The sequence below is a fragment of the Anopheles moucheti genome, chromosome 2 (assembly GCF_943734755.1).
Source record: "Anopheles moucheti chromosome 2, idAnoMoucSN_F20_07, whole genome shotgun sequence".
NCBI classification, from domain to species: Eukaryota; Metazoa; Arthropoda; class Insecta; order Diptera; family Culicidae; genus Anopheles; species Anopheles moucheti.
In genome coordinates this window covers 103,366,178-103,510,356 of record NC_069140.1, presented here as the reverse complement: position 1 = coordinate 103,510,356, position 144,179 = coordinate 103,366,178, and the positions used below count along the sequence as shown (strand labels likewise).

The window sequence follows — 144,179 nt, the reverse complement described above, 5'->3', positions numbered from 1 at the left end:
CAGTACCTATACGACACACTTCCCCGGCCACGCCCCCTACACCTCCTATACCTATCCGACAGGGGGTGGGGGGGTGGCCAGTACCTATACGACACACTTCCCCGGCCACGCCCCCTACACCTCCTATACCTATCCGACAGGGGGTGGGGGGGTGGCCAGTACCTATACGACACACTTCCCCGGCCACGCCCCCTACACCTCCTATACCTATCCGACAGGGGGTGGGGGGGTGGCCAGTACCTATACGACACACTTCCCCGGCCACGCCCCCTACACCTCCTATACCTATCCGACAGGGGGTGGGGGGGTGGCCAGTACCTATACGACACACTTCCCCGGCCACGCCCCCTACACCTCCTATACCTATCCGACAGGGGGTGGGGGGGTGGCCAGTACCTATACGACACACTTCCCCGGCCACGCCCCCTACACCTCCTATACCTATCCGACAGGGGGTGGGGGGGTGGCCAGTACCTATACGACACACTTCCCCGGCCACGCCCCCTACACCTCCTATACCTATCCGACAGGGGGTGGGGGGGTGGCCAGTACCTATACGACACACTTCCCCGGCCACGCCCCCTACACCTCCTATACCTATCCGACAGGGGGTGGGGGGGTGGCCAGTACCTATACGACACACTTCCCCGGCCACGCCCCCTACACCTCCTATACCTATCCGACAGGGGGTGGGGGGGTGGCCAGTACCTATACGACACACTTCCCCGGCCACGCCCCCTACACCTCCTATACCTATCCGACAGGGGGTGGGGGGGTGGCCAGTACCTATACGACACACTTCCCCGGCCACGCCCCCTACACCTCCTATACCTATCCGACAGGGGGTGGGGGGGTGGCCAGTACCTATACGACACACTTCCCCGGCCACGCCCCCTACACCTCCTATACCTATCCGACAGGGGGTGGGGGGGTGGCCAGTACCTATACGACACACTTCCCCGGCCACGCCCCCTACACCTCCTATACCTATCCGACAGGGGGTGGGGGGGTGGCCAGTACCTATACGACACACTTCCCCGGCCACGCCCCCTACACCTCCTATACCTATCCGACAGGGGGTGGGGGGGTGGCCTAGTACCTATACGACACACTTCCCCGGCCACGCCCCCTACACCTCCTATACCTATCCGACAGGGGGTGGGGGGGTGGCCAGTACCTATACGACACACTTCCCCGGCCACGCCCCCTACACCTCCTATACCTATCCGACAGGGGGTGGGGGGGTGGCCAGTACCTATACGACACACTTCCCCGGCCACGCCCCCTACACCTCCTATACCTATCCGACAGGGGGTGGGGGGGTGGCCAGTACCTATACGACACACTTCCCCGGCCACGCCCCCTACACCTCCTATACCTATCCGACAGGGGGTGGGGGGGTGGCCAGTACCTATACGACACACTTCCCCGGCCACGCCCCCTACACCTCCTATACCTATCCGACAGGGGGTGGGGGGGTGGCCAGTACCTATACGACACACTTCCCCGGCCACGCCCCCTACACCTCCTATACCTATCCGACAGGGGGTGGGGGGGTGGCCAGTACCTATACGACACACTTCCCCGGCCACGCCCCCTACACCTCCTATACCTATCCGACAGGGGGTGGGGGGGTGGCCAGTACCTATACGACACACTTCCCCGGCCACGCCCCCTACACCTCCTATACCTATCCGACAGGGGGTGGGGGGGTGGCCAGTACCTATACGACACACTTCCCCGGCCACGCCCCCTACACCTCCTATACCTATCCGACAGGGGGTGGGGGGGTGGCCAGTACCTATACGACACACTTCCCCGGCCACGCCCCCTACACCTCCTATACCTATCCGACAGGGGGTGGGGGGGTGGCCAGTACCTATACGACACACTTCCCCGGCCACGCCCCCTACACCTCCTATACCTATCCGACAGGGGGTGGGGGGGTGGCCAGTACCTATACGACACACTTCCCCGGCCACGCCCCCTACACCTCCTATACCTATCCGACAGGGGGTGGGGGGGTGGCCAGTACCTATACGACACACTTCCCCGGCCACGCCCCCTACACCTCCTATACCTATCCGACAGGGGGTGGGGGGGTGGCCAGTACCTATACGACACACTTCCCCGGCCACGCCCCCTACACCTCCTATACCTATCCGACAGGGGGTGGGGGGGTGGCCAGTACCTATACGACACACTTCCCCGGCCACGCCCCCTACACCTCCTATACCTATCCGACAGGGGGTGGGGGGGTGGCCAGTACCTATACGACACACTTCCCCGGCCACGCCCCCTACACCTCCTATACCTATCCGACAGGGGGTGGGGGGGTGGCCAGTACCTATACGACACACTTCCCCGGCCACGCCCCCTACACCTCCTATACCTATCCGACAGGGGGTGGGGGGGTGGCCAGTACCTATACGACACACTTCCCCGGCCACGCCCCCTACACCTCCTATACCTATCCGACAGGGGGTGGGGGGGTGGCCAGTACCTATACGACACACTTCCCCGGCCACGCCCCCTACACCTCCTATACCTATCCGACAGGGGGTGGGGGGGTGGCCAGTACCTATACGACACACTTCCCCGGCCACGCCCCCTACACCTCCTATACCTATCCGACAGGGGGTGGGGGGGTGGCCAGTACCTATACGACACACTTCCCCGGCCACGCCCCCTACACCTCCTATACCTATCCGACAGGGGGTGGGGGGGTGGCCAGTACCTATACGACACACTTCCCCGGCCACGCCCCCTACACCTCCTATACCTATCCGACAGGGGGTGGGGGGGTGGCCAGTACCTATACGACACACTTCCCCGGCCACGCCCCCTACACCTCCTATACCTATCCGACAGGGGGTGGGGGGGTGGCCAGTACCTATACGACACACTTCCCCGGCCACGCCCCCTACACCTCCTATACCTATCCGACAGGGGGTGGGGGGGTGGCCAGTACCTATACGACACACTTCCCCGGCCACGCCCCCTACACCTCCTATACCTATCCGACAGGGGGTGGGGGGGTGGCCAGTACCTATACGACACACTTCCCCGGCCACGCCCCCTACACCTCCTATACCTATCCGACAGGGGGTGGGGGGGTGGCCAGTACCTATACGACACACTTCCCCGGCCACGCCCCCTACACCTCCTATACCTATCCGACAGGGGGTGGGGGGGTGGCCAGTACCTATACGACACACTTCCCCGGCCACGCCCCCTACACCTCCTATACCTATCCGACAGGGGGTGGGGGGGTGGCCAGTACCTATACGACACACTTCCCCGGCCACGCCCCCTACACCTCCTATACCTATCCGACAGGGGGTGGGGGGGTGGCCAGTACCTATACGACACACTTCCCCGGCCACGCCCCCTACACCTCCTATACCTATCCGACAGGGGGTGGGGGGGTGGCCAGTACCTATACGACACACTTCCCCGGCCACGCCCCCTACACCTCCTATACCTATCCGACAGGGGGTGGGGGGGTGGCCAGTACCTATACGACACACTTCCCCGGCCACGCCCCCTACACCTCCTATACCTATCCGACAGGGGGTGGGGGGGTGGCCAGTACCTATACGACACACTTCCCCGGCCACGCCCCCTACACCTCCTATACCTATCCGACAGGGGGTGGGGGGGTGGCCAGTACCTATACGACACACTTCCCCGGCCACGCCCCCTACACCTCCTATACCTATCCGACAGGGGGTGGGGGGGTGGCCAGTACCTATACGACACACTTCCCCGGCCACGCCCCCTACACCTCCTATACCTATCCGACAGGGGGTGGGGGGGTGGCCAGTACCTATACGACACACTTCCCCGGCCACGCCCCCTACACCTCCTATACCTATCCGACAGGGGGTGGGGGGGTGGCCAGTACCTATACGACACACTTCCCCGGCCACGCCCCCTACACCTCCTATACCTATCCGACAGGGGGTGGGGGGGTGGCCAGTACCTATACGACACACTTCCCCGGCCACGCCCCCTACACCTCCTATACCTATCCGACAGGGGGTGGGGGGGTGGCCAGTACCTATACGACACACTTCCCCGGCCACGCCCCCTACACCTCCTATACCTATCCGACAGGGGGTGGGGGGGTGGCCAGTACCTATACGACACACTTCCCCGGCCACGCCCCCTACACCTCCTATACCTATCCGACAGGGGGTGGGGGGGTGGCCAGTACCTATACGACACACTTCCCCGGCCACGCCCCCTACACCTCCTATACCTATCCGACAGGGGGTGGGGGGGTGGCCAGTACCTATACGACACACTTCCCCGGCCACGCCCCCTACACCTCCTATACCTATCCGACAGGGGGTGGGGGGGTGGCCAGTACCTATACGACACACTTCCCCGGCCACGCCCCCTACACCTCCTATACCTATCCGACAGGGGGTGGGGGGGTGGCCAGTACCTATACGACACACTTCCCCGGCCACGCCCCCTACACCTCCTATACCTATCCGACAGGGGGTGGGGGGGTGGCCAGTACCTATACGACACACTTCCCCGGCCACGCCCCCTACACCTCCTATACCTATCCGACAGGGGGTGGGGGGGTGGCCAGTACCTATACGACACACTTCCCCGGCCACGCCCCCTACACCTCCTATACCTATCCGACAGGGGGTGGGGGGGTGGCCAGTACCTATACGACACACTTCCCCGGCCACGCCCCCTACACCTCCTATACCTATCCGACAGGGGGTGGGGGGGTGGCCAGTACCTATACGACACACTTCCCCGGCCACGCCCCCTACACCTCCTATACCTATCCGACAGGGGGTGGGGGGGTGGCCAGTACCTATACGACACACTTCCCCGGCCACGCCCCCTACACCTCCTATACCTATCCGACAGGGGGTGGGGGGGTGGCCAGTACCTATACGACACACTTCCCCGGCCACGCCCCCTACACCTCCTATACCTATCCGACAGGGGGTGGGGGGGTGGCCAGTACCTATACGACACACTTCCCCGGCCACGCCCCCTACACCTCCTATACCTATCCGACAGGGGGTGGGGGGGTGGCCAGTACCTATACGACACACTTCCCCGGCCACGCCCCCTACACCTCCTATACCTATCCGACAGGGGGTGGGGGGGTGGCCAGTACCTATACGACACACTTCCCCGGCCACGCCCCCTACACCTCCTATACCTATCCGACAGGGGGTGGGGGGGTGGCCAGTACCTATACGACACACTTCCCCGGCCACGCCCCCTACACCTCCTATACCTATCCGACAGGGGGTGGGGGGGTGGCCAGTACCTATACGACACACTTCCCCGGCCACGCCCCCTACACCTCCTATACCTATCCGACAGGGGGTGGGGGGGTGGCCAGTACCTATACGACACACTTCCCCGGCCACGCCCCCTACACCTCCTATACCTATCCGACAGGGGGTGGGGGGGTGGCCAGTACCTATACGACACACTTCCCCGGCCACGCCCCCTACACCTCCTATACCTATCCGACAGGGGGTGGGGGGGTGGCCAGTACCTATACGACACACTTCCCCGGCCACGCCCCCTACACCTCCTATACCTATCCGACAGGGGGTGGGGGGGTGGCCAGTACCTATACGACACACTTCCCCGGCCACGCCCCCTACACCTCCTATACCTATCCGACAGGGGGTGGGGGGGTGGCCAGTACCTATACGACACACTTCCCCGGCCACGCCCCCTACACCTCCTATACCTATCCGACAGGGGGTGGGGGGGTGGCCAGTACCTATACGACACACTTCCCCGGCCACGCCCCCTACACCTCCTATACCTATCCGACAGGGGGTGGGGGGGTGGCCAGTACCTATACGACACACTTCCCCGGCCACGCCCCCTACACCTCCTATACCTATCCGACAGGGGGTGGGGGGGTGGCCAGTACCTATACGACACACTTCCCCGGCCACGCCCCCTACACCTCCTATACCTATCCGACAGGGGGTGGGGGGGTGGCCAGTACCTATACGACACACTTCCCCGGCCACGCCCCCTACACCTCCTATACCTATCCGACAGGGGGTGGGGGGGTGGCCAGTACCTATACGACACACTTCCCCGGCCACGCCCCCTACACCTCCTATACCTATCCGACAGGGGGTGGGGGGGTGGCCAGTACCTATACGACACACTTCCCCGGCCACGCCCCCTACACCTCCTATACCTATCCGACAGGGGGTGGGGGGGTGGCCAGTACCTATACGACACACTTCCCCGGCCACGCCCCCTACACCTCCTATACCTATCCGACAGGGGGTGGGGGGGTGGCCAGTACCTATACGACACACTTCCCCGGCCACGCCCCCTACACCTCCTATACCTATCCGACAGGGGGTGGGGGGGTGGCCAGTACCTATACGACACACTTCCCCGGCCACGCCCCCTACACCTCCTATACCTATCCGACAGGGGGTGGGGGGGTGGCCAGTACCTATACGACACACTTCCCCGGCCACGCCCCCTACACCTCCTATACCTATCCGACAGGGGGTGGGGGGGTGGCCAGTACCTATACGACACACTTCCCCGGCCACGCCCCCTACACCTCCTATACCTATCCGACAGGGGGTGGGGGGGTGGCCAGTACCTATACGACACACTTCCCCGGCCACGCCCCCTACACCTCCTATACCTATCCGACAGGGGGTGGGGGGGTGGCCAGTACCTATACGACACACTTCCCCGGCCACGCCCCCTACACCTCCTATACCTATCCGACAGGGGGTGGGGGGGTGGCCAGTACCTATACGACACACTTCCCCGGCCACGCCCCCTACACCTCCTATACCTATCCGACAGGGGGTGGGGGGGTGGCCAGTACCTATACGACACACTTCCCCGGCCACGCCCCCTACACCTCCTATACCTATCCGACAGGGGGTGGGGGGGTGGCCAGTACCTATACGACACACTTCCCCGGCCACGCCCCCTACACCTCCTATACCTATCCGACAGGGGGTGGGGGGGTGGCCAGTACCTATACGACACACTTCCCCGGCCACGCCCCCTACACCTCCTATACCTATCCGACAGGGGGTGGGGGGGTGGCCAGTACCTATACGACACACTTCCCCGGCCACGCCCCCTACACCTCCTATACCTATCCGACAGGGGGTGGGGGGGTGGCCAGTACCTATACGACACACTTCCCCGGCCACGCCCCCTACACCTCCTATACCTATCCGACAGGGGGTGGGGGGGTGGCCAGTACCTATACGACACACTTCCCCGGCCACGCCCCCTACACCTCCTATACCTATCCGACAGGGGGTGGGGGGGTGGCCAGTACCTATACGACACACTTCCCCGGCCACGCCCCCTACACCTCCTATACCTATCCGACAGGGGGTGGGGGGGTGGCCAGTACCTATACGACACACTTCCCCGGCCACGCCCCCTACACCTCCTATACCTATCCGACAGGGGGTGGGGGGGTGGCCAGTACCTATACGACACACTTCCCCGGCCACGCCCCCTACACCTCCTATACCTATCCGACAGGGGGTGGGGGGGTGGCCAGTACCTATACGACACACTTCCCCGGCCACGCCCCCTACACCTCCTATACCTATCCGACAGGGGGTGGGGGGGTGGCCAGTACCTATACGACACACTTCCCCGGCCACGCCCCCTACACCTCCTATACCTATCCGACAGGGGGTGGGGGGGTGGCCAGTACCTATACGACACACTTCCCCGGCCACGCCCCCTACACCTCCTATACCTATCCGACAGGGGGTGGGGGGGTGGCCAGTACCTATACGACACACTTCCCCGGCCACGCCCCCTACACCTCCTATACCTATCCGACAGGGGGTGGGGGGGTGGCCAGTACCTATACGACACACTTCCCCGGCCACGCCCCCTACACCTCCTATACCTATCCGACAGGGGGTGGGGGGGTGGCCAGTACCTATACGACACACTTCCCCGGCCACGCCCCCTACACCTCCTATACCTATCCGACAGGGGGTGGGGGGGTGGCCAGTACCTATACGACACACTTCCCCGGCCACGCCCCCTACACCTCCTATACCTATCCGACAGGGGGTGGGGGGGTGGCCAGTACCTATACGACACACTTCCCCGGCCACGCCCCCTACACCTCCTATACCTATCCGACAGGGGGTGGGGGGGTGGCCAGTACCTATACGACACACTTCCCCGGCCACGCCCCCTACACCTCCTATACCTATCCGACAGGGGGTGGGGGGGTGGCCAGTACCTATACGACACACTTCCCCGGCCACGCCCCCTACACCTCCTATACCTATCCGACAGGGGGTGGGGGGGTGGCCAGTACCTATACGACACACTTCCCCGGCCACGCCCCCTACACCTCCTATACCTATCCGACAGGGGGTGGGGGGGTGGCCAGTACCTATACGACACACTTCCCCGGCCACGCCCCCTACACCTCCTATACCTATCCGACAGGGGGTGGGGGGGTGGCCAGTACCTATACGACACACTTCCCCGGCCACGCCCCCTACACCTCCTATACCTATCCGACAGGGGGTGGGGGGGTGGCCAGTACCTATACGACACACTTCCCCGGCCACGCCCCCTACACCTCCTATACCTATCCGACAGGGGGTGGGGGGGTGGCCAGTACCTATACGACACACTTCCCCGGCCACGCCCCCTACACCTCCTATACCTATCCGACAGGGGGTGGGGGGGTGGCCAGTACCTATACGACACACTTCCCCGGCCACGCCCCCTACACCTCCTATACCTATCCGACAGGGGGTGGGGGGGTGGCCAGTACCTATACGACACACTTCCCCGGCCACGCCCCCTACACCTCCTATACCTATCCGACAGGGGGTGGGGGGGTGGCCAGTACCTATACGACACACTTCCCCGGCCACGCCCCCTACACCTCCTATACCTATCCGACAGGGGGTGGGGGGGTGGCCAGTACCTATACGACACACTTCCCCGGCCACGCCCCCTACACCTCCTATACCTATCCGACAGGGGGTGGGGGGGTGGCCAGTACCTATACGACACACTTCCCCGGCCACGCCCCCTACACCTCCTATACCTATCCGACAGGGGGTGGGGGGGTGGCCAGTACCTATACGACACACTTCCCCGGCCACGCCCCCTACACCTCCTATAACCATCCTACTATGCACACACCATTTATTAATACTTTAAATAAATTACAACATACATTATTACACTCCAACTCTCTCCTAACTCTCCAACACATCCGCCGCACACTGCAAACTGCACTGCGCCGCACCTCCTATACTTATCCTATTATACACACACCATTTATTAATACTTTAAATAAATTACAACATACATTATTACACTCCAACTCTCTCCTAACTCTCCAACACATCTGCCGCACACTGCTATCACGGCTCTCCATCGCTCCACATACCAATCCACAGGAATACACGGTGATGCGCTCGCTACCGCAGGCAGATGGAAGGCAGATGGAAGGTCAGCTCCACAACACACACTGCTATCACGGCTCTCCCTCGCTCCACACACCGATCCACAGGAATACACGGTGATGCGTTCGCTACCGCAGGCAGATGGAAGGTCAGCTCCACAGCACACACTCACACCGATCGCCTAACATGACAACACCACACACTGCCTGAAAATAAAGAGCAAAAAATACTTATACCATATATTTATCACATATACCTCATTTACATTTATCGCAATTCAAAAACCACTCACCTTCATCTACGCTCCACAATACTTCACTACGCTCCACAACACTATGCTTGACCGATCTGGTGATAAAGGACTAATCCACACTTATTCCTCCGCTGAAGTACCATTTCAAGTCTCGAAAGGTGAATTTTCAAAATGTTTCACAGCTAATTCCCCGCTTAAGTAACATTTAAAATCTCGAAAGGTAAATTTTCAAAAAGATTCACAGCTAATTCCTCGCTTTAGAACCATTTCAAGTTTATAAATACTTTAAATAAATTACAACATACATTAATCATCATCATCGTCGATCATCAGTTGTGTCACAGCCTCCGAGTTAGCAATACCGTCCAAAGTAAATAGTGCTGTGCATCAAAGATTTCCTGCTACTATCTTGTGAGAGTGACCTAACGGTGACCATTAGTGCGTGCCGAGTGCGGCACTATGAAAAAACGTTCGAAGAAGAGAGAGAGGGGGCGCGCCCGCTCTCGTACAAGCAGTTCGTGCTCTGCGGAGTCAAAGCGAACCAAAGTGAACATTCTACCACGTAGTGCCGTTATGGACGTTGCGTCTTGAGACGATTTTGAATCCGATGATGCTGGAAGCTTCATTGAAGTGCCCAGCAAGAAGACCGGGAGTAAACCCGGACCAAGTGGAGTTGCCGGAGCAACTAGTAAGCAGTCTCCAAATAAGAAATTCCCACCAATCGTGGTGAAATCAATGGCGCTCTTTGTGCTTCGACCCGAGCTCCAAGCCAGAGGGCTGTCGGTGCAATACCAGCTGAGCGGTATTGGCACGAAAGTGTTTGTGCGTTCTTATGCGGATCGTGTCGCAGTGATTCAGTTCCTTGATTCTAAGAAGGTCGAGTTTTTTACGCACGACCTCAAAGACGATCGGCCTTTTAAGGCTATAATACGTGGACTTCCACTGATGGAAATAGTGGACATCATTAATGAGCTGAAAGCGTCGTATCAGCTTGATGTACTTGAAGTGCATCGCATCAAGCGACGTAACGAGGAAAATATGAGCTACTACCAACAGCTCTACCTGGTCCACTTCAAGCGTGGCACGTGTTCGATGAACAGACTGGAGGCAGTCAAAACTATCCAACACATTATCATCCGTTGGGAAACATATCGAGGAGGTCATAAAGGCCCCACGCAGTGTTTGCGATGCCAAGGCTTTGGCCATGTTACTCGCCACTGCCGTATTCAGCCTCGTTGTGCGATTTGCGCGGATCCACATTTAACCGATGAGTGTAGCGCCAACAACGCTCAAGGAGCCACTGTGAAATGCGCCAATTGTGGCAGCAACTATCGTGCGCGTGATGCGGAATGTCCGCAACGCGCAAAATACCAACAAATACGCAAAAGCGTGAATGAGCGCAAGCAACAGCTGCAACCGAAGGCCCGTAAGACAGCTGCTAGTATCCCGCCGCCGGATTTATCATCTATGGAGAACTTCCCTGCTCCTCCTTCTGGCCTACCGTCCTCTGCTCCGCGCAGTACCGTATGGCCAATCAAACCCCTCGCTCCGGTGATTCCTCCTGGTTTTGAGCGCAACCTGGCTCAGCGTCTCATCAACGCCCAAGCCACCGAACCATCTCCTGCAGCCTCCGAAGAGCTTCACGACGCTGCTACCCTGATGAGCATCTTTCGGGAAATGAGTGCCAAATTGCGAAACTGCCGCACTAAGGCTGACCAGATCACCGTACTAGGGGAAATAATTATTCAGTATGGGTAAGCTAAAAATAATATTCTGGAATGCTAACTCCCTTAAGCCAAAAATCATAGTATTAGCAGATTTCCTAAGACAAAATAAAATAGATGTGGCCCTCATTGCTGAGACCTACCTTAAGCCGGACGTAAATGTACATCTACACGGCTATATCATTCATAGGCTCGATCGCTCTGGTTCTCGAAGAGGTGGTGGCGTGGCCATTGCTATCAGGCTAAGCATTGAACATTTGCTTCTTCCGCACTTTAACACCAGCACCATTGAAGTCATTGGCGTAAGCATCCCATCTAGTGCTGGGCCTTTACATCTTCTAGCCGCTTACTGCCCAAAGCAATGTAAAACAACCAATCTGGTCACCCTTTTCAAGCAAGACCTGGCAGCTATTACCAATACCAAGAACCGCCTGGTGATTGGAGCTGATTTAAACGCTCGCCACATGTTATGGGGAAATTCGGTGAATAATAAAAATGGCACTCTGCTGGCGCACCATCTACACGGCTATATCATTCATAGGCTCGATCGCTCTGGTTCTCGAAGAGGTGGTGGCGTGGCCATTGCTATCAGGCTAAGCATTGAACATTTGCTTCTTCCGCACTTTAACACCAGCACCATTGAAGTCATTGGCGTAAGCATCCCATCTAGTGCTGGGCCTTTACATCTTCTAGCCGCTTACTGCCCAAAGCAATGTAAAACAACCAATCTGGTCACCCTTTTCAAGCAAGACCTGGCAGCTATTACCAATACCAAGAACCGCCTGGTGATTGGAGCTGATTTAAACGCTCGCCACATTTTATGGGGAAATTCGGTGAATAATAAAAATGGCACTCTGCTGGCGCACCATCTACACGGCTATATCATTCATAGGCTCGATCGCTCTGGTTCTCGAAGAGGTGGTGGCGTGGCCATTGCTATCAGGCTAAGCATTGAACATTTGCTTCTTCCGCACTTTAACACCAGCACCATTGAAGTCATTGGCGTAAGCATCCCATCTAGTGCTGGGCCTTTACATCTTCTAGCCGCTTACTGCCCAAAGCAATGTAAAACAACCAATCTGGTCACCCTTTTCAAGCAAGACCTGGCAGCTATTACCAATACCAAGAACCGCCTGGTGATTGGAGCTGATTTAAACGCTCGCCACATGTTATGGGGAAATTCGGTGAATAATAAAAATGGCACTCTGCTGGCGCAATATCTACTTAAAGGCATGACAACTATTGAATATCCGGATCAAGCCACCTTCATTCCTTATAATGGCAAGCTTCCTTCTACGCTAGATTTGTTCCTCACAAACATCTCTTCGAGCAAACCCTACGTTATTGATGGCCTCAACTCCGACCACTTTCCAGTCGTTACATCAGTCGAGCTATGTTCATCGCGTTTGCCTCCAACTAAACGACGGAACTACAAGCTTGTGAACTGGGATAGATATGGTCAGGTTGTCGATCTTCACATCAACAGCGCAGAAGTTATCAAAGCATCGGACATCGACTGTGCGATTGACAATCTGGAGCATGCCATAAAGACAGCAGAATCGGAATGTGTGCCAGAAGTGATAGTGAGGAGCTCCGTCATCACTCTTGACCCTCACACAAAGATCCTAATCACTGAGAGAAACATGCTTAGAAGACAATTCCAACGCACCCGGGATCCAACAATAAAACATCGTGCAGCTATGTTGTGCCGAATCATTAGTGATCGAGTCAGCACGATCCGGAATACCAATTTTTCGGAAATGGTCGAGAAACTTGAACCAAGCTCTAATGCGTTCTGGAAACTCTCTAAAGTCCTTCGCAAGAAGCCCAGGCCCATCCCACCGCTTACAACCAACGAGAAGAAGATCATCACGACTACTGAGAAAGCAGCTACGATTGGTGAGCAATTTGCTCAAGCTCATCTCATCGGAAGCGACATACCCAGCCGTCACGAGCCTTCTGTGCGTGCCACCCTACAGGAACTCGATAAACCAATCGAGCCTAACTCTCCTGATATCATCGTGACTGTAGATGACATCAAGGCAGCCTTAAAAACACTGGCCAACATGAAGGCTCCTGGTTCCGATGCCATCTTCAACCTGCTGGTCAAACGCCTGTCTTCTCGCGCCCTTGAGCTGCTGTCGAAAATATTCTCCAGGTGCTTGGAATTGGGCTATTTTCCGAGCTGCTGGAAATGCGCCAAGGTCATTCCGATCTTAAAACCGGGTAAGGATCCTACACTACCTTCTAGCTTCCGGCCTATTAGTTTGCTTGCAGCTTTGGGGAAACTGTTCGAGAAGCTTATCTACTGGAGGCTGAGGGATGCAGTCCAGGAAATGGATCTACTTCCTCCAGAGCAATTCGGCTTTCGGGTCGGATACTCGACGACGCATCAGCTGATACGTCTACACAACACCATCCTGCGGAACAAGCGAGTTTCTAGGTCCACTGGTGTCGTCATGTTGGACTTCGAAAAAGCCTTCGACAACGTGTTGCATGACGGTCTGCTGCACAAAATGATCACCATGCGTCTTCCCATCCTACTCGTCCGCATCATGCGCAGTTACCTGCTGCAGCGAACCTTCTGTGTTCACCTGGGGAAAATATCATCCAACAGTTTTAACATCCCGGCCGGCGTCCCACAAGGTAGTATATTAGGCCCTCTGTTATTTACCATCTTCTTGGCAGACATACCATCCCTACCTAGTGGCTGCGATCTGTTTCTTTTTGCTGACGATACAGCTATAGCTGTCAAAGGAAGAACGCCTATTGAAATCAAGAACAGGGCCCAGCAATGCTTAGATATAGTTTTCTCTTACATCAACGATTGGAAATTAAAACTAAATGAGAATAAAACTCAGGCGATTATCTTCCCCCATAAAAGGAAACAATCACTCCTTAGCCCATCTGGCTTCGGACTTAAGATAGGATCTACTACAATTAACTGGTCAAAAACAGTGAAATACTTGGGAGTTATTTTTGATCAAAAACTTCTATTCCGAGACCAAATTAACTCGCAAATACTCAAAAACATAGTACTTATAAAAAGTCTCTATCCGCTTATTAACAGAAGATCAAAGCTCTCTATCAATAACAAAATTACAGTTTTTAAAGCCATCATCTTCCCTGCGATCACATACGGAATTACCATCTGGTGGCACTGTGCCTCGACACATCGCAAAAGGTTACAAATTAGTTTAAATCGTTCCTTAAGACTAATATTAAATAAGCCTTGTGATACTAGGATAACGGATCTTTATAAGCTAGCAAAAACCATGTCACTCTATGACTACGCATACAAAAGTGAAATGACACTAAAAAATAAGTGTGTGGCGTCCAAGGCAAATAGCCAGGACACAGAAAAGCGCCATCTAGGGTTAAATAGGGAAAACAAACAAAATGCAACTGGTAAAAAACGAGAACAATGAAGTCCTTGTTTGTAGGTAAGACCAGAATCGGTAACAAAAGGACAGAAATTCGCGGAACAACTTCTTCAAGAAAAAAGGACATAGAGGAACCAAAGAATAGGCAAACAGACAGGATCGAACACGAATTGTGAGATGATAGGAAAGTTCGAGACATGGCCAGCACTATATAAAAGCGGTGGCATGTCCGAACAAGGCCAGTTATCGTTTCCCCGTCAACCGACGAACATCTCGTTGTAACCCCAGGAGGACCGAAGAGCGACCAAGTCCCGACGAAGAAGGAAGGAGGAATAGAAGAAGGGCTCCGAACTACGGAACAACCCCCTAAAACTGGTGACCCCGACGTGATCGCTCCTGCCTTCGGGACGCCGAGCCTTCAACGTAGACGCCGAGTTTTCAACGTGGACGCCGGCTTTCGAGCCCATCATTATTAACGACAAATTTCCTTTGCAGTAAAACCGTACAACTGGCACCGTAGGATTAATTCCTTTTCAGGGATTCCTCGAGTGTTCCGTACCACTGGCCCCGTAGGTTAATTCCTTTTCAGGGATCCTACGCGTGTTCTATACCACTGTCACGTTCCACCGTCCATTACCAACGCCCGTTGATCCGTGGTTCCTATCCACGCCGCTGATGACCCGGAACATCTCTACCGTGCACCGCGCTGTACGCCATTTTTCCCGTCGCTTCTTCGCTCTTCACAACGCCGTGATACTCATCGCAGACGACAATTCGTGCTGACGCCCCGTGATCGTCATGCTGCACAGCCCGATCCAGCGTGGGGAACCTGCCGATAACTCCGCCGCCGTTACCAGCCCCGCTGCCGGTCACACCGCACCGCTCGTGACTATCGATCTACCATCTGTGCCAGCCGCCGTAACCACCCCGGTTATCGGTACTACCGTATCGCCAGTGCTCATCGAAATTCCCGCCGCGAGTGATTTTTCAACCGTGCTACCCGAACAGGAGGTTCAGACGATGAACGCCATGCGACTCAAGCCCCCGGAACTCAGCACTTCCGACATTCATACCTTTTTTTTGCTCTCGAAAATTGGTTTGATGTGTGGAACCTTACTCCGCGATGCGATGCCAAGCGTTTTAACATCCTTAAAACGCAAATCCCAACCAGCATCCTTCCGGAAGTGCGACACTTCTTGGAAAACGTTCCTGCTACCGACCGCTACGAAGCCGCCAAGAGAGCCTTGATCCAGTATTTCGAAGAATCACAACGAAGCCGCCTACATCGATTGCTGTCTGAGATGACCCTCGGCGATCGGAAACCATCCCAGCTGCTAGCAGAAATGCGCCGAACGGCAAAGGGAGCAATGACCGACCTAACCCTGGTCGATCTTTGGATTGGACGTCTACCGCCCTACGTTCAATCGGCCGTCCTCGCAGCTGCCACCAACGTGGAGGAAAAAGTAAAAGTGGCCGACGCAGTGATGGATTCTTTCGCCCTTTACCATCGAACGGGGCCATACCAACATGTGTCCGAAGTGCGAAACGTGGAATTGGATCGCTTTGCTCAACAAGTGAACCAGTTGAGTGAACGTTTGGAAGCTGTGCTACGACAAGACCACCGCCGTGAACCGTCCCGACCACGCTCGCATCCTCGACCACTTCACCGCCGTTGGGCTAACTCTCCAGCCCGACCAACAGGAGTGGAAGTTTGCTACTTCCATCGGAAGTTTGGAAGAGATGCGCGAAATTGCCGAGCTCCGTGTTCGTTTCACCAGCGTCCGCAAAGGACCGACGCATCATCCTGACAGACGGCCAGCGACACTACGAAGGAAGTCAACGCTCTTGCAACCGCAAGCCATCGCCTCATCGTAGTGGATCGCCGCTCAAGGCAACGTTTCCTTATCGATACCGGCGCCGATGTTTCGGTAATCCCGAGGCATCACAGTTCCTTCCCGGGTAAACCCTCGTCAATGCGTTTATTTGCCGCCAATAAAACCCCTATCGAAGTCTACGGAGAAACTCTTTATTCCTTGGACTTGGGGTTACGCCGAACATTCTTATGGAATTTTGTAATAGCCGACGTGGGCACAGCTATTATTGGAGCCGACTTTCTCCAGCATTTTCATCTTTTGGTGGATCAACCTGTTGAAGGAGTTTCCTGGCCTGACCGCACGAATAGCACCTGGCACACCTTTGCAAACCAACGTTTCACACCGCATCGAAACCACGGGACAACCAACCTTTGCTCGTCCCCGAAGATTGTCGCCCGAGAAGTTTGCCGCAGCCCGTTCCGAATTCGAGTCTTTGGTGCAGCTCGGAATTTGCCGTCCTTCCCACAGCTGCTGGGCAAGCCCGTTGCATATGACGAAGAAGGCCGATGGAACTTGGCGCCCATGCGGTGACTACCGCACCCTTAACGCGCAGACGATCCCCGACCGTTATCCATTGCCTTTTCTGCAAGACTTTACAATGCAGTTGCAGGGAAAGACAATCTTCTCGAAAATCGATCTGCACAAGGCCTATCATCAGATTCCATTACACCCGGACGACATTCCGAAAACAGCGATCACCACCCCGTTCGGTTTGTTTGAATTTACCACGATGCCTTTTGGACTGAGGAACGCTGCCCAGACCTTCCAGCGCCTAATCCACGATGTACTCCGCGGGCTCGATTTCGTCTTTCCCTACCTGGACGATATGATCGTGGCATCATCATCCGAGGAAGAGCACCACCAGCATTTGCGCCAACTTTTCCAGCGTTTGGAACAGCATCAACTGGCGATAAATCCGGCCAAATGCGAGTTTGGCCGCAACGAAATAACCTTCCTAGGCCACCTAGTGAACGTCGAAGGTATACGTCCCCTTCCGGAGCTAGTTCATGCCATCAGCCAAATGAAGAAACCATCCAACGTCATGGAACTAAAACGGTTCTTAGCCATGGTGAACTACTACCGCCGGTTCCTACCACACGCCATGAAGACGCAAAGTATCCTGTTAGCGATGACTCCGGGGAATAAAAAGAAGGATAAAGCTCCGCTTGTCTGGACACCTGAAGCTACGGAGGCATTCGAAAGCTGTAAGCAGCAACTGAAGCAAGCCACCCTGTTGGCCCATCCCGCCCCCAACGCAGAGCTATCGCTCTGGACAGACGCCTCCGACTTCGCCGCTGGAGCAGTGCTTCATCAACTCGTCAACGGTCAACTCCAACCTTTGGGATTCTTCTCGAAGAAGTTCGAGAAAGCACAACTAAAATACTCGACCTACGACCGGGAGCTGACAGCCGTCTACCTCGCCGTACGACATTTTCGCCATCAGTTAGAGGGTCGTGAATTCCGTATTTATACGGACCACAAACCGCTAACTTACGCCTTCCGCCAATCCCACGATAGCACATCGCCACGAAGAACTCGCCAACTGGATTTCATCGGACAATTCACCAACGATATTCGGCACGTAGCAGGAGAAGACAATATCACCGCCGACCTTCTATCTCGAATTGAAGCCGTACACGCGTCGCAGACCATCGACTACGAGCAGCTAGCCGAAGAACAAACCCGTGACACGGAGCTACAGGACTTGCTGAGTGGAAGAACACCAACCGACCTTCAGCTGCAGAAGACACCTATTCCCGGTAGCACTAAATCCTTGTATGCTGATTGTCCTGGAGGTATAATTCGCCCTTACGTAACGGAAACATTCCGGAAGCCACTTCTACACGCAGTCCACGATCTCAGCCACCCAGGAGTAAGAGCCATCGTCAAATTAATGACAGAAAGATTTGTTTGGGTGGGCATCAAACGGGAGACCCAGGAGTTCGTAAAAAGCTGCATTGCCTGCCAACGAGCCAAAGTAGGACGCCATACGAAGAGCCCTCTGGTACGGTACCCGACAACAGCTGCTAGGTTCGCGCACATCAACGTCGACATCATTGGACCGTTCCCCGTCAGCAATGGCAACCGCTATTGCCTGACCATCATCGACCGTTTCACCCGTTGGCCCGAAGCAGTACCGATTCCAGACATTACCACGACAACTGTCGTTTCGGCACTGCTACAACATTGGATCGCCCGGTTTGGAGTACCATCGTACATCACCACGGACCAAGGCAGACAATTCGAGTCATCCTTGTTCAAGGAACTAACTCGAACACTCGGCACAAAGCATATTCGAACAACTGCTTATCATCCACAGGCGAACGGATTGATTGAGCGATGGCACCGCACATTGAAGGCAGCCATCTGTTGCAAAGACACAACGAAATGGAGCGAGCATCTACCTCTAATCCTGCTGGGACTACGAACCACCCATAAAGAAGACATCAACGCATCACCTGCCGAGCTGGTCTATGGTACGACACTCACCATCCCAGCCGAGTTCCTCGCCGAGAAGCCACCGCCAGCCGACCAATCGGATTTCGCCAAGACACTGCAAGAAGCGATGAACAACATCCGCCCGCCGAAAACCGCCTGGCATTCCAACCGGACCGCATTTGTACACGCCGACCTAAACAAATGCTCCCACGTGTTTCTACGCAACGATACCGTCCGCCCTGCCCTGACGACACCTTATCAAGGACCGTACCGGATTCTCAAACGAGGCCCAAAATCGTTCCAGATTTTGCAGAATGGACATCCCTCGTTCGTATCCATCGACCGCTTGAAACCCGCTTATACCACCGGAGAAGATTCTACACCAGCCGAACAGCCACGACCCTTCGAAGAACCGATGATGACCTCACAACGCGCAACACCAACGATCGATCCACTATCGCCTGAGCGACCGTCCGCAACCGGTGAGCCTTCGTCCAGCGCGAGCCCAACTAGCCAAACCCAGCCACAGCCAATATTACGACGGACAACCGAGGACAACATATCGACCGGAGTTACCAGATCGCAACGCAGAGTTGTGATCCCCCTGCGATACCGGTAACACCGCTCTAGGAGGGGAGTACTGTGGCGTCCAAGGCAAATAGCCAGGACACAGAAAAGCGCCATCTAGGGTTAAATAGGGAAAACAAACAAAATGCAACTGGTAAAAAACGAGAACAATGAAGTCCTTGTTTGTAGGTAAGACCAGAATCGGTAACAAAAGGACAGAAATTCGCGGAACAACTTCTTCAAGAAAAAAGGACATAGAGGAACGAAAGAATAGGCAAACAGACAGGATCGAACACGAATTGTGAGATGATAGGAAAGTTCGAGACATGGCCAGCACTATATAAAAGCGGTGGCATGTCCGAACAAGGCCAGTTATCGTTTCCCCGTCAACCGACGAACATCTCGTTGTAACCCCAGGAGGACCGAAGAGCGACCAAGTCCCGACGAAGAAGGAAGGAGGAATAGAAGAAGGGCTCCGAACTACGGAACAACCCCCTAAAAGTGTAACACCTCGGAAATACTGCTGATCCGACAGCTATTCATTATATGAATTTTTGTACATATGTAGTTTATAAGTTAGTTAAGTTTAGTTTTTAAGTTAGGTTAAGACATTCATTATCCATCATCATTATATATAACAAAACAAGATCAACTGCCAACGGGCAAATCCATTTTCTACGTTGAAAAGCGATGTACGCTGCATCTCGTAAAAAAAAAATATTATTTATGTACAGCAAATTGAAATGGAAATAAATTGAATTGAATTGACAACATACATTATTACACTCCAACTCTCTCCTAACTCTCCAACACATCCGCCGCGCACTGCAAACTGCACTGCGCCGCACCTCCTATACTTATCCTATTATACACACACCATTTATTAATACTTTAAATAAATTACAACATACATTATTACACTCCAACTCTCTCCTAACTCTCCAACACATCTGCAGCACACTGCTATCACGGCTCTCCATCGCTCCACATACCGATCCACAGGAATACACGGTGATGCGCTCGCTACCGCAGGCAGATGGAAGGCAGATGGAAGGTCAGCTCCACAACACACACTGCTATCACGGCTCTCCCTCGCTCCACACACCGATCCACAGGAATACACGGTGATGCGTTCGCTACCGCAGGCAGATGGAAGGTCAGCTTCACAACACACACTCACACCGATCGCGTAACATCACAACACCACACACTGCCTGAAAATAAAGAGCAAAAAATACTTATACCATATATTTATCACATATATCACTGCTATTACGGCTCTCTATCGCTCCACATACCGATCCACAGGAATACACGGTGATGCGCTCGCTACCGCAGGCAGATGGAAGGTCAGCTCCACAACACACACTCACACCGATCGCCTAACATGACAACACCACACACTGCCTGAAAATAAAGAGCAAAAAATACTTATACCATATATTTATCACATATACCACATTTACATTTATCGCAATTCAAAAACCACTCACCTTCATCTACGCTCCACAATACTTCACTACGCTCCACAATACTTCACTACGCTCCACAACACTATGCTTGACCGATCTGGTGATAAAGGACTAATCCACACTTATTCCTCCGCTGAAGTACCATTTCAAGTTTCGAAAGGTAAATTTTCAAAAAGTTTCACGGCTAATTCCCCGGTTAAGTACCATTTCAAGTCTCGAAAGGTAAATTTTCAAAAAGATTCACAGCTAATTCCTTGCCTACCTAGCTACCATTTCAAGTTTCGAAAGGTAAAATTGCGAAAAGTTTCACAATTCATTTCAACCTTTCGAACAATTTCACATCGCGAAAAGTTTCAAAATTCATCTCACACTTTAGAACAACTTCAAGTCCCCAACATTTCGTATCGCCAAAAGTTTCAATACCAATGCGATGAAACGAAAGTTGTGCCTCGAGATAATCTTTCACTTTTTCTTTTCAACAAAATAATAAATAAATGATCTTTTCGAAACCAAAACAAAATTAAAATTAATAACAATATTTAAACAAATAATTATGATCTCAATCCATTGCGCGTCATCTGATGTGACAAAAATTGCAAAAAAAAACTGAATGATGTTATTGATGCTTTACATTTTGCTTCTGACGCGGCAAATCAATAATATTAAAGATGTTTTCATGTTTATCAAGTAATAAATCACGAAATCACAAAATCACCAGTAGTATCAAGCTGCGACTTCAATGTTCCAACTGACGCCATCTGACGAAATCAGAAATAATATCACGACTACACTAACACTTCCATTTTTCATCTGGCGCCAAAAAAATACTTCACATTTTGCTACTCACGCGGCAAAATTTATTAATTATGTTTAATTGTATATATTTTAATATTTAAAACCAACGAAATAATAAATGACGGATTTTTTCGCAACCAAAACAAAATTAAAATTAATAATAATGATTAAATAAAAAATTATGATCTCAATCCGTTGCGCGTCATCCGATGTGGCAAAAATTGCAAAAAAAAACTGAATGATTTTTTTGATGCTTTACATTTTTCTTCTGACGCGGCAAATCAATAATATTAAATATGTTTTTATGTTTATAAAGTAATAAATCACGAAATCACAAACTCACCAGTAATATCACGCAAACGCTGCGACTTCAAAGTTCCAACTGACGCCATCTGACGAAATGAGAAATAATATCACGACTATACTAACACTTCCATTTTACATCTGGCGCCAAAAAAAATACATCACATTTTGCTTCTGACGCGGCAAAATTTATTATTTATGTTTAATTGTATATATTTTAATATTTAAAGCCAACGAAACAATGAAGGATTATTTCGCAAATAAAACAAAATTTTAAATTTATAATAATAATTAAATAAAGAATTATGATCTCAATCCGTTGCGCGTCATCTGATGTGGCAAAAATTGGCAAAAAACAACTGAATGATAGTTTTGATGCTTTACATTTTTCTTCTGACGCGGCAAATCAATAATATTAAATATGTTTTTATGTTTATCAAGTAATAAATCACGAAATCACAAAATCACTAGTAGTATCAAGCTGCGACTTCAATGTTCCAACTGACGCCATCTGACGAAATCAGAAATAATATCACGACTACACTAACACTTCCATTTTTCATCTGGCGCCAAAAAAATACTTCACATTTTGCTACTCACGCGGCAAAATTTATTATTTATGTTTAATTGTATATATTTTAATATTTAAAACCAACGAAATAATAAATGACGGATTTTTTCGCAACCAAAACAAAATTAAAATTAATAATAATGATTAAATAAAAAATTATGATCTCAATCCGTTGCGCGTCATCCGATGTGGCAAAAATTGCAAAAAAAAACTGAATGATTTTTTTGATGCTTTACATTTTTCTTCTGACGCGGCAAATCAATAATATTAAATATGTTTTTATGTTTATAAAGTAATAAATCACGAAATCACAAACTCACCAGTAATATCACGCAAACGCTGCGACTTCAAAGTTCCAACTGACGCCATCTGACGAAATGAGAAATAATATCACGACTATACTAACACTTCCATTTTACATCTGGCGCCAAAAAAAATACATCACATTTTGCTTCTGACGCGGCAAAATTTATTATTTATGTTTAATTGTATATATTTTAATATTTAAAGCCAACGAAACAATGAAGGATTATTTCGCAAATAAAAAAAATTTTAAATTTATAATAATAATTAAATAAAGAATTATGATCTCAATCCGTTGCGCGTCATCCGATGTGGCAAAAATTGCAAAAAAAAACTGAATGATTTTTTTGATGCTTTACATTTTTCTTCTGACGCGGCAAATCAATAATATTAAATATGTTTTTATGTTTATCAAGTAATAAATCACGAAATCACAAAATCACTAGTAGTATCAAGCTGCGACTTCAATGTTCCAACTGACGCCATCTGACGAAATCAGAAATAATATCACGACTACACTAACACTTCCATTTTTCATCTGGCGCCAAAAAAATACTTCACATTTTGCTACTCACGCGGCAAAATTTATTATTTATGTTTAATTGTATATATTTTAATATTTAAAACCAACGAAATAATAAATGACGGATTTTTTCGCAACCAAAACAAAATTAAAATTAATAATAATGATTAAATAAAAAATTATGATCTCAATCCGTTACGCGTCATCCGATGTGGCAAAAATTGCAAAAAAAAACTGAATGATTTTTTTGATGCTTTACATTTTTCTTCTGACGCGGCAAATCAATAATATTTAATATGTTTTTATGTTTATAAAGTAATAAATCACGAAATCACAAACTCACCAGCAATATCACGCAAACGCTGCAACTTGAATGTTCCAACTGACGCCATTTTACGAAATCAGAAATAATGTCACGACTACACTAACACTTCCATTTTTCATCTGGCGCCAACAAAAATACTTCACATTTTGCTTCTGACGCGGCAAAATTTATTATTCATGTTTAATTGTATATATTTTAATATTTAAAACCAACGAAATAAGAAATGACGGATTTTTTCGCAACCAAAACAAAATTTTAAATTAATAATAATAATTAAATAAAAAATTATGATCTCAATCCGCTGCGCGTCATCCGATGTGGCAAAAATTGCAAAAAAACAGAATATATTATTGATGCTTTACATTTTTCTTCTGACTCGGCAAATCAAAAATAATAAATATGTTTTTATGTTTATAAAGTAATAAATCACGAAATCACAAACTCACCAGTAATATCACGCTACGCTGCAACTTCAATGTTCCAACTGACGCCATTTTACGAAATCAGAAATAATGTCACGACTCCACTAACACTTCCATTTTTCATCTGGCGCCAAAAAAAATACATCACAATTTGCTTCTGACGCGGCAAAATTTATTATTTATGTATAATTGCATATATTTTAATATTTAAAACCAACGAAATAATAAATGACGCATTGTTTCGCAACCAAAACAAAATTTTAAATTAACAATAATAATTAAATAAAAAATTATGATCTCAATCCGCTGCGCGTCATCCGATGTGGCAAAAATTGCAAAAAAAAACAAAATATATTATTGATGCTTTATATTTTTCTTCTGACTCGGCAAATCAAAAATAATAAATATGTTTTTATGGTTATAAAGTAATAAATCACGAAATCACAAACTCACCAGCAATATCACGCAAACGCTGCAACTTGAATGTTCCAACTGACGCCATTTTACGAAATCAGAAATAATGTCACGACTACACTAACACTTCCATTTTTCATCTGGCGCCAAAAAAATACTTCACAATTTGCTTCTGACGCGGCAAAATTTATTATTTATGTTTAATTGTATATATTTTAATATTTAAAACCAACGAAATAAGAAATGACGGATTTTTTCGCAACCAAAACAAAATTTTAAATTAATAATAATAATTAAATAAAAAATTATGATCTCAATCCGCTGCGCGTCATCTGATGTGGCAAAAATTGCAAAAAAAAAAAACTGAATCTGACGCCATCTGAAAAAATCAGAAATAATGTCACAATTACACTAACACTTCAATTTTTCTTCTGACTCCAAAATAGATGCTATACATTTTTCTCCTGACGCAGCAAATCAATAATATTAAATATGTTTTTATGTTTATAAAGTAATAAATCACGAAATCACAAAATCACCAGTAGTATCACGCTACCGCTGCAACTTCAATGTTCCAACTGACGCCATTTTACGAAATGAGAAATAATATCACGACTACACTAACACTTCCATTTTTCATCTGCCGCCAAAAAAATACTTCACAATTTGCTTCTGACGCGGCAAAATTGCTTCTGACGCGGAAACAAAGAAGGATTATTTCGCAGATAAAACAAAATTTTAAATTAATAATAATGATTAAATAAAAAATTATGATCTCAATCCGTTGCGCGTCATCCGATGTGGCAAAAATGGCTTAAAAACTGAATGATTTTTTTGATGCTTTACATTTTTCTTCTGACGCGGCAAATCAATAATATTAAATATGTTTTTATGTTTATAAAATAATAAATCACGAAATCACAAGTAATTTCACGCTACGCTGCAATTTCAATGTTCCAACTGACGCCATCTGACGAAATCAGAAATAATGTCACGACTACACTAACACTTCCATTTTTCATCTGGTGCCAAAAAAAATACTTCACAATTTGCTTCTGACGCGGCAAAATTTATTATTTATGTATAATTGAATATATTTAAAAATTTAAAGCCAACAAAATAATGACGGATTTTTTCGCAATCATAACAAAATTTTGAATTAATAACAATAATTAAATAAAAAATTGTGATCTCAATCCGCTGCGCGTCATCTGATGTGGCAAAAATTGCAAAAAAAAAACTGAATCTGACGCCATCTGAAAAAATCAGAAATAATGTCACAATTACACTAACACTTCAATTTTTCTTCTGACTCCAAAATAGATGCTTTACATTTTTCTTCTGACGCGGCAAATCAATAATATTAAATATGTTTCTATGTTTAAAAAGTAATAAATCACGAAATCACAAAATCACAAGTAATATCACGCTACGCTGCAACTTCAATGTTCCAACTGACGCCATCTGACGAAATGAGAAATAATGTCACGACTACACTAACACTTCCATTTTTCATCTGGCGCCAAAAAAATACTTCACAATTTGCTTCTGACGCGGCAAAATTTATTATTTATGTTTAATTGTATATATTTTAATATTTAAAACCAACGAAATAAGAAATGACGGATTTTTTCGCAACCAAAACAAAATTTTAAATTAATAATAATAATTAAATAAAAAATTATGATCTCAATCCGCTGCGCGTCATCTGATGTGGCAAAAATTGCAAAAAAAAAAACTGAATCTGACGCCATCTGAAAAAATCAGAAATAATGTCACAATTACACTAACACTTCAATTTTTCTTCTGACTCCAAAATAGATGCTTTACATTTTTCTTCTGACACGGCAAATCAATAATATTAAATATGTTTCTATGTTCATAAAGTAATAAATCACGAAATCACAAAATCACAAGTAATATCACGCAAACGCTGCGACTTCAATGTTCCAACTGACGCCATCTGACGAAATGAGAAATAATGTCACGACTACACTAACACTTCCATTTTTCATCTGGCGCCAAAAAAATACTTCACAATTTGCTTCTGACGCGGCAAAATTTATTATTTATGTTTAATTGTATATATTTTAATATTTAAAACCAACGAAATAAGAAATGACGGATTTTTTCGCAACCAAAACAAAATTTTAAATTAATAATAATAATTAAATAAAAAATTATGATCTCAATCCGCTGCGCGTCATCTGATGTGGCAAAAATTGCAAAAAAAAAAACTGAATCTGACGCCATCTGAAAAAATCAGAAATAATGTCACAATTACACTAACACTTCAATTTTTCTTCTGACTCCAAAATAGATGCTTTACATTTTTCTTCTGACACGGCAAATCAATAATATTAAATATGTTTCTATGTTTATAAAGTAATAAATCACGAAATCACAAAATCACAAGTAATATCACGCAAACGCTGCGACTTCAATGTTCCAACTGACGCCATTTTACGAAATGAGAAATAATATCACGACTCCACTAACACTTCCATTTTTCATCTGCCGCCAAAAAAATACTTCACAATTTGCTTCTGACGCGGCAAAATTGCTTCTGACGCGGAAACAAAGAAGGATTATTTCGCAGATAAAACAAAATTTTAAATTAATAATAATGATTAAATAAAAAATTATGATCTCAATTCGTTGCGCGTCATCCGATGTGGCAAAAATGGCTTAAAAACTGAATGATTTTTTTGATGCTTTACATTTTTCTTCTGACGCGGCAAATCAATAATGTTAAATATGTTTTTATGTTTATAAAATAATAAATCACGAAATCACAAGTAATTTCACGCTACGCTGCAATTTCAATGTTCCAACTGACGCCATCTGACGAAATCAGAAATAATGTCACGACTCCACTAACACTTCCATTTTTCATCTGGCGCCAAAAAAAATACTTCACAGTTTGCTTCTGACGCGGCAAAATTTATTATTTATGTTTAATTGCATATATTTAAATATTTAAAGCCAACGAAATAATACATGAAGGATTTTTTCGCAACCAAAACAGAATTTTAAATTAATAAAAATAGTTAAATAAAGAATTATGATCTCAATCCGTTGCGCGTCATCTGATGTGGCAAAAATTACAAAAGAACGGAATGATTTTTTCGCAACCAAAAATTGCAAGAAAATAATAAAAGAATGAGGTTTTTTCAAACAAAACGCTGACAATTTAATTTTCCATCTGTGATACACAGGTTTATTTCACACTCTCGTAAATCAATAATTCACAAGCAGAAATTACAATGGTTGCACCAAACGGAAAAGGTTAAACGGAAGAACGGAAGAACGGAAGGCGGAAGATGTTGTCTCGACAACGATCGAATAAAGAGTGTATTTCGCATGACAGTTGCACAGCAAGCTGTCATGCCCAATTAACAGATTTACATGTTTGACTTTTCTTCACCTAAACAATGGAATATGACGGATCATGGTCCTACAGGACATTACACATCTGACGCCAAAATAGATACTTGAATATGTTTTTGAAAATATGAAATATGAAAATTGAATATGTTTTTATGTTATCACGCTATCGTGATAGTAATAAATCACGAAATCACAAAGTCAGAAGTAATATCACGTTAACGCTACAACTTCAATTTTCCAACTGACGTCATCTGACGAAATCAGAAATAATGTCACGATTACACTAATACTTCAATTTTTCATCTGACGCCAAAATAGATACTTCACATTTTGCTTCTGACGAGGCAATTCAATAATATTGAATATGTTTATATGTTTAATTACGTATTATTTTATATATATATATATATTTTAATATTTATAGGCAAAGCGAAAATAAACGAATGCGACATTCGTATACGAGGATGCGGCACAGATTGACATTGTATTGTTTGGAAAGCAACTTGCCCTAGCTTTCCTTGCGACGACATTTTGAATCAGTTTGACAATTTAGGTACCTACATACAGCTATTCTCCGATATGCGCTATTGAGCAGGGACGAGCAAATACGGTTCTTAAGATAAAACTAGGATATTAATCCGAGGTTAAATCCTACTTTTATTAATTCTTCCTTTTGCTGCGTAACATTCATTCTTTTGTGTTCCCAGTTCATTTGCCGCTGTATGTCCGCTCTTGTTCTTGTTTCCAGCGAAAGTCCGCTTTTATCGTTTCAAAAATAATCCATGCTGAACTGTCACCTGCAGTGCTACCCATACCCAAGCTCCAAACGTCACACGAAAGGGCGCCCGAAAATGCTCCCGCAGGGCGCCCGAAATTGGTACCGTCGGGCGCCCGAATAACGATGGCTAAGGCAGGTTTTGACATTTGCAGTAGCCAAAAAATTGGCAACGCTGCCAAAAACAAAATTTTCGGTTCCATCCTGCCCCTCTCCCACCATTCCCTACCAGTTCTTTTTTTCTTCTATGCATCCCCCAATCATTTTACTGTCTATATTTAGAATCGAACTCGTATTGTATGTGTTTGAATCTCTAATGTGTTATGTATTTGTCTTTTACGTCTGTGTTGAATTGGGGGCTAATATAGGGCTATAAACGCACCCATGATGGAGTCAAGCGATATATGCACTGCTGTGTATGTCTTCGTCATGAATTTGCGCTAGATGCACCAAATTGATGGTGCAGTAAAAGGTCGGTATGTATTTTGGTTTCGTTGAAGCCTTGGCCTCAGCGAAAAGTATTTCCTGAATTGAATGGCGGTATAAATAGTCTGTATTTAACATTCATTTTCAGACACTGATTCCAGTGGAACAGCATCATCATTACCGTCATCAAACCGTCATGAGTTTGTCTCGTCTTGTTTTCGTGTGATCGTAGCGTAAACTATTGTGAATACATCAGAGGGGCAAATATAATGTAACAAGAGTTCTGCTTGCAACCAAACGTGCGATAATAATTTACCTTTCACGACAAAAAATGTCACATGCACATTCATAGGTCGGATGCGGTGATGAAAATTGTAACCCATTTTAACCACTGTGAGATGGCACTGGAGCTGTTGTGCGATGTAAAAGGATCATCTAAAGGTTAAGGACCCTCTTCTAGTACAAGATGGGCCTGAATCATGGTAAAAAAAGCACATTCATTTCTTTCATTCCTTTGGTTCTGCCGGCAGCATGATCATGACGGTGGTACCGGTTGCACGAACATGACGGTGATAAATGTGCGAATAACGCTTTTTTCGCTATGGTAGAAGATGCAGAAGACTCCTCATTGTTATTTTCTGCATGTAAACAACTGCATTTTATATAATTGCAGATAAAACTCGTTCGTTTCTGCAGCGGCTTCACTCGTGTTGTTTACGTGAGCTTCTTCTTCTTCTTCTTGATGACGGTGTGACACCCAATATGCTGCCCAAGGTACCAACATCAACAATAGCAATGCCCCCGAAGGTGGGCTAAAACTTGCAAAATGTTGAAAAATCGTCTGAATGTTAATAAAACGTATTGGAAAATTAGGTAAAATCTTCTTAAAGTCATATCACATAAAATTGCTGACCATAATGCAGTAAAATGCCTTAAAAACACGTGCACTCTTCGACTCTGTAGCGTAAATCGACAATGTTAGCCCGTCCGGCTGTCTTTTGCATGCTGGGTACCAAATACATTTTTCCCAAGCAGCAAAAATTCAAATCGCAGACTGTCCGTTACACTAAACAAATTTCGTTTCTTTTCAATCATGTTCACTGTGTTTGTAGTCGTTTTATGTTAAATGGAACTAATGCAGTGATTCGCCAATACTAGTAGAAATATTAAATGCGCTATTGCTTTTTGAGCAATTACCATGAACCCATAGTATCGCAAAGCTTTACAGTTCTTTCAAACCTCACCAAGTAATTCATTCGTCCAAGACCTTATTCAGACCTTTCATACATTTAGAGTATATTTGTATATTTCATTTACGAAAATGGCTCTTTCTTAGGTTGAAAATACGTAAACGTAGACAAATTAAATGGACAAAGTAAAATAAAAAGTAGATCTCTTCATCAGTCAAGTAATATGCAGTACAAAGTACTTAAACCGTACGTGTTTCCAAATACATTCATCAAGCGCAACATATTAATCCACCACATACCTGGTATATTGGTGCATAAATCTGGACTGTCAGGACGGAGTACGGTATACTAAAATGTCAAGAATGGTGGTGCGCATTTGGAGGTTTGTTCTCGGCGTTTCGGATAGCGCTATTTGAAGGGTTGTTGGTACGTCTGATCTTTTTCGCTAATAATGATCTACTGACTTTTATTTCTAATTCAGCTTTTTGTCGTGCGACCTCAAGTGAGACGAGGTCGTCCGTTAATACTTGCGGGTTATTTCCGCTACACGCACATATCGAGTTTCTATTTGTTTTTAATCCCTTATTAATCCGATTATCACATGAATGCGCTGCCATGGACCAGCTGCTTTTGGCCAAGGCACGGGGTTGGAATGAGGGGTTGATTTTGCAACTGTCTGGCACGCATGACATGTTTTGACCCAATCCGTGACGTCAGAGTCTCACTGAATAAAATACAACCCTTGTGGCAAATCGGAGGTTTCCGCCTGCAATCTTGATCCCTCGCCCTTGGTGAAGTCAAAATAAAACTCGGATTGTGGTTTTAACTTTTCTTCTTTATTCCACTGAGAGAAGCGCAGGGATAAATTTATCAGTCCTCTTTACTCCGCTACTCCTTTGCCACTGATCCTGGTTCGATGTTACTCCCGAAACGTCGTGTCGCGACATTTCGCCCCTCACTGACAGTTCGCCAACTGTCAGTTTTCATCAGCGATGGCCGCGCACATTACAACCCTCAACGGTTGATAACGCATCTTTCCGGGCAAAGAATCGTGAAACTACTCCTGCGTATGTTGTATTATTTGGCCATCCTTCATGTATATATCGCATGAGCTTTTGCAGCAAGGGGTCTTCCTTTGTTTCTCTGATGAGATCTGCAAAATGGAGTGGAGTTGTTTGAAGCGCACTTACCACTATTGCTTTGACGTCTGATTCGATGCATGCGATCACGGTATCTTCTTCAGGTTTGGCTTGTGTGTTTATTAGACGCGAAAGCAAATCAGCGTTTATAAAATCGTCGGTGCGTACATACTCAATGACGAAGTCGTATGCTAAAAGAGTGAGTGCGAAACGCTGTAAACGATTAGCAGCGACGATCGGTATACGTTTCTTTAAGCCAAATAAATGTGAAGAAGAGGTCGATGGTCCGTTTGGAGAATGAAACGCCTTCCATAAATCATCTTGTGGATTTTTTTTACTGCGAAGATGATGGCCAAGCCATCGCGATCTATTTGGCTGTAATGACGCTCTGTTTCGGTGAGGGAGCGGGATGCGTGTTGAATCACCCGCATTGAACCCCCAGGATAAATGTGGCTAATAGTAGCGCCGAGACCGATGGATGAGGCATCTGCAGAAACGACTATTTTCTGCCTCGGGTCATAATGCGTTAGAAGCAAGTGGGACGATAGGAGAGTTGAACGTTTTGAACGACTGCTTGCATTCTGGAGTCCAGCAGAATGAATTATTTGCGCTAAGGGCTCATTCAATTATTACGTAACGCAAAAATTGTCAATTTTCGACCCCCTCCCCCCCTATTGTAACAAAACGTAACACTGGATGCAACCCCCCTCCATTAATTACGTAACATTTCGTTGACCCCCCCCCCCCCTTGTTTGAAAAAAAATGAAATTTTCTTAAGTAATCCATGTAATTCCATCGAATTTCGACTACTGCAAAAAGAAACAAATATACTGCCTAATAAATTTACTACTCACGCCAGGCTGACTTGCTTCATCGTTGCTAATAATTTGAAGCGGTTTTAGAACCTACTTCTTCCATACAGCTACGTTTCTGCGTACGATACTTCCTTAACCTTGTTTGTTTTCCGGCTGTCTGTATCTTTCATCAATATAATTCATCATTGGCATGTACATGATTGGCATGTAGTGAACTAACCTAGGTTGTATAGGATCTGGATAAACATAGTAATTTCTGGAAGACGCTTCGTATAAAAGTCTTTAACACCACAGATCCCAAACGAAGGATTCATTTGCTAATCGTCCACTGAGAAAAGCTTAAGAAGCTCGTTTTAAAGTTCACATTACATGACGAATCGATGTAATCTATTAAGAACAAGAATTCATACGTAAATTATTTATCAGTACTATTCCTTTCTTATTTATCCAGCAACCTTTCTTTTTCGTATTTGTCTTCTGTTAATTCTCATTATTCATTCTCTTTTTAAACTTTCTTATTTTTTAATAAAACACATATTTAAAGGATCTAGAAAAATAACGAAAGTATAAATACATTTGTTGGTAAAGTAGATTTAGTGAATAATTTTCAGTTGTACCAAGCTGGGAGCATATAGAACTTATATAGCTCTAGTACTTACATACGCCAGTGAGACATGGACTTTGTCCAAAACTGACGAAACCCTCTTAGCCGCGTTCGATAGGAAGATGCTCAAAAGGTTTTTTTGGCCCCATGTGTGTGGAAGGACAATGGAGCCGCTACAATGATGAGCTCTATGAGTTGTACGGCCTACAGTCGTACAGCATAATAAACGACCCAACAATTTTAGCCGGTATGCTGACTTCGAACACGGCCATACAAGCACCGATCACGATGTAGCACGTTCTAGTTGGCAAAAGTTATTCATTGTACCGTAAATGAGCTTCCGAGCACTAAATGATATCGAATAATTAACTGGTGTATAAGCTCTTTACGATAGTGGATAACTTGGATGCATCATTCTGAGTCTGTTTAGAGTTCTTCAAGCTCAATGTAAGTTTTAAGAGTCGGCGATGCATGCTATGTGACCATGGATGCAAACTGGATCCACTACAACACACAGGATTCCAAAATCACCATCTGATTGGACATCAGAAGTCATCAATAAGTGGGTATCAAAAGATACCAAGAAACTTGACCTTTAAATAATCGAAAAGTAGATAGGTAATATGGAATTTGTATAAAAATCTCTGAAATAAGTTAATTTTTCATACATAGACTATGAAGCGGGAATCTAAGTATAATCTTATTCCCAAATAGCCTGAAACGTTTGAAATCGAACCATAACGCTGCTAGAGGGCTGCTTAGTGAAAAAGCGAACCGTGTGTGAACCTTGGGGTTGCTTAAACCGCACGCATCGCACGATGGAACTATTGAGTTTCAAAGTAGTCGGTTAAAGGTTCCCGACGGAACTATGCGGTTCTTTTAGAAGCACACGGTACTCGATGGACTCTGTTTACAATATGATAGCTCTACTGTCAAATGACGGCTCCGCAAACAACGCCATCCGTTTCGGGAAGTTGTAAGTGAAAATAAAATGGTTTTAATCCGCGAAAAGGTGCATTAAATTAACGTGCTGGATTCCAATTCGCATCTGATTCATGGGTACGATTTGATGGATGAGGGTCCTCCTTATGTACTCCAGTCATCATATCCTTGCGATCGCGAGGTTATCTGCTCCTGCAACATAGTTCGTAGCGCATACTCTTCTGTGATTAAGGCTCACAAACTACGCCAAAGTACGTTCGTAGGACCTGCCTGTCGAAAGTGGTAATAAGTGGCATTCGTTTGTTTTGTTTTATTGTGTAATAAAAAGTCAACGATACATAAAAATATATATACAATTATTTTGCAATAATTTAATAAAAATCCGAAATAACAATTGATACCTAAATAGACAAAACATGAAAAAGAATGTACACGAAAATGTTAATTTTTTTCATTCAGACTGGTATCGTTCATATATGCATTTTGTAGGGTGTGACGTAATAAAACTAAATGGCCGAATTAGTAAAGTAGTTGTTCTGCTGTCTCTGAAAACCCCTAGGTTCGAATCTCAGAAAACGATAGTTAATAAATAAGAAAAAAGAAACATAAAGCCATAAATATGAACAGCTCCACCGTGTAGTCAGGCATTCACATTTTTTGACGTTTTGGCCGAGGGCTGCTTAAAGGTTGCTTAAAAGTTCGCGGAACTTCAAGGCTGATTATCTACTGCAAACGACCTATTTAAAGATCGATCTTTAGCGTTGCCAAATTGGCTGCTTAAGCAAATCTGGCTACTTGGGTTGTATGTTACGTAACAAAAAGTTAAACCCCCCCTCCCCCCTATGTAACAAATCGTAACGCTGGTACTGACCCCCTCCCCCCCCTATCATCGTTACGTAATAATTGAATGAGCCCTAAGCAAATTGTCCAACGGATAACGTAGCTTTCGCATATTCGGGATGAACTTCCCGTAATAGTTAATTGCTCCCAGAAATGACCGCACACTGGATATGTCTTTTGGTCCTGGAAGCTTTTTGATAAGGTCGATCTTTGACGGATCTGGTCGTAACCCGTGGCTATGGATCACGTGTCCAAGGTACGTAATCTGCTGCTGTTTAAACGCGCAATTTTTGGCTCATACTATGAACTTCCCGTAATAGTTAATTGCTCCCAGAAATGACCGCACACTGGATATGTCTTTTGGTCCTGGAAGCTTTTTGATAAGGTCGATCTTCGACGGATCTGGTCGTAACCCGTGGCTATGGATCACGTGTCCAAGGTACGTAATCTGCTGCTGTTTAAACGCGCAATTTTTGGCTCATACTATAAACCCGTATTCTTGAAGCCTATGTAAAACTTGTGCCAAATTATTATCATGCTCGGGTTCACTACTTCCTCCTACAATGATATCATCGAGATGTCCTGATACCCAGTAGAATAATCACTGCATAACCGAATTTTCCCGTTTGCCTTCTTTACCACAACTACCGGCGCTGCCCACATATCGCAATTGGGATCTGGAGACGCACAGAAGCAATTGGGATCTGGAGAAGCGTATCACAGCTTCTTTTGCTTGTCCATTCACTTCGACTTTACAAAGGAACTCTCCTTCCAAGTCTCAGCTTCGTTCATCGCGACAGGTGTTTTAAGAAGAGAAGTTTCCTCAGATTGTAAAATGACCATTCGACGCATATCACAACATCAATGTTGTTGTCGGTGCAAACTTTTGATAGAAAGATAGGTGAAATTTTGGACTACTTCGAAAGTGCGCTCATAAATTTGTATGTCACCCCTGCGTAAGGGTCGCTAGTGGTGCCATCATCAACTTGGATTTTCCTTAGTTAATCTCCAACCCGAGGTTTATCAAACCCTGCTCGATTTTTCGGTAAGCATCTGCTACATAGAAGAGCCGTAAACCAATGATATCTATGTCATCAGCGTATAGAAGGATCTGGATTTACTTATAGAAGTAGTAGTTTCCACCTCCGAGACGCGGATGGTCTTTTCCAGCGCTAGGTTGAATACCCATGGTGGTAGCAAAGGGCCCTGAGAGTTTCAGTAATGGACGTGTCGCAACAAGCCCTGCCACGCTAACTTGACCCCAAGAAGTTTTTTAAGGTGTGGTTTAAGATGAGTGATATGGTTATGGGGAGTGCAAAAAGTAAAACAATATAATGGTATTGTCCGTTTCAAGAAGAAATGCAAAGAGTGTTTGCAATCATTCTTACTCTCATTCCCATTAGAAGGGCATAGTCATATTGTTTTTTTCATATGGTTTGGTAGAAGGAATTATTGTTCAAATAATCTTTTTAACTGTACGCACCACACTCATTGCAAGAAATAACAAAAATCCTCGGAGATATATGAAAAAAAAATTGCTATAATTATAATAATATTGCTTATGAAACGATTTGTGTCGATAAAAAATGTACAGGCTGCAAGACGCGCACAGTCCCGGCAACTTGAAGCCGTTGACCTTCGTCAGTTTGATAGCTGATTACTCTGTGTAGCGGAAGTGGGTTATCGCTTGTAAGCAAACGCTCCTGTTAGTATCTACGGTTCATTTCCACATGACTGATGAATCGAATTTCTCTTCCCATACAACGCTAGAGTTTCGACCTGTAACGACATTCTGATGGCTATTTTGTGATAAGGTTCCATACCGGAATTGGAAACAGTCCTTCGAAATGCCGGCAGCGAACTGAGAGCAATGATTGACAATCGAGCTGGGCAGACAGCATTCCTAATCGTCAATCGGAGTAACAGTGACTGCGATACGAACAGCTTTGATTTATTTTCCTGATTTCTACTCGACAGCAGCCTTGCGCACACACGAGTTGTCGTTGGGATACAATCAATCAACTGAGTGATGACGTTCTGTAAGCGATACGAAGATTTTGCACTACTGTGCGTTAGTATCATTTGCAAGACTGGTTCCTGTACGGAGAAATAATAACGTAGCGTGTTATGCAGATTGACTATCTTTAGTCACGCTTGATTTTTTTTAAAGAACTGTTCTGTTTATGTCATTCTGTTTAACAATAAAGTATTTTTAATATAACTAAAGTCATAAGCCTAGGCTTATGGTATAACATAAAGCGATGTATTTTCCATACACGAGCAGCTTTTGCCTTTTGATTTAAAGTCATAAATTCAATTAATATGGAAAGCAATATTTTTGTGTTTTAAATTCAGAAACTAATCAAAAATAATGCGGTTCAAACACAAAACAAGTGCAAAAATACCAAAATATTAAAAAATATAAATATAATATAAAAATACATCAGGACACCATTATCGCACCGCCTCAAAAGCCCTTTAAACATTTGTAATGTATAATTTTGGATTATAAATAAAAAGGTGTGTTCAAAAGAGCAAAAAGAAACCCAAGAAGGAAAAAATATTAATCAAGAATACACGGAATGAATGTCTCATTTTATGTAATGTAGCAGTAACTAAATAAGTTTGTGCTGGCAAATATTCAGTTAATTCAATCAATAAAGAAAATAAAAGCTGTTTCTTTTAGTGAAGTATCTCGGAGTACACTTTCCTTCGTGCCGTCTACTGCTACACGATTCAATGTTAATGCATTTTCTTGTACTCCAGCACAACGTTCAACAACAGAAGCATTCTTTTGAGATCAGTAGACTTTGATTTCGATATGTGTTGCCTCACCCAATAACAGTAGCTCCAACAATCAAAATGTAAAGGAAAAAGAGCTTAAAGCACCAGCGTCGGTGAATAAAATCTTCCAGGAACACTTCGATGGCTTTTACGAAACCCCATATCAATTAACGACCGCCTCAAACATTAAACACAGGCATTTGCATGGTTTTGGGAATAGCATGCCAATGCGAAATCGTCGATGAGTATCATCAGCGAATAAATATTCAAGGACTTGGACTGATTATGTTGAATTTATATTCGCGTCGAAGATGGTGGAATTAATCAATATTTCGTCCACCCTTTAACCTAAGTGAAAAGTTCTTTGCAAAAGGGCAATTAAATGGCTTTCTCCAAAACATGTTCTCCAAAGGCTTTCTCTGCTTCTCCATAGATGAAAATGCACAGCTATTTATTTTCCGTTTTGATACCAACTCAGTTTGTTTGGCACGTGTCTGTGAGTTTGTCACTGTGTGTTTGTAATGAGCATAATTGTTTTTCACACAATCGTTTTATCTACGTGAAGACTACGTGAGATGCTTCAGATGTCACACGACATCTCTGCTGTGGTTTGGTGTATTGGATGAACTATTCCTCGTTATCTTTTCTTAATAATGTGTTCTTGCCGTCGGATTGTTGTTAGCATTTTGGAATTAATTGAAATTTCTGTGCATCAACTGTGCGCTTGTGCGTACGCGTGTGCCCGAACGTGACAGGAATGATGGGCAAATGAGCGTTATGTAGGAAAGGCGACCCGAGAGCATTTGAGTGAAACGAAAGCTTCACGAAACACAATAAAACCAAAGTAAAAAGGATCTCCAAACAGTTCCAACCGTGCCCTAGCGTGTCGGATAATTCCACCGGGTGTCATTACGATACCGGCATGTCGCTTGACAGAGGTGTCGCTGTCGTTTGTTCGTGTAATGTTTATTCTTTCCGAAAGCAAAGAAATAGATTATCATCGTTTTCCGTGCTACCAAAGCTAATCTACGTCAACATACCTTTTACCGACATTCGTCGGATGACATTTTTTCTCCGCATGTTGTTGACTGCAGTGACCGTGCACAAATTCATATTTGCATTCGCAATAGGCTTTCTCGATACATAGGAATAGGATAGCATCGAAATTCGTCTAAAGTACAGTATATATATATATATATATATATATATATATATATATATATATATATATATATATATATATATATATATATATATATATATATATATATATATATATATATATATATATATATATATATATATATATATCGTTTAATTTTTCGTGTATCGTTTTAATAATATATATTGGACGTCACCCTTCATAGTTTAGCGTTTATCAAAAATGCTTATTAAATGTTTGATGAAATTTCAACCTAGGTAATATAATTAACTATAACGGGAGATGAATCAAGCTACAATCAAGCCGTTTAATTTTCAGGATGTGGAACCAGTAATTATTTAATTTAAGCATGAAAGCTGATTCATAGAATCCGTTCTAATTAAAAAGCTTCGTTATAAAAAAACACTAAATCAAGCAATGAGAATTTTCGCGGAATATTTACACACAATAAAACCATACTTTGATAAAAATTTTAAGACTCATGTTTTGAGAAATGTTAATTGCATCAACGACAAAATATAAGAAATGGATTAAACGATTCACACCGGACTAGTTAAATATATAATATGGAACATTGTCTTTGTAACAAATGGATCCGTTTTTACGAACTATTAAATTAACTACAACCCAAGCATTGTTTTGCTTACTACAATAAATACTATGTCCATATTTAATACAGAGCCGCGCTCGTAATTGAATGTATTTCAATTTAAGTATAACATTGGTTATGGAACTCGTTTTTACTGGGAAAAACTCTAAGTGCAATAAAAATTGATACAGAATGAATTTCAGACCTACTTCAAACGAACCGGCAGTACTCAAATCATATAGTTTTCATTATACTACAAAGATAATTTCTTCGTTGCGTCGTGAATCTTTCACAAAATTCACAAAAAGGTTAATACGGTTAACGTTGTCAGTGTGATTTTGTTTTTTGTTTATTCACTCAAATGTAGCTTCAGTAGAAAGAAAAAAATCGTATCTGGAAACGGAGGTTTGTTAACAATAGATCACCAATGCAGACTGAGTCGAATGGCGAATGGAAGGGCAATCTAGAAACAATAAAAAAAATGCACACTAAAAGTGAAACACAAAATAATTCTTCTCTGAGACGTGTACCTCCTTACAGCGTATGACAGGCATTTGCACTATTATTTTGTTTAGCGTTAAGTTACATACGAAGATCAACGACAACATTAATGCAGTTATAATGCTAGGCTACCACAACATTAGTGTGGTTCAAGGGAAATAATTAGGTACAATGCTTGTAACAGATTGAGATCGATAAATGGTATGTGTTATATTTTGGCGCATTGTGAGTTGGACTAAACACCGTCATTGAGAATTGCAATCTATAATCGAAGTAACATGCCGTAAACATTTAAATAATAAAAGCAACTTGTTTGCTCGATTTAGTAAAAGGATGATAATTTTTAATATGAAACATCACCAGGAAAAAAGCTCAAGTAAGCATTAACACATATGCTTGACTCAGATAGTTCATAATCTTAAAAAAAGAACGTTGGGTTGGTTTTTGGTTAGAAGAATATTATAAATTGGTTCTTTTCTGCAGTTCACTGTATTTGCCTTTTTGATTCATAACCACATAGTCAGGTAGGTGCCAATTGCTGACAGTTCCGGAACGAAATACGAACTTTGGTTAGGAAAGTAAGCCATGCAATTTCCTCACCAATAGCTCTATTTTCACCGGTGTGTAGGCGAGAACATTTGAAGGGCTCGAAATAAAACCCGATTCACATTCAAAACCTTAAACCTCCCTTCTTCGAGGTTGTACAGATCCCGCGTTCTTGACATATCGGAGCAATGTGCGAATTCTGGCACTGCACAAAAGCCCACATTTGACGCTGCTTTCTAAGACAGACTTTGAGGATTATCAGATTAGGGTAAGTTGCCAGCACCCTCCAAGCAGCGTTGTGCTCAGCATTCTTCTCCTTCTCTTGTTTGATTGACGACTTTTTACGGCATGTACGATAGAAAATTGATTTTCCTCTCCACAATCCACCGCAGCAAAGTTTATAAATACTGTATCAAAATGCACAGATTGAGTCACGTTTCGTATAAACGTACAGTGAATGAACATTCGAGGACGATTTGCTAGAAAGGTGTTGTACTGTGTGGCATTACAGTCTGTTATCGAGTCGTTCCCTTTTATCTTATCGTTCATAGAAGACAAAACTCTTATTCGAGCGTGTTTGTGGATTCATTTACGGAATCATTTCGTTTTTGCAGACCAATTTCGGGAATGTTCGTAGGGAACTTTCATCGTTGAAGCACCAGAGTGTTATTACAACAAAAGAAGAATAATCCTTAGATATCGGTTTAATTGCAGAATTATGATGCTCAAGATTCATATCTGAGGTAGGCTAATGGAGATGAAATGTTTAAAACCATGGTACAACTTTTCGTATGATTTTTTTTTGCATGGAAAACTACGCTCGTTTGTAAGATTATATTCGATATTATCTGTAAGATTATAGTTTACCCTTTTCAATTTCCATGGAAGGTATAGCTAAACTATTAGGCTATTATTAACTATTGGCTATAGCTATTTGGTTCGGCCCGATGGTATATAAGGTAGCGGTGCTGGTCCCGTATGAATAAATCCGCTCTGAGCCATGTCCACGTAGTTAGAACTGACTATGCTCGCTATGTGGTAAAATAAGTCCTGCCCTGGCCATTCTAAAGAAAACAATTATAAACATGCCTCAAACATTATATTTTTGTAGAAAAATAAAACAAAAAAACCATGGCAAAACAGTTATTATTTGCTCTTGAACACTGAAAATAAAAATAACAAGAAAACGTTTTTAAAAACACTACACATATAAATAATGTCTTCATAAAGTCGTGAATTTTTCACTCAAAAACTTGAGGCGTATTTCTTATGTCATTTTAAAGGATAGTATTATTTTTTTTTTTGTTTCGTTAGAACGGCCTCTGGCCGTATCGACTTATTTTACCACGTAGCCGGGATAGTCAGTCCTTGCTTCGGAGGATTGGTCCGGATGGGATTTTGTTCCGGGCCGTTCGTGTGAAGACCGGCTCCGCTACCATCATGCCACCGTGCCGCCCCTAAAGGATAGTATTAAGATGTGATAAATTAAAAAGCCGAACGAAATACCTCTTACGGTGTTTTGGTTGACAAATTTCAACTTTTTGAAATACTTTTTTATTTAATTTTTATTTAATTTCTATTATGACGGCATTGCCGTTTTTTCAACGTTTTACAATGTATTTTTTTTAAATTTTAGTGCATTTGAAAACAACGTATTTACCAAAAACTTTTTAATATTAATAATTTGTTGTCTTTTTATGTTGTTGTGTAGTTTGTAAAATTGAAAGGCATAAATTGCGGATAAAATTATCTCGAGCTCAAGATCTGCGGAACTGACCCCCAGATACGGTAGATTCAACCAATGGTAAAACTATTAGTTTCGCTTCAGCTCGAGGTGCGATACAAATTTTATGCGTGTCAACGTTAAGAAATGCTCCGTGCTGAGGGAAAAGAATTAGAAGAAGATGTACAATAGTTTTTGACTACAAAATATCTGATTCCTTAGCGCCCCGAACTACTTCGATTCGCGATCTTGACTTACTTTTAGACTGCAGATTTGCATTCATAGACCATTACTAATTTTTACTAATTTCGTGTTGTTAAAGACCTGAATGATCATTTTAGTATCAAAGCTCTGTACGGGGCTTTGTCCGTCCTACCTTAGAAATTGCTATTTGGACTGTAACTCAACAATATATTATCGATAAACTCGTATTAGTTCAGCGTAAGCTTACTCGTGTTTTGTTTTATCGTCTTCCATGGTCCCGTACAACTGTTTGCCCATCTTATCGTGCTAGGTGTCTTTGGACTGGAACCGCTTTAATACAGCGCTTCACCGCTTCACAGTCTTTGTTTAGACGTAAGCTTGTTTGTGGTTCAATTGACGTCCCGTTAAGGTCTAGGGCACTCCTTAACATAGATTTCCGATCGTCAAATTTGGGGTTCAGCGATCCGCTGATCAAAATGATGAAAGCAAATAACTAACAGAATAAAGTTTGGCGTTGTTCTTCGGTCGTCGAGAAGCCGACATATTGCAGACGCAACTACTTCGAAAGTCTTTTACCAAATAGATTAATACATTAAAGTTGTTTTTGTACATTTACGTGCATGAACATCTGTTGTATTGCATTTCTTGCAGTGTAGTCTAATTATCTTAAAAAAAGAAAACAACTATTTAGTTATGATTTAAATATTAATTTTTTATCATGCAGTCAAATATGTTCAATCGCACAATGCGGCGGTTAGATAGAAAATTTAATCTTTTAACCCTGTTCACAATTGATTTTCAATCTGCTAGAGAGGTGCTACTGGCGCTCCGAACGTTCCGAAAAGCAATTTTAAACCTTCCATTAGAAATTGTTTGTAATTTGGAATGGAACAATTGTGCATAGTTTTCAGTGCTTCCCGTGTGCAAAATTAAACCATCCCTTGCTCTATTCGACACATAATTGGCACATCAGCATACTGCGTTAGATTATGGCGTCCATTTCGATGGATGAATTCGCGCACTAGAATCTTTCGGTAACGCTGCCAGTTTTGATCACGCATGAACAGTTCAAAAAGTCGATCCCGCTGGATGGCCATATCGAGTTTCATGCGAACTCGCAACCAAGTGTTACCTACATTCTGTTCCTTCTCTAATAACCAGTCGCGCGGAATCAGCAGACATTGCACCCGGTTACGGGCTACCACCATTCGGTGCGGCATGGTTTCCCCGAGTCCAAACACAGAACCGCAGCCAAAGGTGCCAACATCTATAAACCGATGTTCAATTGTTTGCTTTTGAGGAAGCTGGTAGAGCGATGCGTGCACTAAGTTTAGAGGAAAAACGAATGAAGAATGCGGAATAACCACCCTTTACCTTAGAATCGTCCACGTCAGCAGTCGTTTGTTTAGCGGCGAATGATTCGTTAGTCGCAACCGGTAACAGCTTGTAGGATCCGCTCGTTTTGGACACTGTCAAACTCTGCAATATCATACATAGGCCACTTAACACGAAGTATGCATCCTTTTTGTCGGTATTCACCGGAAGCTTCTGTTGAAACTCAAACGTAACGATTCGGCTCAACAGACAACACTCTCTGACCTATGTTGCAAAAGTGTACACGAATTTGATATCACGCACAAATTCAACGAGTGTCTCACGCTTTGCGTACCTGTGCACTGGACCAATATTTGAAGTAATCAAACCGCTCCAATGCAAGTTGCAACTGTCGCCAACGTTCCTGAAGTGTATGTTTAAGAATACGATCGAAGTCTTTTCGAGAGAGGCGCAATAATTCGCAGTCGGCTAAAATAAGCAAACATCATCGCAATTACGCAAGTGTGAAAATAATGTTTCGAAGCTAATAATTATTGCTTACTGGCTGTACTGCAAGTAGCTGTCCGTGGACAATGATGTAGGAGTGCAATTTCACCAAACATTTGCCCACGTGAACGAGTTCCACATGGTGTATCATAATATGTACAGTTGATCTAGGTGGTAGGAAAAATGATACGAATTGTCGATATAGATAAATCGCCGATTTAAACGATAGAAATTAAAATCGAGCTATTTTAATGAAAGATCCACCTTGCCCGAACGAAAAACTTACATTGTCCCATCTTAGCCGACTGACGACGACCTCTCCATTGGCCATGAAATAAGCTGCATGCGGATGTTGGCCTTCTCGTAAAATAACTCTTCCCGCACCAAAATATTCGAATGTAGCACAACCAGCAAAGTCGTCAAGCTGTTCTAAGCTTATATCCTGAAGGCATTCTATCTGCCTCAAGGCTTTTGTCAGGAGCTGTCGCTGATTGTCTGTTCGCTCTGCTGGGGGGCTGTTGAGAATCTTCTTTTCCTGACAAAGGCAAAAAACAGCGTTCATACAATCCCTTTAATGCTACGACTACTGCAATTGGGAAAAACCATGAACTACGTACGATTATCGTAAGAGTCCCTGTGTGAGTGAGCCGCCGGTCAATAACAGCAACGTTTCGATGTACATTATTGCCGATTTCACGGTCTTCGATTTCGGTGATCCAGTAGCGATTGCAGATCACTACGTGCACTAAGCGTTTGAAGCGAAACTTTGCTAGGCGACGTCTTTTCAAATTCTCTTCCTATTGTAAATTAATTCAAAATTAATCGATAAAATAAACAAGCAAATAAATTAACGAAATTTATTTCTTACATCCGTCTTTTTCCTGGACGCCATTTTCTGATGCAATGTAAAAGGCTACTTTGTTGTTGCGATTTGTTACAACGTTTATGTAGATCGTAGCCCATTTAATTTTTAATAATAAAAAATGGTTCGACTGTATTGGTAGTTCGTTGGCTGCAAAGCAAGGAAAAGAACCAGTTCACAAATTTGAACAAACTTCGCATCAAATTCAAGTTGGTGTTTGATTACAGAATAATAATAATCATTGTTTCACAAGTTTGTACCTGTAATTTCCGTAATTATTTTTTATTTTTTGATTACATATGATACAAAGATTTTTACCTAGAAGCTCAACACTGTTCCTTTTTGGTATTTGGACCAATTTCTAAAAATTTAAAATCTTTTTTTATTGTCCTGGTATTTAAATCAAAATTAGGTGAAAATATGCTATAAAACTACTTACTTCAATTTAAATTTAATAAAACTAGAAATTAAAAAAAAACTAGAAAAAAACTAGAATTTTAAAAACTAACTTGTTCGAAAGACTGAGATATCGAAATTTATATCGTGACATCAAACTTTTTCGACAGATTTGTTATCAACCGATAGTTCGGTAGACATCATACATAAGAGAACCAAAGGCACATTTGGAACAAACTGTTTTCTGAAAGAATAAATGGTGTGAAAATAAAATACAAAAAGAAAGATTTTTCTGCAAATTTGCTTGTATTTTTGTGACCTCGATTTTTCACTTTAATGGCTATCGTAGGTGCATAGGTACATATCGAACGTAACAGAGAGGAGATTTGGTATGAAATGACAGAGTTGTTAATTACCCTCAGCCCAAAAACGTCAAAATTTGATTTGACGGTTGCAAAAAAAGGGGAACATAAAATTTCTTACTTAACTACTCTCACTCAACAATTTAAGCAAAAGAGACAAAACAGGAGCGGCCCGGTGGCATGATGGTAGTGGAGCCGGTCTTCACACGAACGGACCTTACCAAAATCCAAAATCCATCGTTTAACGCTGCAAGTAATACGGCGATAAATACGCCAACAAATACGGTAAAACAATAAAATAATTTAACTCACGCTTTCAGAACAATAGTAAAATGCTCTATATTGCAATACTTCATCAACCAGAGCATCATTAAGTTAGTGTAACGATTTACAAAACGTATAAAGCCCTTACTAAATGCCGTTGAGATTATAAGTTCATTTTCGACGACAAAACAAAAAAAGTCAATGAACGGCTTGCTTTATATGCAACTTTATTAACAAATAAAACATCCTTCCCCAATAAACACAATCTATGAAAGCTTTATGCGGGTGTAATAAACACTAATTGCAATGTGATTTGATTGCTCGAAGTCCCATGATCATGAGAATAAAATGTAGGCCTCAAAACTCCTACTCTTTTTGTGATGGGGAAACGATCCCTTGCGGGTTTTCTATTTACGAGGCACGATTGGTGATTTTAGTAGAAGTAGATGTAAGAGCTGGTTGAAAGGAAATAAATTTCATCCATTTCTGATCATTGAGACCGTTTGACCCTCGGGATTGTGGAATATGCACGTAAATCGATAAATTGAGCTGTTTCTCATAACTTATCCGCATGATTGGGACATTTTATTTTTCTGTCTTTATTTAGCATTCTTCCGAAACTCTAATAAATAAGTAGACAATGTTGCGTTTTTCACTAATATGACAGCCACGTGACGACGGCTAGATTTCCAGGATTTATGTTTAAAGCGATTGAGACAACTGTCACTACCGTTTTCATTTTTCACAGTTAAATATATTTGTTGCCATCCCTTCAGTACATTGACTTGTTAGAGTTGACGTGTAGACAAATATTCCATAACAAATATCAATGCAGTGCAGTGGGATATAAGGAAAATTCCAAAAGTGAGGGATAAGATGCTTAAATATAATGCAAAGTTAGGAGTGGATCTGAAAACAATTTATCTCATTTTTGATGCTTTATTTTGACATATTGTGCGATGTGTGTATTGGTGATGTAACTATTAGTCTTAATCATTCTTTTTTTTTTTTGAACGCAATTAAACTCCTTTATCCTCTCACACCTTTCCTCAGAAAGTCATAAAATGTACTAAAGATGAGAGTTCGATTAATAACGAACTATCAAAAGCCAAAGTCCTTTTGCACGCTTTACATATTTGGTTCGTAGTAGGTTGCACATCTGAATAGCATTGACAATGCAAATTATTTTTGATTCTTTGCTATTCTAGGGGAAAAAAGGTAGTAAACAAATTATTAAAATTAAAACTACAATTAGCATATTTTACTTCCATGCTTTTTTCGATATGTTTGTGGGAATGTTTTAAAATATTTGCCAATACAATAAAAACATCGCGTAGGAACATTATTGTTCATTACGGTACATTATTGATTGAGCAATAGTGAATTTATTAAAACTGCAACTAAAAAATGTTGTATTGTTGAAACCTAATACGCTTTTATGACCTTATTCGTTACAGCCTTAGGATGTTAGATCTCCTGCAGATCGCACTTCAACCATGCATCCAATTCAAAAAATGTTTCTTCACAGTACACAGATAGCAAAACAAAGCATTACTATTGTGATTCAATCTGGTTCGCTCTCTGGTCGGTTAGATGTTGTACGGCATCCTCCCAAGATGCCAAGATAGTGTAAAAATAAATTTACTATCCATATCATTATCAGACTGACAAGGAGGAGGATTGTTTCCGTACGTTCAACAATGTAGTTTTTTTTCCATTTTTTCATTACTAACAGCTTTACAAAACTACTGCTGGAGTAAATATTCACCGTCTGAAGCATGTTCCTCTTGAATTGCACGTGAACGTAAAGTGTTACATTGGGAAGGCCAAACGTGAGAAGATTGATTTATTGCTCGGTACTGTTCTAAGATCACCTTACATTTCAGAAGTATTATGGTGGTGGATGATTTATAGTGCAAACCTGAACCCAATCGTAAAACTATCACACGATGTGAAAATATGAAGGCAGTAAACCACGAAAGTGAGTCCAGCAAAAAAGTTGTATTTTCTAGTGAGCACGTGCTTAATGAACACGAATCTTATCAGAAAGTTGAGTGTAAATGTACTGATTCGGATATATTATTTATTTTATTTAATTTCCAGTACGACGGCCTTTGCCGTATTATCATGTTTCGAATAGATTATTATCCATAAAAAATAGATTATTGTGTTTTGAATTCTTAGAAATCAATTGGTTGGATTGTTGTTTTTGAAGTCGGTTGTTCATAGTGTAAACATGTAATGGAGGAGCCCAGTTGTGTTGAGCCCAGTTGAATGGTATATCAAGGTTGTCCTAGGTCTTGTTCATCAATCATTATTTAAGTGAAAACATCTAGAATCAAGTTTAAAAACTATAAAATTGATGCTAGAATATCAACATTCATAAATCCTTTATTCATTATTGTGTTTACAATTAAGAAAGACGAGAAATGCAAAAAATGAAAACTATGAAATAATTTTCAAAATGGCATAAAATTAACTGAAGTTTCGTCAGCATGATTCTATACTAAGTAATGTGTAATGTATGTATAAAAATGTATTGCTTCCTTTAGCGTCCATAAAATAATGCTTAGATTGTCGGCAAGCGTTGGAATGTAACAACATGTCTTTATTTTTTGTATATTATTTAATATGACATGTCTTTAACTGTTGAAAAGGAGTATAACCGATAACATCATCATGAGTACAGTGTGACGATGAGAAGTACTCAAGAAACTTGGTCTAAACATGCAAAGATACACAGCTTTAAGACACGCTGTGCGTACTACTCACATACAATCTAGAATCGCTACTGTTTCATACGAAGGTACGTGAAAATATTCCTCGTTCCCGTTACCATTAGGCTATGATGCTATGAGACAAATGTACGAAGCTCAACTGCTACCGTTACAATAAATCACATACGCAAAATTTGGAAGCGATTTGTATTTGAATTTACATTTCACTTTCCAAGCGGGTTTCTGCTTTGCTTTTCCTGTTGCTTGTCCTGTTGCAATAAGTTTTTTTTTATCTTTTTTTTTTTAGTTGTTGCTGGAGAGAAGTGTTCCTTTTTTGGGCTTCTATTGGAGCATCTGGTTCATCCCGCTGGAATGGTTAGGAAAGAAACCGACGAAACAACATCGTAACGATCGGCTTTTTCGAAATACTCCCCAGGCTTACTCGAGCTTGCTGCGATGAGTATGCAAACACACGCAAGTTGATGTACGCCTCTATGTTTATATGTGGTGGGCAGGTATGCAAGTGTGTATGCACACTTACCGGATTTTATTTTTATTGCCGAGTTTTATTTATGTACATCGACTATAGAGGATGGATAGTAGTCATTCCTCGATCGGAATTGCATGATTCTGGTTGCTCCTGGCTATCAAATGCTTATGGTAAGGATGCTAAAGCAAATTTGTTTTCAATTTTTCCGCTAACAGTATTCTGTCTTCTGTTTGTTCAATAAAAATTAGGCTATGATGCTATGAGACAAATGTACGAAGCTCAACTGCTACCGTTACAATAAATCACATACGCAAAATTTGGAAGCGATTTGTATTTGAATTTACATTTCACTTTCCAAGCGGGTTTCTGCTTTGCTTTTCCTGTTGCTTGTCCTGTTGCAATAAGTTTTTTTTTATCTTTTTTTTTTTAGTTGTTGCTGGAGAGAAGTGTTCCTTTTTTGGGCTTCTATTGGAGCATCTGGTTCATCCCGCTGGAATGGTTAGGAAAGAAACCGACGAAACAACATCGTAACGATCGGCTTTTTCGAAATACTCCCCAGGCTTACTCGAGCTTGCTGCGATGAGTATGCAAACACACGCAAGTTGATGTACGCCTCTATGTTTATATGTGGTGGGCAGGTATGCAAGTGTGTATGCACACTTACCGGATTTTATTTTTATTGCCGAGTTTTATTTATGTACATCGACTATAGAGGATGGATAGTAGTCATTCCTCGATCGGAATTGCATGATTCTGGTTGCTCCTGGCTATCAAATGCTTATGGTAAGGATGCTAAAGCAAATTTGTTTTCAATTTTTCCGCTAACAGTATTCTGTCTTCTGTTTGTTCAATAAAAACCATTGCTTATAGTGTTACGTACTGCATGATTGTTGGCTCTACCGTTAGTACGAAAAGCGCGTACGAATTATGCTAAGCCAAAAACAAAAACCGTGTACCCATAGCACAGTATAATGATGTAACCAATAAACATACACTACTACTGTGCCACTTTTGATGTAGACCAACAATTACCCTGGGGTAAAGCAAACCCACAATAAAATTTGAATTTGGTTAAAAATGTTGAGAAAATTAAGCTTGAAGTCTGAAAACTGCAGACTAGAACACTATTACATTATAGCGTATTTTAAGTTTCGAATTCATTTCAGTGCAGCACCTACGATTTATATTAAAATTATTATTTTTGTAAGGCTTCTATGATGGTTTCTTCACCGAACACATGCAGGATTCCTTCTGAAAATGTTTAGAATGGCGGTTTTAATGTGACGCTTTTATAAAATCGTATAGATTTTAAAATTAAATACGATTCTAACTAAGGTAAGTGGCCAGGGTTTTTTTTTACGAATTTTTCCCAAAGGAGAGAAACTTCTAGTTACGCATCAAACACACATTCGAAATGCCACTGCGCAAGTATAGTTTAATAATATTGTGTTAAAGTGTCTAAAGCAGGAGACCAATACCAATGGAATATTTGAAATGTCGAATTACATGTACAAAAATCACAAATAAAGTAACAATTACAAAAACTAGAATAATAATAATAACTGTACCAAAATGTACCCTTTATGGATGTAACCTATGTAATGTAACCTAGTAGTTGGTATAATGCTCTATTCTACACCAATGTTTAATTTCGGAGCCAAAGAAACATTTGGACCTACGTTGTGTTATTTTTTTTTTTTACTTTATTAGTCTGAAACGTCTTTGCCCGATCGCTTCTGCTATGCTACTGAACTCTCACTACAGAAGCACGATGCCTTAAGCCCCGCACGAGCTGCCTCCTATTCTTTACTGTTATTTCGCAGAACCGTTCCCCTATTTGCTGCTCAACCTGGCTTTAGTCAGAAAAGAATTATTTTAAATTCAGTATGCCGTTCAACGTCCAATACAAACAAATTCAAACACTAGTATTTCACCATAGGTGTTGCTATTTTGACTATACTTTGTTTTTTTGTTGAACGGCCAGGGCTGCAACGACTCATTTTTACCACGTAGCCGGATAATCAGTCTTAGCTACAGAGGTTTGGTCCGAAAGGGAATTTTTCAAGTCTCAAAAATAATACGTTCGGATGTTTATAACAATTATCTGAAAAGCAAAGTTATACAAAATTGTTACCTTAGAAATTTATTTACTTCCACACATTTGCTTTAATCGTTACTCCCAGTTTGATTGGTATGGGCAGCAATTGAATCAATAATATGTATATACGTTTGCCGGTTGTTTTGCCTTCTTGAGAGGTTTTTTGAGCAAATTGAAATAAATGTTTACATTTCGTAACGTAACTATACGACCGCTTGTTGTTTGAGGATAATACAAATTGATTATACAAGTAATGTTGTAAAAAGTTGAATAAGCAATAAACTTACGCTAAAGTTACGAATACAACCAACAAGGATTTCATAAAGTCGTGAAATGTGTATTCTTCATTTATCACATCTAACCGCTAAGGAAACAATTATTTTTAACTGTAATTTTTCTAACCTTCTTTGAAAAACTAGCAGATTGCCCTACAAACACCTTGGAAAATTGCTTGTAAACATTTGCAAAATGATGTCATAAGGTTCTTAAAAACTACTGAAACTTTAGTGGAAATCTATTGAAAATCCCGCGCCCAGCGTCTGAAAACGACTATATGGACAGAGTATGAGTGTTTCTGGGAGAGGGAGCGTGAGCGCTTAGCGGCGGAGAAGTGACGCGCGCTTCCTATCGAAAACAGATAGATTTTGAAACTGGTCGTGAATACACGAAATAAAGTAAAAAATCTTAGTGTGACTTCTTTCTTTCTTTCGATTCTTTGATAAACTGTTGAAAATCGATAAAAAATAGCACTTCGAAAAAGTGCAAACAAAATAATTGAAGTTTTGTCTAAAACTTAAGGCAACCAGTGGCAAAAATCGTACAAAATCGTTCGATTATTCTGTTTAAAGACCATACTATGTTAAACATACCTATTTTTGTTTGAATACCCATGAAAAGTGGTCTAAAGCTTGTAATGTATATTCTGTTGAAACTAATGAAAATACCATGGCAACAGATGTAAATGTATTGTTGTTTATTATTCTGTTTAAAGACCATACCATGTTAAACATACCTACTTTTGTTTGAATACCCATGAAAAGTGGTCTAAAGCTTGTAATGTATATTCTGTTGAAACTAATGAAAATACCATGGCAACAGATGTAAATATATTAGTTGCATAATTTGAGTGAAACTGAAACTGTTTAAAAGATGCTAATTTTAATATTCTTCATGTTTTTTTTAGAATTTAGAAACTATTTTATTTTTTCAGTTCATTAAAGAAACAAGTAATCGTATAGTTACATTACGCACTGGATGTTTTCATACTTTTGCCCAAAAAATATTCGGTTTCAGCCATCTACTGTCCATTTTGATTTTTTCATAAAACTTACATTAAAAGTGAAATATTTGCTCCAGAAAACAGCAATGGTTTAATCGGATCAAATTATATCAACCATAGCTTGGTAATGTAATAAGATTTAGAAAAGAATGATATTATTCACATCCACAATTCGGATGGGCTTGATAACATGTACATGTAAAATATCGCGTTTTAATTCTCTTCCTTTTTTACAATTTTTGGATTCGCTACCGTTTCTATACAAATGCGTGTTGGATACTTAACTTAATTCATCTAACTCGATTCGTAAATTTTACTATATCATAAGTGTGTGGTTGTGTTCAGTGTAAAAATATGAATGAAAAAGTTTCAAATGAGTGTTTGCAGTTTTCTGACAAGGAGATATTTCGTTTCCATCACATGTTTAAGAAAAACGAAAGCAAAAGGATAAATAATCTCGTTTAAACTGCTCCCTGTTTATTTATTTTCGTAAAACTTGATTGTTTAGTAAGCTTTTTTCACTTTTTACAGTTATTTTTTCATGTTTTTTTGTTTTGTGAGAATGAGAGTTGATGTTTTATGTTATGTTTTATATTTTTTCTTCTTGTTTTGTTAATACTTTTGATATATTCGTCCGTTTTGCAATCTATAGAAGGGAAAGGGTGATATGGAGAGATTAAAATTTACGCTGATTAATACGTTTGTGTCTTGAAGCTTTCGATTGCATATTTCGACTTGTTCCCAAAAGTAAATAAAATGAAGAACACGGATTCGTACTAAATTTACCCTACAACGCTAGGATTTCACACTCCATTCATTCCTCTACTCCATTCATTCCTATTTATGAAACGAATAAACCATTTAATCAGTTTTTGTTATTTTTTCCAATGCTTGGAATGCTAAGAACTTCAATATGTAATTTGTTTTATTACATTGTTTGAAACATTAAATTTGGATCCTTTTTGCATGTATGACAACAAGCTAGTTTGATGAATTCACGCCGATTCTAAAAATTTAAATATACTAGAAGCAAAGTATGGGTATATAAACTTCCAAATACGTTTTTCCTATCTATGGTAGCCCATCAGAAATTCGAATTAAGAAAAAAAATGTGGTGGAGTTTACCTGTGCTTTAAATATTGTGGAATACTTAGTTACATTGGAATTTGAATAAAAAATGAAGTAAACATTTAGGTGGAGGTGAGAGCATCAATTTATCATAATTTTATCAATTGAAAAAAACAAGTCAGAAAAAATAGTGTTGAAAACATTATGTAATTGTCGCATTGTCGAGCGGGTGTAACGTATTATTGCTGTGGAATAAGTATACGTGAAAAGATGGGAAGTTTCTGTGTCAAGCCTTTTTATAAACCACCCGAACATGAAATCCATCGAAAGCCTTTTTCTGGCCAAAACACTTTATAAACAAGCATTTTATAATGTCTTGTGATAGGTAAAGCTATCGATCAATACATACCATAAAAACAGACACAGAAAACAGGGACAGAAGGAATACAAAATACAAAGCAAATACTGTACTGGTAATTCCAATGTAATTTTTCAACGGAAGGTGTGTGTAATCAGGTGATTTTGAAACCATCTGTTATTCGTCCCGTTGGATGATTGTGAACATCATAATCACATGTAGACAGATTATTTGTTGAATTATTATTGGTCTACATCTTGTGAATCATGTATGGAGACTTAATGTACGGAAAAAAAATCCTATCGTACATCATAGAATGGAAACAATGTGGCACCGAATCGTTGTTACTAAAAATAACAGCACCACAAAAGTGCATACTTTATTGATCGTTGTTTATAAAAGAAATGGCTACTTTTTTAAGGTTAAAAGATAAATAAATCATCCCACCAACAAAAAACAGTACGTTGGAATGGAGGTGGCTTTTGGAGTAATAATAGCACCACTTGCCTCGACACTAGCAACAGTAATAAGAGCTGCACCGATACTGAAATTGCGCGGAATTGTATTCTATAACCGCTACATAGATTAGAGTTCTTAAACATAAAAATGACAACAGTAGAAGTAGTAAAATAAGTGTTACCACCTGTTAACGCCGTTTGTCCGTGTGTACTGGTGCTGTCGATTAGCTGCCACTGTCAAACTTCGGTCTGTTGTACAACGTTACTCCATTTTACCTTATGTTGCTTCGGTTTCGTGGTGACACCGATGCTGGTGGTATTGATTGCAGTTGATGAAGCAACACTACCACTGAAGGAACCGGACACATTGGCGGATTGGGATGGCTGGGACGTGGGTTGAAGCTGCTGATGGAGATGAGGACGATGGGGATGGTGATCGTGGATAGACAGATTATGGCCCTCTTCGTATTCCGAGTCATCAATCTCGCACAGTTGCGTGGAGAGATCACTGTTGGAGTGATTCGAGCTGTTATGAGTGCGGGAATGGCTAAGCAGAGAGCTACCTTCGTCTTCACATTGAAGAAAAAAAAAACAATTGTGAAGAAATGGAAATAAATAATAGGAGTGTTTTGTTCAAGATGAATTAATCCTTACCAGTTTTTAAAACTAAATCGATATCACTGGGTTCGCGACGATTCCGACGCGTTTGCGGGAATCCATAAGACTCTACGTCTTCATCGTCAGATTCGACCAACTGATGCCGGCCAATCTCCAGGCCGTTCAACGACTTCCTTCCCGTCAGTGGCACATTTTCGCCCTCCGTTTCGCTCTGTATGTTATACTTCGGCAAGTAACTGTTCGGATGACGCAGATAACTATCAGCTATGTCCCGAAAGAATGATAGAAAGAAAAAACGTTATCAAAATTAAAGTTAACGTGTTTTAAATACCTGAATGAACCTTGTCTTAACTAGATTAATGTACAACAGAAACTTACGTGTTTTAACTTTTAAAGGCACTGCAGTATTTCAAGAAGCGAGGTAAATATCACAGTTGTTAGTAAGCATTATCAGGTTTACAGTTGAATAGACTAGCTTACCTGTGTTAAATCTATAATCTTCGCTGCCACTGTCGAGTGGATTTAGGCAGGATATGGAGGAGTTTTGCTCGAAGCCCAACGATAGCGGCTGTTCACTCTGATCACACTCCGAGTCGTCCACGTACTCCGATTCATTATCTTCGTTCAACGTTTCGATGTCTCGCGTCGAATCTATCGGACCTAGAACTGAGCAAATAGACGGACTTAAAATACCTGTACTAACTCATCCCATTCGAGTACCTGTTAAGGCTCTCCTAAATACTTACTCGGCGGAAGTAGACTTGTTTTCGGATGCGATTCATTGCTTTCGTTGCTGTGGAAGCTGGACGAGTCCGGTACTTCACTGCCAGGTACTTCCGTTATATTGGGTAAGGGATGATGGCCCCGACCCACCCAGTCGGAACAGTCCCAATGATAGGCGGCGGTGCTACCGTGATGTGACGGTGAATCTTCGAAACTATGCGGTGGCATCAGCATAGTTGGTGAGTTTTGTTGATGCAGTAGCCGTCCTGGCAATACGCCCATCTGAGCAGGTTTTAACTGCATTGGCGACACGCGGAGATGAGCGCCAACATGTGGTTGCTGTTGGATCTGTGGTTGATGCTGTTGTTGCAAGAGCGAATCGGAAGTACCACTTTGAGCAAGCCGCTTGAGGTCGTTATTGATCTTGTCCGTGAACGTTTGCAGCTGCATCTGTTCAGTCCACTTTTGTTTGTGAAGGGACTCAGTGTCGGAAGAGTTGGCACCACTGTTTAAGTTGACCATTTGCTGGGTGCAGGAAACTGTACCTTTCCGATATTCCGGAGGTACATTCTCAAGCTCATCTCCTGCCGACCCGTAGCTACGCAGAGTGTCCAGATTGTTGTACTGAAGTATTGCATTACAATAGAATTGATCAGCTGCATTATTACTACTCGGTGTATATGAAACAGGTCGTTGGTCACGCTGTATCTCTAGGTTACTCATTTTCGAGCCACGCTTATAACCAGATGTTTCTGATACTGGATTCAGCACTATACCTGTATTGGCTTCGTTGTTAATTTTCTCATGTCGGCTAGTGCGCCGCTTTTTGCGACACACACATGTTACACCCCAAATCACTACACCTAACAATACCACGGCGATTATACCCACCGCGACGAAGAACGCTTGTGATGTCACTCTCTTGAATGCGATGGTGAGTGCGTTTGTGTTGAGTGGATCACCACAACTAGCACCAGTCATCTCTGGCGGACAGATGCACCGGAAGCTGCCGGATTCGTTGATACACGTAGCCCCATTCCCGCACGGTTGCCGTACACATTCATCGATATCGGTCTCACAGAAAGTTCCACTATAGCCGTGACACATACAAGTTGGTCCGTCATCACCTTCCTCACAAACTCCTCCATTACGGCATGGGTTCGGAGTACAGAATCTGCCGTAATCACATCGTTTACCCGTCATTCGAGCTGGACAGTCACATGTATAGTTGCCGAAGCCTATTTTCGAACATTTACCACCATACAAACACGGGGATGAAGCACAAGGGTTTAGATCTTCCTTACAGTACGGTCCAGAGAAGCGCGAGTGGCACAAACATTCAAAGTTACCACCACCGATGTCTTTACAAGTGCCTCCGTTCCAGCAGGGTTGCGTTCCACAAACACCAAGCGGGAGAAGCACGGTTGTTGCATCACAACTGAACTCAACGTTTGCAAATTGACGCAAGCTAGCGACCGAGCTGGCTCCTTTCATGTGCAGCGGAACCGGTATCTTTGACAGACGGATATCATCCATACAACCGACGAAGCCTCGTTGAACATCTTGGAAGCCAAGTACGGTAGGATGCTGCTTTACTTCCGCACCGAAAAAGATATCGTCAGTTTGCAAGTTTAATACACCGTTTACTCCCGGTGCGTTCCCCTGTGCTACGTGTTTACCATCCACAAGTAGCTTGGCACTATTCCCTTCTCTATCCAGCCGGATCTCGTGCCACAAGCCATCTGAGACAAATATACTTGACACACTTACAAGACCCTCACCGGAACCAAGATCAAAGCGATACTGGATCATACCGTTCATGAACTCCAGGATATTAAAGTCCACCTTACCAGCCGAGTACATAATGGTGCCAGTCGGTTGAACCGTTCTTAATCGTAGACTTAACGCAAGTTGATCCTTCAAATTCTTCCTAGCGATTTCTTTTTCGATTCGGTAGTGCGCATAGCTTTTTCCACTGAATGATACCGGATTTCTCGGTACGTAACACGTTTCGTCGTTGCACAGTGAAATGTCCCGATCGCATTTCGGTCCTGCAAATCCTTCTCTGCATGTGCAATGATATCCTTGATCAGATGAATCAGGAATACACGATTTGTATGTTGGACAAGGTACTTTGGAACACTCGTTAACTGCATGCTGACACTTTTCACCTCCATATCCATCCCGGCATACACACTCCATACGATGTAAATGACGCGCAGAAACAAAGCTAGTGACGTCGGTTGATACCGGATGTATCAGTTTCGCATCAAGCACAATCTTGTCCTCGCACTCTCCGTGTATACAGAAATTAGGTAAGCACTTCGACTTGACCACCTCGTCGATCTGTAGTTTCGTTGCATCCTCTATCTCTTCCAGATTTTCATCGATTACTCGCCGTATCTCATATGAAGCATAAAATCCACCCGTTTGGCTTTTGCGTACAGTGAATAGAACGTCAAGATCACCATTGGCGTTCCGTTTTTCCCTTAGTCCATATGCCATCAAATGTGTTACGTTCCCCTGTTCCCGTCGAGTGCGATGCTGCATAAAATTGAGATTGTCATGGTTTGGTGGTTGTACTGAAATGATGATGATATCCTTGATCTTACATCCGATTGCATTCCGAACCGAGCGGATGAATCCTTTCCGGTGACTCAACACGAACGCTTCCGGTGATACCTTAAGGAAACGTATCACAATCGCATTAGTGAGCATCTCTTCGTTGATCAGCTCGACCGAAACCTTCACAATCGTGAAGGAGGCAAACTTTCCATCGGTAACGGTGACATTGACACGATAGTCACCTACATCTAGCCTTGGAAAAGCATAGATCACACCATCGTTTTTCGAGATGTTGAAGAGGTTTGTTGGCGAGTATAGTACACCTATCGTTGGTGCAAGCCCGTACGTAAGCGTATCGTACTGATCTTGGTCCGTTGCATACACTTTACCGATCACACCGCCTGGATACTCGTCCATAAAAGAGTTAATCGTGATGTCGAGCGGTGTAATCACGGGTGGGTACTGTGATTCTTCGATCACTTTCACCAGCACCCAAGTATCAGAGTAAAGGGGCGGAGTGCCATTATCAAACACACGAACCTGAAGCTGATAGCCATCTCGAATCTTACTGTTAAATCGTGTAGCAGTACGTAAAATTCCATCCTGTTCGATTCGGAACGATCCTCCCTCGTTACCGGACCTAAAGTCGAAGGTGTACGGTGCTGCATTTGGAGCTGTATCAGCATCCGTTACATCGAACTTCAATAGCGTGTGACCTATCTGTTTGTCCTCTTGTACGACAGCTGTGTAATTTTGCTGAGTGAACATTGGCGGATTATCGTTAGCGTCTGAGATCTCTATGTTCACTAGTACATATGCGGTTAGTGTTGGGACGCCATGGTCGCGTGCCTGAACTTCTAGTACATAATTCGATATCGATTCACGATCTAGTGTTCCCAAGACCGAAATATAGCCAGTGTCTCCTTCGATAGTAAACTGCTGCATACGATCACCTCGTTCGATTGTATAGCTGACTCGACCATTGTTTTCCGAGTCAAGATCATTCGCACGCACCTGCAGAATTCGATCGCCACGCTGAGCATCCTCACGAATTCGTGCGTTGTATGAGTTCTGCGTGAACTGTGGATGGTTGTCGTTACTGTCAGTGACCGAAATATTTACGGTAGCTAAATTACTGAGGGGAGGAGTCCCACCATCCACAGCCTGGATTGTAAGGAAATAGTCTTTCGCTCTCTCGTAGTCAAGCGAGTCTGCTAACGACAGTACACCACTCTTATTATTAATAGTAAATTTCCGATGTTCATTGCCACCGATAATCGAATAACTTATTTCCGCATTAATGCCAGTATCTTTTGAAGTAGCTAGCACTTTTAAAATTTCGGATCCGATTGCATTGACCTCCGGAACCGAAGCGAAGTAATGTTTAGACGTAAATTCCGGCGGATTATCATTAATGTCCTGCACGTTGATGATGAGCGTAGCAGCGCTTGAAAGAGATGGCAAACCGAGATCTGTCGCACTAACAGAAAGATTGTAAAGAGCCTTCAGCTCACGATCAAGTGGTTTGGCTAAAGTTATAATGCCAGATTCTGGTGCAATGCGGAAATGTTCGCGATACGAGTCCAGAAAAGCATACTTGATTTTCCGATTAATGCCAATGTCCGCATCGGTCGCGTGTATCTTTGTCACAAGTGTGCCAACTTCGGCGTCTTCGGGTAAAGTTACACTGTACGGATTCATGGAGAAATCAGGTGGATTGTCGTTCAGATCGGTTATTGTCAGTTCGATTTGTGATGAACATTCCCATCCCGGATGATCGCGGTCTTGTACGTGCGCCATTAAGCTGTACCGCGACTGGGTTTCCCTATCTAATTTACGCGCCGTCTTCAGGTGGCCGTGGTCTTTGTCCAGAATGAAATCTTCTGCTCCATTGCCGGTGAGGTAAAAACGTAAACGACTGTTGGCTGGTTCATCCATATCGTTGGCTAACACCTGCAACACGTGTGTGCCAGGGCGGTCACCTTCATTGAGCTGCTCCCGGTAACGATACTTCAAGCAGTAAGGCGGATTATCGTTCGCATCCAACACCGTAATCGATATGTTTGCAGTTGTTGTATACTTGCCATCGGTCACAATTACCTTGAGTTCGTACTCAGCGAGGTTTTCACGATCGAGTGCCTTCACAACGAACACCTCGCCGCTGTTCTTGATTTGAAACTGTGAGAATGCATCGCCAGAAATTATATAGTATTCTACATTTGTTTTTAAATCGACGTCCTTGTCCGTAGTGGCGATCTGCAGCACCACAGTACCAGGGAGAGCATCCTCACTAACGCTAGCCTGGTAGTGAAGCTCTTTAAATACCGGTGGACAATTGTTATAATCCTTCAATCGAATAATCACTGTAGAACGAGTTGTGTGTTTCGGTACTCCATTATCGGTAGCAAGTACCTGAAATTTGTAGTCATCCCGCTTTTCCTTGTCCAGTGGAATTAACGTCGTTATCCAACCGGTATATGCATCCACATCGAAGATGTTCACAATGTCACCAACGTCGGATGATAATGCATACCGAATATCACCATTTGAACCACTGTCTGCATCTCGCGCAGTTAGCTTCATGATCGAGCTACCTTTTTCAATGTTTTCCGCGAGTGCAAAAGAGTAAGGATTGCTTTCAAAAATAGGTGTATTATCGTTCTCATCTTGTACGTGTAGTATAATTTCCGTGACCGCCGTCAGTGGTGGACTTGAATCTGTCTCGGCAAGAATTGCAATTAGATGTGAGTCTCGTACTTCTCGATCAAGTGTTTTCGCTAGTCTCAGCTGACCAGCATCGTTGATCGAGAACTGAGGCTCTTCTAGGTCATCTGTCAGGATGCGATACTTGGCAGTTACGTTCCCGGAAAGGCGCAACCGTGTAATAACAGTACCCGGGAGAGAGCTTTCCAAAAGGAACAGTTTGCGATCTTTCTTCTCAAATAGCGGAGGATTTTCGGCAGAGTTCATGATGTAGATGTCTATTGGGACGTCAGAGTACAGTGACGGTGTGCCACCGTCGTGAGCACGTATGAAGAACTGGAAAAGTTGATTCTCTGGGAATCGGATAAGTAATAACGTGGAACGTTACATATAAATGTTTTTATGTTCCACTCGAAGCAGTATTCATTGACTTGCAATACAATTTTGAATAACATAAAATTTGTACAGTGTTAACACAAAACAATTACATTCATACAAAACAAGAAAAGCATATCATCGAAAAACAACTTACCCCATTGAACAGCACTCTTCTGCAAAAACAGTCCTCCCGTATTTTCATCCACCCCGAACAGCTCCTTAATTCCACTGTTTTGCGAGTCAAAGATCGAGTACTTCACAACAGAATTCTGATTATCGTCGGCATCTTCTGCTCTTACGCGGTAGAACGTCGTGTTAATGGTTAAATTGCCCTGGATAAGCGTCTTATACTCCCGATACTGAAATATCGGCTGATTGTCATTCTCGTCTCCAATACGAATCCGTACCGTACTGAATCCAACACGAGCACCAGCATCGACTGCCATTATCGGAACTTCGAAGTGTAGCCGTTCTTCTCTGTCAAGTTTTTTCTTCGTCACAATTTCACCTTTATCTTTGTCGATTGAGAAATACTCTTGCATGTCGTCCGATATGATATAGTAAGCCAACCTACCATACTCTCCAAAATCCTTGTCCGTTGCCTTCACCTACACACGGATTTGCAAATGGATAAAAAATAAAAAAAAGAAACTTGAATGGTTTCAAAAGAAAGGCTTTCGAGATGTTATAAGAAACGATTTCTATTAAGAGTTATAGTGCGAATAATATGGGTGTTATTATCCTTTTTTTCATTTTCATTATTAAAGTCGTTTTCTCATTTCGATTTCAGAGGAAATTAAAAAAAATGCATCATTAGTAAATATACAAAAAAGACCATTTAAAACAATTTAATATTAATGTAGGAACATTAATGTATGATTGCACTGTAAAGTAATAAGCAAAGCAAATTTCATTTCTCTTTCGAACAGGTATCAAGTAACAATTTGATTCATTAGGATGTTTTTTAGAACAATCCGAGAAGTGCATTAGATGCGGAGTTCATTTCATACCATAGTAGTAGCAGAAGCAGCTATTTTGCCATCGCTATGCATAAATCAGCATTTCCTCATCATGCACACTCATGACTACATGTATGTATGCTAGGTATTTTAAATGACTGTAGTAGCAAAGCAATTGGCGCAGAAGAACGACTACGACGACAATGATGACGACGTGTGGCTTAATTGCTTCCAATTTGCATTCCAATTTTCTGCTGGTAAACTTTTGTATAACAGCACAAATGTTGATATCGGTAGTTCAAGCAAACGGTTTACGGTTGTTCGGAATACATGGTACGGAATACATGGTTTAATATGAGTTGGTAACTTTGAACAAAACTTAAAGCAAACATTGTGCATCATACTGGCAATTGAAAGATTTGTTAGCAACAACACAAATGCATTGAGATAAATTAGGGTACGGTACAAGAAAAGGAGAAACACCCCGAGAAGTATGTTTTTTTGGAAACCCATCGTTGATGTGTAGTGGTGGATTCTTACCGTCGTCACAAGACGCCCTGCTAGCTGATTTTCGTCTACCTTTGCATCGTAGAACATGTGCTCGAACACGGGATTGTGCAGATTGGCCGGTAGGATCGTGATTTTGACACGTGTGAAGCTTGTGTATATGCCATCAGTTACTGATACGTTTAAAATAGAAACATGCTTCTCTGCAAAGTTCTGCATGTTGACCAGCGTGATGATACCGCTGACCGGATCGATGCCATACGTCTGCTGCTCGTTACCCTGAGCAATTGTATACACTAGCCGATCATGATCAATGTAATCTGGATCGGAGGCTGAGACCACGGTTACAAACTGACCACGGGAGGCGTGCTCGGATAGAACACAAGAATAGGAAGGTTGTTCGAATTTCGGTGGGTTATCGTTCATATCCATTACTAGATTGTGATAAGACAAAAAGAAAAAAAAAGAAAATGTCAAATAACATATTCATCGTGGTTTCATAGACGTACTGGCTACAACATGTGTTTCTAATGTAAGTTCAAGTTTATTTAAACTTACACTTTAACTGCTGTGTACGCATATTTTCAACAATACATATTATGAAAATAATTTGTTGAGCAAAAGACACCATGTGTATGGTGTGTTAAAAGGATATGGTGTAAAGATTGTTTTCTATAGAAAAAAAGGTGTTGAGTAAAGATACTATTTTATGATTTTACAACCTTGTAGTAAAATGGATTTATATGTTGATGGTCTCTTTGCATTCATCTAAAGATCTGAAGACCAGAAGGACAATTTTATTAACCAAACGACAAAAATCATACAAGCTATTTTGAGATAGGTCTCAACCTTAGGAAATTTATTCTATTCAATGATAAACTCCCTTCGAAGTTATTTATTAAAGCGATATTTAATTATGCTTCCCGAGTAATAGAATCGCTGATTCGTATTCACACTGTAAGTGCCTGCATGCTGTATTAAATTAGAACAAATTATGTCACCTTACCCGAAATCCAAACATGTGCTGTCGAACTTAGACTTGGTACACCCTTGTCCGATGCGACTACGGTAAAATGATGATGGCTAAGCGTTTCGTGGTCGAGAGATTTCTTTAGATAGATTACTCCATCAGCCGGATCCATGTGAAAATGCTCTGAGGTGTTTTTGGAATCTGTCTGGAGTGCATAGTTGATTACCTGGTTCATGCCTGCTTGTGAGAAAGTGTAAAAATGGGATTAGTAATTTAAACCGCTGCTGACATGCTTAATTTACAGAAAGTGCATGTAAAGAACATAGAATGGCTGCGCTTTGCAGGTCTGTGTCAAATAGAACGATTGAATGACCCCTTTAGCAGATCCATTTTTTCTACATCTGAGCGAAGTCGGTAAAAGGTTCGTGTATTTTTCTCTTCTTGTTTTATACTATACGAACACAATGTCGCCTGGAGCGGACGAAAGCTCCTTTCAACAACCGCAAGCGGTCATAACATAGGACTGGTTGCTGCTCTCATTCCATAAGCATACGGATTCTCAAGTACTGCCTTGGAAAACGTCCTCACACGTAATGGCGGCGCGTGGTCGAGTGTGACTTTCTTCGTTTCTGTACTCGCTCTGATGGATGTGGCATTACGCGTTTGAGAGTGACGATGGTGCTGGTTCTCATTAGATAAGTACCCGTAACATCAGAAGTACACCGACATGTCAATGATATTCCTGCTATGCGAGCAGTAATGAGGATTATATAACAATAAAAAAAAATACGAAAACCATAACAGAGTCCCAGGATATGGCAAGAGCTTCTGAACATTTTAAAGACGCAAATGAAAGCTGACAGCAAATGATGGTAAATGTTTCATTAGACTTACGATTCGTGCTTTTGGTGCGTAATTTTGCAAATGTGTGAATAAAGGAAACTATGAACAAAATCGGGAAGAATTACACATTCATTTGGAAACTTGATCTGAAAAGGGATAGTTTACGCTTGAGCTTGACTAATTTTTAGTATTATGTTCAAAGTCTTTTGTATTACGGAAGTAAAAGGAAGAAAACAAAAAAGAAATCAATCCTTCTACCTAAAATCCTGGAAAAACGTTGCAATTGACAAATTCTATGAAATTGGAGACGTTGCGAAAGCAGTCTGCAGCATTTTTGCAGTTGTACTAAAATGCATCATTATTATTATTTATTAACATACATATAAGCATATTATCATACACGGAAAACCGCCAATCAGAAAGCAGACCATTTTATCCTGTCATTCCGAACGATTAGACTCATCAATCATCGTGTCATTAACAAACTGGTTGGGTGTTTTGTAGACAAAAATTCTTCCAGATAATTTTTTTTGTTAAAAAATAATAATAACGGTATCTTTTGGTCTTAGCTTTTTAGGTCACGTTTGGTGCGCGAAGTGCATGAGCTAAGATACGATGATTTGGTTTAAGGTATGTGTGTTTTAAAAGCCAAAAGTGTGATGATCAGAACATGTGGGCAAAAGATAAACGAGGTTTAATACATTGAGCTGACTGTTTTGTCATGAATTGATTGTATAAACGAGGATCGCGAGGATACATGTCATCTAAACCACCAGCCAAGGTCATCTTCCTATTTTAACTTACCAGTGTCGTTATCCTTTGCTTGTACTTTCAGGATAGCCGTTCCAAAAGGTGCCCGTTCAGAAATGGTGATGTTGTAGCTGTCCTGCTCGATTTCAGGCGGGCAGTCGTTTACGTCCTGCACCAGAACTGACACAGGTACCTCAGCCGACACGCCAGATACGCTGTCTGTAGCTCTAATTAAAAGTTCATAGCTCTGACGCCGCTCGTAGTCCAGCTCATCCACGACGTAAATTGCACCTGGGGATTTTACATGGCGTAGTATGGGATTTTTTATTACATCCAGTGGAATTTCGGTTCGCGGTGATAAAGAAGATAAAATCGCCAAAGGCATCATTGCCATCATTATCCGTGGGTATTGAAGAATACGATTAAGATACCAGATAACACGGGCGCATGGAATGAGAAAAGAAGAAACGAAAACACATTTATTGTAATGTTATTATTTTTTCTAATTTAAAGGATCATCTTTCAGGATTTCATCTTTTGAAGGATGATTTTCGCAGTCAGACTCTTAACAGGCAATTTCAAGATGCTCGTAGTGTGATGCAATGTGCAATACGTTTTCATGCCACTTTGTAAACCATAATATAAAACAACTATTTGGTAACATGCTGGATCTGGTCTGGTCTGGTAGTGTTGGTCTAATTATTCACCATTGGTTTGCGTTTTATGTGAGAAGTAGTGCATTAAAATAAAAATAAGAAATAAAACATACAAACAGTTAAAAAGAATGATTAGAACCAAACATAAGCAGATACTCGAATTTGCCACCATGATGCTTCTTTCCCTTACAAAAGGTAATTATCATTTTTTTAATTATCGATGCGCAATCAAAACTGAGATAGACAGGGTGGTATGAGAAGAAGTAAATATGATGCATAAGAGGCAATTTACATGGTACAGAAGTGTTTCTAACCATCGATTGACACTTCGGCCATACGCAATGGGCGGTAAATATTAATTTTTACATTTCAGAATGTATATAAGATGGGTACAACGAATAAAAGTTAAATAAAACTAATTACATGCAAATTAGAATTTTTGCGCATGCATTCCTTTATGATGCTTATGATTGAGAATATTTTACAGTATATAGACATAATAGTTAACGTAATGTAGAATTTTAGTTTGTGTCTGCAACTGAGAAGAATCATTAAAAACAAACATTCTGAAAGATGCAAATTTTATAAAAATTCTAGTGTTTCTCGATTCTGTTAATACCTGTTTGACGCGATTCGTTTTTTTTCTACATTATTTAACCCAATGTAGATCTTACATAAAAGAGGCGAATGTCATCCAAAAGACCCTATTCATTAGAAAAAAATATTTTACATTACGTATCGTTTGTTTCTTTGTTACAAATGTTTATTTGTGCAGATACTGCGGTCGATCTACCTTATTCTTTATATATCTATCCGGTCGCCATATGTCAAACGATTGCAATATTAGACATTTTTTTATCAGTGCGTTACATGCGTTCTATTGTGATACTTTTTTCAGAGTTATTATATTGTCCTGACTTGAACAACGCATTTTCTGTTAGTGCAATTCCTGCATAATATTCACGATGCTCCAAATAGTGAAGTCATTCTTCTGTTTTACCGCCGCGACTGAAGAGAGTGTAAAAAAAATATGCGGAAGAAGGAAAAAATCGCAAAATCGAACAATACCGGCGGTGGATAGAGCTTCCTCTGTCCCTGGGTGGATACTTTAAAAAGTGTGAATTATTTTTCATTGCTTATCCTGTATTACACCACCGTGCAGAAGTTTGGCTCAGCTTCACTTTATACAAAGGTCTTGAAGAAAATTTCTTAAATGGTTTCTTTTAAAGTGTTTGTTATTGAAATCAAACACACCAGGCAAAATGCGTAGATTATTAGACCAGTTTATACGTTTTCGTACTTTTTCAAACCTTTGAAAAGATATTCCATAGAAGAGATAACATCTTCAAAACATTACTACAAAACAAGTTTAAATTTACTTTATTCCAATTATAACGGCTCTTTGGCTTGTTATCAGCCATGTATTGACTGAGGAGAATACTTCTTTCTCACTGCATTTCCTACTTGTCTTTTACCTTATCCTGGGCATGCTCGGTTATGATACTTGCAAAACGATTTATTGAGGGTAAAGTTAACAAAAAACAATCTGTTTCAAAATTAGTATGAATACAATTAACCGACGAATTCTTCCAACAAAGGTTTACCGCATCGGTAAAAAATTATTCAAATATTCTCTACTACTCTATACTCTAAGCGTAAAGCTAAATCTACCATCAACCCACCGAAAACTAACGTCATCCAAGAATAAATAATATGATAACAGGTATCTATTAAAAACTCAACAGATTGTCAAGAGTGCTAGCAGATGTCACGGTCTGGTGTATATTCACATCTATTAGAGAAACGAGTAAAATGTGCTCCAGGAGTGTTTTACGGATTGAAGTTTCGAAACAGGGGTGTATTGGGTTTACAAATTATATAATTTTTACCGAGCCCTTGGTTATAGGATCCAAGGCAAGGAAGGTCATGCAACTAGGTAATAACATGCTCTACTCTCTTATAGAAACAATAAAGTGGTCGAACAGTCAACCAAACATTAAGATATAAAATGTATAACCATACAGGATAAAAACACTTGTTGATGTTTGTAGCAATAGTGAAATAATATTGCATTGTACCGAGAAAAGCCGATCAGTTCACAGACGGAGAGGCGAAAGAGACCCAGGAGGTCCAAAGCCTCTCTATAATTTGACAACATCAACAACAGTTCACAGACGGATTAGCTCACATGAAAATGGACATGAAATGGGTTGGAACTTTCAAAACACTTTTATGCGAAATATACTCATAAACATATTCGCTTATTAAATTTCATGCGAATAACAATAACATCATGCGAAATACTGTAAACATAGATGTGTCCATAAAACAACGAAAACATTAACACGCAAAGCTGATATGCTGCACTGATACACCAAATTGCTACAGGACCATCCATAACGAAAAACGGCAGTTTGAAAATATTACATATTTGAGGTTTGTTATAGATACCCAAAATACTGTGAAGTTCAACAATTATAAATGAAAGGGGACAAATATGCAACGAAAGTAAAGCAGTAAATATTTTACCAGTCCTTCTTATTTAATTTTTCTACCATACCAAAATTTTTCATAATAAAAAATTCGATCCTTCCTAAAGTTTGACACCTGAATTTGATGTGGCGTTACATCGTGAATTTTTTTACTCCACTATTTGTTCGTTTCAAGTGGTCGAAAGCTCAATACAATGGAACAATATCATAATTTGTACATTCTTAACATAACAATATTGTTACACCACTATACATAATTGTATAAACTAGCTTTATTATTGATACATTGCCATTAAGCATACAGATTACTTTTAAGAAGGTGTGATTAGTAAAAGCAAGATCGAACGCAAGTTGTTACCACAATGACAATTAGTCGCAAAGGTTTGCTTCCGTCCAAGCAATTAATGTAAATTTTAGTTCTTGAAAGGCGTGTCATAGAAAAATTTGATTACACCTTAAAACTAATAACTAACGTAAATTAAATTTAGAGAGGTGAACTAATGAAAAACCTTTGTATCACACGTCAGTATCAAGACGAATCATTTAACTTTTTGTGCATAAACATTTTTGAGGAGTTGGTGAGCAGATGAACACTTTGATAAGGATATCAGTTCACCGTGAGCAATTAATAGAGCAAGGTAAATGAAAGAAAACGACACACATGTGAATAATACATGACGCATGTGAGCACACAACACAACGACAAATAAAAGGATACGAGCATAATACGAGTAATGTGATTTGATGCTGCTGATGTGTTTATCTCTTGCTCCCTTTTTAAGATACTCACATGGTCCGTTGGTACTATCCGGAGCTTTATCACGGACATGATGGTGTGAGGGAAAATGACGAAAGAATAAGAAAAACACAGAAAACAGAATAACCATTTCAATGAATATGAAGAAAAATATGTTATTGGTGGAGATTCGCGGTTCCTCTAATAAGCGGAGTCGCAGATACGCGATTTTTAGAAATTTAACAACTGAGTTAGTTTATAGCACAAAATCAAGAGAAAAAGGTTAAAATTTAATTGGAAATGCTTTCCTTTCCTATATTACGTTACAGTATATTTTTTAATGTTTTTTCATAAAATCGATTGAACTATTGAATAAATAGAGAGCAGATTGAGAGCAGATGCCGACTCTGTAACTTTGAAGGATAAATGATATTGCATTAGGATTCGACATATGCATAAACACGAGGTACACGGATCTTGCCTGGATTACAGCGGTCCACTATAACAGTGTATCTCAGGAACTGCCTTTATTTACAAAACATGGTTATAAATTTCACACCACTATCGATATAGGATGTTTTGATCTGTCATCTTCCATATTCTGAAAACCCACATTTTTCTTATCTCGGACTAAAACAAACGGTACGTTATGGTTTGTCAATTTTCGGAAACTATTTCTTTGTTGAACTTCTACATTAATTGTAGTTTTGTTTGGTCATCTGAACCTTTTGCCAATATAATTTTTAGTATTTATTCTCAAGTAGACTTCTTCCTAATACATGTCTGGAATGATATTCTTAACCCACTTAATTGGAGTAGGTTTGCGCAAATAGGCCATAAACAACTTAGCGTCAAAAAGAAAAGATAGAAAGTCGGGGTGGTTGTGTATTGACCCGGTTCCGGACTTAACCGGAAAAAAAGACATTGTTACGGAATCACGAACAAAGGCCACCACTCTGGTGCGTACGAACGGCTGTCTATACAAAGCCGTGGTTGTCTTGTTCGTTGTTTGGGGGTAGAATTTATTAAACGGGGGAGAACACAATCTCTTACAACAAAATCAAAAGGTAAGCTATGAACAATTTTATTTTACTCTTTAGCACTCTGAAGTAAGGAAATAAGCTATCGAAATATTTTGGCATATACGCGTTTTCGTGTAGCTCCAAATTGAAGACGGAATTTTCTGTTAATAGTATTGAAACTGGTACATTCAAATTTAATAAGTGTAGGTTTTAAATGTAGTGCTTTTTTGATTTAGAACTAAACAAAATGGAAGAATATATCATTCAATTGAAAGCTCAACCGTAATATAACCATAATCATATTTATGACACGCTTCTTAAGTGTTTTCAGTAGTATTATAATAACTTAAGGAACGTAGCAATAACAACAGCAACAGCATTCCGACAATTTCATCAGTCTTGGTATAAAATTAGATGAGCGTACCGATAATAGAAGATGACAACAGGCATACCCCGATTAAAAATATAACTGCTTTTCCATAACGCGAATTTATTAAAATTCACCTTTAATAACTTTGCAATAAACCACACGAATGTTGATGCTTACTAGAAGTAATCAGCTACAAAAAACAATTTCACATGTGATTCAAGTGTTCAAGTGTTATTACTTTCAAGCAACGCTAAAACAATTCCTTTTGGTTATTATTTTCATTTTCCAAGACGATGAAATGAAACCTCGCACAAAGATGAAATAAATTCGAGATATAACAACAATTCCTTGTTGTGTGACGAAAAACGCTACAAAATCGTGGAAAAAAGGTTGCAGAACGGAAGAGATGAGATGTAACAAGGAAATTAGTTCCTTGGAACTGTGCTACCCATTGCATAGTGTATTGGTATCTGTCCGTGTGTTGGAATCCAAAGAGTAAGTGTAACGTATATTTTCCTACACTGGCACATATGGAGGCAAATGACAAAATGAAATGAAAAAAAACTGACCACCCGATAAGTTTATATCAATTTATCGGTTGACGATTTGGAGGGGAGTGAGAAATTTCTTCCTCACCAACCTGTAACATTTTTCACCGGTTTTGTCATGACGTCTAAGAAAATACGAATACCGTATACTGTGTGACTTACCTGTGTTGAAATCGACGGCAAACTCCTCCATATCATTTCCCTTCACAATGCTGTAGATCAGTTTACGGCCTAGCGGACTCTCCGCCTGGATGGCAACTGATAGTGGTGAGTGTAGCTCTATATTTTCCGCAACCATGTCTGAGTAGAATTGCTTGCTGAACACCGGCATCGATTTATCTATCACCTGTATATATAGTATGCAAGTAGAGAAAAAATACGAGAACAAATCGAGATTGAATGAGTAGAGGTGTATGACCAACGGCAACTGACGAAACAAACGATCTAGAGCATGGTTAAGTTGAATTCAATGATCGAAACCGTAAGCTGGGTCAGTAGTCATTAGCAAAAAAAGGTGTGTGTTTTTCCGATTCGAGCAGGAACTAAAAATAAATGTAGGTGAAGGTTACTTTATATAATTCCAAATGATTCACTTTTTCACGTCTGTCAAATGCAAATCAAATGCAAAAGAATTATAAGGTAAAGTATTGGAGAAACAGGTACTACGAAATTCAATATTTTGCTACATAGCAAACGTACGTAATAGATGCTATATTGTAGGAATAATGTTTACAGTTTTTTTAGTTTATCTATGATCGACATAATTTAAAACTAGCTGAAATAGAAGCTGATTTTGGTTTCGCAGTGTCTGTCAACACTTTTGCAGCGCTTCATGGCAAGCATTTTGAGAGCATTTTGAGGTTAAACCATCGTGAAACACTGGTCATGTTTAAGCATTGCTAAAGTCGCAATCGATATTGCGGAAACAGAATCATCTTATATTTGAGCTAGTGCGAAACGATGCAAATGATCCAGAGTTTATATGGACCAATGCCAGTTCTGTTCTTATCGATTCATGAAAAATGTTTCGACATCGCGAGATAAAATCGTAAACCTTGTAATAGAAACAATGAAGCACACTAAAAAATCAGGCAAATCCACTTTTTGGAAAAATGGATATAACTGTATGCTGTATCGCGTAAAATCTTCGGATGAGCATACAATAGAGCAAAAGTACTTGAAACAGGTCACCCATGCAGAAAGTAGGAAATGGTTGAAAGTTATTCATAAGTTCCTTTATGCAATAAAGCATAACCGTTATTTACCTTGAATAATTGTTGCATTCAATCAAAGCGAACGAAATTTTACCAAATTTTCGTCCAGGTTTTCCTGAAACCAAAATGTTCACCCTTCAGGGTGATCCTCTGTTTTGTTAGTCCAGTAGTCTTTTAAGCTGCACTAGACATAACAGTGCTCGTGAATAAAGGGCCGTACTACTTTATTGATCCAATGGTTGATTCTTCCTCACCTGATGAAAAGCTCTCAACTAAATTCGGAAGGGTACCTTCATGATGATAAGCTACATCCGAATGAATATATATGGTGTTGTATACAAGCTGTACACAAAACGGATTCTTGTCCATCCATAACCAACGGATGTGTGAACACGTCCATGATTCATGAAGCATTCGTAACTTCCGTAGGGTTTTCAAAAAAAAAAAGGCATTCAAGTTATGCTACAAAATGTTATTCTAACCGTAAAACCCCGTATAACAGGTTGGAAAACACGATGGACGATAAAGGACGACATAACCGTGGCAAGCAGTTTGGTAAACCCATTCCAAGCTAACGACAATAGAACGATAAAAGGTTACACTTGAAAAACTTCCTGATTTATAAGGGTCTATCTTTAGGGTTTACCTTTAAGCTCTTTCAACATATCATCAATGCCTTGAGGATGAAGCAAACGTCTAAGCATTTGTCCATGATTGAACCAACTCAATGAACACGAACGAATAAATTTCGCTGAAAAAACGGAAACGAAACCTTACCTTAACATGTACGGTAACATCAGTCGAGCAGGGAGTGATTCCACCATCGTAGGCAGATATAAGGAGCTCGTAGTCGCGATTATGCCCCTCGAGCGTCTGCTTGAGAGTCACCTCACCGGTCCTACGGTCTACCTTAAACAGTTCCCCGTGACCACGCTTCATCTCGTACCGAACCTCGCCATTTTCGAAGCTATCAAGATCGAGTGCGTGCACCTTCGTGATGACCGATCCCCGTGGGTCATCAACTGAGACAACAGCATAGTACGGCAGGTTTACAAACATCGGACAGTTGTCGTTGATGTCCAATATTGTGACGTTTACGATGACGTGCGCAACTCGTGGTTTTTCACGGTCCGGTTGCTGTGAGCGGGCCTCCACAATTAGTTCGTAGTTATCGCGCACCTCCCGGTCAAACCGACGACCGGTGGTTTGAATCGCACCGGACGTTAAACCGATCTGGAACATGTCCGTTGGATTGAGGACGCTAAATTCAATGTGTTCGTTCAAAGTGGATCCAAGCACGTTTACCACTGCTACGGTACTGATTTTTGTGCTGTTCTCCATTATTGAACCTTCGTATGTTGGCCGTTGGAAGATAAGTCCAGAGTTTTCTGATGACTCTACAATTATGTTTATGTGCGCTACTTTGGCAAACTTGCCGTCAGAGACGCGAACGGCTAACCGGTAAAATGTACCAACATTTTCAACATCACGCGTTGTAACGAGGCCAGTTGTAGCGTCGATAGCAAATACACCGTCTCGATTGCCTTCTATGATGTCATAGCGGAGGGTGGAATTCTCGGAGCTGTCTTCGTCGACTGCGGCGACTTGTAAAACGGCTACGTTGGCATATGTTGGTAGCAGAAGCGTTGCGTTGTACTCATTCTGAGTGAAGGAAGGTGCACAATCGTTAACATCCATAATGTTGATACGAACTTCTGCTGTTAATTCCGATGTGAGCCGGGGTTGCCCAAGATCAGTTACCTATCAAAAATATAACAATACATCATTAATATTATTATTGTTATAATAAGTTAACTTACACATAACACAGCTTTAAGATTACACAAGTTTGTGTTTGCAAGCGACACAAACAAGCGACACAAATAATAGTAGAAAGAATAGGAATAATAAACGAAAACCAGAAATGATAGACTTGTAGAAGCACAAAAGAAGATGATTTTGATTGGAAAATATCATTGTTTGCTTACCTTTACGTAAAAGTTGAAGAACGGTATCTTTTCATGATCCAAGAACATAATCGTCTTGATGGCACCTGTGCTTGAATCGATATGAAAGTATCTTCGCGGAAGCATATCCAGGATATCATAATGCAGCAGTGCATTCAGTCCTGAATCATCATCTTTAGCCCTAATCACCAAGGGCAAGGAAGCGTTCACCAGATGATTTTGATTGCCTGCAATTGTATTTTCCGCACTACCGTTCAAATGTTGAACCAGAGTTTCCGAAAGCGTCAACACTAACGATCCTATTGGAGCAGCTTCCGACACCTCACCTAGGTACACTTGTTGTTCAAAGTAGGGCACATTGTCATTCTTATCGAGCACATTTACAGTCACTGAACAAGTAGCCGACGCAGACGCCATGTTTGTTGCTCGCACAGTCAGATTGTAGAACTTTTTGTGTTCGTAGTCGAGCAAATCCTTTGTTGTGATGACACCGGTTGAAGGATTCATAAAAAACATATCACCCACATTTCCTCCGATGATTTGGAACAGCAGCGATGAGGTACTTCGTGCTTCTAAGTGAATCACAAACGTTCCGATAGGAAGATTTTCAAAAATTTCTGCAGCTGGATCGTCCAATATAAAGCGTGGTGGTGCATTATCTGCCATGCTGATCATGATGTGTACAGGAATTTGTGATGAAAGGGCTGGCTTACCACCATCGGTAGCTTTCACTTGCAACATATATTCGGAAAGTGTGCTGATGTCGAGTTGTTTCATCACACTAATCACACCCATGTTTGGGTCAATACCGAACACATTTCCAATGTTACCGCTGACAATTGCGTAAATGATTTGTGCGTTATCTCCGACATCACGATCAATAGCATACACTTGTGCGACTTGAGTGCCAACCGCAGCCGTTTCATACACCTTACCTTGAACAATTTTGGTGGTAAATTCTGGCGCATGATCATTGTGATCGTGCACGGTGATGATGACGGTAGCATAGTTGCGTTTGGCGGGTGTTCCTTGATCTTTGACTATTACAATCAGCACATGTTCAGCGAGGGTCTCCCGATCGAGACTATGTGCCATCACGATACTACCGGTAACGGAATCAACTCGGAATAGTTTCAACGAAACTGGATCTCGTGCGGCATGTAGACTGTAGAAAAGCTTCTTGTCCTCATCCTCATCGGTAGCGTGTAGTTGTAGTACGTCCATGCCTTCCTCGATATTCTCAGAGATATCTACACGATACACCGACTCGGTGAACTCTGGTCGATGATCGTTTATGTCAATCACGGAGACGTATAGTTGTGTGTATATCGTGTGTACTCCATCGGAAATGCTGATCGTGATGTTATACTCACGCTGTTTCTCCCAATCTAGATACTTTGCTAACAGAACGTTACCGTTATCACGACCGATATAAAACTCGTTACGTTCATCACCACCTGTTCAAAAAAGGAACAATTCAAAACAATAATTATTCATTAATTGCACTTAAGAACAAGCATAAAAAACCTTGAAAACTTACCAACAATATCATACCACAGTTGCTCTCCATCTACATCAGATGCTTGTATCAGTGTCACCAGAAATCCGGGTACGTCGCTCTCAGTTAATTCGACATGTTGATCACCTGTTTTCACTACCGGTGAATTGTCCGACTGCAGAGGTACACCGACAACAGCAACGACCACACGTGCTTGCTGTGATCGCTTAGGAACACCATGATCCTCTGCCCGTACCAATAGATCATATTCAGTGTCCACCTCGAACGATCGTGCAGCATAAATGACACCGGTGTCTGGGTCGATACGGAATTTTTTAGCTTTCCCCCGGCCCGGTTTGATTGAATAAGAAACTCGACCATTCTCACCAATATCTTGATCAGTGGCAAGTACCTGTTGGTGACGTTACAACAAACATTAAATATTAGCCAAGTCATACATTGGAAAAAGTTTTAAATTAAATTTTCGGCACCAAATATTTTGAAAAAAGATGCTCTTTACATTAGTACGTCAATAATTGAAGTTACAATAACTATAAAGTTTTAAAAATACATACTCTATGGTAGCTTTCAATTTGCTACACACTCTTCACTCGCTCTACATTTGATGTCTCAGTTACAATAAATCGGAGGGTGGCATTTTTATACAGAATCGTGAAGCAGCTTACATTTCCTTTAGCCTTCTGACACAAGCTGTGCAAAATTGCGTATCTAAATTGATACATTCTCTTTCATGTCCTGTTCGTTTTTCCCAGTCAATTCCAAACTCCACTCCAAGCCGAGACAGTGCACTCCGTCACGCTTTGGTTCGAATAACCCGAAGTGGAAGTGCAGTGCGCTTCATATTGGAAAAAGTATTCTATTTGCAAACAAAGAGCAAACATTTCAACGTAATAGAATATACAAGTCACCGGTTTCACTTGCATGCATCACTCGAGTAAATTCTTTATCACTTTTTTTATTTCATGAGCCTTCTACTGCATAACATTGCCATTGTACATACTAACTGAAAAAAATATATCGTTCCCGGCGAAGATTTAACACTTCTAACGAGTATTTGTGCATATGCAAAGGATCTTTGTTTTCAATGAGCTCCACCCATTGTCAAAGTCCTATAGCCTTATGTGGTTCTATTCCCGTTGATGAAGTTTCTGTTCTCTAACCGACACCCACCGGATAGAAACGGATAACGAACCAACCGTTAGTCATTCGTCATCATCGTCGTTACCGGTTCTATACATATGGTGTTACGTGGTACATCCGGTGTGTTATGACATTCGACGCCATCCTCCAGGATTAAGTTGACTTTACTTCTCCTATAACTCTTGTACACTATCAGATACTTCACTTGTTCTTCGCGTTTTCATCTAGTACCAAGTAAAATGCTTTTGCGCGAGTTTATATCGTGCGTCCCTATGAAAATACAAGGTTGCTCAAGACGTGTGTAAGTGTTGTTCATAAAAGAGGAAACATTCCCTTACGACCAACGACGAGATAAGGTATTTTTCTTTTATGGCTTTTGCATATGCCTATTGGCCAACAGCATCATGAGCTGCTGTATTAAAAATCTGATGGTGGTGGTGGAATAACATATTCTTCCGGCCCTGTTTACGTTTTTTTATTTTTCACTTACGATGTGTGCGAAAACCTTACAGGCATTTTGGAGGAGTATCCCCATGGAATTTTGACACCATGCAAGGGGAGAATGAGTAAAATGCTCTTCTGTCATAAGACAAACATGAAATCATAAGTGACATTATTTACTTGCATAGATACAAATACTCGAATAAAAATAGATCCCCTTTCACGTATTCAGTAGGAAGGAAGGGGTTTAGACATACGAATTGGCTAACCAGCGTCATGAGCTGTGATATTTAAAAAAAAATTGACATTTGAATCCTCATCCATAAAAGAAGATGTAAAATGAAGCACTTTTTTTCCTTTAAACTTCTGTTGTATGGGAAATGTAAAAGGACGCTATTTCGCATGTTGCCTTAATATCTGTTTGAATGCGACAATTGAATTTATATACTCTCTCGTTCGTTGGGTATCAAAAACATGTACAACATAGTATTACTGTTAGATAAGATTAACATCGAGAACGTGGTTTTTAGAAAGATAAAGAAGAAAGCAAATTTTTAATCCAAATTAAACAGTACATGATGCGTTTGACGTAGCTTAAGAATGCATAAAGTGACACAGCCAGTATATTTTGCGCAATTTGCAATGCCGAATGTTGAATATTGCTTTATGATCACCATATCTTTATGGTCGAATCCTACTCCCCATTCCATTCGTACCTGGAACAACCCTCTACAGAAAGGGCTGAGTAAGGCAGTAACTAAGAAAAAGAAAAGCAAAATAAAAGAGGATAGACTGGCTGAACAGGACAAACAGAAAAAGTTTTTTTTTCCATTAACAAGACCACTCGTATAACAACAAAGTTACCTAGAACCAACTTTTTGATAAAAAAAATACAATGTATTTGACACAGTAAAACGAACATCTTAAGTTAAATTAAAAAAATTGTAACAGGTTTTTTTTCGCCATTCGCTAATAAACCCTTCACCACGTAGCACAGCCTGTGAAGAATGTCACTTTGCATGCACAATTTATTGGCCTTTTCATACCAAGTTTTCGTTATGATTGACGCTAATCATGGAGTCAGCAGCAAAGGAACGCGCCCCAAACCCTACCCGTCATATTAACATACAATATATGTAAGAAATTTAAAACACATAATAAAAATGAAAAGTTAACTAAGGATGGTTGAGTTAAGCTTCAGATGTACCGTGGTCTTTTTTCATTCCACAGGCACATACATTAATATTTGCTAGGACATACACTAATCAATCCTGGGATAATGTTCCCGTCAGATATTTTGATTATCTTTTCACTAGATTTGGTCTTCATAGGTAGGACTATGTGGCCCGGTGGTTTATTGGTAGCGATGACGGTCTTCACACGACTGGACCGATCCAAAATGCGAAACGTAAAATAAAATTCATTTAGAAACGAAACTGTAACGAAGTAAATCAGATGGATGAAAACATGCAATACTAATTACGAACAAAGAAACGGTAACCCAGCTTCTCTTGGTGTACTTTCTGCCATCATTGAAAAAGGGCGTTATAAAAGTACTCTCTTCATTGATTTAATCACAGCACTGTTCTGGAACACAAACACTGATGCAACCGGAATGAATGTATTCGGAAGAAAAGTACGGAGATAAAATGCTTAAACTATTGAAAACGCTATTTTACTGGCAAAACAGTAAACTTGTAGGAGCGTGCGTTGTATTTATAACTAAAAAATAACAAATATCGAATACATTATGATAATGTTATTGTTAGGCGAAGATGATGAGGCACATTGAATGGAAAAGTTGTTTTAACGTTCGGTAAGCATATTCGCCTTAACGTTGCTATGAATACGAGGTGGGCTTGAATCAACTATTTTTTGCATTTTTGTAGAGAATTTAGATTGCGATTTTAAGAAATTTAGTAATATGTTAATAATCAATTGATCCCAAATATTTCAATCTTAAACATTTCGAAAATAGTGTGTACAGAATAGTGAGTCCGTTTCGGCAATTCACGTCTTTGGAATGGGGGTAGTTTACATCCGAAGTCTTCCAAATTCAACATTCGGCATTTATCTATTTTCATCAGTCGTTAAAGTGGCAAATGAATCATTTGTTCAGATGAAAAATGCAAAAAAGATTAAATTAAAAAGACAAAAGAGCCATAAGTATTCCTAATTTTTGTTATGTTGGAACGTCGATTACAAAATTAACTCGATACAGCTTTTCTTATAACAACGCAAGAGAACCCACATAAAATGGTTGACCACAAATTAAGTGCTTTGTTCTTGGTATTTCAAGTATGCATCCACAGACCGAGTGACAAATTATTAAACTATAAAAGGGAGTCATTTTTCATGACTTTCACAACTATACAAAAAATCACAAATATAAAACATAATATCACAGAAAAAATAGAACAGATAGAACAAAAAAAAACAAAGTATCACGTTCAACATATCTATATAAAAAACAAATCAAGAATAACCGATGAAACACCATCGGTAAGAACGGCTTTCGAATTGAGTGGTTAGCAGACGATTGCAAAGGACACCTGCCCAACTCCGATTTCTAGAGCCCTTCCAAGATGGAGGGATTTTTTTTTCAGGTTTAGTTTGTGATACGATACATGCACTTCATCGACCGTAACTGGATCAGGTATACTGATCTCTCGTGCGGTCGTGAAAGTCATACTTCGAACCCTTATTCCTAAGCCGTAGTTTCGTATTCCTTTTTTCAATGAACTGGTTGTAGAGACGACGAATACTAATGGGAGTACCACCCGGGAGTAGTTGTTGCAGTAGCCAAAGCTGACACTGATGGGATATAAAATTTGTGGTTGATAGTAGTATCCTGGAGTAGTTGTCCTAGGGCAAAAAGCAGACACTGATGGGATATAAAATTTGTGGTTGATAACCGTTTTTACGAAACTAAATTGCTCTTGCTAGCTGTGTGGAACTGCTAGACATTTACTACTGTATCTGAAATTTTCCGAACAGTATTAAGATTTATTACTGTCTTCAAAAACATAATGCCTTCGAACGTTGGACTAATCTAGAAGACAAAAAAATAGCTTACAGCAATTTATCTCGAATTAACTTCATTAGGAGAAAAGCAGTTTTGCCAAACTTCATTCTAAGTTTTTTTTCCCACATCATAAGAATTAAGTTGTCACCACACAGAGGAACAAAACTAATATTCCGCACTCTTTAATGCAGGCCAGGCCAGCTTTCATATAACCCAGGTTAAGACATATAGTTTAATCTTCTTACAAGTAGCTCTAATCGAATTGCCGAAATGAACCCTTATTGCTTTTTGACCCGCTACAATGTCACATATTTCCAAAGTTAATAAAACTTAACGGCTCAAAACTTTCGGTAGATATCTTTCATTAGTTTTTGTCTCGTATGTTACTGTAAGGTATGAGAAGGGAAAGAGCGCTTGTATTTTCAACCTTTCATTCATATCGCGTATGCCAACAGTAAAAGTTTATTACAATTATTTGTAATAACAACAACAACACAAAAATAAAATTTATTACTAATTATATAATTTTATACAGCGCATTTTATTCCATTTTAACATACAATATTATGTCAGATGATTTCCGTGTTAAGATACGTCTTAATTCGTATTAAGTCGTTTCACATCATCCATTTATTCTGAAGAGACGGCCATGCCGTATTGCTTATCATTCACATATATGCAAATCTCAGACCAATAAGAATTATAAAAATTATAAAAAATATTATAAATATATAGTTTTTTTCCGTTATTCATTTCGAACACCCACACCTAAAGTGGTTGTTATCTCTTCTTCTGTATATTCAAGTAGGAACTGTATCCTCCTATGTCTATGCACTATGCTCATCCGACCATATTCAAAGGCTTACAAAGGCTTTCAGAGGTCTCAGAGGAGTTCTGGAAAGATATCAATTTCTGGAAGACGCTTCGTATACAAGTCTTCAACATCACAGTTCCCAAACGAAGGATTCATTCGCTAATAGTCCATTTAAAAAGTTTAAGAAGCTCGTTTGAGAGTTTACATCGATTCGCCATTGTACTATTTAATGTAATCTATAAAGAAAAATAATTCGTACGTAAATTATTTATCAGTATTATTCCTTTCTTATTTATCTAGCAACCTTTCTTTTTCGTATTTGTCTTCTGTTAATTCTCACTATTCATTCACCTTTTGATTAACTTTTTTTATTAAACACAGATTTAAAGGATGTAAAAAAAATGGCGACAGTATAAATATATTTGTTGGTAAAGTAGATATAGTGAAAAATTTTCAGTTAAACGAGGCAGGGAGTATATAGAACTTATACAGCCCTAGTACTTTCATACGCCTGTGAGACTTGGACTTTGTCCAAAACTGACGAAACCCTCTTAGCCGCGTTCAAAGAGGAAGATGCTCAGAAGGTTTTTTGGCCCCGTATGTGTGGAAAGACAATGGAGCCGCTACAATGATGAGCTCAATGAGTCGTACGGCGAACCTACCGTCGTACAGAGAATTAGACCAGCCTGGGCCCCGGTGGGCTGCTCACGTCATGAGAATGACATCGGACGACTCTGTCCAAAAAGCCGTTTTAGGTCGTCCTCATGGACAGAGGAAGCATGGTAGGCCCAAGTTAAGATAGATGGCTGACGTTGATGGGTCCCCCAGACAGATTATGGATTGGCTAACGACGGCGTTCAATCGTAGGTGGTTTAGAGGACTCTTGCAGCAGACCAAGACCACGAAGCGCCGGAAAACTCAAAACTCAATTAAACTTGACCTTTAAACAATCAACAAGTAGATAGATAACATGGAATTTGTATAAAAATCCCTAAAATAAGTTAATTTTTCATACATATACTATCTAAGTATAATCTTATTGTATGTTACGTAACAAAAAACCCGTGTTACGTAAAACCCTCCCTCCCCCCTATGTAACAAATCGTAACGCTGGTACTAACCCCCTCCCACCTAGCAGCGTTACGTAATAATTGTATGAACCCTAAGAAGCTACAAGCATTGCATTACAATAAATCCTCCGTCATAGAAGGAATATAGATATTGTAACCTATATTATCAGTTGGAAAAATTATGAAGCATGTCTCTGAAACAAGCAATAATGAAAAAAAAACAACCCACAATAGCCAACAAACAAAGCCCATAAAACGGAAAAAAGGAAAAGTAAAAAGCAACAGATTCAAGACCGTCATTCATTACCCGAAAAATAACTTGCAGGTCGTTGAAGTTCTTCTCCGGAAATGACTCCCACGTGGTCGCTTCATCCAGCCCAACATCCGGATCAGACAGCATCGGTTCGGTCAGTTCCAGCTCCGGCGGTTCATACCCACTGCTAGCAAAATCATTCTGTGTAACACGAAAGCGCAAAGATAAAATCCGCGTCGAAGGAATGTAGCAACCACAAGTAATTCCGTTATATTAAGCCACGAAATGTCAATACAATTGCAAAACAAAATGTTCAAATTGGCGATAAATAAAGCGCAGGAGAAAAATTGACGAAATTCGGCATACCAAGGTTGTCAAAGGTACCACATACAATTTTGAGGATGTTTTGTCGTGTCGATGTAGTATCGATGTGGTTGTGCAACAGCGTTCAGGGTAGGCATGTTTATTGATACCGTTGTAGCAGGGATGGTTGTGTTTCATGAAAAGTACATGTGTCAAATGGTTGAATAAAAAGATAGAAGGATATCGTAATACAGAGATACGGTACGTGAGAAATGTATAGTATGTTTAATTTTATTTAAATTACAGATAAATAACAATGCTGACGGAGCAAGGCAATGAACTATCATGCAGAAAAATAGATTGTTCAAAAATTATGATTTTCTTTTGCGTTGAGACCACAGCAAGATGATGAACATGACAATGATATATGAAGCGTTTATTGAGTTTCTCGTTTTACCTTACACCGGAAAACATTTTCTTTCCCAGCATGCTATTTGGTGTAAGTATTTCTAAACATGATAAAAGGTAAATAAGCACTTACGATTAACAACAAGTACGCCACTCTATCGATCAATAATGAATGTACCAAATGAGCAATCATAGTCATTCAATAGGCACGGTTACACGATACAAATCTTTAACTACAAATCTTACCAGTACCATCACATACAGTAGCAATAAAAAGAGATTAGATCAGACGTCATTCCTTCAGTACAACTGAGTTTCTAAGCATTGTCAAAAGATTGCAAGCAAAAAAATCGTGTTGTCCACCAAAATTGGTCAATCTTTTCTGCTAAAATAAATGCTATCTCTACTCGAATACAACAACACATGCAAAATAAAGATTTGCAGAGGGTGAAAAAATCGAGCAGGAATTGTATCGTGTGAAAATACCTAATGCTCCTTTCTATTTTCTTACAGCTTCTGATAACCACCAATGATCAACACTGTCGTCGCATTCAACTACTTTGTTTGGTACAATGCAATTAGTGTGAAGTGATTTAAGTACGCTTTATGAATACACACATGAAACCCTCGTCAGTTGCTATTCTAATCCTATTCTGATAGCAGTGCCTGGCGGTACTAGTAATTAACGTTCCTTGTAAATATCTTCAATAGCACAACATGACTACAGTCAGATGCATGTCATAAACTGGAACGTCGAGGCAGTCTAGGCCTCGCTGATATCTTCAATAGCACAACATGACTACAGTCAGATGCATGTCATAAACTGGAACGTCGAGGCAGTCTAGGCCTCGCAATCGCTTGGATTCAACAATGATTGGTTATCTTCATTGCTCACAGCTGGTCGGCATCATCAAGATCCTATTATGCGCAGATCATAATCATCGTCACAAAGCAACCGTTAATCGATGCGGCTGATGACAATAATGACAAGGATGAAAATAATAAACATGCTTCCAGCAGTGTCTTTGTAACTGTGATTATCACCTTTATGATAATCGCCAGCACCGAACGTACTGTAGAAAACAGATCGATAAAAATAACAGCAAAACCTGAATTTCAAACCGTAGCATAGATATCAATTCACAACGCATAGATATTATTACACAACGTTGTTGTTGCCCGAACTAACAGATAACAAACTTTAATCCAATTACGCTTGTACCTGCAAATGAAACCTATTTCGCACTTATTGTTCTTATTATTACTAACTTTAAGAAAAAGAAAATGTTAGCCCTTGCCCTCGCGTTGAGTTATATATATTAGGTTGTGATAAATATCTTCACTATTTATGTTTTAGTTACATGCCAGTGTATTTACTCAAGTACACTTCACTATACACTAAAACCGACAAGCCGACAAGCAAAAAAATATCATAATACTGAACACTAGTGCAAGCTATCTAAATAACTAATAATCAATTCAACTGTACTTCAAAAATCCAACTCAAACTGTAATAAATTCTTCCGCAGTCACGAAATTTTCTAATAAACCAAGATTCATTCATCCTCTGTTTATAATATGCATTAAGCATCATGTGTGGTTTTGTCCAACAGCTTATTTGGGAGGTTTCAAAGAAATTTTGAATAATTTATCACTTGCATCTAATTGTATTGAACATCGAGTAGGTGGTATGTAACCGGCAGCGTAGGCAAGCTTAATAACGAAACTGACATTTACAGGTAAATCAATTTCAATAATCCCAACAGCATTTTGCCAGACAGCTAAAGTGGATTAAACGTCGTACAGAGGCAAAAGTAGCCTTCTTTTTGCGTTGAGTAAAAACAGAATTCATAATGTATAATTTAAGTTTGAATAATGGAATAAGGATGTTATATGTTTCACAGTACGACAGACGCTGAATGAAGCGTAGTAAGGTGATATTGTAACTGTTAACTTATTTATTTAATTTATATTATGACGGCAATGCCGTATGTAACTGTTAACTTGTACATGCGTAAAATGATGAATACTGTTTTGTCTCAAGAATGACATTCTCTTACCATTTCTGGACCACTAACAGTCTATATGTTACAATACGCTTGCAAACGATTTTTCGGTCAGGGGATGCTAATATATAGTGCATAGCGCAAATATTTTCACCCACCTACTTTGTTTTACTAACTTCGTTGCACTGATTTTCTATCACCAAAGAACTAGTAAATACGCAGCACTGACTATTCTACTACGGTTCAATAAAGTCACAGAAAGCCAGAAATTGCAGGCCTAGACCTCTTTAGGTTGTAGTGCTGATTAAGAAGAAGAAAAATAAAAGGAAGAGCATATAATGCTGGCATTCAACAACATGGTAACGGTAACAGACAAAATATTAAAGAGTGTTCGCTTAAAGAGTGAACACCCGCTTTTAAAGAGTGTTCGGTTTTAGAAGCGGCACAAGTAACGACAAACATACTGTAATGAAGCAGTTTAGTATGGGCGCTACTTTGTTTTACCAGATTTTAAAGAAAAACCAATCCAACAGTGTGAGTGTGGTATACCCGTACGTATCAATCTTCGATTTGATCATGCGTAATGGAGGCGCATAGTAAATTATATAAACAAAGAAACTTAAAATAGAAACAAAATGGTCAGAGTGGTCAAAACCATACGTCCCAACAAAATGCAGAGGTAGATTATTGAGTTTTTGTAGTCTGGTATGAAAGGTATTTCCTTGCTTCTAATTAAAATTCAACTGTTGTAGTCCATGAGGAAAGATGCTGCTTTATCATTCAATTAATCAAACCAAAAAAGTTCTATTTGTACGGCCCCTTCTCGATCATTTAATCTTCTTCACACGTTGTTGAAGTGGGAACGTTATGCATCACCGTGATAGAGTCTATACTAGGCCTACATGAATAAAAATGTCAACACGTAGAGAGAAGCACCGAATTATATGGAAAATAGACGATAAATACAAGCAAACATTTCCAAGTGGAACAACATCAATAACATCAAACGATAAATCATTTGCTGTGTAGGAGCGGATGTTTTATCCCGTGTTTCCCCATTTTTGTGCCGCTTGTTTGTTGCACATCGTTTTATTCAGCTCATTACTTAATGTGTGTCGAGCATGCCTTCGTAGGCAACGTTAACGAGTGAGCTGCTGTGGTAGAGGAATTAATTACACGAAGTTGATTGAATTATTCATCGCTGATACATGAAAGCATGCGTCAGTAAAGTATTTGGATTTAAATTTTGAATGGAAGAACACATGTGTTAACATATTTACATATTCTCGTAATTAGCATTTTTGTTATATTGTGAAAATAGTGAAATAATATAACATGCAATATACTTTTACTTTGATTGAAAATTATGATTAAATGTTGGTTTAGAGATTTTTTTACAACTAATATAACTAAAATTTCCAAAACCGACATACTGGAAATTAAATTGAAATAATATAACTATAATGTTTAAATACCATTGCGTAAAGTTTTATTCGTAAAATCTTTCATTATTGTAGAGAACCCGGACTCTAACACATATTGTTACTAGCTGCCCGCCCTACAATAAATACAAGTAGGTGAGAACATAGGATTCAATCCTCCGGAGTAAAAAAAGGATACCCATGAAAGTTGTACCAGAGATTGTGTTGCAGAAAAGAAGAAGATTTTGACGAACACAAAAAAAACATTTTTTAATTATATTAACAAACATTGTCAAATGTTAATCGTTCGTTATACTGTCTTTTCACAAGTGTCTGTATCGTGACATCACAATTCATGGAACATCAACAAGAGGTGTTACTGCTGGTAAGGAATAACCTAAAAATCTGTACGATTACTCGAACCAAGCAGAATCGTAAATGACACAAATCGTAGCATCGTATGATACCTTTACCCTGGACGAACTAGATGATGAAATTTTTGCAATGAACCAGAATTGAATGCTTGGAATTTTCAATGACACAGGTCATGAGTGCGATGTGTGAGTGCACATGCGCCACAGATCCACGGTATTGTGATACGGTTTGCCCTCATGTTTATTTGCTTCGATCAGTGCATTTAGTGGTCGCTAGAACTGGAACTCTAACGATGGTCGTCGCCCATTAGGGCGAATGTTATTATTTTCTGCTAAATGAGATTGTAATGAGTGAAGCAATGATACCCGTCCAGTTGGCAATCTCTTTCAAGTCAGACGATGTCGATGTGTTCCAGTTAGACATTCGTTAGGTAACTTTGACCTCGTACTAAATGATAAAAGAGGTTGTAGCGTAAGAAAAAAATATCAAACCACAAATGTGAGAGTGATTTCAATTAAATAACACCACTAAAAATGGGACAAAGGTGTTCAGGGTTGATGTGCTAAGAATCATCTAATTTGACAGGGAGGATATGCTTTTCTACAGATCTTTTGCGCGTAGGAGTGAATAATGTCACACCAATTTTAAGGAAAAAAACAACCGAGAAAATGATTTGGGATATATGATTTAGTTTTGAGAAACCAACAGGTACTCTAGGCAATTTTTAACCCAAAACAGGGTTGGATTTCCGAAATGTTTTTGGGCATCTCTTATGCTCTTCAAAAAGGATTATTGCTTTATGAAACTAATCCCACATTCGCATGACATGGAAGCCGCTTCTGCGCCAGAGTTTCCTATATTCTGGATGGAAACAGTGAAAACGGATAGTGCGCATCGTACACATAAACGCCATGGACATTTTTTTACGATCCAACTCGACGCGTCATATCTTCTGCCACCAGTGACAGTAAAACTGGCTAAATTCTCCGAGATGCGGTGCTGGAAACTCTCGAAAATCTGCTAGCTGAATATGCGGTAAGTTATCACGTGGGAAACTGTTTTAATCTGCACATTTTAGAGGTGCGATGTGAATCCCACCGAACTCGTTATGAACTGTATCAAGAGAGAAGATTTTGTTAAATCGTGAAGAAGCAAAAACACAGAACGAAATATATCGCATCAACAATTGCAATACTCGCACCGCTTAACGCCTAACCACTAACGGTAACAGATGGCAATACCACTATGTATTAACGTTGCATTTAGTTGAATGGAAGAGCAGAAAACGAACAAGAATGCAATATCGACAAGCTCTACGTTCGATGGATGAAACAGACGATTCGAAAATGCGCATCCATGTCAGAATGTCAGGGATGATTAATAGATAGAGGTCGTCCCGATTAAGCGAGAGAACTAGGGCATGCAAAAAATGAGCTGAGAATGAGAATGAGAACTAGGGGTGTTAAATTGATCCAGTGATTGAGAGTTTTATGTTTCCACTGCTTCGAGAGTGGTATATATTTCGATGGTGAATGTACGATAAAAACAAAAAAACACCTAACATAAAGGATGCACTTTATCGACGACAATCGGCTCACAATCACACACATTCCGTTTATAGTATAAAATATTAGAATGTCTTTGTATGTGTGTTTCACTTATTGTCATGGATGATAATGGCGTGAATCGTAAAATTACAATTAGATAACATAACGGAAAATTACAAAGAAGTCAATACCGAACTCACCTGAAACAATGGCTGATCGATTTTGGCATTTGCCGGTATCTGCACTTTGTACATTTTTTGATCAAACTCTGGCGCATGGTCATTAACGTCCTCAACCTGCACAACTACGCGTGTAGTCGACGATAACTGCGGATCTCCGTTGTCCATGACTAGGACCTGTAATTAAAATAATATAAAAGAGAATTTAACGTTAGCCATGGTGCGAGGGAGCAGCAGAGAGCTTGATGTGGGTTTGAAAAATATCCTAAGAGTAGCGACCTAGAGCGCTGCCTCTTTCCCATTTAAGATTACATTCATGGCAAATTTAGTTTGTATGAAAAGATTAATGAGCGTAGCAGGAAAGGAAAGTAAAACAGTTATGTCAAAGGGCTTGATATTATGCGCGAGGAGAAATTCAGTTTCATTTATTGAGAAGCCATTGCAGTAAGCTTTATATCGATTTTTTCATTAAAATTACATTATAAGGCTGACACTTGGGACTGGTTCCACACGACAGCACGGCTATAAAATCCAATCCGGACCGTTTCTCTGTAGCAAAGAATCACTTTCCAGGTACTAGTAGGTGGTTTGCTATATTTAAGACGAATGAATAGCATTGTTTTCGACTGTAATTTCGCGATATTGCAACTTGTCAAATACTCCGCATCGAATAATCCACTCTTCTTGTTTTTTTCTTCTCCCCAAAAGTCATGCAATTCAATGCAATTGATATTAGAAACTAAACACAAAAATACTTTATCTCTATATGCAGTTCATGTCTTTAAACTTACCTCAAGTATGTGTTCCGGTTGATTTTCGCGATCCAACTTTCGTGCCGTAGTAGTTATAAGTCCTGAAAAAAATGCATTGTAAAACACAATTGACAAAATAGATTCATAGCTTCATACAGGGAATAAAGTTATGGAAATAGTCTAAAACTACGTCTATATAATATGCCAAACCTACGCAAAAGAAAATTTTACTCACAAGTGTTTTGAGAAAAACCTTGCAAAGACCCGTGTAGTCAGAAAAAGACTACCCCAGCGAATCTTTGGAGTATTGCCTCTGAAGTTTAGTTCTTCTTTCACCCTATCCTTGATATATGTTTACGGTTGAATCGTAACCGAAGACGTTTTTTTTTTTTTTCGTTTCTATTTCAACCTACACATTTAAAACGTTTGTTAAAATCATTCGTTCAATAGGAACTGAACAGTAACCAATATTAAAACTTATTATTTGGCTTTGCATTTTCTTGCCACACTTATTCCTCTTTTTTGTCGTATCCCTTAGACGAAAAACTACAAGATTATGCTTTTGGCAATGTTTCTTGCTTCTGTTCTTGGATAATGACAATATGCAATCCTAAATTGATTATTACACCATATAAATGAAAGATGTGTGTGCGCTTTAGCTAATTGCTTACCACTGGTGCTGTTGATGGTAAAGTAACCCTCAGGATTCCCGGAAGTAATACGATAAGAAATCTGCTGCATTGAATCAATGTCTCGATCTTCAGCAACCAATTGTAGCACCTTCACGTTCGGAGGACTGCTTTCTGGTACCGAGGGATAGTAAACGGCATCCTCGGTGAGTGGCACATTATCGTTTTGGTTTTGTACCTCGATGTACACCTGAAAAAATAAGTAAAGTTAAGCGACAAAAAATTTAAATCTTCAGTGCAGAAAATAATTTTTAATAGCAGAGGGGAGGTAAGCTTCCTCAAGGGAAAGACACGGAATTAGGATTTTATCCAGAATATCACAATTTAGCAACTCACCTGTACGCAGGAATGCAGCGGGACGACTGCTTCATCCTGTGCGCATACTGTTAACCAGTAGTTCGGCTTCGTTTCCAAATCCAATAAAGCAAGCGTGCGAATTATTCCTAAAGAAGTGAAGGTAGTAAGAAAGGAAAGCTTAATGAGCAATACATCAGCAAAACTTATGGTACCTCTCCATATTTAATTTATCATTCCGATTTATACATAAATCTGTTTCATGTTCTAACAGGACTTAAAACCAATGTTTGGAATGCTTTGGATCAATTAATTTATTTAAATAACACATAATGTAAGAATACTACAATCATCGCTTGCAGAACAATTACCGTGCCACAAATTTTGCGTAAAATATCATGATCTACGACTTCGCAAGCTTTGCGACGAGCCGTTGCGAAAACGTCTGTTTTATCGCTACCCTACCGACCACTTTGGTGTAGTGAAAGCTTTCTCGTAATGTTGTAAAATGCTTATTAAATCTAAGTTTGTGCCACAGCGGTATGCTGGTATGGTATGTTAGGAAACAACAAAATCGCGCAAGGATGGACATTCATCTTCCTTATCATTAAAGGTCGTTTTGTTGTGCCTTTCTAACGGTTCCGTTTCTGTAGGGAATTTGAAAGATTTGCTCCGCTCTTTGTTATACGTCCTTACTACCTCATCTAACACCTTGTATTTTTCACTGTTCCTCCGGTGCCCACTGGAAGGGACTTCTTCAAATCGGTAATACCACACGACCTGAAATATATTTTAAGATTTGCATCGGGCGCACGTGAACCGTTAAACGTAAAAATATTAAAGTAAGTGCAAGAGATAAAACACGAAGAACACAAACGCTTGCTAGCTTAATCTTATGTTTCCTTTATGTTATTCTTTTTTGCTCGAAAAGTAAGCGTTTTTTGTATGCTTTTTGTTTCTAGAACATCTGATCAATTAAAACAGTTGGGTCAATTTGCCGGTTAGTTGTTGCCTTAACAATCAGGCTAAGCAGATCACGTTTATAATCGGAACTCATTTCGCTCCTAAGATGAATGTCATTCTCTAGACAAGAATCCCCCTCTGAAACGAGGAACGTTTGAATAGCGTGACGAATGAACGAAGGACCATCGTTTTTACTGATCAGAACAGTATTTACAGGGATTAGTATGAATACAGCATGCCAAGCATGCGACAACTTTGTCATTGTCTGGGAAAAGCCCCAGGCTGGGTCAGACATGAAAAGAATCGACTTGAGCTGGTGGGATAACAAAGAAAATGTTAATAAGTAAAAATCGTTGGCGGTGGATCGTGAAAATCGTGGAATAATGGTAGTTCGGTAAATAATGTGATGTTTCACCAGACATATAGCCGATATGGAACGAAAAATAGCCATCATGCTCATTGAGGTGGTATAAATGGTTCTTTTTCTTTTTTCGTTAGGACGGTTATTGAACAAGTATCAACATATTTTACCACATAACCGGGATTGTCAGTCCTTGCTACAAGGGAACGGTACTGGTGAGATTTTGTCTAGGTCATATCATGTAGGACCGGTTTAAAAACTCATCTGGACCAATCGTCCGCATGCAGGACTGATTATTCAGCTACGGCGGGTAAATGAAGCAAAATTGCTGCTTTATGTGACGAATTAGACAAACGTAAAATCTTGCTTCGAAAGAGGAAACGAAATTGCATCTGTTATTGCCATGTTATCGCTCCCTCTACCGTAATCAAGCGTTATTTATGTAACGTGCAAGGATCGTCAAACTGCTTTACACCAAACTTTGCTAGAAGAAATAACGAAAGAAACCAAATTTCAGATAAACAATTACTGAAACGTAACTGTATCACAAGAAGTAACCTTTTCAAGGCAACACAAAAGAAAACCTGAATTGACTTTACCGTTCCAATGACTCGTTAAATGAAGCCACTATCAAACGTTGCTATATTCGCATGTTTGAACACATTTCCTTGTTCAAACAAATGTAATACAGGAAACAAAACGATTTACCGTTTGGCAAACCGGAAGCAAGTCGATCAACCACAATGTTTGTAAGGATGTTTTCCATGGATTGGCTGGAAGATTTCCTTCCGCGTGTAAGATGCCGGACTTCGTTTCCAGGTACTGAACAATTTATAATCATACTCTTGTGTGTCTTGTGTACAGACGGATGAAATCGCGCCGGAACTTTATTCATTTGGTCCGTCGACAGCGACCATTAATTCCGCCTCTTAGTCTCTATTCTTGCAATCAATAGCATGTTCTGCTAAAGCTGGAAAACAAAACGTTTTCAAGGCGATGTCAATGAAATGCAAACCACCAAACTCAAGTGTCTTGAATGTGATAAATTTTATTTAACTTTTGCCTGAAGAGAAAGGTGTTGTTATCATTTACCGTGAACTCCAGTGACCATCAGTCAAATTTTATCTAGCGGCAGCGGATTTATAGTGAAATGCAGTCAATATAATTTACACTTCACTGCTCATCGAGTATCTTATTGCACAAAACTCGAATGAATATGTCCGTAGGCCAAGTCGATTGGCCACCCTTTCACCCTTTGTCTTGTGTATCGTACTACCTATAGATATGAATGGATTTACTTCCGGATGGCAATATATTTTGGCTCCAGCAGTAGTTTGAATACTAACAAAACCCATTCCCGAATGCAAATGTAACTTTGTCATGCGGAGCAGCGAATGTCATAAGCAAATCTACTGGGAACATATAAGCTACAATGTTTACCCATCTAGCAGTTAGATTGGATACTTGTGATGCCATGCTTGTCATGCAGAAACTAGATTAAATTTTAAGCATACCTTCAACTTCTTAAGTTTAGAGCTATTGCTCGTTTTGTTCATAACTGCATCTGTGGCAAGGATGCAATTGTTTGGAAATAATTTCTGAGCGTTATGATTTATACATGGTAGCACCGATAAACCACGGCAGTAGCATAATAGTACTAGTGATGGAATTGCTTTCCAAACTATTTTATTTAATTATCTTATTTCAACTCATTATCTTACTATTGCTAAATCATACATAAAAAAGTCATAAGTACTTTTTCAATGATATCTCATGATTAACATTTTGGCATAAATTTAAACAAAAAATGGTATGATTGGTATTTCACTACCTTTTGTCTATTCTGTAGCAATTTGAAGGAAAACTTCCATTAAACCAATGGAATGCATTTTCTTACAGGTCAACAATCAAAAGCAGAGCGGTTTATTGATTTCGCCACATCAAAACTAATGAATACGGAAACAAGGAAGGAAGAAGGAACTTTTCGCGAACCCGCATACAATAAGCTTAAATTGAAAATATTCTATGACATATGCGGACCAGCTTACAGTATCGTAGTCTTAGACTCGCACTAGGGAGCATGAAATCTACGCACAACATGTCCCTAGAAGTGATGGCCGGAGTGATGCCGCTGAGATTACGTTTTGAAATGCTGTCGCTTCGCCTTCTGGTTCGTTCTTCAGTATCAAATCCCTTGATCATAGAAAATTTTAAAGCGCTTATAGAGACAGGTTCTAAGAGCAAAATCATTAATATCTATAATGATTTTGTTACTCTACAAGTCAATCCTAGCGCCCCACAAGCAGTAAACCGTGCTGCCCTTCCTGAGTGCTACAGTTCTATTGTTAGTACGGACTCCTTGTTGCGTGAGGAGATCAAGATCATTCCTCATGATCTTCGCCCGAGGGTTGTGCTGGGCATTTTTGTGAACAAGTACGGCCATATTGACAAAATGAACCAGTATTACACTGATGGGTCATCCTCTGAGGAGGGCACTGGCTTCGGTGTTTTTAGCGAGACCACCGAAGCATTCTTCAAATTGAGGCAGCCATGTTCCGTGTTCACGGCTGAGCTTGCCGCAATTTTTTACGCACTATTGTTAATAGCAGCGAGTCCCCCGGATCAGTACTTCATATTTACAGATAGCCTCAGTGCTATTGAAGCACTGAAAACTCCAAGGGCTGTTAAGAGCCAAGACCATTTTGTAGTTAAAATTGTAGAATTGCTCGGCTCTGTGTTTAACAAGGCGTTTAGAATATTGCTAATTTGGGTCCCTTCTCATTGTGGAATTCCCGGCAATGAGAAAGCAGACTCACTGGCCAAAACAGGCGCCACAGAAGGCGTTTTTTACGACCGATCCATCTCCTACCAAGAGTTCTTACGCACCCCACAGCAACTTTTCCTGTCTCGATGGCAGAGCATGTGGGAGGCGGATGAACTCGGTCGCTTCCTTTTCTCGGTCTCTCCGCAAGTGTCCCTGCGGCCTTGGTTCGGTGGGCTCCCTGTAGATCGTGCATTCATTCGGATGATGTCCCGACTCATGTCGAATCATTTCGCATTGGATGCACATCTACAGCGTATCAATCTGGCTGAGTCAAAAGTGTGTGGCTGTGGGGTCGGATTCCATGATGTGGACCATCTATAATGGCACTGCGTGGAGTTCGAAACCGCCAGACCCTCCTTGAAGAGTGCAGTCGTGGACATCGGTGGAATCCCGGATACACCGATACGAGATGTTTTGGCTGGCAGGGACCTGAAATACATGAGGCTTATCTTCCGCTTCGCCAGGGACAACGGTCTTCTCCTTTGAATCCCATCCTTATTTCCACGTGAATCCTTTCATCCCCCATCCTTCGTTATTCGTTGTGTGGTCCTTGTAAATAAATGTTTTTTGTTGTGCCATTTTCAAGCCGTTGAGGAAACAGTCGCCTTTGAGGACAGCACCAAAGCCGCAAAAAGGGGGCAGACTTATAGGTGTATGCTTGTAGTCCGTCTTAATCATTTGTTGTCTGTTTTGTTTCAGTTCCGTCAAGGCTTTGCCAATGTCCAACACCGAATGTTGTGTATGTGAAAAGCGACGCAGTCACCTGCCAGCCACGCCCCGAGCCTCCATGTGGTTGCCAAACCACACTAACAGTTATCACAACCACAATTTCATCTACAACAATAGCACCGGACCAAAATCAACACACAAAACAATAGAACAGACATAACGATTACAACAACGATAGACAAACCGACAAACAACACAGACATACTCCAACATCCAATACAACCGAGTATGCCCGGGATAAGGCAAATCGCAAGGAGGAAATGCCTTGTGACAATTGTTATTATCGCTCAACACAAGCGGTGTTGAAAATACGGCATTGCCGTCATAATATAAATTAAATAAATAAATAAATAAATATGCGGACCAGCTGAAACTACCTGATTATTTTCAATATTGTACCGTCGAAAAACGATCCATTCAAGTATCAACTATGCACGTCAAACAATTCGACAAATCGACAGAGCGGTAGACTGGTTTCCATAGTCATTGCAGTACAAACTCTCTTACTCTCTAGCGCACCTCATAGTTACGAATGTGTGGTAACTAAAAAAATGCATATGGTGAACATAAAACGATTAAAGTACCGAAGGAAGTTTTCGCTAAAAAATCGATGCTCCCAACCGTGTTCAAGGTAAAACCGAACAAGTGATGAACATGGCAGAATTGTTTTCTTTTTTCTCGATAAGTGCAATAATTTGGTCGTTTCAGAGTTAAAAGCAACTTGTGGATTCGATTTCGTTTTATAATACCGTTTAAATTTAGTATTCAAGGATCGATTTCTTCTTTTCACGTTTCGAAACACATATTTGATTGATATTTTTATAGTTATTTCGACTGTTATATCAAAATTTTATCAAAATGAATGCTAATAAAATTAAAATGTGGCGTATTTTTGGGAAGATTTGAAATTTGATAAATAAAAAATTAAACTCCACATACAAAATTACACGAACTGTCAAAATGTTGCGATTCGCGTAACTCGATTGACGCGAAACTCGGGAAATGACTGTACATATAAATTGTTTTAACGAATTTTTCGTAAAGTGAGTGAAACGATGCAGATGATTTCAAGCCCGTTGTCTGATACAATTAATGTTGATGTGACAATGTGAGTATAGTTCGATTGTCATATACATCTGCTCTAGGATCGACTGCAAGGCGAAGATTTCTTCAGTTCCTAAAAATTGTAGGTTGACACAAATGAGGTATTATTGCACCATGAATGTCGCTTGTTGAACATGAAATAAGAGGATTCGTAACCAAAGCTACACATTTCCGCAAAGCGAAACAAATCCCCTAGAATAGCAATACACTCTGAAATCCGTAGTCATGATGGATTCCTTTCAAGTGGATCATATTCATTCGAAGTTTATCCCGGTTTTCCTTACTTTACATTTTCCCTCTACACTATTCATAAACAAATAGGATAATAAAACATGTACCTAATTCCCATTAAACACGTCCTTCAAAACTTAAACTGCTTGAACACCGTAGTAAATCTTCATTCAGCTTTAATTTTCTATTCGTTTGTGGTATATGATCAGAAAGGTTTTTGCATACACGATTCCATTTTACTCTGTTTTCACCAAGTTTATCCCATACAGCAAATTTCAGAATCGGGCGAAAAGGTGATTCTTTACGCTGATGGCCAGATAAAACCTTATTGTGAAAATCTCCTAACGGGTGTGAAACAAAGCTTTCTCACCTTATCCAGATGTAAATGGTATGATTTTTCGCCAAATTTGCCAATGGTGTCCAAAAGCCCATGTTCGTCCATTTGTGCAGCATGTTGCCACTAGGAGCGAATGTGATAGATTGGTGAGAGCTAATGGTGTTCCCAACTATCAAACCACCAAGCTTCCAACAGAGTTAGAGTCTTCGTCATAAGGGAATAGTCCTTCCTCAGATGGATTTGCATACATTTTGACATCATCGCGGCGTGAATTAGATTGAAGTAGCTACACTATGCTTGGTTGAGTTTGCGCATGGGTCACAGCATTTACTCGTTCGTTTCGAAAATGCGTTGCAGAAAACCGCACACGGTGCGGCCATTCTCTACGTTGGCTATATAACTCGGACACATACGAAGCTTATTTTGTTAAAAAAAGATAAATATGCACGACAAGGCATGTGCGCCATTGCAAGCCTCGAGTGGTAACACGTGTCGTCTATCAATACGATGTAGCTCCCGAATTCAGCCACCAAAAATAGAGATGTGAGTATTTTTCGGAGAATAATTTCAACTTGATTGTTAAAGTAGTGCAGACAGGTTTTTCCGCACTTCAAAGTAGAAGACTGTCAACAGCCAAGCTAAGCTGTCACTATACTACATGGCACAAAGTATTACGACACCTGTGTAGTATGAGACGTTACTGATTAATCCTATCTAATAATTTTTCGTCTCAAACCCGAAGGCATGAACCAGAAAAGCTGGTTATAATCACCACTCTCCCCGATGAACCGCATTCCGTAAATTTTTTATGATGCAAAATGCTTTCATGCGGTCGATAAAACTGACTCTGTTATTCGTTTAAGATGTTGCTCCGGGTGTCAGACATAAAGGACACGTTTCCAAATTGCAAAAAGTATCAAAATTGTAGTAAAACTTAACTTTCCGTAGGCTTACGCAATATACGAAATAATAATTGAAATTTATATTTTCTTCAAGACGAGTGGTAATAAATAGTGAAAATGAAGATACAATTGTATATTTTTGATGTGGTGTAATTATGGACCACATGGAGTTGGAGTTTCTACCGATTTTACCATTGTACACATTCTACGGATAACATCATTGGGAAGTTTAATAGAAAATGGGCATTATTATTCCATTCAGATTGAGCTTTACGGTCTGGCCAATATCATTAAAATAAAATAATCCGAAATTTATCATTATAGAATGTACAAAACAGGATGGGGGAAGCACCAACACAAAACATACAATGCAAAAAAACGCTGAAATATAAATTTTTTATTGTTAAATAATAGATAATACAATTATAATTAATTAATACAATTATAATTTAAGAATAATACCAATCATAATTGTTTCCTAGCAACATTAAAACAAAAGGTTAACGTTCGCATTTTTACCTTCGCATACTTACACTAAAATTAATCATAGAGAGAGATGATTTTCTGCTATTCAGAGAAAATGCGAACTCAAGAAAAAGTGAATGACATGCTACAGGCCACGACCAACAAAATGTAAAATTTGTCGTACTATGCAAATCCGACTCCGATGACATAATTTAATGTTGCATAGTTGTCAGCTAAAACTGCAACAGTATTACAAAAACCATCTACTATTCACTAGTATTTGCAGATGTTGCGGTTCGCACGACGTAAAACTGCACCAGCCTTTATTGCATTTTCTCATCCAAACTTTGGGACACTATTTTGCTGTGGTATTTTGGGTCTAGAATTCTTTCGGAAACCGATTTCGAAGAGAACTAGTACCGGTTGGGTAGCGTGTGATGGAGGCAAACGTTACCAATGTTTGCTGCTGTAGCGGTGCAAGGATATCCAAAATTTTGGTTCGTGGTGGTGAGCTTTTCAAGATCAAAGCTAATGCGGGTAGAGTTCGCCTTGCGAGCTGACAGGAAGGTTTAAAACTTTATCACAAAGACATTTTTGGGTTTACCTCAGGTAGCCAAAATGTCGTGGAAAGATATTTTTTTTAATAATAGAATTAGGTAGTTGCATCAACGCACAGCGTGTGAATCAATATCCTAACGTAATGCGCATCACTGCGGCGGCAGCGGTTGTATTTATTTTGTATTCAACGTTTTTGCTAAAATTCGCTAAAATAAAAAAAATTAAATAATTATACATTATAAGCATTACATTAACATTATAAGCTCAGATATGTTTCGCAAAAAAAATCTGAACAATCATGACGTAACTCATTGATTTCATGATAAAAAAAATCGTATTGCAGTGCCATCTAATTGTATGTGTCATATTGCTGCCATTATTGTATTGCCATATTAAGCGTCTACAAAAAAGGAAAAGATATTACAATATCATCTGAGAAACACAGTAGCTATCAACACAACATTTAATATCACATTTTCAATAGCTGCATTTTATTCGACGTGCAGTTTTTAAATGACAGCTTCACAATGTCAGAAACACATCCCTCTTAACAAGGTCATGCCAACAACTATAGGAAAGCAACATCATATATGTGGGCTAACCTATTAATAAGAGACAATGGAATTTTTTTAAATAGGAAACATTAGTTTTTACATCCGTTCTCAGTCCGTTCGTTTATTGCTGTCAAGGACATTTTTGTTATTTCCAGTTTTGCATCAGGTGTTCTTTCATGCCAGTATGCTTTGACTGGTGAAAGACAGAAGATGAACACATAGCAATGTTACACCAAGTCATCCGAAATAGAGCAAGGGTATTTATAAACACACACTGCATTTTTACACTGTATTTGGACTGTACGTCATGCCATATACTATCCTCTCTTAAACTTTAAATGAAATAAAACTAACTAAACTCTTACACTAAAAATGATAAATTAATAACACTTTATAGCTTTATACGAATATTGAAACGGTTAAACCCTTTTTATGCGACAAAGGACGATCTTATGTTATGTTTTTGCAGTGAAATTGAAATGTTCTTAATCTAGAGGAGGTGAGTCATATATTAGTAATATTTTCAAAAACACAACAACATAACATAAACATAAAACAAAATTGAATAGCATGTTTTTCCATTAAAATTATTAGCCTTACATGAACTGTATATTTTTTAAGGTTATAGAAATATAAGAAATGTTTATTAAAACACTAGAACCAAAATAGTATGTGTTTTACATGCTCTATGATACACCATTTCTCTCCACTTCAAAAGTCAATTGGTCAAACCGAGGGCGCAACACAAATCACTCTCCTAGAGTAGTACTGATCGGTGAGTCCCGTGCGCCGATCATTAAATAATGAAGTTTGTTACTCAAAGGGTGTTAACTATGCAGTAGGGTAAAGCGCGAAATGGACATAATCAATTTGGTGATGAGCTTCGCCTACAATCAAATCACTTTGGTAATTTCGTTCAACTGCATAGCTAGATCATACTGATCAGTGCACATCATAAATCACAGTAAAGGTCTCTACGGACGAGTCAGTTGTGTAAAGTGAATCGCTCGCCGTGTGATTGTAAATCAGGACGTAAATGTCACGTCGCATACTACTCGTACATTTTGTTGATTGAACAACATTGTATTCAATTTTTTTGTATTATCGTTACAACGGCCAGGCCGTATATCTATTGTATTTAATTACATATTGCACAAATTTTACGCATTATTGTATGTATATTTGATTATGTTGTCCATAATCCCAATCACGAGCGTTTTAATTTTTACACTATCTGATATTCAAGCCATTCTAAAGATATCCAACAATCTCTTGAAATTTCCTTAAAAGGTTGTGAAGTAACTACATCTAATCTAAGTACACCACAATTTATTGAATTGGAATATCGTCTGACTGCATTGGAATTGATAGATGGTTTGGAATTCAAATATAAATATTTATGTTAAGTTTGCCTACAATCATTCTGTCTATCACAAATTTTCAGAAATGATCGTTCCGGTGAATATATATTTATATAATCATATATCGGTACACAGGACTGACGCTCCGGCTACGGGTAAATAAAGTCAAAGAAAACCAGAAATGGCAGGCATAGACCTCTTGAGGTTGATATGACAATAAAGAAGAGAAGATGTGCAAAGAACAGAAAATAAATTCGCAAAGAAAACAATACGTATATAGTTATTTTGTTTATCTCCTTCCATAAAAAAAAAACATTTACATAAACATTTTTTTGCAATTATTCTATAACAATTATCTCCAACTGTTGTACTTGAAATAAAAACACATAAAATATCGTGGGATGTCTATGGTATTCTATAGAAGTTTTTCTTTGTTCAAAAATACTCGCAACATGGTGGTGTCTTTCGAAACCTAAACAGGCTAAATTTGATTTGCTTATGGTCGTTAGAGTTTGCATAATCTCGCATGCTTTATTTATATACGGTGGAGGTATCACAAATGGAGAAAACTTGCTGCGTATCGCTTTTTTAAATGAACTTGACTTTAAACTTATATGCTGCTTGAAAAAAATTAAAAATATGATAATTATAATAATAAAATATTCCTACAAATTGCAACAATATACAAAATAATAGATTATTATAATTTAAAATTACTTTACAAGAAAGTTTGTAAAAGACGACGTCTAATATAGAAGAGGAACAAGAACTACAAACAAAATTCTTTCAATGCTTAGAATCCAACCTAGTTGGTGGGTAACATTACGATCCTCCGCATTACGCAATGCTTATTCGTTATGAACAGGTGTGAGCTACCGGTACCGTAAAACTAGGAAGGAAAGCTCTTGTTCTCTGCAACTCAACGTTTAGCCCACTCGTTTGCTCCCTGTTTCTAACTGGTAATTATTGGTATTGAAATCAGATAATAGGATGCATAGAGACGAATGTAACCCACTGTTTTGAAGTCTCTATATTAACTCACCAACAAGGATGGTGCATCTTCATGGTTCTTTTTCTTAACATTCCTGAATGAAGATAACGTGCGCAGCGATTCTTTCCTACCTCGGTGTTTTGCGATATAGTTACAGCATTACTACCTTCTGAATACCTACATGGCGCTTGGTGTTGTGTTATCATGCTTCTTTGGCATTAAACTCGGTTAGTAGTTAAAATGACGCATATGCCAAGAACAATTGAACGATCGTTCACTCGTTCAAGAAATCATCATTTTGTTTTTTATTTCAATTCATCACGAAATCATAATTTTGATGTTGAGACTGTACAACTTATCTTGAAGATAAAGGGGAGGTGAAAAATTAATTACTGTTACCGCACATTGAATCGATCTGATGTACATTTGTGAACGTACAATTTTCATTTCTCTGATCTTTTCTGATATAGTAAATTCCATGTCACAATTTTTTAAAAATTTTCGATATAGAAAGAAAATTCTGTCTCGAACAATTATAAATATGCATTCACATCATTTCATTAAACCCAACAGGTGTACACTGTATTCTAAACGAATGAACTTGCAAATTGCAGGTAGCAATATTTTTTCATTCGCATTCTGAATACTACGAATTACTTCTGAATTAATTCTGAATTGTAGATGGTTATTAGTAGTTTTATAAACGCTGTAGAAAACCGCATCCACCCTTCTCTTACGTGTTCGTCTATTGAAAATTTCCTCCCCTTAAAAAAGGTGTTTTAGTACGCCACAAAGTATAACTTCTTCTACGAAGTGATCCACTTTATATTCTCGAGTGCAAATTCATTAAAAAGGGGTGAATACAACATACTACGAATGGTACATTTGGCTTTTTTGCTCCAAGACGTGTGGTAGGAAATAGGTAAGTGTGGAATATTATATTAATATTATATATATAAATATATATATATATATATATATATATATATATATATATATATATTATAATAAGTGTGGAAATTGAACTCAAAATGGCTTTTGAGCCTATATAAAACTAAACAATATCTTTTAACTAAAATGTTTACTCTAACAATATTTTGTTTTTTTCGTCATGAGGTGCAACAATATTGCCTGTTGTTTGTTTAGTTTTTTATAAGAAGTTTCTATAAACATAGAATAAACTATACACATTGAAATAACGAGTATCTTGTACTTCATCAAACGAGTTAAATGTACATTCATTACCTAGCCTTTTCTCTAGGAGTAACTGTGAGATAACAATTGACCTAGAGTAAGCAGATGTCCACAAATCTAACTCCACCAATGGACCAACAATTGGATGATTTCCAGCAGGTGTGCAGAAATACAGCCAATAAACATACATTTCTTTTCGTGCCAAATGCACATCAACATTAACCTCAGTTTTGTCTCCTTATTGCCTACACCGACACAACACAGTGTTCCAGACCGACTACGTGGAATTGTATTAGTAGGCTTATTTGTCCAATCCAAACAAATTACGATTATTTCCGGTGGGGAGATATCTTTGGCAATAAGAAAGTAAAAAAGGAAACCTGTGCACGCACCAGCATAAGCAAAACATCGCTATCCATCGTACGATAGAAGGTACGTCGTTAGCCGTAGTATTAGCGTTAGAATTTAGGGGCTTATACCTGTTGTTGTAATTTGATTCGATCACATTTATATTAATACCGTACCGGTAGAATGTGTTGACCATGGAATAAACTCTTCAGTAACAATATCAAGCACGCAATACCAGTCTAGTCGTTCGTAAGCTGAACGCAGACTCGAAAACAGGTGTCGCAAGTAACAGCGACGTTTTTGCTTTGTACAAGTTATTTGTAGAAATAATCCACCGCAGCCTGAAATGTAACAAGATAGCTTTGATTTACCACTATCGGATGGCCTATTTGCCCAAACTTCTCTTGAATGGCACGGCGGTGCCTTCCTATTCGTTTTATTGGTACTTGAAAGGTAGGTAGAAGCAACAGACACTGAGAGATCACGAATAGCATTAATAAAAAATCTGCGTGACGGTTGGCAGTCGTTCTCTTTTACTAGATAGTAAATAGACAAAACTTCATTGTCAACTCCAACTCCAACTTAATTCTATACACAAGTGCCTAAATGTATATTTTCCCAAATCTTACGAATACTGTGTTGCAAAACAAGTCCATTGTTGTCTAAAGAGTGAACTTAGTTAGACAATAGTTCAAATTACTGTGCTTACATTGCGTCCTTCTAGTAAGGTAACAATTGTTTTAGTGATACGAATCATTGGCAACGATTTATAAGTATTAAATTTACACCAACGAGAAGGAGATTACGAATGCGATAGATGGTGTAATGAGCAAATAAATAACAATGTAATTCGCGTAATTACCATACAGGAATATGAGATAAAGGATATCATGGCACCAAATGCGTAGTTTAAGGGATACAACCAATACACACACGGATACAAAATGAAAAATGTGCTGTAGTCGTACAAAAACGGTTGTGTGGACTGCTAATGAGTGACTATGAAAGCGATATCTCGAAGAAAATGTTAAGGGGTAACAAAAAAAAGTTTTTGTTATGCACTTTCTGCATTAACCTAACTTAATATTAACTAACATTAACAATTGTGTAAATATCATTATTTATTTTGCATTAAAGTAAAAGAAATAGAGTTGCATCCCCCTCGTCTACTGTAAGAAATCTTGGAATTTTTGTACTTCACAAATTACAAATATTTATGCAACGAAAAGAAGAATAGAATTATTACTGTAAGGACAATTATAGTAGGAGAGATTTTCGTTTGTTCGTACAATCAACTGATTTTGCTAGTTGGGATTAATAACCAACTCTCACTAAACAGAACAGTCAAAGTCACCAAATTCCATCACATTATTTTTAACGATGTATTTCATTATGCAATGTATTTGATATTCGATGATGTTACGAATTTTTAGAAGCCTAACATTTCCATAAAGCACTTTTCACAGCATTTTCCATACAAAGCACTTATAACTTTCATATGTAAGATACGTATATTCTGTGTTGTACTCCTTGTTCTTTCTTGAGTAAAACGTTGATCAAAAATACTAATCCTATATGTTTTACGGTAGTCATTAAAATCAAAATGCTACCTTTAATGAAAGCACAGTCATCAATTCAAGAATTTGCACAGAACCTTTCTTTTCATTACAAACTTGCAAATCCATGACCATTTTCGGAGTGGAAAATAAATTATTCATTCAGACGACGTGCGTAGTTGCCTCGGGACGAAGTAGCAAGCAATAAAAATTTGCATTTTATGCATACGATTGTAGAAGGAATGACTATATGCATGATTGGAGAGAAATATTTAAATTTGCAACCATTAGGGACCACCATTCGAGCACCTTTACGAGCTAAGCGACTTTGAAAATCGATAACGTATATAGAGTATTTTATAGTGATGCAATCGATTCAATAAAGGCAGGTCATGTTTTCCTTATTCAATACACTACACGGCATTGTTCATAAAGTAAGCATAAAAATAGCTATGTATGAGCGTATACTACATTTGTATAAAAACACATACCAAAAGGGAAACAAGATTTCAAGAATAGAAAATGGAATCCTCGCTTCGAAACGAAGCTTCAAAAACGATTTTAATAAGTAATCCGCAGCTAGAAAAGAAGATAACTACAGAACTACCGACTATAGGTAAAGCACGCAATATTGAAAAATCAGAACTAATTTTCTGTCTATAACCAGAAACACTCTCGAGCAAGGTTCGACTGCAGGAAAGTTTAGCAATTTTTCTAAATTTCTGTCACTTTTACTTGACTTGATTTAATTATTTGCTGTTTACCGACTTTCTGGTCATATTACTTTCGATTCCACTATTGCATACATAAACTTATATTGCTATATGTACAAAAAATAAGAAGACATGCATATCCATTCCACTAATGTTTTAATAACAAAATTCATTCATTCGGTCGAGTACACAGAGCGTAAGATTCCCTTTCACAGTTCATAAAATGGAATCTCTGTCATCCGACGTAAAACATGTTATAGATTAATTAAATAATAATTACCAAAACGGCCTAGTCGTTTTATCAAACGTCATAGTCGTCAAAAAGTCATATTGATATCCACGCACATGATTCATGCAGCACTCCGACAACTTTTCAAAACAATACAACATTATATCTACAACAATGTCGAACAATAAATGACCGAAATGAAAAAATGTACATCGGTATAAAATACGCTTGGTACATAATCGATGTAAGTGACATTGTCTGACTGTAGTTAATCATTTACAATAAGCGAAAATAATGCTCATAAATGTAGTTCAACCAAATAGCACAAAACATACGCAAATTGTAGGGTAACCTAAATCACCGAATTTATATATCTCTATAGCACTGTAAGTTATGAGCAATAATTAATGTCAACACCAGTTATGAGCAGCTGTTAGAATTGATACGAATTCACAAACCCGGCGTGAGATGTGGTTTCTATAGGAATTGCAATAGCCTACAACATACGTCACTACACGTCCTTGTGTATGATGCAATAAATTGTACCGGAAACACGCAAAACAATCGCTTACTCGGTGATTTAATCCGTTCCTAGGGTAAGGGTGTAAAGTCGTCTTCAAAATTGACATACAACAAGACGAATATTTTGATGAAGTCTGGTAGTTTAGGCATTGAAATACTGCATCTTCGTGCATACGATAGGAAATTTATTGCACATTTGAAGATATCTGGACACGCGTGGTATAGCAATTTGATAACCTACTCATGACACCAAACTCATGGGATAACATTATGGTAGAAATAAATCGCCAATGACCTCCGAGTGATGATTTATCCCCTGGTTTCGTAAATCACGGTTGATTAAAACCGACAAATCTGCATCAACACTACCCGACGAACATAACATAACACGGATAGGCTTAATATTTGCAACATCAGAGCATCAGTTATGAATGCTCAAACGGTGAAGATGGAAATGTGATCTACATTAAATAAAACATAATTATAATTAATCACTTGTGTAACTTATAGTCATGATTAGCCATAATTTATACACAATGTTACTATTTTAAGACGCCGAGAATCCTTTACTGGGAGCAAGCTCAATTAAAGGGACAATTAAATTTAAAGAAGTTTTACCTATGATCCAACTACCTACTGTATGCGTGGGAAAATGTTTTTTCTCTACGGAAAAAATATATCCAACAATTCATGAACTATGAGTGTCGAAAGCAAACTACAATCAGGGTGGCCACTGAAATCAGGATTTTAGATTCTCGGTTTTTTTCCGGTTACGTGACCACCCTGTGCAATAATGACACAGACTTGCCGTTATTACCAGCCATTAGCCTCAGGAAGAATAGAGCACAAAAATGTTATTCGTCATAATCGAAAAATAAGAGAGAATAGAAAAACATTCTGAAAAAATATCTTATGAAATACTCATTCTTTACTTTTGGCGACGATAGCGGAAGTTTGGTTATGGACTGTCGCTTCATAGTTTTGACGGTATATTGATTCACTGATCCTGCACTATATATAATGAACGAAAATAATAGCGATAAAGCTCGCTATTCCTATTCCTATACTTTTGAACAAATTTTGGTGAAAATTCATCTCCTATAAAGTTTAAGCAGGTTGGTTGATATTTATCTCATATGAAATGAGGTGATTAAGGATTAATTCTATTTTTCTTGTTTTTCTATGAATTGGAAGGTTTGAACCAAAACCCATTAATTCAAAATCTTATTCAACATTTTTAGTTGAAGTTCTTCTTAACGTGTAGATAAATAGTTATGTGTTAACAAATGTTTAAGGGAATACAAATACAAATAAAAATAAAACTATCTAAAATAAAATTATATCATCAACCCGAAACTAAATCCACCTACCTTCGTTATCGATTGTGAAGATACCAAGTCCATCACCGCCTTTAATAGAGTACGTAACGCGAGAATCCGGTCCAGGCAGATCAGCGTCTTTTGCCAGCACCTGCATCACATGCGCACCGGGTGGTTTGTTTTCTGCAACTGCACCCAACAACACGTAATCCTCAAACTGTGGTGCGAACCTATTTTCATTTACATCTATCACCTCGATAATCACCGACGTCTCTGACGACAAGGTCGGGGTTCCGCGATCAATCGCCTTCACGATCAAGCTGTGCACCTGCCGTTCTTCGAAATCAAGCATCCGTGCCGTTCGTATCGTTCCCGATTGTTTATCAATACGGAACGTACCCTCACCATCACCATTCTCACCGAAACTATATACTATTTCGCTGTTCATACCACTGTCAAGATCAACAGCGGACACTACTGTTACCAAAGTACCACGTGGAACATCTTCTCGAATGCGTACGGTAAGGTCCTGTACCGAAAACTCCGGTGCATTATCATTGATGTCATCTACGGTAACTCGCACGAGTGCGTCCGAGTATAGAGCGGGTGTGTTTTGATCACCACCACCATCGGTAGCACGGAGCTTTAACTCGTACACCTCTTGACGTTCACGATCGAGTGGTGCAACGACGATTAGTATTCCAGATTCCGAATCTACCAGGAAATCTTTCGTGTCCGTCACAAGACTGTACGTTATTTTTGCATTCCGACCGAGATCAGCATCCGTTGCATTAACGCGGAAGATGATCGTACCATTGATTGCATTCTCCGTTACACGGAAACTCGCCAACGACTTCTCAAACCTAGGTACATTATCGTTTTCATCCATAATTGTGATAGGCAGAATTTTAGAAATGGATTTTTGTGGCTTTCCTAGGTCATACACGGTGATATTCAGGAAATATTCATCTTGTCGTTCACGATCTAGATAGCCGATGATCTTCAACTCGCCGTTGTCCGGATCAAGTCGAAATACGGAATCATCATCTCCTCCGGATATACCAAATACAAGCTTGCCGTTGTATCCAAGATCCCGATCACGTGCCTTGATCCAAGTGATAGTTGTGCCTAGTGGAACCGATTCGTTAATCTTCGCCTCAAGCGGCAAATCAACGAATTCGGGTGCATGTACGTTCTCCCCATATCTACTGGGCATCATAGCGAAATCATCCATAGCACCACTTAAACCTGCTTCCCGACCGGGCATGTTGTTTCGTTCGGCCGCTGCCATAATTTCGGTCAACCGTTGGGCTACTCCCGTTTCCCGACACTCAAATGTAGCTCCATCTTCTGCCTTTAAATTAGCTCCTAGGTTTTTCCTATTCTGTACCAAACTGATCTGAATGCGAGCAGTGTCCGCGAAGTGCGTCCCATCCGTTGCGGTAACGTTTAGCTCCCGTTGCTCCATGCCCACATCGTTAAGATCGCATCCCACTGAAATAGTGCCAGTTACTGAGTCAAGGTTGAAGCAACCATCCTCAAACCCAGACAGTAACCGATACGTCACCACACTACCATAGTCAAAGTCAAGAGCTGATAACGTGAAGATCTCTGTTCCGATTGGCGTATAACGTGGTATTCTTCCTAGACAATCGATTCGTTCGAACTGTGGTCTATTGTCGTTCACATCCCGCAGTTTGATTACTAGCTGCATCTCAGTCTGTCTTCGGTAAGGTAATCCCCAGTCCGATGCTCTCACCCGAAGCACGTATTCTCGGCGCATACTTTCATAGTCGAGCAATTTAGATGTTCGCACTGTACCGGAGAAATGATCTATATCAAATGGGACATCATTCAGATTCGCTATACTATACGAAATATACGCATTCTCGCCAAGGTCCTTATCTCTTGCAGTGACCTTTGTTACTGACGTGCCTGCCGGTTCGTTTTCATCCACGTATATAGTCAGATTGGCCGTTTCGAAGATGGGATCGTTATCGTTTGTGTCCTGTACATTGATTTTTACCTTTGCTGATGATTGTTTACGGGTGCCAGGATTGCCCTGATCGATCGCGGATACAGTGAGCGTGTAAAACGCTTTCAATTCCGCATCTAGAGATACAGCGGTGTAAAGCATACCTGTTTCAGGGTTTACGCGAAATTCACCACCCTCATTACCACCAACGATCTCAAGAAACACCTTCGCATTTTTTCCTTCGTCCCGATCTGTCACTTTCAATCGTATGACGGGCGTATTTGGAGGTGACGTTTCCGGAACCGATACCTCGTATATTTCTCTGTTAAATACGGGTGCATTGTCGTTTATATCTGCTAACCTGACCGGTGTTACGATGTAGCTCTGTTTCGGTGGTACACCACGATCAATAGCACGAAGCGTTAGATTGTAACCTGATGGCGCTTTTTCGCGATCCAGTAGTCTGTGTACCTCGATCACGAATTCTGCCGGACGATCAGTTGGTTTGATACGAAAGTGTCCATCGGGATCACCATCCACGATGTCCAGACTCTTGATCTGTCCATGTAAACCCTTGTCTTTATCCGTTACTCGTACAATACCAAAAATGTTTGTGTTCGAATTCTCCAATATATCTGGTAATGCTTGAACATAAATATCCGGTGCGAAGAGGTTCACCTGAAAAAATGAGAGAAAGGATGGATCATGATTTAACGCAAACCATTATTCTAATCCATCTTCCTGTTAAAAGTGGAGAAACTCATACAATCTATTTAAATCCTAAATTCTATTTCGATTTTTATTTTCAAACTTCTGAAAGCCACCCACCATCACAAATCAGGGTTCATTTGATTCGATATCAAATGTACCGCGAGTTGAGTTGAGTAGATATTTACACAAACCGATCCCAAATTTTAGATCATTTATAATCACTAGTGGCAATTCTCTTTACACACAATAGCGTTGATTTGAACTATGATTTAATATGTGTATTACTAAATAGATATTTAATAATCATGCACTAAATATGGCAGAATTATATATCCAAAAAATTGTGTGATGGAAAAGAAGCATTGCTGTCAAAAAGAGTGGATCCCTAGTCCTGGTGTTAAATGAGATATTGACATGAGCCTTCTATTGAAATGTCCTCTAATTCAAGTTTAGTATTCTTTTAAAGAGAATGACAAAAAACTAATCACAATATATATGGGGCAGTTTTGTTGCAATATTATTTTAGAAAATGGAAGGCAAACAAGGTTACTAAAATTGTTGCAAAGCATTGTATTATTATTTTTTTATTCGAGTACTGCTGTTTTGCTTATTTTACGTATTTCTCTGTGTCAATTTGTACATACCAGCTGGTAGACTTACCTGTAGAACCTTTATTTTGACACGTGCTTTGCTCGCTTGATTGCGGCTGGTAGATCCAATGCCTCGATCATTTGCAACTACCGTCAGCTCATGTAACGCCCGTTCGACGAATCTTAGTGGACGGGTTAGGGTGATCACACCCGTCGTTGGATGTATTGCAAATTGTTCCGTTTCATCCAGGATGCTATAGTATATCTCTCCATTAAGCCCAAGGTCTGCATCCTCCGCCACTACATGCAAAATGCTCTTGTGCAGTGGAGTATCTTCCGTAATAGCTGCCGAATATTCGGTCGGATAGAACAGTGGACTGAGATCGTTCGCATCCAGAACTCGCACATCGATTACTGTGTCTGCTTCCAGGGTCGTACGACTCTTACCATCACGGCGCACACCTGTCGCTTTCACCTCCAGCCGAAAACTATCCCCTTTTTCACGATTTAACACGATGTTGTTTGTTCGCAGCCGGATTGCGAGGAAGACAAAATCACCAACCAGGCGCTCTTCGGCCTTGAAAAACCGATCCTTATCGCCTGCCACGATCTTGTAGCGAACCTCTACATCGGGCATCACGTGCAATCCCATACGCGATTCATTCGGTGGCTGAACAGCGTACGTTTTGATGACGCTGTTTTCTGGTATCGACACATTATACACCGGGTGGATAAAGCGAAAACTGTATGATGGTGTGCGAGGTAAAATAGAACGTTCGTAGCGAGACAGTTCCGGTAGTATCCTTCTAACGTCGTTACTAGTTCTAGTGGTATAAACATCACCACCACTGCTGCTGCTGATGTAGGAAGCGGGGTCGTCTAGAGCAGGCGTTATTACTTCCACCAACGCAAGGAGAAGAAGTGTAAATAACCGCGCCCGTGGCACTCCGCCCAAACCCGGGATCATGTTTAGCTAGCTGTTAACTCATCTTCAAACGTCAGAAGAACATCTATGAGGAGAAACAAAAGAGAGGAAAATACGAAACTATTAGAAAGGCGTCACGCGTCGGCACCAAAAACCAAATTAAAGTCCTAATTCCATTAGCTACTGCAATATCTCGGGAAGTTACAAACGACAACGTCAAAAACACAACACACACACAAATTGTTTCATTTTTGTTTGTAAAAGCTATTCTTGAGCGGGAACTGGTGAGCTCAAGTGCCAAAGCATAACAACAAATTTGACATATTCTGCCATTGATAAAATTCAACCCTTTGATAAATTGTCGTTACTTTTGACGGATTATTTGTTTTTTCTACTCTGCACAACTTCAATTTCATTGCGTGAACTTAAATGAACTTTTTTATTTTTAACAAGCTTTGTGTTTTACACGCTTCATGCATCGTATTTTTCTTATATTTCCTCATACCATTTGATTACCCTTTCTTGGTTTTTATTTTTGTGAATATCATGATCTAAATTTTAACAAACAGCTAAAATGGTTGTGAAGTTTGGGCAATTAATTATTTCACCCCCTGCCTTGCCTTGTACAAGCGACAAAGAAGCATTTGTCAGATGCTACAATATTCACTGTTGAATTTTTCCAGATAGCCCCAGTGTATCTACATTTCATAAACAACCAAGTCGCCTAAAGAAATATACATTTACTTCCCGTCTCTGTTTGCATACGTTACCTCATAAACTTCCGGAAATAGACAGACTAATTCAACAGATCAATGCTTTCAGATAGACAGGATAAAAGCAACACAGCCCTAAACGATTCAGAGACAAATGCATTCATATGATCACATACACACACAACAAACTTATATATACTTTTGTTTATATATCTTCATCTATTTTTTATCACATTGGAAAACGCACTGTGAATCGTTTTTTTTGCTGTTAAATCTGACTTAAAATGGAATACACAAAAACGTTCAAAAAGATGGGGATTCAGGGGTTTTGCATATATTACTTTTCCTCAATTTTACGCCCGGTACGCTGTAAAAAAATAGTAAAACATAATTGCAGCTCATGGGCACGTATGAATACTAAGACACTTCTGCTACATGCATTCAACATTTCATCCCAACTTTAAATGGATATCGTTGCGACGGTAAGTCATGAACATATGTTTCGCTGCATGACTAAATTTCGGTAAACAAAAACCCACCCAATGAGCGACAATTCTACATACGCAGTCTTCTACGTTATTAACACACTAACACAAAAACAGTGTGGTGCTGTGCCCCAAGCTAGTCCGGTTTGGCTTTTAAAATAAAATGCATGGGCACACGTTACACCAACACTCTGAATGCAGCTATGCTGACCATTCATTCACCAACACACACACAAACAAGCGATACACCCTTTCGATCTTCAACTTTTCAATTCGGGGGTAATAAACGTACACTTTCTGGAAGCTGAACGATCAGAGGGCGAGGGCGATGCACAGCATCAATTTTGCCAGCAATGCAGCTGCTGTTGCTGACTGCTGTTCCTGGTTCAATTCCCAAACGAGACAAATCAAGCACAGCATAATTTAACATTTCCAAATATATGAACATCTTAGCTAATTGCAATATGGATACGCCGGCAAATTGCATACTCTTTCAAAAACAATCTGTTGTAAGCAAATGCACACGGTTTCACGCTCTGTTTTTTGCATTGTGTTCTTTCATTTCACCATTCTAACAACTTGCCACTTCTGTAAGCATCATTCGCATGAAAACAACTGTCGCGAATTTATCCTTTAAATAGATTGAAACACAGTTTTCAGGAAGAACATATTTTAAACTGATTCACAGCAAAGAAAAAAACACTAACCCACCAATCCAATATCGCAAAGGGAAACAATAATGCGCTAGCGCCGCGAAAACCCTCGACATAAGCGAGCGCGAGCAGTAAACTAATGTTACGTGCAGAAACGGGACACGCACAGAGCCCCGTGCGCCGATTTAGTAGTATTGGTGAGCGAGGTTTTCATAATCAGTTTAATGGTTGTGAGTGTGTGTGTATACAAGGTTCAGACGTGGTTTGTATAAGTGAGTCGAATCGTTATAAACGGTAACATAAGCAATATGTTTCACTTTGTTTTGTTTTGTTCCTTTTTTTCTCGAATCATTTGTACTTTCTGATATTCACGTTCGCGCGACCAGGCCCTATGTCTTAACTATACTTATTCTTCTCGCACACATGTTTATTGATTGAAAGTACGTTTGGAAGGATAGGTGAAACCCTAATATGCTATTACTTGTACGATGATAGCTTCTATAAATTACTGCTGCGGTCGATTCACTATGAGTAAACAATATGAAGCGTAGGGAATTCCCCAATATTGTGTTCATAAGCATTTTACGAAGGTCTAAAATTTGGTTGTTTTTTACTTGCGTTCGCTTAAATTAATGCAATTAACAGAAAAACCTCACATCGTATCGGTTCGTACGAGAATTTGTGTAGAACATGGTCAATACCTTTTGGTGGTACGATTAGAAAAGAAAATAAACAAACAAAAAACAGAATGTAGTACCCTTCCATAAGATAAGATAAGCTACGATTTTTCGAAGGTTCCTATACGGTCCTGTACGTAGAAGGAACATCGGAATTTCACACAGATTCATCATAGACTGTTCAAGTATAAGCTTAATTCAATAGTAAACGAAAACAAAAGGTTAATGTGCAACTTTAACTCGAAAGGAGGGTCTGTGGTTATTGTTTCTTGTTTATTAGTTACTTTAGACGAATAAATACTTCACTGGGAATGAACCGTCAGAGATGGTATTGTAGGGATTTGTACAAAGGGATTGACCTTAATTTGTATTGTGTACAAAAAAATCTGTCGTTACTCGTTTCCAGTGCCTTTTTATATCGTATCATGTCATTTTCGTATCGTATCATTTTCAAACATACCATGCCTTAATGTTTGAATAACTGTTTATCTTGTTTAATCTAGTGTAATAACATTTTATTTAGTACAATCTAATACATCTAATTTATTCTAGTAAACTGAGGGAAACAATACAATCTCCACTAATTTTTTTATTTAAACATAAAACAATAAACGATAACCTTGGCGGGATATCAATTCCATGTTTAATTTTTTATACAAAATCAAACAATTAAGGCATATAAAGATAAAACTAAACTGCGACTGGATTTTGAGGTGCTGGATAGCTGAACAAAATTTCTCTAACCGCCTCATGATATAATTTTTTACCATGTTTCCCTACTATTCTCCTAAACTCTCAGTTTTTCTAGCAATACCGACTAAACCCACCCAATTCACAAGCAGATACGAGGAATTCTTATCTATGAAACTCTAAGTGTCTTCTATCTTTTGTCTATGACCATCGAATGGATGCTCTACGAAATTCAATTTCAATTCCAACTCCGAAACCAAAATCATTCATTTTAGCCCTAGAAATCGCGTACACATTTCAAATATAACATTTCCGATGTGATCCATTCAACTTGCCTTGATCGCGCACAAGCCTCTCACAATGTGCTGATCCTTCACCCAACCATACGACAGATCGAATCCTAAAAGTACATTTAGTTTCAAAATGGAAAGCCATCCGTTAATGGAATAAGTATAAGAAGAAATCAGTTTGGTTTCAGCGTTCTAGTAAACCGGGGAATCACAACAGTCCAGCAGGAAAAAATGGTTTGATAAATCTTTCAAAGCCAGTGACAGTGGCGCAAGTAACGGAATAAAAAGATGCAAGCGAAGCAGTCTTTTGCAACGTTCAAACAAAAATAATCAAAAATGAACAAAAGACAACCTAAGGTTTGTATATACAACGATGTTTACGAGTGAATGCGAAAAGCAGGAAACAGAAACCGGAAACATGCTAATGCACTTTCTATCATTGCATCCGTGAATTTATCTCGTGTATCGACTTCCACCCTTATCTCTTTTCCGCCACCACATTCATCTATTTCATCTATTTGGACAGCGTTTTAAGATATGTTTTCCTGACAGATTACAAGCAGCTGCTTTGTTAGTAGTAGTAAACCAGAAAAAACTTTACTAAAGTGGATATGGACTGCAACAACCATTCGAGGATTTTCGTTACATTTTTTCACTTTCTACCAATACTCCGCATTATCATCGATGTGTATTGTATTTTTACCAGCTTGGCTATATGACTGTGTGAAAAGTTTTTAGCTGGATTATTCTGTGTGCAAACAGACCGGGGCTGGAATAGAAAACAGAGCAAACTAACTGAACTTGCAAATAATTTCACATCAAATGTAATGGCACCTATACAACTTCAGTTCTCTCTTTTATCGTTTCTCATCCGTCTACGAATCGGAAAAAACGGAGCTGAACCATTCTGACCGCTCTATGAATACAAATCCTCATCAACATTCATAACAATAAAAAAGTGCAATTCTATCATCTTTCGTTCATCGTTAGAAAAAAGAGTCAATTGAAAATAGTAACAATTACAAAAAAAAAAAACAATTATTGAAGTCTAAAACTTCCACTTCCGCTTAGTGGAAATACGAAAGCATCTTTATCAAAGCATAGAAAGATGAAAGGATAGTGCAAGTGCTTGGTGTTAACCTAGGGATCTCCCAACTTTTCAATCCGCGGGCCTCATTGGTTAAAACTACCATATCTCAGGGCCAAATATTCAGAAACTTTTCGCAGGTTCAAGATAATTTTTCATCCGCAGTTTATGCCTTCCAATTTTACTAACTAAAACAATACTTAACAGATGAACGGTTAGAAAATATTAGAACTATATTGAATTAATCAGTTTCATGTGTTCTCAATTTTAACAATAGCATCGCGGGCCGCACTGGAGGCTTTCAAGGACCTGTCTGCGGCCCGCGTACCGTAGTCTGTTGACCCGTTTGAAGACCTGTGATAATATGTGGATTAAAAACTCTTTTTCCAAAGAAATCGTAACTACATCTTTACTGCCTACTACTGGGGGTTGCCTTGCATCATAACTGCAAATGACAGTTAACGTAATAATAAAAATTAAACGTTTATCTTTCTTTATTTCTTTTTTTGCTCTTATCAATTTATCCTAATCATATTCTAATCTGATGTTTGTACTATTCGTATATCCAATAAGAGTAAATCAAATCAAATTACCGAATCAAATTAGAGTAAATCGATACTGCCAATCACTCATATGATAATAACCAAGTATGGCACAAGCATTTACAATGTAACAGTTGTTCTATACATTTTTCGCACTATCCTTCTCATCTGAAACTGAAATCTGTTTCATTTCGATAAGTATTCCTGTATCTCCAAATCAGTATCAATCTATTAATCATTCTGTCGAAGATTAACCGAGTGACCAATGCAATCGCCCCAAACCACACCTCGGTTAACCATAGACCAGGAACTATGAAGCTTATAAAAACGAATGTTTCTTTCAAATCGAGCATGGTAGCATTCCTCCCAAGAGCCTTCACATCCACTTCCACAAACAGGAAACGTAGACGTACAAACAGAGAAACAGTATGTATAACTTGCGAAAAAAGACGTCCCGGATCCAGTTTGTGGTCGAAAGTTTAATTGAACGGAACAGCTACAGATTGAGGTTGGGTTTACGTTTTCTTTCGCTTACGATTCCTTTTACATCGATGCCATTGTGCAGGGTGAAATATTTTGAGGTGAAAGGTTAGACGCTGGTGACGACAATGATGCCGCCAGCGATGGTGGTGATGATGGGTGAAGGTTTGCAATGCTAGAAGCGGCCCGTTTTCACCAGATGGAGCGTTTGGACATGATAAATGATCCCTAGAGAATGTGCATATAGATGCAAAAAAGTAAACGAGCACACATACACCAATAGAGCGGTCGAGAGAAAGAAGAAACAGAACCAGAAGAAAATCCACCATAGCAAAATGTCGCTGGTCAACATTTCAGACTTTCTTCCATTGATCGGATTCAGATATAGGTTGCTCCTTACTTCAGTCATTCTCCAAATGTACATTCATCGCTTGTCTGTGTGAAAGGTCTATGTGTTTATGTTTTGCATAGTAAGCTCCTTACATGCTATATTGATCGTGAGTGTGCAATGCAAACGTAATAGCGATTTACACCTCCAAGCGAATGACACTCCCAGCGTAGACCCAAAAGCTACATAATCTATGCTAAATCATATGTTAAACGATCCGTACTTATTTGAATATATCTACCTGCCACTGCACTCAATTTACATTTATTTGCAATCAGACTGGAGATAGGCGAGGTTTACCGACGTCCTATTTAACGAAACTGTCTGTGATTCAAATGATGACATAATATAATAGGCATGTATGCTTAACAGTTTTCTACCAATACCAATTTTAAACGTAGTTTCGTGGTGGGTGATATTACACGTCCATTATTCAAACTAATACAAAATATTCAAATTACATATACGTCATTCGTATATACTTCAGTTAAAGTATGTATGGTCTCAAAAAAAGAAATCAAAGTTTTTTGTATGTCATTTACGAATAAATCCTTATCAAATCATCCTCATACGTACAAAGTTAGAAAGTCATTATGGAAAAAATACTCAATTCGGTGTTTAACCTGTGTTGCACACAAAAAGGAATCAATTATATCTTCCTCACGTGGGCTTAAGAAATTTTTTATTCATAATCAGCAATATTATACGCACCAGAGTCTGAAGGCCTTTCAAATTTGAATCTATAAATTAGGTTTCTAAGGCTGTAACTCGGTCAAAAGTCATGCCACGCTGCTTATGAAGCATGGCTGGATAGGTGAAAAATTAATGTATGAAAGCCACTTTTTGAAAAGAGGATTTGGTATTTTCAATTATCTGCCAGGCTAAATCCTTCAATTTGTTGAGCAAACCGCGAGAAGAAACTAGCGTTTGCAATGTAACAATGAAATTCGGGCAACCACATACAAATGTATCAAAACCACTCACACATCGCAAAAATACGTGGTTAATGTTTTCTAAACACAGGATTCAATAATTTTTCGTTGCTTGAGGAAAGTGAACCAGTATCTACTAATTGTAATATACTAAACATCCTGTATGGTATGCGTGTAATCTATGAATATTTCGTAAGAGAAGAGTTTTAGTATTTACTCCTGCTCAACTATTGGATTGTGAATTTCCCTTCCCGAATGTTGGAGAATATCTGCCCGCTTAGTATTAACAAGATTATAATGAAATTAATTGTATACCAAGGTTAATTCAATATAATTTATCTAACGCCGCTTTGCGCACGCCATCTAACTTTCGACTGTTGCGAACTGTATAATCAGTAAGTTTCTGGCTGGGACTGGAAATTGTTCAATTAGACACTGGTAATGGTTGTTAAATTATTATAGACGTAGACGAGCTCAAAGTGCTTTCGTTTCTTTTAGCGTAACCTTACCATCACGGACAATATTTTATTAAATATTGTGCATCGATTTTAACGAAGTTTGTATTGTATACATACCGCATTCGATCAAAACATAGGTAACAATTATGTAGAATTTGCTTTTTAATACCTGAAATATTTGATTCTTGGAAGTTTACCACCATGATTTACGCAATGCTTTAGCGTAACGATTTATAAACGCGAAAAGTTTGAAGCACAATAAAAATGAAAATCTAATCATGTTTAAATTTATGACCTAGCCTGAATAAACCATTTGCCGCAAAGATCAAAATTATTATCTCATTTTATGGCTCCGTTCCTCTATCAATCGTCTCGTTCATTTTATGAACACAGTTATTGAAAAGGGGTTCTTTTATCTAACCATACTATTTGCTGCAAGTTCAATTTTCTTGATATTCGTACCCACCCATCGTATTTAATGCAAGGATTAAATAATCCGCCGCCAAGATAGCGTCATTCACACGTACCACCTCAACGCCTGAACTAGAAGAGTTTACATGAACATATTTTAAATTCACATAAAAACCATTACAACTTTCCCTATAAAGATAAAAATGTTGCACTACTTGTAAAATCGCTCGCAAACTCTGACTGAATTAGCGCTATTTAACTTTACGCAGAAGTTTCGTGGGAAATCATTCTCAAAAAGCCACAACATAAAGGTACTTTACAGAAGGATTAAAATCCATTTTTACGTCGGTGTCGCACTTGCATAAATAAGTTAGGTGATTATAATGAAATGCAAATCGTTTTCGTAAAACCGTCTGGCAATTGACCGCTTTAGCAATTTTACAAATATTATTTGTATAGTATTACAAAAACACTAATAAACATTATCTAACTAGTTCATTATCATTATCTGAAGGCAGTGAGTAGAATAGCGCATTTGAAAGGATAGCTAGCTTTTCTAACAAATTGTTTTGAAAATTACTGCAACTCATTTTGTTCAAATAAATGTGTAGATAAACGTTTATTTTTTGCTTAAAGCTACTAACTTTTTATCTTCATTTTGCCAGCCCCTCAAACACTTAGACTCAGCAAAACAATATTTAAAAGTAACGCATTGGTTGTAAGCTATCAACTTTTTTAACTAACCGTTAATTTTGCCAGCTCCACAGGCATAACAAGAGCAGCATTCAAAAGTATCACATTGATTGTAAGCTTCTAACTTTTCATTTGTACCATACTTTTTGTCAGTGTTTTAACGCTTAGACTCAGCAACACAATATTTGAAAGTAACACATTGGTCGTAAATCGGCGTTCGAATCCTATCAGAGCGGCTATAAATTTCTCATTTCGACCGGCTGCTCGACAAGCGATACCGGCCGTTTTTATTGATGCTTCATTAGACTTCTATCTGGTTTTAGTAGACGTGGCACTAGATGTCTATTTATAGGTTTTGCACGTGACCCAGCCGTCAGGATCTACCATCTGAATCGGAGATTTGGGTTCAAATTCGTTTTCTCAAAAGCTTATTCTATACACAGTCAGGACATCTATTCTCTTATGCTCCTCTATCTCTCCCGAATTAAAAAAGTAAAAGACAAGCCTGCAAGGCAATCATTCAATATAATTCAACAACTGCTCGTTAAGCTGAATTACGCTTCATTCGGTTTGCAATGTCCAACACTCGCAGGACACAAACAGTGAACCGGTTAAAGCTATAAAATGCGTTTCCCTTCTTTGAGATGTGTGTGCGCCCTAAAAGCTCGGGAAGATTTTCTTTAAAGTTTTGGGAAACAACATCAACACTCAATCATAAAATCAACGCCAAACAGAACATGGCTAAGCAACAGAATTATATTTTTCTGTACTTTAAATAACGGTCGAAAAGTTTGTTCCGTATATCTAAGTAAACTAAAATATATTTGCAATAAAAACTGAACGATTTCTTTATGAAGAGAATGTGAAAAAAATAATTTGAAAATCAGGCTGCAATTACACAAACTTAATAGTTAGCATGAGTATTGAGTTCTTCTCACTATCAGTCATCCTTTCCACATTCGGGTGCATTTAAAAATACTAGTTCAACTACAAAATGGCTAGTATTATTATTTTACGAGTGCCTTCAAATAAAGGAGATGATGATAGTGTGACTTACATATGGGAGAAAATAGTAGAAACCCGAACCAGGAAATACATTAGAGAATAGGCATTATAGAGATAGAGATATAAACGAGAAAGAGGAGAGTGTGTAAGAGTGGCAGCGTGTGCTCTAAGGTGAAATAGCGCTTGCGCGAGAGAATAGTCGTATAGTCATAGTCGTAAAATTGAGGTTGATAGAGAAAACAATAGAAAGCACAATAAATCAATAAATAATAACTATTATTCTATGATTATCCTACTTACACTCACAACATACTTCAATCTTCTTGGTTGCTATTGCGTCCCAGAATGCATTAAATGGAACAATGTTTTTACGCTATTTGTGCTTTGAAAATGGTATTACAACGTTTCACAACAAATACTCTTGTTGTGGTGCATGCTCAGTGAAAGATTTTCCCTTATATTTGTCAGTATATTAAATGGTAGATAAAGATAAAAAACTGCATGCCTCAAGGAGCAAATGTAAACAATTTACCTTACGCAATCGAACATCGAAGCGAGATTATATCCTAGTAGCATAAACATATTACTGGTCCCACATTTCTGGAACACTGTTTTAACTTTTCGGTCAAGTAGCCTTTCCAATTTTCGCAACCTTTTCTCTTACAATTGCCTTCAATGACGCCAACGCTTCCAATCAGGACAATGAATGCATCAAGCACTAAACGAACCAATCGGCAAAAGGCGATAATCGACAATGAAGGCATTAAGCACTAAACGAACCAACAAAAGGTGAAAATGTAAATCAAATCAGAAACCTGAACATTCGCTAACGCTTATGTTACGATCGAATCTTCTTCTTTTTTTGGCTTAGTGTAGTCAACAATACAACGAGAAGTAATGTGTGAGTTAGGGCGAAGAGAGATAAGAATATATATACTACTAAAACAATAATAACGTTATCAGTCCGATTCCCATGCATCTGATTGGAATACGTCTCATGGGAGTTGGTAGTGAATTGGAATAACATCGTCCTGCAGCATCGCGGACGGAACATGGAAATTGCAACAATACTAGCTACTACCGTGCGTCTGTCATTAGTATGGTAATTGGATAGCAATACTTTTGAAAGAACTAAGAACCGCTTGCAGCGTTACAACGATGGTGTCTCTTATCAGATAGAGATCAGCTGAAAAAGTTATTTCAAGACTGAGTATAAGTGACGTAATAATGAATTCCTCGAAAATAAACATGCAATTCAAAAGAATATGAATATTTCACCATTAAGCAATATAAATGACCAATTAATATAAAAACAATAATTTATTAATCATTGTACTACTTTTCTTTTTTTTTGGCCCAATGATCTGCTAAAATCATAAGCTTGCCATTTCTGCCTTACTAGACTTATTTTTCCACGTAGCCGGATAGTCAATCCTTGCGGGGGATTGGTCCGAATGGGATTTTGAAACGGTCCATTCGTATGAAGTCCGCCGCCTCTACCAATACACCATCGGTCCGCGCCAGTTGTCTAACAACATTAATTAATATTGAAATTCAACAGTGCTTCAATTGGTTCTATTTTCCAATCACCTTTACCATTCCTTTGATTACAATTCGTTCCCGCTTTCTATTGTCTGACCGTATTTCCGTTCGTTTCTCTGTGTGTGTTCCTGGGCGTGTGTGGTTTAGTAAATATTGTTTAGCCTAGAATGCAAATTTTTGAGTTAATTAATGTTAAATATTGTTGGTGCATACGCAACTGAACGCTCACATGCGCTCTACGCGAGAAATCTCGCTGCGGGTAATGAGCACGAGTGTCTAGGGACGAGAGAGCGGAGCAATCAGCACATCAGGGAGTGGGATGCAATCGGAAATGTTTGGTTATGATGTGACACTACACGCAATTTTAATAAATAAAGAATTTGTTCATGTAAAATTTTAATAACGTTGCGTCGTCTCGATCACTTTTAGTTACATAAATATCACTAACGTAAAAAATATTTAAAAAATATCTCAAAAATATTAAACATCATTCAATTTAATTGTGATTGTAAAGGTAACAGCGATCTGATAATTAGGTTCGAATTAAAGTCGTATGTCGATGTACCACTCTACACGAAAGTATTTTAGTGAATGTGTTAAATTAGCAACAAAGGCAAAAAATCACAAACTTTAACAAACAACGAAAGAAAACCCATAACCATTTCCAGTTTTGCTGAAACATTTAAAAGCTCTCTAGTGAAACGTGGTGTACTTTTTTTCGATATTGCGCTTTGTTTTATGTCTGTCTTAAAATAGCTTGTGTAAAATAGCTTTAAATAGTCCTGCGATCCTAAAAATCGGAAAACGATTATTGCCTGCAAAAGTACCTCTAGATGAAAGTAGATAGTAATGGGCTGAATAAGGACCAAGCAACTCAAAGGATGAAAATGGCACTGAGAAATACTGTCGGGTCCTTAACTCCAACGCTCTGTGAAAAATGAGCATCAATCATGCTTTTTCACACCTCATTTCAAGTGGCATGCATTATAAACGCTGTTGGACTCACTCGGAAGTAACCGCCCCCTCTCAAAAGGCCTATTATTATATTCCCAGAAAATATTAAATCCTGATGAACATTTCAATCTGATTATTCTATTCAAACCGCAGTTCTTACCGTACAGTTTATAACACGGTTTTGTTACAAAAAATAATGCTAAATGCATTCAATATTTCAATGAAGTAAAAAATTATCCGGAAAGATAATTTTGCCGAGTCAAGGGGTCAGCCATTCAGCTCTAAATGAAACGTACCACTACCGGATGATTAACTTAATCAAACGAAGGAAAAAATATTTTGCAGAAAAAATTAAAAACTAAAATACTGGCTGACAAAAGGCGACTCCAACTATGAGAATGTCCACAAGTGCTATGAAACAGAAGGACAGAAATGTACGCATCTGAGAGCGCTCTCGAGGTACAAATGAACCATTTAATCACGAAAACGAGCTGTCCTTTACCGTTTTTCTGCTTTATATATCTTTTTCATACAGTTTTTAGTTATCGGTGCTGATCGTCCCCACATATCGTTCCTATTGAGCTTTTTCCCTGGAGTGCTTCTACTGTAGTTCTTCATAATCAGTTCGGGTTTTAAAAGAATGACAGGAAAAATTGAATTCTTGAAGTGAAACCACTCGTTTGACATAAATCCATGCCTTTATGGAATTTGAAACCAGACAATTCTATAACCTTATCAATCACTTGACTGGAGAAGTTATGACAAAAAAATGTCTTTCTTTTTACTATTGTGTTAAGCATAAGCTTCTTAAATATATTTAATGAGTTTGTACAACAACCTAGCAAACGACTCAATTGTTAAGGTTAACATAATTTTGTATCATTTTCTATACCGAACATTATTGGAAATTATTTATCTAAGCTCTCATACTAAATGAATATTTAGCATTTTCAAGAGATTGTACATATTTATATTGGAGAAGATACGTGGTAATAATATTTAATAAACCTCCCGTTCGTTACCCTACCGAGCATGCAATGCTATATCATATCGATTTATCATCACAGTTTCATCACCTACCTCAACCCTAACACGCCAGAGCCATTTTTCACCCACGGCACCAGGTCACGTACTTCCAGCGGGTGACGCAAAGCACGAAAGATTAACCATCTTTTGTAATTCGATGAAGTACCATTTCGTGACTCGTACAAACTACAATACAAAAACAACGTAACCCAAGGAACGACCACATAATCCAATCGACAGACTTAGAAAAGCATATGAAAAAAGCAACAGTGCTTGGGTGGTGAAGCACTGCAAGATGAAAAACAGCAACGATGAGAACATTTTTTTGTATCGAATTACCCATATTCCATAAACAAACCGCCAACTCATAAGCATTCGATGAGTCCATTTCGATCCTTTTTATGGGTTTCATATTAGCTGCATTAGATCTTTATTTTTCCTCAGCCAAATCATAGTTAACAGTGATGCAGTAAGAGGAAAAGGATAAATTTGTTGCTTGTTTTACAGAATTGTACTTTCTTTCATCAACCTATAGATAAATAATCTCTGTGCAACCGGTTGTTGGTAGAAAAGGGAAAGAGAAATATGTGTTGGATGTTTTTAGACATTTAACTGGATGACCACCATGTTTAAGGAGGGTAAGATGGACAGTGGACTTGAAGAATAATAACTGTAAAAGCAAAAGAAACAACAAATCACCGTGATAAGGTGTTCTAAGTATAATAAATAATGATGTTATACCAGACCGATGGATAATCAACAACTCCAATCATTGTTTCAAAAAAAGGTCGAAGAAAGAAGCCCGTGCATCTTAAAAAAAACAATAATAAAGATAAGCAAATGGCATGCGAATAAAACAGATGTAAACAGTTGTAGTTTTATTTTTTTCAATGCATCTATTAACACGCACCGAAAGATAAAGCACATGCCGAAAACTTTTTAGATGTATAGTCGTAGTTTTAGTAGTTATAGAAGGCATAATTCTGGTGGAGATATCACGCAGAGTGTAGCGTACCAGTTGACATAATTTTATTATATTTTGGACGTTGCATGGGTAGAACATCGCAGGAAAATGTAGGAATTATACGTTTTTATGATGCAACGTCCATTTTGTTTGTTTTTTTCCGTAAGGTCTTGATATATGCAAATTTCTAGCTCAGCATGCTATTTTCGAGCTTCTAACTCTACCTAGCATCATTTTCCTTGTATCGTAGTATGTCGGGAGCACTTTGATGTATATTTAAAAAAAACAAAACGTTTAACCATTGTTCAAAAACGAGCCAAAAGAATGGATATCAACTGTAAAGCTTTAGAATAACCCCACTTGGTAAGGATGGTGTACCATATTCCACGGTAGGAGCGTATATCTTCCTTGGTATGAGTGTTTTACAATGTTTCTAATTACACGAAGTAAGTACTGGCTGTTGTGGATCGTTCCTTTTTACAGACATTTTGGAGCGTACCACAAACCCGGAACAGGAAAAAAACTTCTGTTGCAAATGTTTTGTAACCATTAGATACGCAAGATAATGTGATGATATTTAGACTTCATGTGTCATTAACTTCAGAAATACACCACCATTCCTTCAGGCGTAAAAAGGTCGGTACCGAGCACCACTCTAGTCGTTTTCATTAAAAGGAAAAAAACACACTAGGTCAATTCCAACATGGATAAAAAATAAAACACCAAACAAGTTGGCGGACACTAGAGAGGTACAACGTAATAGAATTACACTGCTTCTCGTAGTGTCCATCGTAGATATCCATGAAACATAAATACCCGAAAAGGCGAAACATATTTTTACACTGATGATTTGTTTTCGGAAAACCTACAACCCGAGTTTCGTAACACAGCGTTCAAAATCATCCCCCAACAGTCTGACCAACACAACTCAAGAGGAGCTGTGATTCTGGTGGCTATGTGTGTATATTCTTCCTTCTTTTCATACATGTGGTTTATTCCTTCTCGTCCATTACGCTGGTGTCCCATTTTTTCAGCCCGAAACGCGAACGATATAAATGTAAACACGCTTGAAATAAACTAAATGATGATAGCATTCCCTTCACTTATGAATGTGAGAAGAGAAAATAAGATTTTCATCACCACATCATAGTTTGAAGTAAGATATCATGATATAAAACAGAAACGGTTGTTCTGTCGGTTAAGAAATTCCATTTTATGAGACTCAATGGAATCTGCATCAAGATGGGTCGAGATGCTGACGAGAGTAGTGAAGACGCAAAAAAAGGGAGAATTGGAGACGGTCCACAGAATCATTAACAAAAACGTACAAACCGAAAAATCAAATAATAGAAGGCAACCTCAATTTCTATTCGAATTCATGATCTAAATTCTTTAACGTCTAGTATCATAATGAATATCTTGTTCGAAACTATTTCAACAATCGCAATAAAAATACATGCGAACAAATACAGAATAATAACTTGAACTGAACCCAGAAAATAATTCCATGTGTTTATTTGATTTATATGGATTTATTTCTTATTGTGTTATTGACAATTGACAATGATGACCGTTGAGAAAATGAAAAACTGTACATATAGGGGCGAAAGGCGCGCTTTCGGCCTCCGTCCTGAATAGTACATACAAAAATTACAATAACAGACTCTGCCAAGGTTACTGCTTTCCAGGAGAGAGTAAACACAATGCTGATCATTTAAACAAATCTTCTTATAAATTTCAAGATGAATTCGTCGCATACTTCCATGCTGGAGGGAAGTGCCCAAACGATGCCGCAGCAATATGGACTATCTGGAGAAAAGATATCGTCGCTAGCCTCGAACGGTCATAGCGATTGACAAATGAGAATAAAAGATTACCACTCATCCATGTGACCCGTACTTCTTCCTGGTGTCCAGTTTTGTCTGTAAATTCTAAATAGTTCAAAAGCAAACCCGTTCATCATTGCCCAATTGGACGCTACCTAGAGTTAGTTTGCCTGGCTGAACTATGCGAGCTAGAAATCCTGAAACCTAAAGCCATCGTAGTCTAATCAATCATTCTCTTTTCTTATCGTATTAGTTTGAGCACCGCACTCAATCGATGTAGCGTAAAGAAAAGCGCATGAAACATTTTCAGCATTGCTGCTGATAAGTGGTACTATTTTTATCGTCCGTTTTATTGGCTGCATAAAGTGAACAATGCGTTGTTTATTTGCTCACATTTAATTTATTTTATATTAATAAATTCAAACCAGCTATAGCTTTCCATTCCGTTTCTTAACCAAAGCACTGTATTCACAAAATTAAACATTTGTTTTTCAACATTGTATCAAGAATATAATTTTTTTTAATTCAGTTGTTGGAAAAAAATAATTACGTTGACTCCCCCTCTTTTGTTAAAAAAAATCTTTTTCATAAGTAATTTATTCAATTGCATTTTATTTTAACAAATGCAAAAGAAAAACAAACTAATTAAAAGAAATTTCTACTAGTCAAGTCCGACTGACTCGCAACACAAATGTTAATAATTTTAAACAGTTTTAGAAATTTCTTAAAACCTATAACCTCGATACTGATCTACACAATGTTTGTGTTGAGCCAGTTTATATTTTTCGACAATATATGTAGGAAGAAATAGAAAAAGTGACTTTATTGGACAATAACACAACCGTTTCCAGTGACGTTTCGAGGGAGACTGCTCGTATCGTTCATTCTGCTTGTTCTTCGTCTGATTGGGGTTGCCATGGCGCAACACAGGGTGTTTCATTTCATACATATCCTACATATAATTCTCTCCAATCACCATAGATCCAAAACGAAACAACTTTTCCCATTCGCTGATCATCATCCGTAAAAGAAACTCATTTTGGAGCTTACAATATGTAGTACCTACGTAAACAGATGCCATCTTTAAGTACACCATCTAATAAGTAGTATGTAGATGCCAGCATTACCGTTTCTAGTTATATGTCTACTACATCGTTTTCTCTTAATCAAAGGTATTTGTTTGCATTTTCATAGATACATAGATTTACCGAATATCTTTCCGTTTATAACTATAAAAAATTGAGCGCGAGCGAAGAATCATAAAAATAGCAACAAAAAGCATACCATTAGATGTTATAGTGCATACACAAAATTAACCCTGACTGCATCTTGTTACATCATGGAGCGACCGTGCACTGGTAAATGTGCACATATTTATGCAAAATGCAAACATCTGCGGTGGTTGTTACGTAACTAAAGTACAGTATCCACAGCTAAACACACGACAGCCATGTTTGCAGTGTGTTTGGTTATATCACAAACCTTGTATGTATGTATTTCCATGCGATTGTATGTTTCTTAAGAACTGAGAAAAACACCACCGCTATTATTATTGACGAACCAAAAAAGCATTACCATTCATTTGAAAAACAGAAACCAAATACCAACACCAATACCATCGAAACGTTCAAACTCTTCAACTACTTTTTTATCTGTTTCTTAACACCGTGCTCTTAAAATCGTTACTAAACGCTAGAAGACGGAAACCCGCTTAACGGTCTTTCGATTTTGCGTGATAAGCAACCAAATCGATAGTACAACATCAACATCGAAGCACCTTGCATTGCATTTATGCATGGTCTGCAAAGTGTATGCGAAAGCGCCGCCTTACCGTTCAGTGCAATCCATTACATTCTGCCCAGCGAAAGCATTCCAAAATTAAATTGTACACTTCCGAAAAGCAACCAGCTCTGGTTCATCCCAGTATACGTGCTGAATCAAGATTGAATTACCCTCTTCTTTACTGTAACCAAATAAAATCAAGCTTCGTGGGCTTAAAGATGAAGAATTTACTCGCAGTGCTGTACCATTACCATGAAACCAGCAACAAAAGTACATTTTTGTCAGTAAAATTTATTTTCTCTAGTATTGTCGACTGCGCTCCATCTTCCATTCAGAAATGCAAACTTCTAACGTATCTAATCACAATACAATATCTAAGTATCTAACAACATACGAGCGCCAAGCAAACCACTGGATTTTCGGTTGGTAATAAATGTTATAATAATAAGAACAATGTTATACCACCAGTAAAGCACTTTAGTAAAGAATTGAAGTATGTATTCAATTATGTCAAACCGCTTTGCAATACGATGCTCTACAAAATGCATTTCTGTTTGTGCATCTCAATCGTCAAAAACTCCATGAATATTATTTTGCACATAAGTATTCTATAACGTTCAATGAGTGTAAGAAATTTATTTTGATTAAGAGATTTAGTTCTATACGCGTATGGAAAAGAATATCTTAACTTTATAAACTACACCAGGTAGTACTCCGCTTAAATCTTAGCATTTAGCATGTTTCTGTAATAGTCATTAATGTTATGTTCCCTAAAATCCATCTATTTACTCCATCGCGGTTTACTTATTAATATAAACCAAAGATTCAATCTGAACAACCAAGTTCATGAAGACCTAATAATTTTTGAGTATTGCTACAACGGCAGGGATCAATTCATTTCCATATACAACGATGGCAATTGACCAAATCAGTTATCCAAGCATCCAAATCTTGCAAGTCAACGTTCATCGTCAACATCACACAAAAAAGTACGATGTCGAAAACTTCTTACTTCATGTCCATGAAAGGTATTGTGCTGAATGAAGTTATAAAAAACAGAATGCGATAAAATTGTAAAAAATGTAATAAAATGTTCTTTTTAGTGTACATTCCCACACCCGTTACAAACCTTAAAGCGGCTTTTTCTGCAGCATTCTTTTTCGGGAAACGTGTTCAATCCCGGATCTTCAGCTTTCCTGGATCGTCTTGACATTGCGTTTCCATAAGATGCTTTGAATTTAACAAGAGTGTGGTTTATAAAATATAGCGAGAATGTTCATTGCATCGTAAGAAGAGCGTGTTGAGTGCACTTATTTAATTTATCGACAGTTAAGCATTTTTAATAACGGAACGAGAGTAATATGTGCGAATGATTAATAATGTTTTAGATATAAATAATACTATCGCAATGAAACCTAATGATAAAGTAATCCTGAATAAAACACATTTTAGTACAATTAAGACGTTTTGCTCTTCCCAAGTTATCGCATAGTTCAAAAGACGAAACTATATTATATCAGTGTTCGTTTCCCTTTAAAAGGATTTCAATTTCCACTTTTGGTACGGTTATATCGCGAATTTCTTTGAATGAGCTACGAAAAAGTACATGTATTAACAAAACATGTAGAAAGGACGAAAGAAAAAAATATTTTTTCGAAGCTCTCCCCAATCTAATTACGCGAAATCAAGTTTCAGGTAACGATAACTACTTGTTTCTACCAAGAAATTAATTAATTGAAACTAGACGTGAAATCGTCGTGAGAATGGAAAGCTCCTCTCCGCATCGGTCTTGGATGAATTTTAAAACATCACTACTAGTTGCTCTTGTTAATGACAGATCCCGGTATCGGAAAGTCTAACATTTGCTGTGTCTAACACTTCCATATACTGAGAAAACATAAACATTATCTATTTTGTGCTTTACGACGATAAGTTTAAACAATTACACGATCCAAAAAATATGTTGATTTGAACTCGATTTTATCGCACCATCTTTGGGATGTCTTTGGGAGATGTTGAAATGAAGAAATCATTGGCAAAACATATTTATGTAGTCGTTAACAGCACTTTGTGTATTAAGAACTGTAATTTGATAATTTTATATAAACATGTATTTAATTCATCAATGCAATGGCAAATGAGTATACAACTCGAAATTAATTAAATTTGGTATGTGCGTGTTTTCAGCGGTGTCGAATTGGATGACAACCTGGAACACTAGATCAATGTCAGCACGTATGTGTGTATATATATATTTGTGTTGTAAATTGTGCATTTGGAATTGTTTTTGGGATAAGAAATTATGAGCACTTATTACTAATCTTGCTCTATCTGTTCTTCTGCCACACTGTCTGTCGGTTTTGAAGTTGTTACTATTACAATTCCTGTTGCGGATGCTGGTGCTTATGATACTTCGCTACAATTTCTGTACACATGCTGTACACTACCATACGATTATTCACACAAATAAAAACTATACCGACACAAATTGCATTTATACACCCAGCGAAATCTTTCGGTCAAAAAATTAAACATAAAAATAATACGTAATTATACATTTCGTGTAATCGCTAAGATTCAACGTCTCTGATCTATGGACATTTCAAGTGGGAAAACGTTTCTGTGAGTAATTGTCTTCTTCAAATTACAGAATTAAGAAAAACAAACCCTAAATTTTTATTAGGAAAAAATCTTTCTACTCTAAATAAAACACTCTTACTGCAAAACTGTCAGTCAACTCGCTTCAAGCACGGGGTGTGTATCAAGGTGCTTTTACCTGCAAACAACATAAAAATAAATCCATAAACATTAAATGTCATTTAATCTGAAGCTACGCATCTGCTAAATATGTAATTGTTATCAGTCAGGGCAATCGTACCCATCACACTACATGCAGCTAACTATCTTTCAAGGACAATACAAAACACTCGTATCCATAACATTTGGGATCACGGGATCCGAGTTACAGTCGGGCACAGTTTCATTGCAGCCGAGAGGCAAAAATCTGTCACAACCATAGAAGTGATTTGCTTTTATTTGCTACATTTGCAGCGCTTTCATCAACAGAAAAGATTGGTCAGCGTGGATGTGTGCACTGCTCATCCCACTCTTTAGATGCTGTCCATTTTCATGGGATCTATCATTGCGACATTTCGGTGTTTCTATATTTTTGTTTTGCTCTATTACGTTGATGACCCTGGATAATGACAACGGTACCGGCTCTTTGGATACAGACAAAGGATCGAAAATGACACTCAGCAGCAAAGGAAGGAGATCTTAAAGATAATAATGGGTCTTCTGAAGCCAAACACTAGACAGGATCTTAGGATGTTGATTTCTCATTGGTTGTTGTATTGGAAATGCTTTAATAAACCAATGTTAGTTGCAATGAGTGAAACAATCGCTATCGCAATGAAATAATCGCTATTCTGTATCGTAGTGTCTATGTTATGGCTATGTATGTCCTTGGTTACAAAGTGTTTACCAATGGTAAAATCTGCAAGAAAATGGAGTTTTTGAGGAGGAAAGACGATTTCAAACTCCTTTCGCTCATCCTAATAGTATGAAGGTCAGTCTTAAAGTTCTCTTTCTAAATTTCGTTATAATTCTAAGAGTTTTGAAGGACTGTCACAAATAAAAAGTAAAGGAATAGAAAATAAAAGGCTTAGATCAAAGGTTCTTGATATACATGACTTGAAACATGAACATGATAAGCTAAGAAAAGAAAGGAAAAATAGAAGCAAAAATATAACAGACTTCAGTTGCAGATAGGCGAAAGAACAAAAGAGACAGACACGAATCTTTGCAGGGTAGAAAGTGATTTCTGTGTGTCCACTTCTATCCATCATGACCGTTTTTCTTATTTTTCTCATTTTTAGTCGCATTTTTTTACCTTGCAGTGCAAAAAACACGGATCGAAAAAAGAACAGAAAAGTTTTTGAGTGGATTCATGCTGTATATGTTGTTTCATCAATGATACTGTCCACGAAGACAATGATGGTGATAGCGACGGGGATCTCACACCGCATTGCCGGAAGTCATACCGTTTCCGGGTGTATTGAACCATATTCCAAGCTGAATTTATTTTTACTTATGCCATGGTACTGCCTAGAAACGGTTCGTGGTTTTGGGTGCAGAATAAGGCGTGAACAAGAAGCATTTCCGGCAAGTTCTTCGGGTCATTTGGAACGTTTATGCTGGGTGTCCAAGGAAATGGAAATTCGTTTTCCTTTTTCGCTATGAAATTAGATAAACGATGCAATCCCACAGGCAACCATCTCGACAACTACTTGCTGGTATGTGTGCCTTCGATCCACCCATTAGCCAAGGACTAAAAGAGGTTAGTTGGGGACTCGGAACTTTAACAAACGCAAATAGCAAACAAATGCTAGAGAAAGCGTTTAGTAGTCCTTTCTTTGCAACGCTGTTTTAGAGAATGTTTGTTTTACTAGTCGTTTTATTTTAACGTGACTGTATTCACAAACTAACAGAAGTGGAGAATGTAGCGCAAATCGAACTACTTTACACCAACAGCGAATGATGTGGAATCCAATAACGTAAATAAATAGGTATTTGAAACAGCTTAATGAAGGTGAATATCACCAGATGCATATCGAAAAGCAATATACTAGAATTCGATTAGGTTTAAAAAATATTTTTTCTCTATTCCCACGTGCTGAGACTACCAGCATTTTGGTCAACGTTTCGACAGTTTTCTATTTTTTTCTCTCAATCTCTGGAAAATATTCTTAGAAATCGGAAGCAAAAACTCTTAACATCTCATAACCAATTTCTGCAGCTAAAATCTTAGAACCAAAATGTGAAACTGAAACGAATCAGTTTTAAATTGTGTTTTAGGCCAAATTAGACACAGTTGTTCTACCACGGAACATAGGGTTCATTTCCATCAGATATTCATTGGATATAAAGGTAATTTACAAGCAATACATGAAAAACAATACATTAAACGCAATTTTTAACTTAATTTATCATTTGTGAGTTTTCAATAAGTTTACAGTGGCATTGTAACAGAACACTCGAGTTTTATCTTTTAATTTAATTTCTAGAAGGACATCATTTAGGACAAAAACAATACATTGTGCGATAAATTTACTGAATATAGTCCAATTTTATAATTTTATTAAAATTGAGTCAATCAATAATGAACAATATTAATAAGGCATTTATTTTATTTTTTTCAAATACCGTAATAGAGAAAAAAACAATTCAAACACTGATGTAATAGATAATTGTTCAAAAATAGACAATATGTTTTTAATTTGTTTGTGTTTTAATTACCTTCCCTGTTCTTTCCACCGGGTCGAAACCATCCGTACATGTTTAGTATGAACTGGCAGAATGAGAATGAGTCAAACATTATTGTCGCGCATTCATACGCTAATATATCTCGTATCAGAAGTTTTGCGTAAATCGAAGTTCTTTAGACATGCCATTCTTAATTCATAATAATGAATTGAAAAAAAAATCATGTTGAATGTGTCATTCAAAATTTCGTAAACAAATCAGATTATGTGTAAAGGTGTAATTTGTAAACTAACATGTATTCGCTTATTTAACATTATCTTCTATCTTCAAAACTAACCAACTTCCATTCCATTTGTTCTATTTTGCATTGAGTTTCCGAGTTTCCAGAAAGAACTTTGATGTGATTATGAACTGTCTTTTATTTAATTTCGCGTTTTGCGAAATCGCATATAACGAGTATTGCGTACTGCAGAGATTTGCTACCCACTGTGGCCGGTAGTGTATTGATAATGACGTTGGTCTTCACACGACAGAACTGATCCAAAATCCCATCCGGATCAATCCTTCGTACGCAGGACTGATTATTCAGCTACGGGTAAATAAAATCAAAGAAAACCAGAAATGACAGGCCTCTTGAGGTTGTTATACCGATAAAGAATAAGTGGAAAATCCGTTTTGATCTTATTTTTTTCTCTTTATTGCAAAAAACTTTTTCGACAGCAATTAGGTTGGGCACCGAGGTGGCTCATTCATCGAATTTGCGCGATATCAGCTTGGGAATTACGTTACTTTTGTTACTTTTATGACACGTGAAACACTCTCCGGGGACTCATCCACGTGTTTGTTTGAAAGGAATGAAAATATACTCGTTACTTGCATTTAGTTTTCTAATAGAACAGTATCTTTGGTTCAATTTAATGGAAAAAATAAACAAGTGTAAATACCACCCACCACAAGGAAATGAAGTTTAATTTAATTTTCCTTTAATAGTAAAGTTGTGCCTAAGGATTTTTCTGATAGTTTTGTACAAAAAATGATCAGTTTTTTCAGATCCCTTAGCTATTATATCTCCCAGAATCCTGGGCAAAAGGCCGTTTAGAAATCGAAAATTAAAAGTCTGGTTCACAATCTTCTGTTCCACTGACATCCATTGAAGGATATTCAGCATAACAGCAGACGATATACGTCGTCCGCAATACATTTTCTTAGTGTTTGTTTTAAAGCTTAAAAGCCTTAGTTACACACTAAGTTTGGTGAGACTAAACCTAAGCTAACAATGCAACATAACGCTACAACGCATTCAGCTGTATTGGACCTCTACGGTCCACTGTAGTGTGACGCGTTGGAAATAATGATTTTCTCAACATGTAAGTTACTTCCACATCTTCCGTAAAAAACGTGTTAAAAGTTAAAAACGAAATGTCGAATCAACTTATGCCATTAAACAAAGGACAAGTGAAGGTGTTTTTGTGTAAGAACAGGAAAAAATCTGTAAAAACCAAGAGCAAAGCTTTCACTACAGAACGATTATTTAACCATGAATTTCGAAGCGTAAACCTATACAAACAATAAAAACCACTTTACCGACCAGGTAACACAATTTCACTACACTTTCCTTTGAGTTGGCTTCGTTTAATCATCCAGAAGGGTTATAAGAAAACGCCTCTTTCGTTAGGTTACGCTTGTTTGCCGTTGCGTTCTTACTTTAACGTTCCCGGAGGGAATGAAAATCAATCGAGGGAATGAAAACCGTATACTCGATTAGGGTAACTAAATCAAATATTTTCTTTCCATTTTCTTTTAGTCTCGCAATTCGAGACTGGTGACAATGCAAAAAGAATCAGAAAGATGATATAAAATACGTTTGAAGGAGGAAAGTAGGTATGATTAGGATACATATTGAATGATACAAAGTAATTGACATTATAAAATAGTACAATACAGAAATGAAAAATTGGATCATATTGTGTGTTTATCATGTTTACAATAAGGGTGGTATGTTTGGCAACATATTTAAAGTTTAAATTTATCTTGTACAAAGTTAACACATTCAAGAAACAATTCTGAATGAAATACACACCAACAAATTGCTTACAATTGCAATTGCTGCAAACGGATTTTGAAACGCAAAGGATATTTTCTTCATACTTATCCGTCGTTGTGCAGGAATTCAGCATCAACATTCATTAGATCACTCAAACAGAAACTATTACGTTCAACTCTATGTTGCTTCAAAATATTTCATTTGTGTAGGTTTTGGTGTGCCCTATTTCTATTGACCGAACCCAATCTAGTATTCTAAGTTTATTCTAATAAAATACAAAAAATACGTTAACCTTCTTGATACCTGGTATGTCTGTTTTTAACAATTAGTCTTTTAAAAAAGGGAAGTTGTTTTTTTCTTCTGTTAGTAATTTCTTAACCATTTTATGAAATCATTGAAGCAAATAAAAACCCATTGAAATATCTATCTGTATTATCTTGTTTGTTTCAAATTATTCATCCCCTATATTTTTTCTTTCTAGGGCTATTTTAAGGGAGCAAGAACGTCAAGATTTATTTTTCTGATTATTTATTTTTCTGAGATTTTGGAATGGATTGTAAGTCTTCTTGGACTTCCGCCCTTTCCGCCACTGAGGTGAATCGTTTCTAAAGAATAAAATTGACAAAAAAACTAAAATTGTTTGATTCAAAACTGTGAAACATGCGAATGTGCTTTGAGATGACAATTGGACGACAAAAAAATCTTTATTTATAATATCATACAGGGTATTTATAATACAAAATGAGTAATGCAGGGCTGTAATATTTCTATACATTCCTATACATAATCCGTTAAAAAACTAGATAAATTTGCATAAGGTATCATCCAAATTTGAGTGATGTGGCACTAAACTTGTTAAGAGCATAATTGTTTTTTTCGCGATAGCCGTCGTGTCTCGCATTTCGCATTCGTTAACCGCCCAACCCGATCTTAAAAACGTAACCTTTGGTAGCCATCGTCACTTCATCCTACCCCGTTGGTTATTAGTTTGCGTTAACCTCTTTGGACGCGCGGAGTGCTTCAACCTGCTAGTTCGTAACAGACTTCTTCTTTTATCTGAATATAGGCCAAAGTGTCATGTTGTAATAGGTCTGGTCCCCACATACAAAATGCTGCGATAGCAAATATCACCGTACATTGTAAACGATAAGAACCGAAAGCCGAAAAGCGAAGCGATCAATGAATAACGTTCTCCCTCGATGTTAAAGCAATTGTTCAAACAAGCTATGATTAGCTATGATTCTGTCCACTTGACGTATAGCCGCCGGATAGGGCTTTACAGCATTTTTCCTGCATGTATATGAAACATAGAATTAAAACGACTATATTACACTCCATTATCTCTAACAGTTTTTATTCATAATCGTTCAAGACGTGAGAACCGTAACAGAGAGTGAGTTTCAAAAAATTTCTTCATTTCATTCATTTCAATTTCTTACGCACGATTCCTTTCGAATACATTCCGGTTGTGTGCTGATGAGTCAAAACCTAAATCCTCATGTCAGCGAATATTCATTTATCTACGTCAAAATTTCATTAGCGTTTCTAAACGCATTAAAAATCTACCCATATTTCTTTGGTGTACTTTTTGTCTCGGGCCATATGTCACGCCTAAGGGTAACGTTCATCAACTTTCATCATCCAATTCGAAATTGGAAGTTGAGACTGCAACTTTTTTCTAGCATATTGTTTTACTTTTAGAACTGTTTTATTAATTTCTTTTGTTTTTATTGGATTTATGAGGGTAGAAAACCAATGAGAGACAGCTCAAACAGTGATTTTTATTCACCCTATGTCATATTTTCCAATGTCATATAAGCATAGAATGTTTTGATAATACAAGCTATTTATAAAAAATAAATAAAAGATAAATTGTTTTGTAATGTGCATAGCTCAGTCCAAGAACAGTGTGGGGTCGATTTTGATGACGATAATATCACATCTTAAGAACCAATCATTGCCCACTACACGTGAAAAAAAAGTTATGTTATAGTATTTTCAACACAATGGGCTGTTTGCTAAAAGATTTTTATTACGCGTGGGAGAAGGAGCAAAACGTAGAGAAAGATGCTACTGTTCCGGATAACTATATACTACTGGTTGTGCGAATTCTTTACTCATAAATAAGAGGAATCGTTCGATTTTGATCCTGTACGTTGCTCGAAACATTTTGGATGGAATTGAAATTGAAATGTTTTTTTTTTATTTTCAAAAAACTTTGGTACGAATCTATGCGGTTTCGAACGAAGCTACGAAACACTAAAGACTTTTAAAATTCAGGAACCAGGTTCGATTGCCAGGCTTACTTCACGATACACTTCACACAATACGAAAGATTGAACCATAATGGATTATGGAGTTCATAAATCGTACGTAAAATCGTTTCCTTGCTACCATGGTCAACTGATTGTAGTAGTAAAACCTCATTTCAATCTTATTTATACGTGGGTTGTGGCTTGTCACTGCCAGGAAAACGGTACAGAAGATTAATAAATCCAGTTTCTATTTCATGCTTGACTTCGCAGAAGGTTCAACAACATTGCAGAAAAGTAGCATATTGTATTTTACCTTTCGATAAGACAAAAAGGCATCAAATCAGACGCTTAGAATGATTGATTGAAATATTTTTCTTCTGATAATTGTGAATGTATGAAAAGTTTGTTGGTCCATCGCATTAATCGCGTAAGTGTTCGGTACAACAATTTTTCGCTAAAAACCAGAGAAACTACTGTTACGCATTGTATTTGATTATTTAAAAATTAGAGACTATTTCATTGCTATTAAGCAAACTGAAGAAAAGAACATCACATTCGCAGAAAAAATGCTCATTTTCACATAACTTCCCTGTGGACTAAAGCAGCTCAATGATGAAAATAAAATTTAAGCAAAACAACACAATGCAACCTCTTCGACGATTGGAAGCAAATTTTTATTCAGTTTCGCAACCGGTGGTCACCCTTTCGGCATGGTGTTTTCCGAAAAGGTTGACTGCTTCAATTGGGAAAACTAATTTTCCTACCATACAATCCATTAAAGCAGGTTCCAGGCCTTCCAGGTTTCCTTGCAAATACACAGGAGTAAGAAAAGGTTAATTTTTAGAAGCGAACTACTCGCCCAAACTTCTTTCCACTCCTAATGGTTCGTGGGTAAGGTAAACTCAATGAACATAAATGCCAAAGTTGTTCGTTTGCCCGAAAGCGTATTACAATCGGTGTCCGGTTATGTTCAATGTATGGGCAAACTTCTGTTGTTGTTGGTAGTAGCAGTACTAGATGCAACCAAATGTACGTCCTAGCAAAAAGGGTATAACCACTGTTTTGTCGAGTTTTGGTGAGCGATCTCTAATGCACCAAAATGCATTGCTTTTAGTATGCAAACTAGTAAAAAAGTTACGATACTGACTGTTACACTGAGGGGTTAGTACAGGTGGGAAGATGGGAGAATACATAGTAAAACCGTTACCCATTGCCCGGACGCAAAGGAAATAAAGGTTTACGAGCGACTAATGTCAAATTCCGGGAGTCCCAAAATTTTTACAAAATCCACTACAGGCACATACGCATCTTGGTGTCGAAAAGCCTCGGGATTTGGAATATAGGAAAAAATGGTTGTTCAACTAGAGAGCACAACTCTAGAACATGTGAGTACCATAAATAAATAACAACTTTAGCGTACATAACCTGGTGTACATAGGAGCGGCCCGGAGCCATGATGGTAGCGGAGCCGGTCTTCACACGAACGGACCGGAACAAAATCCCATCCGGAGCAATCCCCCGTAGCAAGGACTGACTATCCGGCTACGTGGTACAATAAGTCGATACGGCCAAGGCCGTTCTAACAAAAAAATACCTGACTGAAGAAAGCGAGACTTGCCATGTAGCAGAATTGTACATGAACATACCGTTTTCTACCGGGTGAATATACGCTAATAAAAGGTTAACTTCATTAACGCTTGAAACGCTTACCAGTAAAAAATACTTCTAGCACATACCAAACCAAAACAAAAGGGCGATTTATTTCAGTGTTCCTATTCCAAAAAAAAAAACTTTTAGTTAAACTTACTAGGTGCAAGTATTTTTAATGCATTTGTTGCTAATATAAACGCAGCTGAGCTATGCAGTATTTCAAAAATCTTTAAATGAAATGAACCTCTTTAGTGTTTTAAATGTGACTAATGTGATCATTAGTCAAAACTCTGGAGCTTCTTGTCCAGGGCTAGCTCTAGAATGGAGAATACTACAGCAAAAATTAAAATCTACAATTTCAAATGTTACACAAGTACAAATGTTACACATTTCGATTGTGAAAAGGTGGAATGTGATTGAAAAGCTCGGTGTTGTTACACTTATGAGCATTTTATCCACAAATCGTTTTCAACGTATTCAACGTACAGAAGTCTATCCTGACAAATGAACGAATTAAGAGGCAGACATGAAAGTTATAAAAGTCGTAACAATTGATGAACATATGGATTACGAAAATGCAAGTTACAATTTGTATTTGCATTTTGGACAACAGCATAATTTTGTCAATCAACAAGTAGCAACATCTTAAATTTCAGTAATTCAAACCAGATATTTCTAAATTCAAAAAAAACCAACATACGTGTCACTTTCCTATAAAATGATAAAGAAAAAGGTCCATGAGTATTTTTGCACAGTAATGCAAAGTGGTTCATCATGGACTTGTTTATGAATAAAAACGAGTATACTTTTTACCGTTTGCGACGCTGATTTTTGTTAGGCATTTCTGTGGAATCATTTTTCCTTTGCGAAGTATCAGAAACTATAACCTGGGCAATTGAAGAGAAACCCCCCACGTTATGTTCGCTAGAATATATTACAAGACTGATAGTAAACGGAACCAGCGAACGAATGAGGACCGTACTGCTTTCCGATGCGATTGCTCTTCTATATAGGCAGATAGGATTGAGGTCACGGAACCATTTGCATGACAGTAGACGTTCAATTTCATAGGCCATGTTATCGAGTTTGACTTTTTCTATTCACCTTTCAACGCAATTAGAAAGATCGTCTGCAGCTGTCTGCATTCAATACGGATACGATGAACGGTTAATCTTGGACAAAATAAGCAAACATTTTCAGCGTGGTGTTTTAATGTTAGTTTTACAAATCCAATGCCACGTATATTGCAAGCATGTTCTTGAAAGTCAATACATGCTGTAAAGTCAAACCTACTTACGGGGGATCGGTTCAGATGGGATTTTGTATCGCGATTTAAAGGTCTCAAATTCTGGTATTATGTTTTATTATGTAAAAGTTTAAATACGCTAAGTCAACTAGGTAATTTCCCACCGACTTTCATAAATAATTTCAAAAGCGATGGTGAATCATAATTAGAATCTCTCATAGTACTTTTTTAAATACTTTAAGACACACTAATTTCATGAATTCTTAACACAATGCACTGTGCTGTACTGTGCAAGTGTGCTGTAAGGAATTGTTGCAGTATCTAAAACAAAAAGGGACGAGAATTAAAAAGCTTTAAAAATATTGTGAAACTTCCATACTAATTCCTTTTCATAACAGTGTTACCTCTAGCTTGCAATAATCAGTATCAAAGCGATTTCGCTTTTTATCGCATTCGTCAAGCACCTTAAATAGACCTCGTGTATATGCTAAAATCAATCGAAAAAACCACGCCTCAACTTGAATCTCGAAGAAGCTTCTTAGTTTGAGGTTTTAATGGTAACGGCAAGAAACGAAAACCCTCATTACTTGAGATACAAATTAGCCCAGTATTTGAAAGCGTTTTGCTAAGGGTTAGGCGATGACGGGTGTTTTCTTGACGTTATGTTTACGATGAATTATTGATCTGCTGCCTTGAGGCATTTGATGCAGTTAAAGATGCTGTTCTATGACTATGTACGGAGAGTTCGCAGCTGAATTAAAATCATTGTTTGTGTATTGTGTGTGAAGTCGTGTACAATGCATTCAATGGTGTGGTGAGAGTAAATAAATTAGCAAAAGATTTACATCACATCCGGAAAAAGGTTAAAATGGCAAACTAGAGTTAAAAATATGAATGCACTTAAGTATTCAAAGTTACTCTATATTTAGAAGTAAACGACGCCGGACACCCGGTTCAAATGAAATTCAGTATAAAACTGTACATCAAACAGGGCAATTCAAACTTCGACAAATGGTGTTCTAAAGTTTATATACATCTTGGGAAAAACCGAAACGAAAAAATATTACTGTTGAGATACGATTTACTGTATAGGCTGAATCTGAAACAATATAGCAGGATGAAACTTTTCCACTTTAACAGTTCTAACAACGATTGAACTCACTAATTGAACTGAAGAAACACAGCATTAAATCTGAAACATGGGTTCTAGACTGAAAGAAACTTCCTTATGAAGTATGAGAAAAAATAACCTGCTAAATGAAAAACATTTAATATGTTAATTGAAAAGAGAATCAATGAAACGAAAATACAGTTTAATTCTAATTATACGATTGAAGTCATCGTTTAAAAAAACGCTTAATTTACGATGTCAATCGATGACACGTTCTAGCATCCAAGACAACAAAGAGGACAATTTAGCAAAGCTTTTTTATCACTTTCATTCCCCCTTGCTTCTCTTGGGAACACGATAAGAGATTACCTAGACTAGTAAATAATGGCAGCAATACTTACGCAGTGGAAACTTACTTGATAATTTGCAAAAGCGGGATGTACGGTGTTCGCCCATGAGCACATGGTACCTTAGAGCTTGTCAGGTGGTCGTTGCTGTTGCGAGTTATACATTTTTAACAAAATCCTCCGTCTCAAGCACGGATTTAGTAGTTTATTTTCAAGGGCTCTTGTTTCTCTTCTTTTTGAGAGGGAGTTCTTTGCGATGGTCCTTTGAACCGGAATCAATTGAAAGATTTTGGTAGGTCCGGGTATGAA

General features: G+C 39.6%; 2 protein-coding genes and 1 long non-coding RNA gene across 3 annotated transcripts; all 3 read right to left on the bottom strand.

The window, feature by feature from the left end:
- Positions 1-20,222: 20,222 nt before the first annotated feature.
- LOC128298158 (uncharacterized) lies at positions 20,223-21,335 on the bottom strand. Its single transcript, XR_008287259.1, has 3 exons — positions 21,198-21,335; positions 21,003-21,111; positions 20,223-20,918 (listed from the first exon to the last, which is right to left on the bottom strand). It is a non-coding gene; the product is annotated as an uncharacterized LOC128298158 (long non-coding RNA).
- Positions 21,336-43,391: 22,056 nt separating this feature from the next.
- On the bottom strand, positions 43,392-45,175 carry LOC128298365 (cGMP-dependent protein kinase 1-like). The gene is made up of 7 exons (XM_053034115.1): positions 45,152-45,175; positions 44,901-45,080; positions 44,570-44,818; positions 44,339-44,450; positions 44,132-44,265; positions 43,837-44,061; positions 43,392-43,766 (listed from the first exon to the last, which is right to left on the bottom strand). Exons 1-7 carry the CDS (start codon positions 45,173-45,175, stop codon positions 43,392-43,394), a joined length of 1,299 nt encoding a protein of 432 aa, XP_052890075.1.
- A 6,339-nt stretch (positions 45,176-51,514) lies between these two features.
- On the bottom strand, positions 51,515-112,396 carry LOC128298920 (fat-like cadherin-related tumor suppressor homolog). Its single transcript, XM_053034734.1, has 21 exons — positions 111,500-112,396; positions 108,205-110,806; positions 90,935-91,041; positions 90,581-90,788; positions 89,949-90,010; positions 89,179-89,334; positions 82,973-83,119; positions 76,197-76,566; positions 74,678-76,113; positions 73,467-74,450; positions 71,638-71,821; positions 69,590-69,613; positions 65,706-65,942; positions 64,095-64,295; positions 63,122-63,522; positions 61,777-62,230; positions 56,000-61,597; positions 55,734-55,919; positions 55,632-55,652; positions 55,290-55,517; positions 51,515-55,204 (listed from the first exon to the last, which is right to left on the bottom strand). Exons 1-21 carry the CDS (start codon positions 112,394-112,396, stop codon positions 54,873-54,875), a joined length of 14,835 nt encoding a protein of 4,944 aa, XP_052890694.1. The 3' UTR covers positions 51,515-54,872.
- Positions 112,397-144,179: the final 31,783 nt, after the last annotated feature.

Excerpts from the sequence above, each read along its gene's own strand:
- LOC128298920 (XM_053034734.1), bottom strand. The coding sequence starts at position 112,396 with ATGATCCCGGGTTTGGGCGGAGTGCCACGGGCGCGGTTATTTACACTT. Across the intron at positions 74,451-74,677 it reads TCTTCAACTTTTACGTAAAG|GTAACTGATCTTGGGCAACC; the intron begins GTAAGCAAACAA and ends TATTTTTGATAG. Across the intron at positions 62,231-63,121 it reads CAGGGCGTCTTGTGACGACG|GTGAAGGCAACGGACAAGGA; the intron begins GTAAGAATCCAC and ends ATCCGTGTGTAG.
- LOC128298365 (XM_053034115.1), bottom strand. The coding sequence starts at position 45,175 with ATGGCGTCCAGGAAAAAGACGGAT. Across the intron at positions 45,081-45,151 it reads CGTCCAGGAAAAAGACGGAT|GAAGAGAATTTGAAAAGACG; the intron begins GTAAGAAATAAA and ends AATTTACAATAG. Across the intron at positions 44,819-44,900 it reads CAGGGACTCTTACGATAATC|GAAAAGAAGATTCTCAACAG; the intron begins GTACGTAGTTCA and ends TGCCTTTGTCAG.